This window comes from Rana temporaria, chromosome 2 (assembly GCF_905171775.1).
Source record: "Rana temporaria chromosome 2, aRanTem1.1, whole genome shotgun sequence".
Classification (NCBI taxonomy): Eukaryota; Metazoa; Chordata; class Amphibia; order Anura; family Ranidae; genus Rana; species Rana temporaria.
In genome coordinates this window covers 508,513,756-508,646,238 of record NC_053490.1, presented here as the reverse complement: position 1 = coordinate 508,646,238, position 132,483 = coordinate 508,513,756, and the positions used below count along the sequence as shown (strand labels likewise).

At 43.8% G+C, this 132,483-nt stretch overlaps 1 protein-coding gene across 2 annotated transcripts; it reads right to left on the bottom strand.

Annotated features, from left to right (window-relative positions):
* Window positions 1-12,186: 12,186 nt before the first annotated feature.
* Window positions 12,187-107,874, bottom strand: LOC120927935 (MORC family CW-type zinc finger protein 3-like). 2 transcript variants are annotated; one of them, XM_040338951.1, is made up of 18 exons: window positions 107,727-107,874; window positions 74,641-74,713; window positions 73,181-73,313; window positions 67,920-68,134; window positions 61,333-61,480; window positions 58,564-58,590; window positions 55,735-55,882; window positions 53,603-53,734; window positions 47,382-47,501; window positions 47,181-47,278; window positions 44,814-44,918; window positions 40,243-40,362; window positions 40,080-40,157; window positions 37,749-37,770; window positions 37,490-37,647; window positions 28,054-28,801; window positions 16,615-16,739; window positions 12,187-12,752 (listed from the first exon to the last, which is right to left on the bottom strand). In XM_040338951.1, the coding sequence occupies exons 1-18, from the start codon at window positions 107,763-107,765 to the stop codon at window positions 12,593-12,595; spliced, it is 2,649 nt and encodes an 882-aa protein (XP_040194885.1). In that variant the 5' UTR covers window positions 107,766-107,874; the 3' UTR covers window positions 12,187-12,592. The 2 variants fall into 2 exon arrangements, with proteins under 2 accessions (XP_040194885.1, XP_040194886.1); XM_040338952.1 differs by lacking the exon at window positions 58,564-58,590 and having other exon boundaries at window positions 107,727-107,873.
* Between the last annotated feature and the right edge of the window lie 24,609 nt (window positions 107,875-132,483).

Below are 132,483 nucleotides of genomic sequence, written 5' to 3'. Positions count from 1 at the left end.
TTCCTCGCTGGATATCATCGCTGGAGAGTGGAGATCACCCATCGCTGAATACCGAGAATTGATTCCATCGCTGGAGTGGAGATCGAGAGTGGATTTACATCGCTGGAATCTTTTTTTTATTTTTTTATTTTTTATTTTTAATAAAGGACTTATAAAGCTGTGTCTGTGTGGTTTTTAACAATTTGACTCTTTTTTTTGTGAAATGATAGAGGTACATGGGGGGGCGGGATCTGAGGGTCCCCTTTGTTAAAGGGGGCTTCCAGATACCGATAAGTCCCCCGCCCGCAGACCCCCACAACCACCGGGTAAGGGTTGTGGGGATGAGGCCCTTGTCCCCATCAACATGGGGACATCCTTCCTACGTTGAGGGCATGTGGCCTTGTACGGTTCAGGAGGGGGGGGGGGCACTCTCTCTTCCCCCCCCTTTTTTCCTGCGGCCTGCCAGGTTGAGTGCTCGGATAAAGGGTCTCGTATGGATTTTTGGGGGGACCCCACGCCATTTTTTATTATTTTGGTGCGGAGTTCCCCTTAAAATCAATACCAGATCTGAAGGGCCTGATATGGAATTTGGGGGGACCCCCACACATTACATTTTTTTTTTAATTATGGTTTCCTGCACAAAATGTCATTTTTGAAGGAAAAAAGTCATATTAAAACTACTTGCGCTATTAATGAATTGTCGGGTCCCGGCAATACAGATAAAAGTCATTGAAAAAAACGACAGACCCAAAGGGCCTGGTAATGGACTTGGGGGGGGGGGGGCCTGTAATTTTTTTCAATTACTTTTCTCTGTAATGCCGGGACCGACAATTCATGAATAGCCGCGAGTGGTTTTAAATTACTTTTTTTCCTTCAGAAATGTCATTTTGTGCAGGGACTGTTATAAACACGGGAAACATGCGCCACTTTACATGCATACTTTAGACACCCCCCAGGTACGAAATTTAAAGGAATATTTCACTTTTTTTTTTATCAATAACAGTTTTATTCAGAAGTTTTCAATACACGTATACATGTAGGACCATACACGTAAGCAACATCTAGTGGAGTGGTCATTAACATATTTGACAATCTCCAAAGCTCTTTCTGACCAGTTATGTGTCCTCTCACAAGGTAGCGCATAGTTCGTACTGAGCCTTAGCTACATAAACCGGTTAAGTGCAAGGTACGAGATAAACATTTCAGTGCAACATTATACTAGTGAACAATCTCGAATCACCCGTGGGCTCACGGGAAGAGATAAGAAGAAGAGAAGAAAGGAAACGGTATAAAGAAGAAGAAAGGGGGGGGGAAGAGGGAGGCAGGGAAGGAGGGGGGGGATGGGATGGGAAATCACCTGTGTGGTTTAGCTACCTGATCCGGATACCTCCTCCCGGCGGTGCCACAGCTCCCAAACCTCATCGTGGGCCTCCAGTCTGTCTAGCATTCTGGCCGCCATCCTCTCCATTAATTCCACATCCTTTATCCTGGCATACAGGGCCTCAGGGGGGGGGGGAGGGGCAGAGCGCTTCCAGTGTAAAGCCACCAGACATCGCGCTGCTGTGAGGATATGTCTGGTCAGTTTCTTGTAGGGTGCTGGGATTTTCGAGGGGGGCAATCCTAATAAGTAAACTTTCAGGGTCAGGGGGAGCGTCCTGTCTAGAAGTCGGTCCAATAATTGCTGGACCGAGTTCCAGAAGGGGACGATCAATGGGCAACTCCAGTAAACATGGATAAGCGCTGCCACAATGGTGCCACAATGGTGGATCTTGTAGCACTTCCCCTTTCATTTGAATGAGTCGTGTTCCGCGGGCAGCATGCTACATGTAGTTTTTGCTGCAGTGTCCCCCTTACATCAGGGTCCCCTTCAGAGTCACCCTTACATCAGGGTCCCCATGTAGGGTGACCACGTGTCCCGGATTGCCCGGGACAGTCCCGCATTTTGCAGGTCTGTCCAGGGCACATTCATTCCAGGACAATAGTGTCCCGGAATGAAACTGACACAGCCACCCCCGGGCTAATCTGATGCCCCCAAAAAAAGCCGCCACATCACCGATTTACTCACTGACAGTACTTGTCCTGGCCAGGAATGCCTGGGAGAGCACAATCCCGCCCCCTGCTTGTGATTGGAGAAATCATAAATCCTGCCTCTTGTGTCCAATCACTGTGCTGTGATTCGTTACTGCACAAGCTGATTTTTGGGAAGGGAGGGTGTCCCTGAATGGTAGTTTGGAAATGTGGTCACCCTATCCCCATGAGTGCCTCCCTTACATCAGAATCCCCATCAGAGTCCCCCCTTTACATCAGGGTCCCCCCTTTACATCAGGGTCCCCATCAGAGTCCCCCCTTTACATCAGGGTCCCCATCAGAGTCCCCCTTTACATCAGGGTCCCCATCAGAATGCCCTCTTACAGAAGAGTGTCTTCTGTTTATCACCAATTAAACCCACAGATCTGGGGTGACTGTGACCCAGAAACAGGCAAACTAACAGACATCCCCCACTCTTTTAGGAGTGAGCGCTTGGTTAGCTTTGTGTGAGAGAAAGGATTTGAGCAAAGGTGGGGGGCAAGGATTTAAGGTGGGAGGGGGGGGGGAATTTATGCTTAGCTAGTAAGCATGCAGATTAGTGCTTGATTATTTTATTTTGGGGGGTAGAAGATGGTCATACATCCAGGGGGAGGGGGTGCAACTTGGCATGTCTGCCCTGAGCTCTAGGTGGCCTTGTCCCATTACTGGGTAGAGCTATAGGGGGACACCCAGGTGGGTGTGTCCTCAAAAACTTGCCAGTGTCCAATTACCTGACGGTAGCAGCCTAAAACCAGGGCCTATAAATATTCAGCCTGTGAGCTGTATGATTAAGATATAATGGTTACTCCCTATGGGCAAAGAAGGGTATCATCACTTTGCTCCATATAGTCCTCGAGGGTAGACTTATTCCCTTCCAGGCAATGAGACGAGCGTACGCCCTGCCTGTTTCTTTTCAGTTACGATACTGGCAGCTTAAACATGCTTTTGAGGCCCAATTTCCTGAACCCCTAACTCTGGAGTCTGACTCCATAGAGTGACTCCTGGCCTCTGGAACGCCCTCTCTCGTCCCTGTATCTCACTGTTGCGTACGATACCAAACTTACCAAATCCTGGGATAAGTGGGGCGCTGATATACCGTCCTTAGACGAGGAGGGGTGGGAGGACTGCATCCCCTCGTATATTCCCTCCATGATTGCTGCAAAGAACAGGTTTATACAGTTCAAATTTCTCCACAGGGCCTACTATACCCCGCAGAGGCTGGCCGTATCTACCCGTTACGGGATCCTAACTGCCAAAGGTGTAAACAGGACATAGGCAAGTTCTGGCACATGGTCTGGTCGTGTCCAAAACTCCGGCCATACTGGACAGCGGTCGCCTCCAGGCTGTCTGATGTGAGTGGGACAGACATCCCGGTCGAGCCGACAGTTATGTTACTGAGCCATTTGGAGGATGTGGAGGGGGACAGGTACTGTAAGCTACGCCTGACCTTCTCCCGATTTTATGGTAGATGAGAAATTCTGCTGAAATGGAAATCTGAGGACCCCCCTACCTGTGCCTCCTGGCAGCGCTCGGTGAATTCGGTCCTGCCCTTGTACAGGTTGACTTATGAGAATAGACAATGCCAGGGGAAGTTTGACAAAATCTGGTCTGCCTGGATGGAGACCTGCGCTGCCCTTGACCCCCCTCCAGACTGAATGAGCAGGACATTTGGCCCTCCCCTGACGGTTGTTGCTTTGGAGCCCCCCCCATGACACTGTTGTTGGTTGTTTGAAGTAGCCAGGGCGTACCTGATAAGATATATTTGTTATGTGTGTTTGACATTTATCCAATCCTCATTGACATCGATTGCTTGGGTTCCTGACACTCTGATTTTTACATTGCTGTAATTCCTGTGACATATCTGTACTGTAATGCTGATTTGTCTAATAAAACTTTTCTCTGTTAAAAAAAAAAAAAAAGATATAATGGTTAGAGGAAATTGTTATTGCAGTATTGAGATACCGTATATACTTGAGTATAAGCCGACCCGAATATAAGCCAAGGCACCTAATTTCTCCCCAGCCCGTAGGTCCTCCAGACAGAAAACATTGCACACTTTTATAGGAGAAATGAGGCTACATGTGTGCCAAGATCCAGGGGACCTACTGCCGGCCGGTACCAGGTCCCCAAAGTCCGGGAGATTAGGCGCAAAAAGGTGACTCGAGTATAAGCCGAAGGGGGCATTTTGAGCACAAAAAAAAAAAGTGCTGAAAAACTCGACTTATCCTCGAGTATATATGGTAACTTCTGTTTTAAAGGCTTAACAGTGATAAAACACTTAGGAAAAATTACTGGCAATTGAAAAAGCAAAACTGTATGCAAATCCCACAAACTAGGGACATTTTGCAGGGCTACATGCCAAAGAAAACAAACAAAAAAATAAAAAATAAATGCACACAGAAACACACACAAAAAAAAAAATCAAACAAATTGTATTTATTGAAATGGTAAATGGAAAAAAAAATCTCAGAAATATAAATACAGGTATGAAGACATTAGCACTCGATCCTTATTTGCTGACTGATAACACTAGATATGAAAACATTACAAAGTCATATTGGAAGTATACAGAGAAAATCTTACATCTATGTACAATACTCAGCCAAGGTTCAGAGTGATGCAACAAAGCTGTTTTTTTTTTTATTCATTTTTTACATTTTATAAATTTTTGACCAATAAAATCAATGATAAAATGACTTTTGCCGTGACCTCTCCTGGTCAGTGCCTTCACAGCATTAAATAAATAAAATGCTCTTAATACCAGTGGATTTTGCATAGTCACCTCTGAGATAACTAACACTTATCTATGTACCTTTATTTTAGAAGGGGGGCCTATGCCCCAAAACGGACACTCTTGCTGGCACCACATCACGTTATGGAGCCTTGTATCATCATCATACATTAATACCTGGCTAACAATTATAAAATAAAACAAAAACTTATATATCTTTTATAAATAGAGTAATAAACAATCCCTCATTAATTCAACACTGAAAAGCCCAATACTGTATTGTCTCAAATATGAAGAATATATTTTTTCCCCCAACAGTTTGCCAAGATGTTAAAGAACAAGGGATTGCAGTATTTTATACCAACCAATCACAGTCCCACAATGCCATACTGTTAAATGCACATACACAATATTACCACAAATATTGGGACGCCTGCCTTTACACGCACATGAACCTTAATGGCATCTCAGTCTTAGTCCGTAGGGTTCAATATTGAGTTGGCTCACCCGTTGCAGCTATAACAGCTTCAACTCTTCTGGGAAGGCTCCACAAGGTTTAGGAGTGTCTATGGGAATGTTTGACCATTCTTCCAGAAGTGCATTTGTGAGGTCAGGCACTGATGTTGGACGAGAAGTCCTGGGTCGCAGTCTCCGCTCTAATTCATCCCAAAGGTGTTCTATTGGGTTGAAGTCAGGACTCTGTGCAGAAAAGGCCAGTCAAGTTCCTTCACCCCAAACTCGCTCATACATGTCTTTATGGACCTTGCTTTGTGCACCGGTGTTCAGTCATGTTGGAACAGGAAGGGGCCATCCCCAAACTGTTGGAAACATGAAATTGTCCCAAATGTCTTGGTATGGTGATGTCTGAAGAGTTCCCATCACTGGAACTAAGAGGCCAAACCCCTGGAAAAAAAAACACCACCATAATCCCCCCCTCCACCGGTACACAAAGCAAGGTCAAAAAAGACATGGATGAGCGAGTTTGGGGTGAAGGAACTTGACTGGCCTGTACAGAGTCCTGACCTCAACCCGATAGAACACCTTTGGGATGAATTATAAGCAGAGACTGCAAGCCAGACCTTTGTGTCCAAAATCAGCACCTGACCTCACAAATGCGCTTCTGGAAGAACTGTCAAACATTCCCATAGACACTCCTAAACCTTGTGGACAGACTTCCCAGAAGAGCTGAAGCTGTTATAGCTGCAAAGGTTGGGCCAACTCAATACTGAACTCTAAAGACTAAGACTGGGATGCCACTAAAGTTCATGTGCGTGTGAAGTCACGCGTCCCAATACTTTTAGTAATATAGTGTATGGGATAAGGTGTAATTTACTAGAGCACACCAGTGCTGGTCACACCATAGACCTGCAGAATGACTGTAAATGTGGGCCTCATTATGTGAAGTATTGGGCCTCATTCATACACCATGAGCCGCCAGGTGCATGCAGGCAGGTGATGTCAAAGTCTATGGAAGGGATATGCAATTAGCGGACCTCCAGCTGTTGCAAAACTACAAGTCCCATCATGCCTCTACTTTTGGGTGTCATGCTTGTGGCTGTTCGCGTCCTGCTATGCCTCATAGAACTTGTAGTTCTGCAACAGCTGGAGGTCCGCTAATTGAAACTCCCTGGTCTTTGGAGACAGACACAGCCTGTTCATCCTAATTGAAGGGTATGTGGGGAAGGGGGGGCGGACACAATCTGCTTTCAGTGCCGCTCTCCCCCACATGCCTGATAAATGACGACATGCAGCCTCTGCATCCTCAAACTTGTATTGGCTGCCTGCATGCAGTACCTGCCCACATAAACAAAACAGCCCATTTACTGTGCACAAGGACCCATCTCTCTTTAATAAGATATGTAAACCTAGCAATTTTTCCAATTTTCCCCCATTTTGGTCCATTAAACGGTAACTCCACTTTTGTGGGAAAAAAAAAAACAGCAAATAAAGAAAAAAAATAATATAGCATATACAATTGCGACACAAGTAATATTGAATGTTATTAAAAACGATCTTTCCTATCTGCAGTCGCTGTCATTTTCTGAGAATACAAAGCAAAATGGCTACCTGGAGCTGTTCTGTAACAACGACATATATGGACTGGTAAGAGGCAGTATATTTTTTTTTTCTTGGGTTTAGATACATTTAATTTATCCTGGGGGTCAGGTGTGAACGCCAATCAGATTAGATATTTTCAGTTGTACGTCTCCAGAGATGGGCTCTCTATTCTCTTCAGCCACTAAAATGTATTGACTACAATGGCAAAAGCTTTATTTTATTTTTTTATATTAAAAATAAATAAGAAAGTAGTCAGAGGCAACTCCAACTATCAGTCTTTAGGTGCACTTATAATCTGACAACAAAATCAAATTTTTCTTCATTTTTCTTTTACACTTTTCATACAGGAGGCCCAGGGAAGAAATCTACTTTAAACCACCTATCAGATTCTCTCATGCTGCTCTAGAAACATGCAAGGGAGAATATGAATGCAATGGGCAACATGAAATGTCCTTCAGACAGTTATGGGCGTATTTATAAAAAATTCCTAGACATTTCAATCCCCGTAATGTGTGTATTATGTGTAAAAATTTCAGTTTTAAATGTATTTCAAATAATCTGCAGCACCATCTAGTGGCCATAATGCTGTATCTTCCTCAAAAACTGCAATCAGAAAATTTTTGCATTATGGCCACTAGATGGGGCTCATGATCATAAAAAGTAAATAGAAATTGGCCTTTAACAGATTAGATACAATATTTTTATTGATGGCTGTGTGACTGCTAAGACATATACACACAGATTTTTTTGAAAAAAATACATCCCCTTAACGTCTATTTAAATGCAAAAAAATTAAAATGGAAATATTGGAAATTTTGGTGTTTAAAAAGTGTTATTAAACCCAGGACCTGCATTTACTATGTCTGGTCTCCTTCAGTACACAGAACATGGAAATGCAATTATATTAGTAAATATAAACTGCCAAATACATTTTCTCATCAGCAGTATATAGCAGTCTTGTGACTTCTATCCGTGCCTGGTTAAAATTTGTAGGAGTTTTCATACTGCACTGGCTGTCCTAACAGGATCCAGGACCCCTGACCCTCTGTCTAGACCGGGGATAAGCAATTAGCGGACCTCCAGCTGTTGCCAAACTACAAGTCCCATCATGCCTCTGCCTCTGGGTGTCATGCTTGATGCTGTCAGAGTCTAGCTATGCCTCATGGGATTTGTAGTTTGGCAACATCTGGAGGTCCGCTAATTGCTTATGCCTGGTCTAGACAGTGCCGATTGGCCCTGTGCTGATCACATGCACTCTCCCAAGAAAAAAAAAAAAAAATACCTCTCTAGCAATACACACCAAACTGAGCATGTGCAAAAAGACTCCATAGACTCTGTACTATTCGGACCTGTTTTGAGTCAGTGAAAGAAGGCGGATCAGGGAAGACGGGATCAAACAGCCTTTTTACACAATGCGGAGGATTAACCCCTTAGGTTCCACAGTACGGATAACAAGCATGAATTACTGCATACACACACACTGATTTTACAGTTGTGGGTTTAGTAACACTTTAAGTGATACTCTATTGGCCAGATTACGTTAAAATGCATTCGATTACATGTCAAACACAAGGCCCATGGGGCGAACCAGGCCCGCGCCAGGCCTTGTCATGTACCCCTTGCACCCCGTTTTGCAGCCAGAACGTGATGGAACTACATTCCACCACCTCTGGCTCCCTACTGTCACACAGAAGCCTTTAAAAGGGATAGCTCTGCTCAGCAGCTCCCGGATCTAACAGATTCCTGCACTCACTCACAATGGGAACAGATCTTCAGGAGAGAATCTCCCTGCAAGATGGGCCACCTACACATTGAAGTACTAGAGCCGGGTGGGGGAGGGGGAGAGAGAGAGAGAAAAATGCAATGCAAGGAAACTTTGCACTCTGTATGTAAAACACTCCTAAACCCTGCATTCTGTACATAGGCCACCCATAACTCTGCACTTTGTACACACACACACACCCCTGAACACTTCACAACCTAAACCCTGCATTCTATACAAAGTGCACCCCCTGAACTCTTCACAACCTAAACCCTTCATTTTGTACATTGTGCACCCTTGAGTTCTGCACTATGAACGCAGCGCCCCCCCAAAACCCTGCACCCTGTACATTCCACACTCCTAAACTTTCTACACAGCATAATTATGAACTTTGCACTCTAAGTAACGCACCCAGATACAGCTGGCCTTTTGAGGTCAACCATACTGCTGATGCAGCCCACAATGAAATTGAGTTTCCCCCCTGCGTTAGGTTAACTTCTCAGGCATTTTACAATAGCATTACTCCTGTTTATGGAATCCAATCGGTCTTGATAACGTTTTTCTAAACCCAAAGAAAATATAATATGTTTCAGCTTACCAGTCCTTGTGCTTTTTTAAGATTTTTGTTCCCCATTTACTTTTATCTGCCAGTAACAAACTTTCTGTTCCAAGGTGACACTCACTGTACTTTATTCTGCAGGTTCAGTGTTGTCACGATAAAACAGGTATTATTGTGTACTTGCGGTGCTTATAAAGAACCAAAACATGGGGATACGTGATGTACTGAACATTGTACCCATACATAAACTTTCATCATTGAGGTCCAATATTATTAAACTCTATTACATAAAAAAAATACCCCAAATGTATTCACAGACAATATATCACTTATTCTAACAGATAATGAGATGAGTGTTGCCACAGTATAAAATCAACCAAGAGTAATTTTTTTCAATTTTGTGGACCAGCCCAATATTCATCCTATCAGATCCAAAAGGAAACCGTGACAAAACTAAATTATTGGAAACAAAAAGGTGAATAAATATGAAAAGTGCAAAGGGGAAATGAAGAAGTAGAGTTGGTGCACCCATTGGTCAGAAAGGCGTCTTCTTGTGAGGCAGTACAATGGGCTAAGCATTAGTAGTATTCCTTGGTCAAATGAAACCAGGGTCCAACTATAATCATTTGAGTTTTCTTCCAAAAAATTATATTATATATATATATATATATATATATATATATATATATATATAAATAAATGTAAGCATAGTGACCCTCTTGCATGTATAAGCTCTGTAGGCCTATATGGGCTCTCCAAGGCATGGAGTGATGTGAATGAAAACACATTTCCTTCATTAGAAAAACAATACAGTCATTGCTACACAGAGCAACACACAGATTTACTTCGGTTCCAGTTTATAAAGAAATCTTCAGAGAAATACAAAGGCCGCCAATGCAGATCTCGATTAAAAAAAATGCCCATCGCCTGGCTGTCTGACTTCTAATATTTTAAAGCGCAGTCTCTGAACAAACGCGCAGCCTCTGGGAGTCAATCATGTGGCTGTTAGTCTTGCAACACCTCATGGGACTTATAGTTTCAGAACAGCTGCCGAGATTGGCTACCCCTGCATAACAAGTCCTAAAAGTGCTGAAGCTTTATTGCCTTCTTACTGGCCAGTTAAAACGCCACATTAAAGTGGTAAGCTTGTAGGGACATGAAGCTCCAAAAACTACTTGGAAACTTTGGAGCTTTGCCTTTCAGCAACATCTGCAGGTATTTGGAAGCTGCTGCAGTGATGTGTGCCTCAAGGCGCCATGGCAGTTGTTTGTTCCAGAAACAGAGTCCCTATAAAAGCTGAACTCTGGAAATTCAGCTCCTTTGTAAAAAGTAAAGGCATACTATAAGTGAAGTCTAATGAGGTGCATGACACCTTCTGGACTTGTCTCTATTATTTAGATATAACCGGTTTATAGATCTCACGGAAGACAACTATCTCTGAAATTCCAGGAGCTCGACGTGGGACCTTCTGATCATTTTCAATAGTAGTAAAGATGCAGCTGCTATGCCTGCCCCTCCGCTCCCTCCTGGCCAATCCCAGAGGACCTTGTATTTTGTGAACTCATTAACAAAAATACAAAGGCTTCTGTGAATGGGCAGGCATAGCTGCTGTGTGTGCTTCTCTCATATCAAAGCCGCAAGTGTATTCTCCAGCAGAGCTAAAAACCTGTCAGATGTAAGAGGAGAGGGGTTTGTTCAGCTGCTGCATTACTGTGGTGTAGGCTAGTGGCGATACCTTCTATAGCATCATCTGTGGCAAGTTTGCATGTAATTCATATGTATATGCATGTATGCACTCCAACAATCTTACATTTTACTGTATATATTATATACTAATTGAAGTCTATTCTTCTAGAAATACAGAAGCTCCTGAAGAAGCGACGTTCATAGTCACGAAACATGTAGACCCTTCTTTTAACCCTTCAAGGACCTTTGGAAACACCCAAGAGTTTTTACCTTATCTCAGTGTGGGCCCTTTTTTCCCCTGATATTTACAGTATAGCCCCACAGGAAGTATATATTTGGTACTCCCCCTGGGGGAACCAATGGGTCCTCTTATTATTTTTTGTGTCTTATCTGATGTGTACTGTATACATTTGTATTTATGTGAACTATTAGACCCGGTTCACACTGGGGCGACACGTCAGGCGGCTCAGCCGCCTGACGAGTCGCGTCCCATTAAATGCAATGGAACCCTTCTAATAGGAGCGACGCAAGTCGCTCCGACTTAGAAAAAGGTTCCTGTACAACGTCGGGGGCGGCTTGGGGCGACCTGCATTGACTTCTATACAGAAGTCGTTTTGCAAAACGCCTCTGAAGTCGTCCTCAGGACGACTTGCAGAGTCGCCCCCGAAGTTGTGCCGCTGCAGTGTGAACCGACTCTAAAACTATATTATATATATATATATATATATATATATATATATATATATATATATATATATATATATATATATATATATATATATATATATTTTCAAAGGTATATTAAATAATATTTTTACTTGTGCCTTTAAAGTCCATGTTTCCTGCTACCGATTTTCTCAGACGTAAATAATAGACATAACTCCAGGATATGGTATACACCTCGTTGGCCTTAACTCGTAGTTTGCCTACAAATATTACAAAGTGGCTGAATTCCCGAACACACTATTAGCACCCTACAGACCGGACATCTAGAGCATAAACAGAAAACTTTTGTCCATTTTTAGGCAAATCATTTTTTTTCCCCAGAAATAAAATAATTACTTTAGCATGACCAGCCATGCTATTGGCTTAGTGCATGCTCACTGTGCTTTCAAGAAACCTGTAAAGGAAACAAATACATATATAGATATCTCAGGATGTATAGCTTACGAGCTGTGAAAGGTTCTGCTCAGTGTAGTTACTCTTGCGATGGCATGTCTATACACTGGAATCCATCTTTCACTTTGGCCGTAGTGCTGGCAGAGTTCAGATTTTGCATGACAACACTGTTTTATAATACAGCCCACCAGCAACGGGTAATAACAGAAACGGTGTAATGCTGCGTAAGGTTAAAAACACGGCAGTTTTATCGAATGTTTGAGAGTCAATACAATTTCTAGCTTCCAAAATCCTTGAATATTTGTAAAATTTTATTTTACCGCTCTTTTTTTTTTTTATTTGGCAATTTAAGCTTTAAAAAAAATACAGCAAAACATCTGGAAATCTGTATAAAAACTGAGGTAACAGTAGAGTGCATAAAACTTCTCTTGTATACCTTTTAAAAAAAAAAACAAAAAAAAAAAGAATCTCCTCTCGTATAAAATTTAACCATTAGTCTGCTTGTAAAGGTATAACGTGCCGATGCCGTGGAAGCTGAGAAATCCAAAAAGTTTGCAGTCTTCCCAGCCACAAGAGGGCAGCGTTTAATTCAGTTCAGGCAATCTGTAATTGCTCAATTGTGCAGTGAAAGTTACTCGTTCCCATTGACTTGTTTCTCTGCCTGTTCCAGGACTTGCTGTAGAATGTCATCAATCACGTCAACATCATAGTCCATCTCTCCTAAATTCAGCTCCGGCATCAGCATGGTGAGTAACTGGGCAGTGTTAACTCGGAGTGTTCGGAGCTTTGTGCTAGAAAGACAAAAATATTATATATATATATGAAACAAAAAAAATATATATTGCATAAAACCTAGTCTCACAAAGTAAAGCCGTCAAGACACCTCCAATATATTGCTGAATCAGCCAAGTAGGGAGTGACCTCTTGATAATTATGCACCACAAATACATGAAAAACGTTAGCAATTTTTAATTTCCATTTCTGCTTTAACCACTCAAGGACCAGAAGATTTACCCCCTTAATGACCAGGTCTTTTTTTTTGCGTGCGACGCTGTACCCAAACAAAATTGACGCTCTTTTTTCTAACAAATAGAGCTTTCTTTTGGTGGTATTTGATCACCTTTTATTTTCTGCGCTATAAACAAAAAAAAGCGTAAATTTAGAATATATTATATATATATATATATATATATATATATATATATATATATATATATATATATATATATATATATATATTTTTTTTTTTTTTGAGTGTTTGCTATAATAAATATCCCCAAAAAAAAAATATTATTTCTTTATCAGTTTAGGCCAATATGTATTCTACATATTTTTGGTTAAAAAAAAAAATGCAAGAAGCATATATTGATTGTTTTGCGCAAACGTTACAGTGGGATAGATTTATGGGATTTTTTTTTTTTTTTTACTGGTAATGGCCATCAATACAGCCTCACCTGTGCAAAGGAAGAGGTGAGCCGGCCGGATCATCAGAGAGTGGGGTTTGCCTGCTGTAATAGCTTTCATTTGCATTGCCGGTGTTCTGGGAGCTCACCATTACATAGTCCTGCTTGTCATTCAGGAGCTCTCCTCTGCTCCTTTATGCTCACTGGAGCGTTGAGCTGTGGAGTGGTAAGGAATGGCTGCCTCAGCGGCTCGCTGAGAGGCTGAGACAACCATCAGTCCAGGCACCAGGTGGCTCCAGACTTCCGAAGTAAGGATGACGTGGTGCCTGGACTGATCCTGGTGACGTCAGCAGAGAACTGACTTCAGACCGTTCTCCATTGACAACGGGTCACAGGAATGCAAAACGAAATTGCACGCCTGTGACCCATAGGAGAAGCCCAGCCCAACGAGGCTTTTCTCTAAAGAACTCATGCAAAAAAATAAATCTTCTGGTTTACAAATAGTTAAATCTCAGTAAAAAGGAGTATCGCCTTCTGGATCGCTGCTTCCTAAATACAATTTGCATTTTTACCGAGTATAGCTCCTGCCATTACTTCAGAGGCCACTCCTACTCTCTCTCCCCCCCGGCCACTCCTACTCTCTCTCCCCCCCGGCCACTCCTACTCTCTCTCCCCCCCGGCCACTCCTACTCTCTCTCCCCCCCGGCCACTCCTACTCTCTCTCCCCCCCGGCCACTCCTACTCTCTCTCCCCCCCCGGCCACTCCTACTCTCTCTCCCCCCCGGCCACTCCTACTCTCTCTCCCCCCCGGCCACTCCTACTCAGGGCCGTTTGAAGGAATTTGGGGGCCCCAAGCAAAATGGACATGGAGCCCCCCCCCCCCCCTGCACGCACACAAAGCCTACAGGAACCACAGCATAGTGATACAGTTTAAGTTCACCCACACTCAAAGACTGGTGCCCTCAACACAAACTGGTGCCCCCATCACAAACTGGTGCCCCCATCACAAACTGGTGCCCCCATCACAAACTGGTGCCCCCATCACAAACTGGTGCCCCCATCACAAACTGGTGCCCCCATCACAAACTGGTGCCCCCATCACAAACTGGTGCCCCCATCACAAACTGGTGCCCCCATCACAAACTGGTGCCCCCATCACAAACTGGTGCCCCCATCACAAACTGGTGCCCCCATCACAAACTGACCCCCCCACAGACCCCCCTCGATAGTAGACTCCTGTCCCCATAACAGCACTCCCCCTCCCCACAGAGCATTACCTTATTCACACTCGAATCGATGAGCACAGCAGCCCTGGACAACGGGCGGGACTTTTCATGTTAAAAGTGAGTGATTGATTGCTGGGACCGCCCCGCTGCGTAGCAGCCAATCACCCACTTCTTAACTTAAACAGTCCGGTGCTTTGTCCAGAGCGGCCGAGGCTCTCATATTGTGTGAATAAGACAGGCAGGGGGTGGGGCCCCCACCCCCTGCCTGTCTTATTCACACAAGATGAGACGTGGGGGCAGTGCTGTGATCTTACCAAAGGCAGGGACAGACTCGTGTGCGGCGCCCCTGCAATGCAGCCTGTGAATATAGCAGCAGGCAGACAGCTTGCTAGCTCGGGGCCCCAAGCAATTGCTTGGTTTGCTTGTTCTGTTGCGACGGGCCTGCTCCTACTCTCCCCCCCCCCCCCCCCGGCCACTCACAAAATGCTTTACACTGGGATGGACAAGAGGAGAGGAGGTGTGTGCCAATGACAAGACAGCTGTTGTGTAGGAGAACCACTAATCTCATGTTGGAGCACTTATACTGTAGCGAAAGCTATACTATCGGCGCTCCATGAAATCGTGAATTGTAAAATAGCAGGCAGTGATCCAGGAGGATGCAAACATCTACTGAGAATATATTTGCAACCCAGGTGATGTAAAAAAAAAAAATAGAAAAAAAGTTTTTCTTTAATGCAACTGATATCAATAAATGTAAACGTTTAAAAAATGTATTTTCTGTGTACAGTCCATTATATGTGTGTCTAAAGGCAGCGATCTTTTGTCATAACATATACAGGTTCTGCTTCCTGACTAGTAGTGCTGCACAATGACTGCACTTCACTGCTGACTATCAGTACAAGTCTATGGATCAAGTCTGAAAACAATAGGCTTTCTATATAAGCTAATTGAGCTCATAATACCAGACACACAGATGACCTCTAAAAGGGAGCTAAACTCTGCATACAAAGTATAAATTATCTGAATATGATACCATTTTTTTAGATACTTCTATGGAACATAGTAGTAGAGTATTTGTCACAAATATCAATGCTATTTGGATACATTGTGTCTGGTGAGTTTCAGTTCATTCCACATGCTGCCGATAGGGTTTATTCAGGCTTGAATTTTAGACCTTATAATGAAAAATTAGGCGGCTTCTATGCTCTGATTGGACGAGGTGGAGAAATGTGCCGTTATCATCATGATCTCCACTTCGTTCATTCATTGAACACCTTGCATTCATAGAAAAACACAACATAAGGCGTTCTATAAATGGCAGCAGTGCCAAGCGAGTGAACTTCTTTGGTCAGTGTGCAGTGGGAAAAGCACTCGGCACAGGACCCAGAAGATTACCACGATGACTGAGGCAAATGTCAACTGCCCCACCGGTCCCTCTGGGACCAAAGCTGCAACAAAAGTAAGGTTGCGATTAAAGTGGAGGTCCAACCCAAAACAAAAAAAATATATATATTATCTTTTTACTTAGCAGAAATTGCAGTTGCTAGGCGGATCTTCCTAATTTACCTCTTCCTAGTCCGTGGCAGGTCTTCATCCTTACGTTGCCTTCTGGGAACTGTGTGTATCCCAGAGAGCAGCCGCCCATTCATACAGCGCCACAAATCTCACGCATGCGCAGTAGGAAACGGGCAGTGAAGCCGCAAGGCCCATTTCCCTTAGTGAGGATGGCGGCGCCGGGACCTGCCACGATCGGCCTTGGGGGGGGGGGGGGGGCGATATTGCGGGCACCTAGGACAGGCAAGTGTCCTTATTAAAAGTCAGCAGCTACAGTGTTTGTAGATGCTGTCTTTTAAAAAAAATAAAAAAATCGCGGGTGGAACCTCGCTTTAAGATAATTCCGGGAGCTTAGCTTTAGTTGTCACTACTGTAAAGCCCTAGCCGACGTTCAGAGCAACCTGCGGCACGAAAGTGTGCAATGAGGAAAACTAAAATAATAAAGACAACATGCAATAAGCTGGAGATACCTTTCATCCCTCGATGTACTGGCTAAGGCCGAGTTCTGGATCTCCTTCTTTAGTTGTTCCACTTTAGTTTTAAGTCTGCCATTTGCATTATCCAGCTTACATTTCTGTTGCTTCAGCCGCTCAATCTAAAAAAGAAAAAGAAAAGGAAAACCGACATGAAGACGGTCCTGTTCATAGTCCTATAAAGAGTTCATATATTTAAAATATATCAAAATAATTAGTCCCGATAGAGATCTTCATCCAGTGCATGAAATTCCTTCTGCTAAACAATCGAGGATTAGGAATAAAACCTGGAAGGAAAAAAAATTGTTCCCCTGATTGGACATGGTAAAGAGGCAGGGTAGTGACATCACATTCTCCACAATGTCCAGTCACAGGGAGTAATAAAAGAAATTTCTTGCCACATGAACAAAGGAAAAAATTGGATTTTTTTACTCACCGTAAAATCCATTTTTCTGAGTTCATGGACGGACACAGCAGCATTGACCTTAGGGTTATATACCTTCTAGGAGAGACTAGGCAGAAAGAAACCGCACTTTAAGTGTTAAAAACACTTCTCTCAGTACAGCACCTCCCAGGGGGCATGTCCCCCGGGTACATCCCACTCTCTGGAACATCCAGCCTCAGTTCGTAGACAAGCAGTACAAACAAAGGAGGGGTGGGTGCTGTGTCCGTCCATGAACTCAGAGAAATGGATTTTACGGTGAGTACAAAAATCCTATTTTCTCTTCCGTTCATGGACGGACACAGCAACACTGACCTTAGGGACGTCCCCAAGCAGTGTAAAAAAAAAAATTCAAGGGATGGGAAAAAACACAGCAAACCAAGCTTCACGCCAAACAAACCAGAGTTCCTCAACGGAGGAACTTCAACCTTAACCACTTGACCACCGCCCCATGTCAAAAAGACGTCCTGTTTTTAAAGTTGAATATCTCAGGAACGGCAGCAGCTGCTGCCACAAACGAGATATTCATCTTTTCAGGGGGCGGTGGTGTACACGATAACGGCGGTCTCCGCGGCGGATTCGCCGCGAGATCGCCGTTATCGGTGGCGGGAGAGGGGCCCCCCACCCTCCCGCGCCCTCCGCCGCTTACCGGAGCCGTCGGTAGCGGCGGAGGGGATCGGATGTGTCCGGCAGCTGAGCGGGGACGGGACTGAAGGAGAAATCTCCTTCACCCGTCCTCATAGCTCTGCTGGGCGGAAGTGACGTCAAAACGTCAGTCCCGCCCAGCCTCTTAAAGAAACTTTTTTTTTTGTCATTTGAAAAAATGAAATTTTTTTTTTTTTGCATTTAAGTCTAAATATGAGATCTGAGGTCTTTTTGACCCCAGATCTCATATTTAAGAGGACCTGTCATGCTTTTTTCTATTACAAGGGATGTTTACATTCCTTGTAATAGGAATAAAAGTGATCAATTTTTTTTTTTTTTTATTTCAGTGTAAAAAATTATAAAACGAAATAAAAATAAATAAGAAAACAAAAAAAAATTTTTTTAAAGCGCCCCATCCCGACGAGCTCGCGCGCAGAAGCAAACGCATACGCGAGTAGCGCACGCATATGAAAACGGTATTCAAACCACACAAGTGAGGTATCGCCGCGATCGTTGGAGCGAGAGCAATAATTCTAGCCCTAGACCTACTCTGCAACTCAAAAAATGCAACCTGTAGAATTTTTTAAACGTCGCCTATCGAGATTTTTAAGGGTAAAAGTTTGACGCCATGCCACGAGCGGGCGCAATTTTTAAGCGTGACATGTTGGGTATCATTTTGCTCGGCGTAACATTATCTTTCACAATATATAAAAAAATTGGGCAAAATGTATTGTCTTATTTTTTAATTCAAAAAAGTGATTTTTATCCAAAAAAAGTGCGCTTGTAAGACCGCTGCGCAAATACGGTGTGACAAAAAGTATTGCAATGACTGCCATTTTATTCCCTAGGATGTCTGCTAAAAAAAAATATATAATGTTTGGGGGTTCTGATTAATTTTCTAGCAAAAAAATTGTGATTTTCACATGAAGGAGAGAAGTGCCAGAATAGGCCCGGTGGTCAAGTGGTTAAACTGCCGCCTGTAAAACCTTGCGGCCAAAAGAAGGCACCCGAAGATGCACTCACATCCACCTTGTAAAATTTTGAGAAGGTGTGGATTGACGACCAGGTCGCCGCCTTACATACCTGCAAGACAGACGCTCGATGACGGAAAGCCCAAGAGGCACCAATCGCCCTGGTCGAATGCGCCGTGACCTGAAAGGGAGGCGCCCGCCCCTTTAGGGCATAGGCCTGGAGCACGACCTGTCTGATCCACCTAGAAATGGTGGCCGACGAGACCGCCAGACCTTTTTTAGGACCAGTCACCGACACCAACAGTGAGTCTGACTTCCGAAACGGAGCCGTAGCAGACAAGTACACCCGTAGGGCCCGAACCACGTCCAAGGAATGCAAAGTGGCCTCCTTCGGGTTTTTCGGCCGAGGACATAAGGATGGCAAAACGATGCCCTCATTATTGTGAAAAGCCGAAACAACCTTTGGAAGGAATGATGGCTGCGGCCGCAGCACTACCTTATCCTTATGGAGCCTTGCAAGTAGGGAGCCTTGCAAGACAAGGCCGCCAGTTCAGATACCCATCTGTCCGAAGTAATTGTCACCAGAAAAAAACACCTTCTGAGGCAGAGTCAGCAAAGGAATCTTCCGAATGTCCTCAAACGGAGCTTCTTGAAGCGCCGAAAGAACTAAATTCAAGTCCCATGGAGGCAGTGGAGGACACACAGGAGGGGCCACATGCCGGACCCCCTGCACAAACGTACGCACCAAGGAGTGCGCCGCCAAGGGTCGCTGAAAGTAAACAGCTAGAGCCGAGATCCGACTCTTAACCATACTTAAGGCGAGAGCCTGATCCACTCCACGCTGTAAAAACAGCAGAATCCGGGACATCGCGAATGTACGGGGGTGCCACTTCATCTCTCCACACAGAGATGTAGGCCTTCCACGTACAATGGTAAATCTTTTGTGAAGTGGACTTCCATGCTCGTAGCATGGTAGAGATCACTGAGCCCGACAGGCCTCGGTGCTTCAACACCTGGCTCTCAACAGCCACGCCGTCAAAGCCAGCGACTGTAAAGCAGGGTGAAAGATAGGACCTTGCGACAGAAGGTCTTCTCTCAGGGGTAGACGCCAGGGAACGTCTGCCACCAGACACACCAGGTCTGCGTACCAGGGACGGCGCGGCCAATCAGGATTGTTGGTATTCCCTCGGCTTCCACCCTGTGCAGCAGGCGAGGAAGAAGCTGAAGGGGAGGGAAAGCATATATTAGGCGATAGTGACCAAGGCGCCACCAGCGCGTCCGACGCGTCCGCCCACGTGTCCCTCGACCTGGTCACGAATCCTGACACCTTCCGATTGAGACGGGACGCTAGAAGGTCCACGTCTGGAGTGCCCCGTTTTTGGCACAGACTCTGAAAACACCTCCGGGTGTAGCGACCATTCTCCTTGGTCTAGCTTTTGGCGACTTAGATAGTCGGCTTGCCAATTCAGCACCCCCGGAATGTACACCGCCGACAGAGCTGGAACGTAGCTTTCGGCCCACCGGAGGATGTGCGCTACTTCCGTCGCTGCAGCCAAGCTTCGTGTGCCCCCCTGATGATTGACGTATGCCACAGCCGTGGCGTTGTCGGACTGGATTCTGATCGGTCGGCCTTGCAGACCCCGAGACCACCTGGAGAGACAACTTGATCGTTCGGAGCTCCAGTACACCGATTGGAAGGCGGGACTCCTCCCGAGTCCAGCACCCCTGGGCTGACTGGACACCCCAGACACCCCCCTCAGCCAGAGAGGCTGGCATCCGTCGTGATCACTATCCAATGACACGGCAGAAACGATTTCCCGGTCCGGAGTACCGGAGATGTCAGACACCACACTAGGGAGGACTTGGTCAATCGACTCACCCGAATCTGGTAATCCAGAGACGAAGGAAGTTTGTTCCAACGTGACAGAATCTCTTTCTGTAACACTCAAGTGTGGAATTGGGCATATGGAACTGCCTCGAAAGAGGCCACCATCAGACCCAGCACTCTCATGCAAAAGCGAAGCGACACCCATTTCTGGGCCGCCAACCGCTGCACCGCAGATTGCAGAGTGTGCAGTTTTTCCACTGGGAGAAAAACTCTTGCCTCCGAGGAATCCAGGACCAACCCCAGATATTCCAGCCGCTGAGACGGTACCAGTACTGACTTCTGGATATTCAGCAGCCAACCGAATTCTTGGAGGGTCTGATGGGTGATAGACACATCCTCTTCTAATTCTGAGCTTGAGGAAGCTCTCAGAAGAAGGTTGTCCAGGTATCCCACGATAGCAATCCCGTGCTGCCGCAGCAGGGCCAGAATCGGGGCGAGCACCTTGGTGAAAACCTGTGGTGCCGAAGCCAGGCCGAACGGGAGGGCTACAAATTGAAAGTGGTCCTCCCGACCGCAAATCGCAGAAACCTCTGGTGTTTCGCGCATATTGGGATATGCAGGTACGCGTCCTTGATATCCAAGGATGCTAGGAAATCCCCCTGATGGAGCTCCGCTATTACTGAGCGAATCGACTCCATCCTGAATTTTTGCACTTTGACAAAACAATTGAGGGCCTTGAGGTCCAGGACTGGACGGACCCCATCCTTCTTGGGGACTACAGATTGGAGTAAAACCGCTGAAACCGTTCCATTGAGGGAACCGGCACAATCACTCCCCTGACCAGAAGATCCTGGACAGCTCCTGACAGATCCTCCAGGCCATCCGGAGGAAGCTGGGAGGGAAAAAAATCTCTTGTTTGGTGGACAAGAGAACTCTATCTTGTACCCCGAGGAAACTACTTCGCAAACCCAACGGTCAGAAAGAAGAGACCTCCACCGAGCCGCAAATTCGCGAAGCCGGCCCCCCACCCGAGATGTGGGCGGGGCAGACCTTCATGCGGAGGCAGGCTTGTCCGCAGGCTTGTTGGGCTTGCGGTACCAGGGGCGCTTTTGCCTTTCAGTGGACGCCTTAGCACCCTGGAAACGAGTGCTCTTACCGCCTGTGGCATCTTTTATGATGTCATCCAGGGACGCCCCAAAAAGCCGTTCACCCTTAAAGAGTAGGTCCACCAGGGACTTCTTAGAGGACTGGTCCGCAGACCAACACTTTAGCCACACAAGGCGGCGTAGGCGGAGGCGGAGGCCCTGGAGAGCAAGGGGACCGTATCCAGGGCTGACTCACAGACAAATTTCAGACCTTGCACCAACTGGTCGGCCAGGTCCACACAGAGCTCAGGAGCGACACCAGAGCCCCGGCAAAAACCGGTCTCACCGCCGGCCCCACCACTGTGAATAAGAAGCGGGCCACAGCCTCAGCTCTCTTATCTGCGGGGTCCTTAAAAGTGGGAGCCCCTTCCACAGGCAACGTGGTGGCCTTGTTCAGCCTGGACACCGGAGGGTCCACTGACGGAGGAGATACCCTTTTGGGGGAGGATTTCCTAAAAAAGTGGGTAACGGACCGCAAAGTATTTTGGTAGTGCAAAAACCTTCTGCGCCCGATCCCATTCCTTGTATAACAGTTCATCAAGATACGGAACACAAGGAAACACTTTTGCGGTGCGGGGTGGCTTGCGGAACCCAAAGGGGACCGGCATGTCTGATGCCTCCGCCAAATCCTCGTTTTTGAGTTTCCCGCACCGCAGTGATAAGAGCTCCAACAAATTCCTTATCCTGCTTTGACCCTGAAGCAGAGTCATCCTCACTGTCCGCGTGGGCCAAGTCTGCATCAACCGACATGACAGAACCAGAGCCAACTGCAGAAGCAGCACCTGATTCTGCGTCAGAGACATCCCCAGAAGCAGGCTCAGGGAGGGGGCGCTTTTTACCCCCCATCTGGCCGCTTCAATCCTGGCAACAAACGCTTCAAGGACTGCCGTCATAGCATCCAACAAGGCCACAGGAGCAGGGGCACTAAGGGTTAACTCTGGCATGGTTGGGGTAGAAGCCTCTGGTTCAGACTCCATGCTGTCCCACCTAAATATGCCACCTTAGCACTGCAGAAAAAACGGGACCCACCGGCCACCCTCCCGGCTGTCACAGAGAGCAGGGGATCCCCGGGGACTCACCACCCAGAACCAGGCTGTACCACTGTGCAGAGCTAAGAGTGCTGTCCGTGCTGTGTCGTTCCCTCAGGAAGAAAAAACTGCGGTGTTGGCGCCGTTATTCCAGACACTAGAGGCCAAAACTTTTCCAAGATGGGGCCGACATGCAGAAAAACAGCATGGGGGCTACAAGAAAATGGCCGCCGACATATAGAACCACGGCTCCGGAAAAATGGGGGCCGTACACGTGTTAAACACACAGTGAAAGCAGACACTGTCACAGCACCAGCACAATAAAAAACACAGTACCCCACAGCAGCACAGCCCCCCGGCAGTAGCAGAGCCCCCACTCAGGTGGACCCCCCACCTCACAGCCGCAACCCAGAACGGAGAAGGAGGGAGAGGAAGGGAGAGAGGAAAGCCGGGCAGACCCTCAGTCGACCTCCCCAGGAATGCACCAGCCGAAAACACCCTGCCGAGGCAAGGGGATACTACTTACCCATCCTGCGACCACCGGCTGGAGGCATTTCAGACAGACCCAACTTCTGCAGGTAGATATGGCATGGCTGTCGGCCCGGCACACTGTGACACAGCCATAAAGACCGGTCATATGCGTGCCCTGAAACATGTAGTTCACCGGCCGCCCCTGGAGCAACGGGGCATGTCGTGGACGGCCTAGCTAAAGACCGGCACACGCTTGATGGCCAAACATGGGGGAACTACAAGGATCAAGATCCAACCTGTCACCCAGTCGGCAGTTGTTAGTAGATGCCAGGATCCAAAAACGCAAGAACAAAAACAAATAAAAGCGAAAAAATATAAATTAAAAAAAAAAAAAAATCTCCAGGAGCACATGGGCTCCAGAAAGGCCATGTCTTCTCCTGACACTAGGCAGATTAAAACTGAGGCTGGATGTTCCAGAGAGTGGGAAGTACCAGGGGGACACGCCCCCTGGGAGGTGCTGTACTGAGAGAAGTGTTTTTAACACTTAAAGTGCTGTTTCTTTCTGCCTAGTCTCTCCTAGAAGGAAGGTATATAACCCTAAGGTCAATGCTGCTGTGTCCGTCCATGAACGGAAGAGAAAACAAAACATTAAAGTGATTGTTATTTTTATTTAAACATGTCATACTTACCTGCTCTGTTGCAGTGGTTTTGCACAGCACAGCCCCTTCTCAAGTCTGTCTCTTGTGCTCCCGGCCCCTCCCTCCTGTCGAGTGCCCCCACAGCAAGCAGCTTGTTATGGGGGCACCCAATCAGAGTTGCAACTCTGTGTGTCCATTCAGACACAGAGCTGTGGTTTGGCCCACCCCCCCTCTCTTTCTCCCGATTGGCCCAGACGGCCGAGACAATCGTGGACATCGCTCGACAGAGATGGGGCTCCAGCACACAGAAGGCTTTTTATCTTAATGCATAGAATGCAATGCAATTTCCAATTTAAAAAAACAGACTGGGCAGTTTCTTTACTGCAGAAGAGAACAGCAATGTTTCTCCTGCAATGAAATAAACCTACCTGCTCAGAGAGTCTTCTGTAGAATGTACATAGAGTTGCGCACACTCAGCTCAATTTACATGTTGACAGCGTGTGCGCCAGGATGACTGCACTCCTGAGCAAGTGTGGAAGTGACATCATCCTACGTCAGACAATCACGATGGCCAAAGGTTGGCACTTGAAAGAAGCCATCCTTCGATTTTGCTTTTAAATGTCCTAATTTCTTCTGAGAAATCCTCACTTCCTGTTCTTCTGTCTGTAACTACACACAGTAATGCAAGGCTTTCTCCCTGGTGTGGAGAAAGCCTCTTGAGGGGGAAGGGGGCGAGTAGGAGGGTCAGGATGCTCTCTACTTTGCAGATAGAGAAAGGAGCTGTGTGTTAGTGGGCGTCCTGACACTCCTGCTCACCCCCTCCCAAGAGGCTTTCTCCACACCAGGGAGAAAGCCTGGCATTACTGTGTGGAGTTACAGACAGAAGAACAGGAAGTGAGGACATTTAAAAGCAAAAAAGGAAGGATGAGGTAAATGAAGGAGGACTGCACTAAAGGTAAAGGAAGCCATTTAGGGAAAACAATTTTTTACCTTTACATCCCCTTTAAATCAATAGGTATCTATTAGTTACACTTTCAGGACCGGCTCACACCAGCAGCTTTTAATGGACTATAAAACAGCACACAGCACTGTAAGCTTGCTGACATTTCATCAAGTTCCACTATCTGCAGTGCGGTGGATTGTGCCGTACCACCCTGTGCTGAATTAACCACTTGACCTCCGCAAGGTTTTACTCCCTTCATGACCAGAACATTTTTTGCTATTTAGTGCTGTGCTAATTAACTGCCAATTGCTCTGTTATGCAACACTGCATGCAAATTAAATTAGATCTTGTTTTCCCCTACACAAACAGAGCATATATATATATATATATATATATATATATATATATATATATATATATATATATATATATATATATATATATATATATCTATCTATATATATATCAAAATGTAAAACATATTTTCCATGTTATAAAACATTCAATAAAAAAAAAAAAAAAAAAAAACATTTTTAGGCCAAAATGTATTCTGCTACATGCCTTTGGTAATAAAAAAAAAATTCTCAATAAGTTTATATTAATTGGTTTGTGTGAAAGATACAGCATCCACAAACAATTATGGTACTGGAATTTTAACAGCCATGACCCTATATTGTAATGGCAGTGATCAGCAACTTATAGCGAGACCTGTTATGGCACTAACAGACCTTGGCTGGGAGGTACACTGACAGACATCAATAGTGACACTAATACATCTCTATGGAGCGTCGGATGTCAGCGGAAACATGTCTGCTGACATTCGATCCACTAAAATCAGACGGATCAGATATATTTATTAGGGAAGCACCAAATGTTTTTTTTAGTGCGGAAAATGAAAAATACAAGATGCCAAAAACCGAAAACGATACCGAAACTGCACTGATACCGAAAGAGACAGTTTTTAAAAAATATTTTTATACAGGAGATGGTCAGACTGGGTACATGGTACAGGAGATGGTCAGAGACTGCAGACACATTTTACAGGAGATGGTCAGAGACTGCAGATGTGGTACAGGAGATCAATGCAATCTCACCAGGTTCCTTTAAATGCAGCTTACCAGTTCCCAGCAGTCTACCAGTACCTATCATTTGCAGTCTGCCTTAGTATGTCAGTATGGGGGACAGGGCAGTGTTAGTCTTTGTCTTTGGCCATCTATTTTTTTTTAAATTCAATACTTTTTTTTTATTGTTTCCATACATATATAGCAGAGAAAGAAAAAATACAAATCCATATTCTATACTCAGTGCATTATATGTGCATACAAAAACTTAATTGCATAGGTTAAAAATTTCCTTCAATCCCATTCCCAACCCTCCCTCCCTCCCTCCTATCTTACTTTTAAAGTGCATACACATTTTTTGGTTCTGTTCCTTTCCTTAGATTATTCTTTACCTATCTTTCCCTGATTAAAGTGAGCGGCCTATTTTACATAACCAGTGCTCCCATATTGCATTAAATTTTTTGATGTTGCCACGTCTAATCCATGTTCCCCTTTCCTTCCCAATTGTGCTGTTCATTACGTTAAACCATTCCTCTACTGTGGGTGGATTTTGTGCTTGCCATTTTAGTGCGATCAATTTCCTCGCCTGAAACAGGCATCTTATAACTGCTACTAATATATCCCTCTGCCCCATTCTCTCTTCGATGCATCCTAATAGACAAACCCTGGCTTCAAGTTCCAGAGTGGTTCCAAAGGTTGCATGTATAATGTCCAGAATCTTAGCCCAATATCTATGCAGTTTTGGGCATTTCCACATCATGTGGATGAGGTCCCCTGTATTTTGACATCTGGGACATTTGTCATCTGACTTCCATCCAAATCCATATAATTTCTTGGGGGTATAGTAGACCCTGTGGAGGAGAAACAAATGAGAAACCCGTTGTGAGGGGGCTAATGAAACCACTGTCCCTAGTTCCAGTATCCTGTCCCATTGGTCATTTGTTATGAGTCCAATATCCTCCTCCCACCTCTGTTTATTCTTGCTCAGCTTCTCTTTTCCTATTAACTGATCACTGATCCGTTCGTACAATTCTGATATAAGACCTTTCAAGACCCCCGTCTTGATTAGTCTTTGGAGATGCGTGAGCTTTTGCCATCTTACCGGCTGTAATTTAAATTGGGCTTGTAATGCGTGTCTAACCTGCAAATAGGCAAAAAACATAGAATTTGGGATGCCATATTCCCGACTTAGCTCTGAGAAGGGTTTTAATGTGCAGTCTGTATAGAGTTGTGCCACTCTGGTTATCCCACGTTTATCCCATTCTTTTAATTTTCCCATGGCCAAAATTTCTTTTAAGTTATTATTTTCCCATAGTGAGGAGTATTCTGTTAATCCTTTATAGCCCAAGGCAAGTTTTCCCACTTGCCATATTCTTACCATCATCTTTACTGTTGGACTTTTTTACCGAGAAAGAGTTGGCCTCTAAGGTCTCTATTACCGATCTATGAGGAGACCCTCTTAGTATCATTTTCCCACTTGCATTACCTCCCCCCTCTATGCTACACCCCCCCAAATGCTGCAACTGCGCCGCCAAAAAATAGCTATACGGATGCGGGACTGATAGCCCTCCTCTGTCTGTTGGCAGTTGCAGTGTTCGGAGACTGATCCTTGCCTTTCCCTTTTTCCAGATTAGGGTCCTAAAGAGGGTCTCTATCTTTTTAAACCATCGGTTATGGCCATCTATGGAGGAAAGCTGTCAGCACAAACACCATGTTAAGAAGCAGCCTCTCGGTATGATCAGCGGGAGGAGCATTATCAGTGTGTAGCTCCGTGGGGGTTAAGAGTGCAGGACTTGTTGCTTGACATGCTGTTAGAAACAGTGAGCCCACTCTGTGAAGAGAGCGGCCTCACTGTTTCTAACAGCATGTCAAGAAACTAGTCCTGCACTCTTAACCCCCCGCGTTGCTGCACACCGATAATGCTCCTCCCGTTGATCATACCGACAAGCTGCTCCTTAACACGTTGTGTGCGGACAGCTTTTCTCCATAGAACACTTTCAGCTGCCTTGTCGAGGAGAGGAGTGGACGGGGACGCTCCAGAATGACACCCCCGTACTGGGCGGCACCAGGGGCAGGGCCCCGCCCCATTTTCTGCATTGTTATTAGCGAAATTTCTCTTTCGGCAAAATGCCGAAAGGGGCATTTTCGGCGGCTGAAATTTCGGTGCATCCCATATATATATATATATATCTCTCACTTTGGGCAATTGTCTACTAGCTACATGGGAATGTGGACCACACCCTACTGTTCAAGGAGAAACTTACCTCAGTCTTATACTGATCCCGCTCAGTGCAGCAACTGTCAAGCTGGCGGAACACTCCATCGAGCTGAATGGCCATGTCGTCTACTTCACTCTGGGCGTTTGCGTCGGCCTCATTTACCTGGCTGGCCCCCGGCTCAGATTTCATTGACTGCAGAGTGTTGCACAGAACTTTCAGCCTGTGCACCTCTTTTAGAGCTTGTTCATAATTTGCTACCATTTGTTTGCTGGACATGTCTTGTGTGGGTAAAGGATCAGTTTGGAAACAGGCCTGAGAAGTCTCTTTCTTCACTTGCTGGCCTAATGCCTCAGCTAACTGGTCCTGTAGATGTTTAACCTTCGCAGAGAGCTCATCACATTGCTTATGGTAATAATCTTCAGAGCTTTGGGGGTTTACATGGTGAGATCCATCTTGTGTGGTAGTTCCATTACAATAGCTGTAATCGGTATTCGGCACTTGTTGGCTTGCCTGGAAGTTGGCATAGCCATTGGAATCTACTTCCTTTTTAATAGTAGTTCCTCCCCTGTCAGTCTGGGTGGTGGCTGCAGTCATTAATCCTGGAGCGGTGCTGTTCACAGGTTTGGCATTATCGTTGGGTTTGGGAGTGCTATCTTCTTCAATAATGATAACATCAAAGTCGGTAGCTACATCTTCATCATCACCATCCGGAAGCTCAATTGTCTCCGATATAGTCATATGAGGCTTTTTAGCAGGGATCATCGAAGATTCAAAAGCACCTGGACGTTTTAACCTATGGTGACAAGAGGAGACACGTAGCCTTAGGTAAAAATAAAAAAACACACCACCACCACACAGTATGTAGAACTGGTCAGATGTATAGTAGTATTCTTACCCTGCAGACACAATCAGAAAGAGCATCAACTGTATAAAGCAATGACTCTACCTCCTTCCTATGTAGCATAGTACATTTGTGCATCATACCAAGTGTCTACATCACTGACTGTAGTCAGTAGCATGACATTAAAGGGATTGTAAAGGTTTGTTTTTTATTTTCTAAAAAGGTTCCTTTAAGCTAGTGCATTGTTGGTTCACTTACCTTTTCCTTCGATTTCCCTTCTAATTAATTTTTTAATTTGTCTGAATATCTCACTTCCTGTTTCTCCTCAGTAAGCTTGCCCCCATCATCCGAGCAGTTCTGACTGGGGGTTAGTCAGCGTGCTCGCCCCCTCCCTTGGGACTACATCCCTGCGGGGAGATGCTCCCCGCAGGGATGTAGTCCCAGGGGAGTGGGCGAACAAAAATATTGAGACACCTGCATTTACACACACATGAACTTTAATGGCATCCCAGTCTTAGTCTGTAGGGTTCAATATTGGGTTGGCCCACCCTTTGCAGCTATAAAAGCTTCAACTCTTCTGGGAAGGCTGTCCACAAGGTTTAGGAGTGTGTCTATGGGAATGTTTGACCATTCTTCCGGAAGTGCATTTGTGGAAGGTCTGGCTCGCAGTTTCCACTCCAATTCATCCCAATGGTGTTCTGTCAGGTTGAGGTCAGGCCAGTCAAGTTTCTCCATCCCAAACCCGCTCAAACCTTGTGGATAGCGTTCCCAAAAAAGTTGAAGCCGTTATAGTTGCAAAGGGTGGGCCAACTGAATATTTGATCCTACAGACGAAGACTGGGATGTCATTAAAGTTCATGTGCGTGTAAAGGCAAGTGTCTCAATACTTTTGACAATATAGTGTATATGCCACCGCAAAGTACCCGGAGCACTTTTTAGAAAAGTGTGTACAAAGTGTCAAAACAGACCTTGTTCTAAAAGTAAAAGCTCCACTTATTGCATGGTACTTCCACCAAGGCCATTTCTGTCTGCCCCGGAGCTTATTCATGGGGAACATGATTGGGCTCCAGAGCGGAGTAAAACATGCTGGGGGGCATGGTTGGAGGCGGTCATACACCTCCTTACAGAGTTTTGCTGTGATGTATAACTTTTATGACTTCCTTTCCCAACCTAGCAGGGTGTTAGAAATCTTTGTATAGAAAAATCTGGCAAAGAAGGTGGAAAGGGAACGTCTTCTCTGCCTTGGGGAATGTATAAGGTCCAAGGCTGAAAGCAGCACTGATTGAAGCGGGAGACTGATCTGCTTGCCTCAGGTGTGCATTGTTGCTGAGACCGATGGCCACTACGGCGACAGGTAAAGCCAAAGGCAAATTTATCAGAGGGCACAGAAGCGCACTTGTAGCCTCTGTGAGTCAATGTCTTACATGATAGTAGTAAAAACCTCAGTCGAGAGAACAGAGGACCTAGCAAATCCTAAATGGGAACAAGAACGACTGCAGGATGGGAGAAATTTTACATGATTCCAAGCTGCAGATGTCGGCACCTACAGTGGATGCGTTGCAAGCAGTCCTCAACCAATTAGTAGAGAGAGCTGGGGGTACCCTGCAGATGGCCCCCACCCCACATCTATAATCAGACATTTCGTGGCCACAGTGCAGTTAGGAAACATACTGGCTGAGAGTAAGCAAGAATGCTCTCAAAACCTGGAGGGTCAGATGGCAGGAGTGGAACAAAGTCACTGTAGACCAGCAGCAAGAAAAGATCAGCAGGCCAAAAGCGAGGAGATGCTTCAATGCTATATGACAGTAAGGAATGTGTGCATGATACTCCATGCAGCACGTTCCATAGTATGAACCCCTTCCAAGGTAAAACTGGAAATAATGGCTCTCACCAACCAATAAAAATTAGGAAGTTCCAAATGTTCAGCTAGACTGGCCTACCCATTGAGTCTTCGGAGACATGGCAAAGGCAGAGGCAATGCCAGGAAATCTGAACCTAAATAGCACTACGCAGCTAAACTTTTACCAGAATGCTGTCTGGAAAGCACTCCCATGCAGTACCTGAAGGTCACTTCAGGCCTACCCCGAAATGTCCAGTCCAGTGGGGTCCGAATGCAGTGTGGTCCAAAAGTCAGACTTTGGACAACCATACCGGGATAACTGCAATTCGAAAGGAAACCTCCAGCAGTCTGAAGAAAAAAAAAAAGTGCTGGAAAAATCACAGGGTAGACATTAAAACAGCAGAGCTGAAAAAAAAAAAAAAAAAATGGATGTCTATCCTCCTAGGACACTGGCAAAAAACCGAGACACACTGGTAGTAAGAGGGGTCTTACCATGAGATTTGAGATTCTCCTCATTCCCAGAATCTCTCCAGGATTGTGACCACCCTCGCCCAGGAACCGTTGGTAAGGTATTATGTATATATATTTATTTTTTTTACAAAGAGGTTTTGTTTTTACAGAATTAATGCAGTGATTTAAGATGAGGGGAGGAACTATGTAATAAGCGGCGCTTGCATTTTAGCGATCCTTCAAAATATACTCTTAGGCAAACTTTCCAATGACCTAAAATGCATAATATACTATAGATTACAGTATTTCTAAAGCAAATGTCACTGGAGGTGAAGGGGCACTTGTAGGTACAAAAGTGCCTAGATGTCTTCATATACCTACTACAGCCTCCCCAAAACTTCCTGGCCAGGCAGAATACTGGGTATTCTGGCAGGTAAAGCTTTGCCACTTTTGAGTTAAAGCTTCCCGCGAATACCTTATACCCAATAACTACCGTATTTTCCGGCGTATAAGACGACTTTCTAACCCCTTAAAATCTTCTTAAAAGTCGGGGGTCGTCTTATACGCCGGTAACCTAACTTTATCCCAGAATCGCGGCCGTACAATTTTTCAAAAGCCGCACCTCCTACGTCTTCTGTTCCGTGATAGGCGGAAACACTCAGCTTCCCAGGAGGCACTGTGTTCAGTGTCCGCCTATCACGGAGACCCTCTCGTCCTGTGTTTAGTGTCCGCCTATCACAGAGGCCCTCTCGTCCTCGGATGAGAGGGCCTCCGTGATAGGCGAACACTGAACACATATGTATAAAGGGGGGAACTAATGCGCAAAACCAAACTAACCATGGGCAACTAAACCAAGTAATTAAAAATAACAATATTGAACTATAAAAGCAGCAGCCACTACCAAAACAGTGCTCACGCACCAAATAGCATATAAAAGAGGGCAGTGTAATGGCGCTTGCCAGTGGAAAACTAAAATATGATAAATATCAAATACCGCACAGCAAAGTATGGATATTGACCAATGAATCCAATAAAATATGTTCCACTCCTGGTTTCCTCAGAGACCCTTCATAGCATCCACAACTAGGATGTGAAGGGAGGAAATGGTGAGATTAATGAAATATTTTGAAGACTGAACTGACAATGGGTCATATGCTGTTATGAAAATTTCAATACATAATAAACTCCAGTGCCTTCACCGAATATGAAATAAATGTGATAACAGTGAATGTTAATGATCATAAAATGTCCAAAAAACCCCAAGGATAAACCTGGATGTGTTTAAAAATCACAAAAATGTGCATCAAAAATTGTGCAAAGTGAATGAAAATAATGTTCAAGCATAAATAAATAAAAATTCGAATAAATAATGATGTTCAAGGTAAGTTCCGGCGCTTGATAAAATGTGATAAATAAAATTAATTAATAAAGTTCAGATGGATAATGGTGTTCAAAGTAAATTCCAGCGCTTAAAAATCAAAAAGTGCAAAAAAAAATGTGTGTATAAAAATATAGTTAATAAGGTGCTTGATTTCAAACTTTCCCAAACAGTGCAAAAGTGCTTTAAACCGAAGATGGTACTGCAATTCACCGCACGATCCTCCAGTGTAGCTGTGCAGACCCCAGACAAAGGAATTATTAGCCTCTCACCTCAAAACAGGTTAAACCAGCCTGTTAGATGTGGGTAAAACCCAGCAGCACACAATATGAATCCTGGGACAGCTCAGATCGCTCCAATCCTCCTCCACTCCTTCATCCAGACACTCTCAATGAAAGCAAAGTGCAGACCCCATAGTGTAGTAATATTAGGTACAGGTTTAATAAAAAAATAGTAACACTCACATTAAAAGTAGCTGTGAACAGCATGCAATAGTTCCAGCGAATGTAAATGGGCAGCAGATCTCCGCTCTCGGCCGCGAGCGGAGATGACGTCACCAACGGCACTTCTTCACCTGACGCGTTGCAGAACAACGCTACTTAATCATAGGTCAATGATTAAGTAGCGTTGTTCTGCTACGCAACGCGTCAGTTGAAGAAGTGGCGTTGGTGACGTCATCTCCGCTCGCGGCCGAGAGCGGAGATCTGCTGCCCATTTACATTCGCTGGAACTATTGCATGCTGTTCACAGCTACTTTTAATGTGAGTGTTACTATTTTTTTATTAAACCTGTACCCAATATTACTACACTATGGAGTCTGCACTTTGCTTTCATTGAGAGTGTCTGGATGAAGGAGTGGAGGAGGATTGGAGCGATCTGAGCTGTCCCAGGATTCATATTGTGTGCTGCTGGGTTTTACCCACATCTAACAGGCTGGTTTAACCTGTTTTGAGGTGAGAGGCTAATAATTCCTTTGGGGTCTGCACAGCTACACTGGAGGATCGTGCGGTGGATTGCAGTACCATCTTCGGTTTACAGCACTTTTGCACTGTTTGGGAAAGTTTGAAATCAAGCACCTTATTATAACTATATATTTATACACACATTTTTTTTTGCACTTTTTGATTTTTAAGCGCTGGAATTTACTTTGAACACTATTATCCATCTGAACTTTATTAATTAATCACATTTTATCAAGCGCCGGAATTAACCTTGAACATCATTATTTATTCGAATTTTTATTTATTTATGCTTGAACATTATTTTCATTCACTTTGCACAATTTTTGATGCACATTTTTGTGATTTTTAAACACATCCAGGTTTATCCTTGTTTTTTTTTGGACATTTTATGATCATTAACATTCACTGTTATCACATTTATTTCATATTCGGTGAAGGCACTGGAGTTTATTATTATGTATTGAAATTTTCATAACAGCATATGACCCATTGTCCGTTCAGTCTTCAAAATATTTCATTAATCTCACCATTTCCTCCTTTCACATCCTAGTTGTGGATGCTATGAAGGGTCTCTGAGGAAACCAGGAGTGGAACATATTTTATTGGATTCATTGGTCAATATCCATACGTTGCTGTGCGGTATTTGATATTTATCATATTTTAGTTTTCCACTGGCAAGCGCCATTACACTCCCCTCTTTTATTTGAGCACTGAACACAGTGCCTCCTGGGAAGCTGAGTGTTTCCGCCTATCACGGAACAGAAGACGTAGAAGGCGCGGCTTTTGAAAAATCGTACGGCCGCGATTCTGCATGTCTTGGGATAAGGTAAGGGCACAGTCTGGCACGTAATGGGACACAGTCTGGCACGTAATGGGGCACAGTCTGGCACGTAATGGGGCACAGTCTGGCACGTAATGGGGCACAGTCTGGCACGTAATGGGGCACAGTCTGGCACGTAATGGGGCACAGTCTGGCACGTAATGGGGCACAGTCTGGCACGTAATGGGGCACAGTCTGGCACGTAATGGGGCACAGTCTGGCACGTAATGGGGCACAGTCTGGCACGTAATGGGGCACAGTCTGGCACGTAATGGGGCACAGTCTGGCACGTAATGGGGCACAGTCTGGCACGTAATGGGGCACAGTCTGGCACGTAATGGGGCACAGTCTGGCACGTAATGGGGCACAGTCTGGCACGTAATGGGGCACAGTCTGGCACGTAATGGGGCACAGTCTGGCACGTAATGGGGCACAGTCTGGCACGTAATGGGGCACAGTCTGGCACGTAATGGGGCACAGTCTGGCACGTAATGGGGCACAGTCTGGCACGTAATGGTGGGACTGTGAGGCGAGGCATGACTAGTAGGAAGGGGGTAGTCTTATACGGCGAGTATATCCCAAAACCAACATTTTGGCTGTAAAATTAGGGGGTCGTCTTATACGCCGGCAAATACGGTAATATCTTATTTCCGGCTGGTCCAACACAATGAGCAGTCTCACTGGCGTATAGAAACGTGCAGGAGTCGAGCATGCTTTGGCAATATCAGAAAGTGCTGAACAGTGGCGGCTGGTGATCAAAATATTTGGGGGGGCGCCAACAAACGAAAAAAAACAAAACCATTGCAGCCTCACTGTGCCCATCAAACGCAGCCACTGTGCCATGCCATCAAACAGCGCCCAGCAATCGTCGCCACTGTGCCCAGCAATCGTCGCCACTGTGTCCAGCAATCGTCGTCACTGTGCCCAGCAATCGTCGTCACTGTGCCCAGCAATCGTCGTCACTGTGCCCAGCAATCGTCGCCACTGTGCCCAGCAATTGTTACCACTGTGCCCAGCAATTGTGGCCATTGTGCCCCCCCCCCCCCCCGGCACTTACCTTTCTGGGGTCAGCCGTGCTTCTTCCGTCCCTCGATGTGTTCTCCCGCCCTCGTTGACGCTTCAGCCAATCAGGTTACCGGTAACCAGAACCGGCGAACCCGATTGGCTGAGACGCCTGTCACTCTTATCCAAGGAACGCACCCCTCGTGCGTCCCGAGGATAAGCATCCGGAAGTCGACTACAGCCTAAGGGCTGTAAATCGGAAAGCCTAGGCACTTCCGCAGCCACCGTTATTCAGATGGCCGGCGCTCACAGGGGGCCAGCCATCTGAATATTTGGCGGCAATGCATGAATCTATGTATAGTCAGTGGCTTGCGCGGTAGCCAGAGGGGGCGGCGCTCTGGCCCCCTCTATACACGCACCGCCACTGGTGCTGAAGCGATTAACAACACCCGTAGGGCTGAGTTCACACATGTCCGGTGCAAATTTCCCCTCTGTTTTCGGTGCAAATTTCCTAAGTAGCTGTTTAGCGGTTTAGCTGCGATTTTAGATGTGGTTCAGATGTAAATTTTTGGAGCTGCCAGCCACCGGCATCTTTAAAATTAGCTGGTTGTTAAGGAGCATGTCGGGAAGCCGGCCGCCACATCCTTAACGGAAGAATCATCAGCGCTGTCCCCTGCTGAAAGTTAAATGTAAAGAAAACACATTGCTGTAAACTTTTTTCCCCCGAAAAAAAGGTGTGGGGTTCCACCCCCCAATCTCCAGTCCCGTATCCAAGCAGGCCAGGAAAAGAAGGGGGGAGAAGGGGAACGAGCGAGTGCATTCTATGCATAATAATAAAAAGCCTTCTGTGTACAGCAGCCCCCCTCACCCCCCAAAAACTTGCCTGAGGTCTCTCCCTGTCCAGCGATGTTGTAGGAATGTCTTGAGCTTCCGGGACTTCCCTCCTCATTGGCTGCGACAGCATCATGGTGCCATTGACTCCCACTGCTGTCAAAGTCAGTCAATAATAGAAAGGGGGGGGGGGGGTGGCCGGACCAGGCCACAGCTCTGTTTACGAATGGACACAGGGAGCGGTGACTCGGCTCAGGTGCCCCCATAGCAAGCTGTTGTCTATGGGGGAACCCAACAGGAGGGAGGGGACAGGAGAGCCGAAAAATGACTCGAGAAGAGGAGGATCTGGGCTGCTCTGTGCAAATCCACTAAGTAAATAAGACTTTACAATCACTTTAAATAGAAATGGGTGGGGTCACTTGACGTCACCACTGCAACATCACCGACCCAGGATGCAACAGTCAGTGTTGCCACAGGTGGTGGTGCACCCAGGTGACTTTGCAGGGTGGCCCCCGACCCTTAGCTACTTAAAAACAGCACACAGTGGAGCAGGCAAATGGCAGTAGCCTTTGGTGCTAGTGGAGATTTTTTTTATATCTTTTTTCCGGGCCGTTGGGCGTCGTGATCAATGATGGATTAAAGTTGTTATTTTTAATAAAGAAATTGTCTGATCTTATTTATTTTTGAATGAGTAAGGGTGCAAGGTAAAAGGGGGTTTCCAGATGCCGATAAGCCCCCTGCTAGCAGTCTCCCACAACCATTGGCCAGGGTTGTGGGAAAGAGGCCTTTGTCACCAACATGGGGACAAGGTATTTTGGGGGTGGGGGGGTACAGCATGTTAAAGGAATGTGGCCTGGTATGGTTCAGGAGCGGGTTTGGATTAAATTTGTGTTCAAAACTAATCCGATGTGAGATTTAGATGTGTTCCTATAGAACTCAATGGAATTCAAATCTGAACCGCATCACAGTACTCAAAAAAATGCACAGGGCCATTTAAATTCACAGTGAATTCCCATTGCTACTGCACCGCACATATGTGAACCGCCACCATAGAAAGCCGGCTTGATTCACATATCATGTGAATCGGATGAGGTTCAAAACGCATCCAATTTGCATATATGTAAACTGAGCCTAAATCTGCCTGTCACAGGAAGCCTTGGAAGGCTGCTGCAGCTAACTGAAGCCCTAGGGTGCCTGCAACAGTTTGCCACCTCTTCCTAGCAAGGACTGTGTCTCTTTGAATGAAGCATAACCTTTCAATAATGTGACCAACCTTACTTCTTTCATGGAGTATGAATTGAGTTTGCAGTGTATAGATTCCATAATAGCATGGCACAACAGGCCAAAATAAAATTACCTGTCAGCCAGGAACCCGGTCTGGCCAGCTGTTTCAGATGCTACTGTTGGAGGTGCCGCCATTAGTCCCATTGGTCTGTATTGCGCCTGGACACGACTGAGAGCTGCTTGCATGTCTTTATTGAGTGGCGTAGACAGAATGGTCGGTTTATTACTAAGCTGAAATAGGATAAAATGTTTAGGAGGAATGTGGATACATTTTCCATACAAAATATACTGTGCGTTTCAGACTATCATATAATAAAAAAAACGAACAATACCTGTAGGAGCAGTTCAGATTTCCTGCAAGAAAACAAAGGTTAAATGTGAATGTTTTTCATTTTCAGCTACACAAACTCAACAGCTATAAAAGACTAAAACACAAGATAAAGCAAAGATCACGGTTTATACCAGCGATAAAAACATAAAATGAAATTGTAGCTTAAATAATATCTCCCCATATGATCTTAAAGGGGTTGTAAAGGAAATTTCTTTTTTTTTTCATAATAAGCATCCTTTACCTGCAGACATTCCTCTTTTCACTTCCTCATTGTTTGTTTTTGCTCAGAAGTTGCTCTATTTCTTCTCTGTTCTGTTCACTTCCTGCTTGTCTGATTATTACTCACCACCGCGAAGAGAGGCTTTACTGCGGTGGTCAGTAACGTGCTCACCCCCTCCTGGGAACTATCTGTGTGGCAGGACGCTCTCTACGTGTTCGAGACGTCAAGGAGGTGTGAATTACTGGGCGTGGCCCAATGCATACTGGGAAATGTAGTTCTTACATGAACGAGCGCCGCAAACCAGGAAGTGAATGAGAGAACAAACTAGAATGCCGGAGGTGATATAGATGAAGGAATTTAATAGGTATTTACTCGTTTTTTAAAGGAATCATTACACTATTCTGTCTGTCTACCTTGCAGACATTAATTTTAGGCAAAAAAATGTTTTCCTTTAACAGGTTCCCACCCCACCTATGGCAAAATTACACCGGTGGGAACCTCTCACCCTTCCAGGTGGATCGTGGTCATAGGACATCCTCCCGGTCACGCTGTTTGCACGCACTGTCTATAACAAACATGTTTATACTTGCATGCTTTGTGCAATGATTTTGAACTGAGCACCCCCAATCTGCTTGTTCTGGGGTTCCCCCGCTGGCGCTCCAGGCCCCTCTTCATCAGGTGCCCCCACGGAAAGCGGCTTTGCATGTAGGGCACCCGTGTGGGCTTGCTCCCAAGTTCAGCTGCTGCGCCCATTTACACAGACAATGCATCACAGCTTTTTATTGACCGCAGCAGAGCCAATGGCTACTGATGCTCTCAATCTGTTCAATGAGGAGAGCGACAGCGGCTAGAACCGCTGCGCTCGTGTACATCGCTGGATCAGATCGGGTTCAGGTAAAAAAAAAAAAAAAAAAAAAAAGGGGGGGGGGGGGGGTGGAGCTGCAGTCCACTAACGTCCGCAAAGATCCACGTCCGTAAAGGACCGGTTTTTCGGACGGAAGAAAACCCTATTTTTCTTCCGTCCGGCGGATCAAATGAATACGGACAGACGGTCCGTATTAATCCAATTCCCCATAGGGGAGAGCGGAGGAAAGACAGGGCGGTCTCTGCACAGTGTGCGGGGACCGCCCTGTCCGCCGACAGCTCAGCGGGGATTACGGATGATCCCCGCTGAGCCGACGGACACACACGGAGCGGACACAAAAACGGTCCGCTCCGTGTGAAAGGACCCTTACAGACAACTTAGACCTACAGGCAAGCCTAGATTAAGGCTTACCTGTAGGTGCACAAAATATCCCCCTTAAGCTACACGGTTAAGGAGAAATTTGCAGAAAAGTCTGCACCGATGTCTATGGTGCACATCCGTAGCCAACGGCGCAGGCGCACTGAACGTGCCGTTATTGAATGGAACTGTGCCGTCCCTGATGGCTCCCACGCACTTGCGCAGGAGTGACGTCATCGCTGCTCCGACCAGTCACAGCGCGGAGCAATACCCGGAAGTCACTCTGGGTATCATGGCGGCGGAGAAGAGAAACGAGGGTCACTGCGGGGGCTTCGATCTCAGGTAAGTAATTCATAATGAGCTAGTACGCTATGCATACTAGCTCATTATGCATTTCTCTTGCAGGGTTTTTTTTTTTTTTTTTTTTTTAGGAAAACTTTCAGAGGGTTTACTTCCTCTTTCATTTCTTTACAAAATTACTGTATGTTGAGCACACTTGCTTATATTACATATACGGGGGGCTTTGGGCTATAAAGATTTATTACAGAAGTAGCACAATAAAAGTCGCCTATGTGGCACACACATGAAATTGACCACTGAACATGATACGCTGATGTCAGGGGGTTAAAAAAAAAAAAAATAATCTGTGGCAACCATGAGAGTTTTCTGCTATTTAGGTAGAATCTCAGACTTATGGCTGTGGAGATCATGTGATATATATATATATATAAAATGAAAAACAGTGGCCGTTGTCCACATCATAAACATAACACTATGGGGGGGACATATGGGTAATTGCAAATTTTTTAAACTGTAGTGAAAGTGCAACACAAGTCAGTTTTGTCCTATCCTGGTCTGTTTTGGAAGGGGACACAGGAAACCTCACAAACCTTCTTTTATGTGTCTTTTCATAGGTTGAATGTGTGATCTCATCGTCATCCTCGGGCTCCTCAGGCACGGTGCAGTCTCTGTAGTAACAAATCCATGATAAAGATTAGGGATAAAAAGATGTACAAATCTGCCAACCATATAGCACAGAATGGTTACCCTTACCGGAACTGAGGGTCAGCGTTCATGGAACAAAACCACTTTGATGGCAGTTTGACACCATCAGGAATTTTTCTCCACTTCAGACAGTTGTCACACTGGGCCCAGACCTGGTCAGGCTTTCTCCTAGACACACAAAGAATGCATAATAAACACCTCAATCAATAATACTCCTATTATAAGGATATGACAATTTTTTAACACTAGGCTTGACCATTGCTCTTGCACAGAACTTAAAATCAAATTACCCCCCAACAAAGCAAACGTCTAATGCCCCATACACACAGATTTTTGTCTTCAGATTTACCAAAACCATGTAGTACAAGGGCCTGCCCGATTGTATACAAATTGAAACGCTTAAGGTTTGACCTCATATTATATGGTTTTGGTAAATCTGAAGTCAAAAATCTGCAGAAAATCTAATGGAGTGTATGGGGGGGGGGGGGGGGGGGGGTTTAGAGTTTCAACTTTCTGTGACACCAGCGGTGTTCTGCAACTCTATAGCAATGCAGTATATTTCTTATTACAATGCTGGGGAGTGATCGTGCAATATAGTAAGCAGTTTGGTGAACTTCTGTAATGAACAAGGATGAGCTCCGCTGTGTTCGCACACCCCTCGTGCAGAGCCCCGCCAGGAAGTCAGCACTGCGCTAATCACAGGCAGCGAGACATTTCCCGATATCTGCAGCCGCACATCGGGAAAATGTCTCACTGCCTGTGATTAGTACATCGCAGTGCCGACTTTCTGGCGGGCTCCGCACGTGGGGTGTGCGAACACTCCGGAGCTCATCCTTAGTAATGAAGCTTCCATAGAGAAAACTTATTTTTTTTCCTCAGCAAAACCAAAAAACTATTTAAACCATTAATGCGGTAGTAAACCGCTGCATAAAAAATAAAAAATAACTTCCCCCTGCAAAAATATAGCATAATGTGCTAGTATGCAGCACATATTAGCACATTATGAAATACCTTAAAACAGTGGTCATCAACCCTGTCCTCAGGGCCCACTAACAGGCCAGGTTTGCAAGACAACTGAAATACATCACAGGTGATATTTGCTGCTCAGTGATTGCAGTATTCTAGTCTGCATCTCCCCAAGGTAATACATAAAACCTGGCCTGTTAGTGGGCCCTGAGGACAGGGTTGATGACCACAGCCTTAAAACAAAGCCCTCTTTAGCAGTACACTATCACCGCTGAGAGGGCTTCCATCTCCAATTGGTCTTCCTTCCGTGCCGTGTGAGTAGCCGGAGCCACGATTATGTCACTCTCGCACATGTGCATGGGAGCCCTTGGTTACGGCACGGTGCTCTGAAGGTCCAGCACGGTATGCCGGACCTGAAGAACGCATGCGTTGGTGACGTCACCAGCTGCATCCAGGGTCAGTATCTCCTAAACGGTGCAAGACCATCTGAGAAAATAAAGCGCCTCATCCACAAATACCACAGAAAAAGACTTCAAACTGTCCTTGATGTTAAAAGGGGGCCAACATACAGTATTAAGAACGGTGGTGTGTAAACTTTTGATCAGGGTCATTTGGGTAGTTTCTGTTGCGATTACGATTTAAAAAGAGTAAATACAGTTGATTGATAATGGCTTCAGCCAAACACCAACCATGAGGGAAAGAAAAGCTTTTGTGTTATCTCTGAAAAAGGGCCAAGAAATCTAATTCTGCCAGGGTATGTAAACTTATGAGCACAACTGTATATATTGTACATTCACTTGACAATCCAACATAAGCTTACTTGAAAATCTCCTTTATGTTGTGAGTTCTGCCTATCTGTTGTATTCCCTGCATGCTTTACAGCTCCTCCACTGTTTATTTTAAATTTCTAAGGATTCTACAGATTTCTATATATCCCATGGTACCTTGCCTCCTGCAAGCTATGACTGTTGAACTGACTCGGCACCTCTGGAGTCAGGCTCTGTGACATGTGAGACATGGCAGTGCCCATCAACAAAGCATAGTGACTACAGGTCACAGAATTCAAGAACGTAAACGTGTGGGGAATGTCACACAGCAAGCTTACAGACTTCAATATTGTTCAGATTAACCACTTCCGGACCGCCTCATGTACATATACGTCGGCAGAATGGCACATACAGGCACATCAACGTACATGTACGTCCCTGCCTAGACGTGGGTCGGGGGTCCGATCGGGACCCCCCCACCCCGCTGCATGCGGCGGTCGGGTTCCCTCGGGGAGCGATCCAGGACGATGGCGCGGCTATTTGTTTATAGCCGCTCCGTCGCGATCGCTCCCCGGAGCTGAAGAACGGGGAGAGCCGTATGTAAACACGGCTTCCCCGTGCTTCACTATGGCGCTGCATCGATCGAGTGATCCCTTATATAGGGAGACTCGATCGATGACGTCATTCCTACAGCCACACCCCCCTACACACACACACTAGGTGAACACTAAATCCTACAGCACCCCCTGTGGTTAACTCCCAAACTGCAACTGTCATTTTCACAATAAAGAATGCAAGTTAAATGCTGTGAAAATGACAATGGTCCCAAAAATGTGTAAAAATTGTCCGAAGTGTCCGCCATAATGTCGCAGTCACGAAAAAAATCGCTGATCGCCGCCATTAGTAGCAAAAAAAAAAATAATTAATAAAAATGCAATAAAACTATCCCCTATTTTGTAAACGCTATAAATTTTGCGCAAACCAACCGATAAACTTATTGCGATTTTTTTTTTACCAAAAATAGGTAGAAGAATACGTATCGGCCTAAACTGAGGAAAAAAAAATGTTTTAGATATTTTTTGGGGGATATTTATTACAGCAAAAAGTAAAAAATATTGCATTTTTTTCAAAATTGTTGCTCTATTTTTGTTTATAGCGCAAAAAATAAAAACCGCAGAGGTGATCAAATACCACCAAAAGAAAGCTCTATTTGTGGGGAAAAAAGGACTCCAATTTTGTTTGGGAGCCACGTCGCACGACCGCGCAATTGTCTGTTAAAACGACGCAGTGCCGAATTGTAAAAACCCCTTGGGTCATGTAGCAGCATATTGGTCCGGGGCTTAAGTGGTTAAGAGGAGTAGGCTAGAAATGATACAGTGTGGAAAGGAATATATGATTTTACATTTTGACCATAAATACTCATTTAAGTATCAAATCTTTTTGGCGACAACCAATTAAGGGCAAATTCTAGGGTCGAAACAACTAATCGATTAATTGACAACTAATCGATTATGAAATTAATCGATTACAATTTTCATAATCGATTAATCGGCCAGTAACATAATGGGGTTAAACTAAAATTAGCCCTTTAAAATAAAAAAAAGTAAATCGCTACTGTAAATATTACTTTCACTGTCCCACAGTAAAAAAGTGAACCCCTTACAGTAGCGATTATTTGCTCTTTTTGTACATTTTTGTTTTTTTTAACCCCATTATGTTACTAAACATCTCAGGCCGGGGTCACACCTCTGTTTTTTGGTGCTTTTTGCAGAAACACACTACAGTACATTTACATGTTTTCCTATGGGACACGTTCACATCCATGATTTTTTTTCAGCTGCTGCGTATTTAGAAAGGGCAAGGACAAGGACTTTTTAACGCAAAACTGTGCTAATTTTTTTTTGGTTCAATATACTTCAATGGAGAAGCTGCAGAAAAGCATGTAATGTGTTTTTGCGCCAATTTGTGTTTTGTAATCTGCCCAACAACAAATTGGCCCAAAAAAAAATGTAAAAATGCAATTTCTTGTTTTTTTAAGGCGATTAATCGAAACAATAATCGGCCAACTAATCGATTATGAAAATAATCGTTAGTTGCAGTCCTAGCCAATTCACACCTGAGCGACACGTCACGTGCCTACACCTGAAAAAAAAAAAAAAACGCACCAAAGTTTCTACTGTACACTTTTTTGGAGCCAACTTTGGCGCATTTTGTCACGCGTCAATACGTGCATTTAAATGGTAATAAACCCTGCTTGCTCAATTGTACCTACAGGTAAGCTTACAATAAAGCTTACCTGTAGGTACAAGGACTATCGCCTAAACATGCACTATTTTGGCGTGTCTCAGAAACGCACATTTCCACTATGCTTGGGTGTGAACACGGTTCACACAGGGGGGACTTAGCCACCTGACAAGTCACGCTCCATTCTGTACAATAGAACCGTTCTAATAGTAGCGACTCAAGTCACTCCGACTTAGAAAAAGGTTTCTGTACTACTTTGGGGTGACTTCAGAGCAGCTTGCATTGACTTCTATACAGAAGTCGTTTTGCAAGCTGCGCTGAAGTCGCTCTGTACAGGGGGGGCGGCTTCGGAGTCGGGCGACATTGAAGCCGCCCCTTTGTGAACTGGGTTTTAAAACTTCTGTGAATAGTCATAATGTATTGGGGAACAGAAGGGAGAATTACTAAGGTTCCAATTGGTAACAAGAACTTGTCTTCCTTCATGCCATTCTGAAAGGCCATGGGGACCACTGTCTGTCAAGTATAGCAATTATATCTTTGTGTGATTATGACGAACTACGTAATACAGGTACAATTTAAATATAAATAAATAAATAGGCTGCACTTCAGGCAAATACAGAAGATTGATAGCCAGGCACTTACGCAACATCTTCCATGGGAAGATCCACCCCGTCAAGGGTATTCTTTTTCAGTTTCATCTCCTGCCAGTAGTCATTAAGTTTCTCTCCTAATGCAGTTAGCGTGAGCCTAAAAAATAAAAATAAAATAATTCTGTAGCAGATTTAACCTTTTTCGCTTTTAGGGTCGTTTTTGCATTCCTTTTTTTTTTTTTTTGCACACGTTTTTTGGCCTTAAGATTACACAAAACCCCCAAACAGTAAATATTTTCTGAAAGCAAAAATCCTAGAGAATAAAATTGTGGTAGCTCCAATTTTTTTATGTCACACGTTATTACCGCAAAGGTCTAGGAATACAAAATGTCAGTAAAAACACACTAGTGAATTTTAGGGCAAACCAATGCAATCAACTACCCAATTTTGTGGTAAAATATAAAAGAAGAGGTTGCACTGAGGGAAAATAAATGCCCAATATGTCCAACCTTACATTTGTGTAGGCTCGTGAAATGTCAAAACTTCAGTACCCTATATTTTCTGTAGGCGACGCATCAAAAGCCTTCTATAGATATCAGTTTATTGTTATGGAGGACGTCTGGTGCTGGAATTATTGCTCTCCCTCTGGCATGCATGGTGAATTACAACATGTGTATCGCAATCAATGTTTTCACGTGTAGGCACCCCCGACGCATGCATTTACGTTCGTATGTGTGTGGGGGTCATTTTATGTGCTTGGCGTCCCAGAACGAGAGCCGCACCGCCCCACCGTCAAATGATGCTCATAATGCTCATTGGACGGTGGGCAGCAACTAGTTAATCACTTCTGGGTCACCGTCCCCCACAAAATAAAAACACAAAAAGGGCCAATTCACACCAGATACAGTTATGTGCGCTTTTTTTCTGCACTAAAAAATGCATGCACAGTGTTTTCCATGTATTCCGATGGCTCTAGTTCACACCATGCAGTCAGTTTCCGGTGCAGAAACTGACCATAAACTGACTGAATGGTGTGAACTAGACCCATTGGAATACATGGAAAATACTGTGTGCGCATGTTGTGCAGAGAAAAAAAGCACGGAACTGAACTGCGTCTGGCGTGAACTAGCACAAAAGCGAAAATTTTGAAAAATAATGATGTTTTTCTTTGTCAGTAAATTTTGTAAATAAGAACATTTTTCGCCTTCACTGACGGGCGCTGATGAGGCAGCACTGATGGGCACTGATGAGGCGGCAAGAATATGCCGCACTTATGAGCAGCATCCAGCAGGTGTGTTCCAGTATCACCAGACTGCAGGCAGAAGGGAGTGGAATGGGCTAGCACAGTACAACTACAATAACCACTTGGTGACCAGCGTCATACTGCGGCAAGGTGGCACGATCCCGCGAATCACCGTAGCTGTACGTCGGCTCCCCCGCTTTTGTGAGCGCGGGGGAGCCAATCAGCGGGTCTGAAGGACTATATGTCCGCCAGCAACGCGCGATCCTTCCCCGCAGGGACTGAACCGGGATGCCTGTGTAAACAAGGCAGATCTCCATTCCAACGGGGGAGAGCACACAGATCTGGTCTTTCTGCTGAGCAGGAAGACGGATCTGTGTATTTCCCCAGTCACACAGTCTCCCATACAGTTAGAAAACTCAAAGAAACACATTTAACCCTTTGAAACTTCACCACAAGCCATCCTTAGTGTTCTTGATGAAATCACACCCAGGCTCACTCAATCTAGAAGCATGAGAAAAGTAAATGCAGGGAGTCACAGCCCTAGCCCAGAGTATGGTGCCCTGCAAACAGTGCATTAATGGAGAGAGCAGTGCTGATGCCACCACATGAGTACTGATATCTTTGTCATTCAAGACCTTCTACCGATGGTATAAGACAAAGAGTCGGCACATCACAGAACGGTCCAGAAGACATTAAATAAATTGTATAAAGGCCAGTTGTATACAACACCATACCTGTAAAAGAGGCAACATGCTTAAATACCCATGATATGCTGCTTCCAAGGTGCTGTGTGGAATTCCTGTTTTCCTCTGCACACAGTGGTGCCTCTCATCGTCTGGTACATGTTTACAGGACTTAAAAAAGACAGTAGGAGGAACCACAGCGTGCAAAAGGTGAAAACAAGTACTGCTCTCCTGCCTTTAGCGGCCAGTGGCCAGTGACGCAGCAGCAGTTCAACAAACAGACTGCTGGAAAGGTAAGTACATTGCCTCTACTTTAACAGATAGGGTGTTGTAGACAGGGTCACTAAGAATTTTTCATTTTGATTGAATTGTGCCAATAACTTTTTGTGGTTAACCTGACAAAAGATAAAATTCTGATCACTGCTTGGTTGGTGTGGATGATTACATTATTGGATAGGGTTAAAGAATAGTGGAATATATTTCTCACCCTTACCTATAGTCATTGGTGTAGTCAAAGTCTTGTTTGTTATGTGTGGGTTTTAAAAAGTTACATTCAATAATGCCAACAACACCAACTCCCATATTGTTAGCCTAGAAAAAAAAAAAAAAAAAAAAACAACAACACATTAAAAAAATTAATTCTGATACAAAAAAAAGTCATACAGCATTTATATTTATGAAACAGAATACGCACCTTTAATTGGCAGCCAACTCTAACATAGGCCTTAATGAGCCTGTTCTTGTGATACATCATTATCCCATAATGCTCTTTGTTCCGGCAGTTGTATCCAAAAGTAATTTTCACCGTTTTAGGCTTACCATGTTAAGGAAATTATGAGCTCTTATCGCACTGATAAAACACTGAAATACAACATTTCGCCTGAGAAGGTTATTAATAAAACAAATGGGGTTATTTACTAAAAGCAAATCCACTCTGCACTACAAGTGCAGTCACTGTAGATCTGAAAAGAGGGGAAGCCCTGCTGATTTTATCATCACAATCACATACAAGCAAAAATGATGGTTCTTTTCCTTGCATGTCCCCCTCAGATCTACAGCGAGTGCACCTGTAGTGCAAAGTGGATTTGCCTTTAGTAAATAAACCCCAAAGTAAATAAATCACAACGTTTAAAATCAAAAAGCTAAACACATATACTGTAATCTCAAACCTGTATAACCCCCTAGAGACCAGAAACATTTTTGCTACAGCCGACCTATTGATTTAGACAAGGGGTCTACAAACTTTTCAGTACAAGGGTAACATATGTAGCACTACCCCCGGGAGGAGCTGCTGGATTGTTTTGGGTGGCATGTTACCCATTTCCTCGCCGTCTAGGGTATCAGAAGAGAGTTGAGAAAAAGTTCAATGTCCACACTTAGACTTCTTTTTCTTTGATTTATTAGCTGAACTTGGTAAAAGAATAAAAGAAGTAGTTGAAGAGGTGGAAGGGTAATCAGTAATAGGTTCAGGTGCACAACTTCTGTTCCGGAAACACTCCTGCTTCCAGCAACACAACTTACGTCGCCACTCTAGCCAGAGCGGGTATTGCGCACCCAGATAGGCCTCTCTTACTAACCTAGCAGCCGAGATGGCACATGGAAATTGGTAAAGTCTCTGCCACAGACCTTCCCACAGATGGAGGTATATTCGGTCCAAAATCCTCTCAGCACAGGATTCAGCACCCGGATCTCTCCCGATTAACTTCTTGTGAACTTAGAACTGACAGGCGACCATAATTCAGCTTTTCAGTAATGGTGCGTGGATGAAGTTCAAGGCCTCTCCCGAGATACCAGCCTCGTGCTCTCCAAGATAGGTTCTTCATCGAGTGGCTTCCTCCCTCAGGACGGACAGCACAGGACCACTCTGCAAACGTAGACCCAGTCTGACTACCAGACCTACTTAGTAGATCACAACTCCGGACCAACCGGTCCCGGAGCCATGAACACTTGAACACACACCCCCGGCCAGGAGGGCCACACACGGGGGGGGGGGGGGGGTGGGATGACAGACCCAGGATCGACAACCCTGGTCCAATGGCGTCTGTCCCTTAAGTACTCCTTCCTAGCATGCACAGCGGGACGATCAACTCCCACCGATTGGCTGCCAAAGGGGAACACCCAAATCACCTTGACTTCTTCTGCTGCCACCCTTGGCCTGGGGTGGTAAAGGCACCCCAGACAACGATAGTGGTCACTCACTGTACAGCCATGGCTGGAACAGAGGCCCAAATTTGGAAAAAAATCATACAGTCTGAGTCAACTAACTCTCAGACTACCCTCTAAATTTAAAGCAGCACCGGCTAAAAAGTAGCAAGGCCGCTACACATATATTTTTGAGTAATATATATGTCCTATCACTGACTGTGGGCTATGAGTAAACAATCAGCTATGAGTAAACACTGAAGTTAGTGTGAAACACGTCAGCTGTCCTAGGTTCCGTTGCTGTGACTTGTAGTGCCCGTTTCCAGGTTTTTACATTAAAGTTACGTTGGAATTCGGATTGCCAGAATAAAACTACATACCTTACAGTACCCCAAAGACCAGGGGGGAATGGCTGTTCCCCATGCACAGACCTACTTCTATGCAGCCCAACTACAACATTTTGTAGGTTGGGACCAGACAGAAATAACGGACCCCTCTAGGGCCCTGCTCATAGATCCAGCCACTTCATACACTGCAATGTCTCACATGGAAATGGGTTTCCCTGGGGTCCCGGCCACGTGCCCTACGGCTTGCCTTCTTAAGAAACTGTGGAACGCTGTCAGGAGGAGGATGGGGATCACGGGTTTCCTGCCTAGTACGCCTATTTGGCGGAATAGATTCTACACCGAGTTAGTTAAACTACGGGACTGCTCTAGATGGGAGGATGCGGGCATTCTATACTTAAACCAAATCTTTGATGGGGGGACCCTAAAATCATTCGAAAGGTTGAAGGAGGAATTCCCCTTATGGGGAGGAACACATTTTCAATACATTAGACTAGCCCACGCGATTAGAGCACAGGGTTATTGTTCCGCGCTGCGCCGGGAAGAGTCTCGTTTCTTGGGTTCAGTTTTTGCAGATACAGAGAAAAAGGGCTTTATTTCCAGGTCATATCAACAGCTACTCGCACCCATACAAGCACCTGATGTTCTTCCCTGTAGAGAGAAATGGGAGAATGACATAGGACCCATAGATGGGGAACAATGGGAGCAAATACTGAGTACTGGCCCCTTGGTTTCAGTCTCGGCGGCCCAAAGACTGTCACATCTATTTATTCTCCACAGAGTCTATAGAACTCCAGTACAATTACACCGGTGGGGTAGACGAGATACACCCATATGTCCCAAATGCCAGGCACATCCGGGAGACCTCATCCACATGCTTTGGAGGTGCCCCAAGTTAGTAAGGTACTGGAGTGCGGTGCTCAAAATTATTAACTCTACCTACCAGGTCCAGTTGCCGGTAAGCCCACTGGTGTGCTTGCTGGGGGGTATAGATGAGGACCTGTACCTGCCTCCTGTCTACACGGCCTTGCTTAGACTGCTATATTTGGCACGGAAACTTATAGCAAGATACTGGTTGTCTGCTCGGGTTCCGTCGAGCCGACAGTGGGTACAGGAGGTCAATAGGATCCTTATAAGGGAGAAGAACACATACCTGCATAGAAAGGCACCACAGAAGTTTGCCAACATATGGCAGGGATGGCTGGGGTCTCCGGAGGTTGCCCCTCCACAACTGGTACTTGATAGGCTGTTAATTGGTTAAAACCTTGGTTAAGTGGAAGGGTGCGATGGGGTCATCTCTATAAATTACTAGGTGAGAGGTAATTGGGCTAAGTGATCTAGTGAAGGCTGTACCTATGGCATCAGGCCGGCTGGTTTTTCCCCCTACTGTGTTTTTTTTTTTTTTTTTTTTTCTTTCTTCCCCCCTTTTTTTGTTTGTATAATATGTTTAAAGTGCCTACAGTTGGAGCACCAGATGTACGGAAAGATCGCATAAGAACTACTGCAGTGTTAATGTATTGCTCCTAGGCTTTATGCTTAAATAGCTTTGCCCCAGATGTGGCTCAGCTTTCTTTAGGTCATTTAAATGCGATGTACATGTATGTTACTTTGTACTGCTACTGTTTTTCTTTTTTTCAAAATAAAAACTTTACTGATTTAAAAAAAAAAAGTTACGTTGGAATGGAGTGCGGCTGTCCTGATAATTTTTTGTTTTTATTTGCCATGTGCACTGCTAGCACCCTCAGTTCCCGAGAAGAAAATTTGCACCCAACAAGACCTGCCTGGAGCGGCAATTTCTGTCTCTTTACAGTCAAGATAGGAGGCATTTTTATATATGGCCTTTGGAATGAGATTGATGTTCATTTTATTATTATGGCAAGTTTTCGAAGTTAACAGTACATAACAAAGCCTATAGGGCATACCCAGGCTCAATTGCATAGCGCAAAAACAAAACAAACAGAAACAAAAGCACAATAAAACAACCTAGCTAAAAGTCAAGGCACTCTAAACTAATCGAAAAGTTGGTACGCGGGCTGAAACATTAGGATTCTTATTGGCCACTCTCCTTCTCAAACATCCTACAGAGTTAAACTCTGGAATTTATAAAAATATGCACTCTCCCATATCTTATGTGTCAGGAAAGACTCCCTCTAATGAAGCATAAATGTAGAGTTGTACAACAATATATACCGTTAATTACCTATCCAAACGTTAACTAGTCATCCTGAAGAATCAGCATTAGTATAAGTGGATTCCACTCAAATGTTCCACACTTTGACATTTCTTGGCACAACCTCTAGACCAGTGGTTCTCAACCTGGGGGTTGGGACCCCCTCGGGGGTCAAATGAGGATTTACCAGGGGTCACCTTATCTTGGGCTGTTCCTCAAGCCCGCATCACTCTCCCACTGCATTTTTGCAGCCACCCAGCAGGGCTATTCATGTGGCCACCCATCTGGGCTGTTCCTGGAGCCCGCAGCTGCCCACTCAGCCTCTTCGCAGGCGCCCATTCAGTTTACGGCATGACTGGGGGGGCAAAGACTAGAGGTCAGCTGACTGGTAGGGAATGTGAAGTGGGAGAGGCTGGAGGAGACCCTATCTCCTGATTTCAGCATAGGTGTCACTGCTACGAGACACCACAGAGCTGGAGACACAGTGAAGCCGGAGACAGTGAGTGACACTACCTGTGATTGTAGTTGCCATTAAGGGGACTCAGGTAGCGCTAAATGTCCGCGGGTTAGGGGCGTAAATTACTTGTCTTGCCTTGGGTGCTGACAACCCACGCTACGAAAATAATTTTACTGTTAGGGGTCCCCACAACGTGGGAAATTTTATCAAGGGGTCACGGCCCTAGAAGGTTGAGAACCACTGCTCTAGACAGATAGGTGGTTCTGTATTGAATTGACCAGACTTTCCATAAGTTAAGTTATGGTGCGGAGGAGGATTTCCATCGCATTACCATGGCCTTGCGTGCATAATAAAGTAGTATCCCCAAAAGAGTTCCAACTCCTCGGCTAGAAGCCAGTGGATCTACAAGCCCCAGCAAACATTTCTTCCCTCAATGGAATCTGAACCATGGCGATTGTCCGAATTAATGTGGTAACCTCGTTCCAAAAGGTCTCGACCAGCGAACAGCTCCAATAAATATGTATAAAGTCCGCCACAGGCGTAACACACCTCCAGCAGGAAATAGATGGGTATATTTTGTGTAGGCGCATAGATGTAGAATACACTCTATGAAACATTTTTAACTGGATCAGTCTGTCCCTGGCCAAGACCATTTGCGAAAAGGAGCACTCCCATAGGTCTTTCCACTCTTCCGTGTCCATTCCAGGGAATACCCCCACCCATTTCGCTTTTAAAGCTTATAGTCCCATGTGAACATTGGGCAGTAAAGTTTTATAAATGCAGGACAAGAGCTTGGATATAGATTCGTCCCTTAGCCAATCTTCCAGAGTCTACATATATAGGGCTACTTGGGAATGCTCAAATTGAGTATTGAAGGCATGCCTAAGTTGAAGTAACCGAAAAAGATGCGAGTTAGGGAGGTTGTATTTTTGTTTCAGTTCAAAAGGTTTGTAGTTGGCCCCCGGAGCACATTTGGTCCTAATCTTCCCGTTATCGTGTCAGAATTATTGGGGTTAAAAGAATATATGTGTGTGTGTGTGTGTGTGTGTGTGTGTGTGTGTGTGTGTGTGTGTGTGTGTGTGTGTGTGTGTGTGTGTGTGTGTGTGTGTATGTATATATATATATATATATATATATATTTTTTTTTTTTCATATGAACATGAGAGAAGCCATTTTCTCTCTAAAGTTGAATAAGAGTTCACGATTGCTCAGTAATGTCTCACAATGCCCTGAGGCCTTCTTGCTTGCAGAATTGCATTAGAAGAAGTTTGGTTTGTGGAGAAGAGCTGGAGTCTGGTTTGTGGCAAACGCAGCAACTTTGAAGGTATTTTTATTTTAAGTTTCCAAAATTAGTAGCGGATCTTGCAAAGTGTTGCGTGCAAAAATGGTAGCAGTCATTAAAAAGATGGGGTATACATGGGCAGGACAAAAAGGGGTGGAGCCGCAAAATTAGGTTTTGCCTGGGGTCTCAAAAATCCTTGCACCAGCAGCTTGCTATGGAGGCACTGTGAGGAGGGGAGGAGTCTGGTGGATTGGTGGGGGCCCCCAAAAGAGGAGGATCATGGCAGGCAATTATAACAGGTTTATTTTTATTCCTTAAGCAGAACTAGTTTGAGCAGCTGTAGGGCTACTCCATCACTCTTGTAGCAGGAAAACCTCCGATAATATCAAAGCCTAGTGCAACAAAAGACCACTAGCAGTGTAGGTAAAGTGACGTGAATGAGTTTCCGTTTCATTAATTAGTTTACCAAAAGATAACCTAAATGAAAAAATGTTCAATAAATCGTACAATAAAAGGATACAGCCAGAAACTTGGGTCTATAGACATCCTTTTCTATGAGGGCAAGGCTTTTGGAAACAAGTTGTGTTTGAACTTTTTCACCTCTGATAATGATCTGCATCCTTGGTTTCAAATACAGAATGCTGCAATAAGCCTGTAAATGAAACAAAAGCTCAAAATGTCAATTATTTTCTGCAAGGAGCTTCCAATACAGAAGAAACAGAAATACGCCACATAATGATTTCTGGAGGTTTCTCATACTCCACCTAATTGGTAACAAATGCTAGACACAACAAGCTTATCTAAAAGGATCGGCAAGGCTCTGGGCTCTAGTTCCCCCACCTAGTGGAGTAGTAAACAAATTTTCTTAAAAAAAAAAGAAATAGCAAGACCATGGGGGTTGTTGTTTTTTGTCTTCTATGTGCAAAACACAGAAGCAACAAATAATTTGTTTAAAAAAAAACAAAAAAACAGAAATTTATAACCAGGGCTGTGGAGTCGGAGAGTCGGAGTCGGGGGAAATTTTGGGTACCTGGAGTCGGAGTCGGCAAACAATGCACCGACTCCTGAAATTTAGATTGTAATTAAAAAAAAAAAAAGCAAGTTTAAATGTCCCAATTCACATAAAGTTATAATTAATGACTTCTCTACTGTAAGAATAAAGACCAATGCATGCAGTGCCTCACGTAACTGCAAAACGAACACGTTAAGTGACCGTGAAGAAGCATGCTTTTCATGTGCTTCACTATATGGCACGCAATGCACAATTAGGAGCTGCAATACTTATACTTTCCATAGTGTTGTGTTCTGCTTTTACAGGGAACGCATGTTAGAGAACCAGTAAGTGTCCAAATAAAAAAATTCCAACAGGAGTTTTATAAAGCACTAAAAGAAGTTGAAAAGTATGATCGCTCATCAAAACTTACTGTTGAAGAAGCCATCCTTGTTTATCCAGAGATCGTTAGTGATGTGGCCAGAATAGTTACTGCAATGCCACCCACCCAAGTCAGTGTCGAAAGATTATTTTCAGCCCTAAAAATAATAAAGTCGGACTTAAGAGCCTCTATGAAAGAGGATCTGGCAGAGGCAATTCTCTTCCTTAGAACTCTACATTGAATTGATTTGCATTTGCTAAGCCTATAACTACATTTCAAGATTAATATAAACCATTTCTAGGTTTTACAGATTTTGTTTTTGGTTCATTATAGATAAGCTTTGTTTTTGTTCTAAAACAACCAAATAATGTGGTTTGTATTTTTGAACTGGTAAAGATCCTGTTCCTGATGTTTATGCCTGCTGCTACTATCCAGACACTTGATTGATTAATATATATTTTTTTATAAAACGTTGTTTTCATTGTGTTTGTCTTTTGCTTAAACTGTGCAATACAGTAGACTGTTGGCTTCCCAGCCAGTAGTCCTGTGGTAGGTTGCGTTTCTTTCCCTCAAGGAATGTATAAAATACATTTGCATATTAATACAGAGGAGTCGGAGTCGGAAGTACATAAAACTGAGGAGTCGGAACATTTATCTACCGACTCCACAGCCCTGTTTATAACAAGGTTAAACAATTACAGTCAATTACAGACAAATACTGCACACCTTATTGTCTTGAATCCTGCTCGTTTTGCGAGACAACTCTCGCAAACCGAGTCAGGATTTAAAAAAAAAAAAAAAAAAAAAAAAGTTGCTCGTCTTTCAAAAAGCTTGTTAACCGAGATTCCACTGTATAAGTATTCCTTATTGTTCATTGAAAATGTATTATAATGTTTTGCGTTGAGAAATTTCAAACTGAGAAAATCTAACTTGGAATACCTCTTTTGCTCTGATTTATAGTACTCTATTTTGAATTCTCATACGATAAAATAACAATAATAAAAAAATTTAAAGTTAAAAAATAATAAAAAAAAGTAACCCTGCATGATGGAGGGCTTGGGGGGTCGGCATTCACTAAGCAATGTTCATTAATCTGTACTAAACTTACTACAAGGACATTAAGGTAGAAAACACCTCTCACAAGAGGACTCCATGTAGTGCCTTACAAGTATTGAGGATTATGTCTCCTCTACAGAGGAATGTGTCACGTAGCATGACTATCAAATGATATCATCACACACATACAAAGCCCAACAACATACGTGAACACTTGACATACACGTAATGAGTAGTCGCTGTCTGGAGCAACTTGGTCCATCCTGTCTTGCTTCTTATAGCCCTTCTTATTAGAACCATCCGTCTCCTCAGGAATTCTTATGTCATATTTATCATTAACAAAATCAAATTCTGTACATCCACGCTTGTCCCTATGGGTGAAAAAAAAAAAAAAAAAAAAACTTTAAAAAACAGAAACTTGTAGGTTAAAGTATATTTAAAGCCAAGGTAGAGAGAGAAAAGAACTGCTCAGTAGTCTTCAAAGAACCTTTTCACTGGAACCAAACCATGGGTGCCGGCAATGCAATCGTGATGCAAAAATACGAAGGAAACTTGGACAGCCGCACTCCAAAAATGTTCTTTTAATTAAAATTGATCTCCAAAATAAACATGCCACAGCAAAAAAATTGGATCAAAAGCCAACATTTCGCACTGTAGCTTTAGTGCTTAGTCATAGCACTGAAGCTACAGTGCGAAACGTTGGCTTTTGTTCCAAATTTTTTGCTGTGGCATGTTTATTTTGGAGATCAATTTTAATTAAAAGAAAATTTTTGGAGTGCGGCTGTCCAAGTTTCCTTCGTATTTTTATATTTCAAGCCATTGAGTTTAATATGGTGTTGCGAATAGTTAAATCCATTCACCGTCTCTCAGACAGATGTTACCGGAACAAATGCCCTCACTGGAAGTTTTCCTCACTGACTGAATAATGATGAAGCAGCGGCACAATTTGTCACCTCTCCTCCTGTCAGCGTGTTCCCTTTTGGCAACATACTCTGCAGCTGAGGAACTTAGTGTTGGACTTTTCTCCGTCGGCGCATTACCAAATAAGAAATGGAGGCACCAATGATGCATTTTTTATTTTTAATAAAAGTAGTTTAGTATTTAACCCTTATACTTGCCTAGAGCTCCCCTTTAATATTAGTGAAACAGATGGCTGCCAATTACAAGATAGTCTGCCATTAAATGTCCCCCTAGTAAGGAAGCATTACTTGCCCACAGAGCACTCTTCAAATAAAAGAAAATCTTGCCCGGATAGATTACATTCTAATGATACAAAGTCTGTGTAAAAAAACATCCATCATGTTTCCGTGTAAAGTGCCTGGCCCTGCCTATGGCATGCAACTTTGTTCTCACAAGAAACTTTAAAGTGTTACTAAACCCAGGAAGCCTTCATTCACTATATCTGCTCTCTCACAGTACACAGAACATGGAAATGCAATTATTTTCATAAATATAAACTTCCTAAATACCTTCCTCATTAGCAGTATATAACAGTCTTGTGACTTCTATCAGTTTATGGTTAAAGCTTGTAGGAGTTTATTCTCATCTGAATGTCCTATGAGGCTGCATGACCCCCTGACCCTCTGTCTGGACAGTGCGGATTGGCCCTGTGCTGACGACATGTGTACCCTCCACCAAAAAAAAAACGCCTCTTGCAATATACACCAAACTGAGCATGTGCAGAGTGCCCCCAAGGCTCTGCACTATAAGGAGATATATTGGAGACAGTGAAAGAAGAGGGGGATTGGAAGAGACAGGATTAAACAGCCTTTATACACAATGTGGAGGATTGACCCCTTAGGTTCCGCAGTGAGTACAAGCCGCATGCTTTACTGCATATACAGACTGATTGTAATGTTGTGGGTTTAGTAACATTTTAAAGTAGTTGTAAAGCTTTGTGTTTTTTCACCTTAATGCAATCCTATGCATTAAGGTGAAAAACATCTTGCAGTCACCGGACCCCCAAGCCCCCCCCCCCGAGCCCCCGTTTTACTTACCCAAGCCCAGAATTTCCATGGGCGCAATCCTGTGTGCTTTCTCCAGGTCTTGTCGGCTCTTCATTGGATAAATTGATAGCAGCGCAGCCATTGGCTCCCACTGCAGTCAATCAAATCCAATGACGCGGTCGCTGGGGGGTGGGGCCGAGTCATACAATCGGCGGCTATGGACGCCAATTGTATGGCACGGCACCTAACCGAAAGCGCCTGATCATTTTTAGATCATGTGACTGTCGTGACAGCCAATCTCGCCAGTCACGTGATCTTAAGCTCCACACCCTAGAAACCTAAACCACTGAAAGGCGTGTTTAACATATTTATGTACACAAACTACAGTTATTATCAAAGTAAAGCATATGTCCAAAAAAATAAAAAAAATTCATTTAGATTTAGTAGGGAAAGGTTACAACCCGTCATGTTTTAAATGCAAAAAAACATGCAAAAATCTGTGTTCGTGAAATACAAAGGGGCGCGCTTGCATAGGGAAGATGGTGATGCATGGAAGCACCGGGGTTTACTTTCTATGGCTGGCCATATGCAGCTTCCTGACCACAGGACATTGCTAGGAACTTACGCTAGGCATATAAAATACTTCTAAAATCTCAGAAGATTCGCATTCTCCAAGTTCAGGAATAAAGGAGCAGTTCCTCTGCAAACCGGACAACAATTAATGGTTGCTGAGTGGTTTATGCATGTCTTTCCAACATCAAGGAAGGAAATTATGTAAATGCTTAGCATTACTGTTACAGATTGTTGGTTTTGCGGTTCATAAATTTGCAAAATAAACTACACTGTTAACTGACCGAAGAGGAAAAGCACAGCCCAGATATGTAAGGAAGGGACATAAGGGATGCAGAAATTCCCATATTTTTGTATGACTCCGATCTACCATCAGTCACAAGATCATAAGCCACAAAGTCCTTGCTGTACCTCGGCCACAGTTTTCTGTAGCCAATGGTACATTGATGATGTCCCGATTTTGGGGGAAGCACGCATCAGTAACCTTTGTGTAAGATCTTAACAACAATAGGAATATCAAATTGACTTATACCTACCATGAACAATCAATGTCTTTTTGGGACCTATTGATTAATGTGAAAGACAACAAATTAATGACTAAGACTTTACGGAAAGAAACAGCAGCAAACACGTTATTATAGGCCAGAAGTCATCATCCTGACTCCGAATTGTGGAATACCAGTGGGACAGTTTCTCCAAATTAGCAGGAACTGTTCATAAACAGAAGACTTCCGAGAGGAGGCCACTGATATGTACGAATGTCCTGACCTCAAATTTGAGCGGAGGCTGCTAGCCAGGCCTTCTTGTCTAACATCAGTGCCTGACCTCATAAATGTGCTTCTGGAAAAATGATCAAACATTCCCATAGACACTCCTAAACCTTGTGGACAGCCTTCCCAGAAGAGTTGAAGCCGTTATAGCTGCAAAGGGTGGGCCAACTCAATATTGAACGGGATGACAAAGTTATTGTGTGTGTAAATGCAGGTGTCCCAATACTTTTGGTAATATAGTGCAAAGTTTATAAAAACAAATTCTTAGGTTACCCTAAGACAGGGCTCGACAAATCCCAGTCGCCAGGGCGACTAGAAATAGCCTCCTGGCGACTTGGCTTGGAAGGTGGGCAAAAAAAAAAAATGTATATTTTTTTTTGTGAAGTCCACAGCTCTTCCTTGTATGAGCTGGCGCCATCTGGTGGTGGCCGTTGGTATTACAAGTTAAGCATTACAAGTTAAACCGCAATTCTAATGCCATTTTTCACTATTTTCACTGCCATCTTCTTCCCTCCAATTAGAACCCCCAAACATTATATATATTTTTTATCCCAACTCCCTAGAGAATAAAATGGCGATCGTTGCAATACTTTCTATCAAGCCGTATTTGCGCAGCAGTCTTACAAGAGCACTTTTTTGGGAAAAAAATTACACTTTTTTTTATTAAAAAATAATACAATAAATATTTTGAAAGATAATGTTACGCCGAGTAACTTCATACCCAACATGTCACGCTTCAAAATTGCGTCCGCTCGTGGAATGCCGACAAACTTTTACCCTTTAAAATCTTCATAGGCGACGTTTAAAAAAATCTACAGGTTGCATGTTATGAGTTACAGAGGAGGTCTAGGGCTAAAATTATTGCTCTCACTCTACCAATCGCGGAGATACCTCACATGTGTGGTTTGAACACCGTTTACATATGCGGGCGCTGCTCACATATGTGTTCGCTTCTGCGCTAAAGCTCGTCGGGACGGGATGCGTTTTCTAGCTCCTAACTTTTTTAGCTGGCTCCTAGATTCCAAGCAAATTTGTCAAACCCTGCCCTAAGAGAATTTGCCCTATTAAGGGAATTTGTACCCAAGTGGCTGTCAACTATTCCCCCTTGTGCAAGCTCTGTTTAGCTAAATACATAACAAAAAAAAAAAAACACCCTTGCACATAAATGTAAACAAATTGCAAGTACACCTACTTATGAAAACTATGATCGTGCACACATCAGGCATCGCCACAATAATTCTAGAAGCACTATTCACTGTTCATTCTAAATGGATGACCTGTGGAGGCTTAAAAATCACCACCTACAGACACGTGTTTTTTTTTTTACATACTGTAGTTTGTTGCCATTTTTTTTGCATGCATGCATGCAAATGTTAAGGGTTAATATGTTTGGAATCTACTCACCCAACACAGCTTTATCTTTTACATTTTAAACAAAGGTCATATATTGTGTTTTTGCCCACCAAATTAACTTAAGTGTATTTTTTTTAAAGAAAATATGGCTTTGATAAACAGTTGCACCAATATGTGACAAGTAGCAACTACTACCACTTTATTCTCCAGGGTCTTTCTCAGAAAATATATGTTTTAAACCAATCTTCAGTCTTGAAACTGGCAGTTTAATATTTTTTTTTAAAAATTGCAGAAAAAGGATTTAACAGACAGTACCTTTCCCCATTCAAAGTAAAGGGCCAATCAAAACTTGTTTTATGCTTGCAACATTCTTAAAAAGCGGAGGTTCACCCTAAAATTGAATTTTATAGCTCACCTACCTCCAGCCTTAATCTATCACTGCTGCGTTGTCATTTTGTGTCAAATGTGTATCCTTACCTGTGTTCTAGATGACTTCCGGGTCTTCTTCCATGCGGGGAGTGGGTGTGTCGCTCCCCCCCCCCCCCCCCGACGACTCTCAGCGTAATGTGATCTGGGCGCAAGGTCTCCTGGGAGTACAACGGGGCGTGTCACCCGTTGTCATGGTACTGACTGTATTCAGGAAGTGTTGACGGCGAGGCTCACGCTGCTCACAGTCAACACAGCGCATGCGCGAGATCCTGCGGTGCATGATGAGGGCATTCCGTGAAGAAATCCAGGAAGTGCTTGCTTGTGGGATTCAAAATGCCCACAAGCAAGATGGAAAAGCCCTGGAGGATTTTTTATAACTTGTTCTTTCAAACTAAAACGGAGCGGACGGACGTAGTAGCGCCTAGCAGGTGAGTAGTACCTAGCTAGCGCTGTTGCAAGGCTTTTCGGATAAAAAAATAATTAAAAAAAAAAGAAGCTAAACCCGCGGAACCCCCGCTTTAAAGAGACAAGACATGGAGAAATGTGTGTGTGTTGTCAATATCTACGAAGTACGATTTCCCCAGGCAAAAGCGTAAACCTGCTCGCCCCTTAAATAGCACAATTTCTTAAGTGTCTGTTTTACCAGCAACAGGACAATCATTTTTTTTATCCCAGCTGTGTTAGTTTACTCAGGTTTCTAGTCAATGTTTATAAAGTTACTACATTACTAAATTATTTACACCAAGGCTCTACCTTCTTAGGTTCCAGATAATGATCCTTGTTCCTTTTTTGCCTTTAATGGCTTCAAGTTCAGCCAAAAGTTCAGTTTGAGTTTTCAGGAGAGAGTGGGTCAGGATGGCTCTCAGATTTGCATCGGAGTCTTGCGTCTTCACCAACTGCTGTAAGGAGAGTTAAGGGAACTCACAGAGAACATGCACTTTTAATTTAAATGGTGTATGCCACAACACAACTTTGGATGTCAGAAAACCCATCCAATGTGCTCCAAACCAATGCCTTTTATTTACACAATCCCCAACTTCCAGTCCAGGTTAGAGGAAACGGCACTGGCCCTGTCCCAGCATAAAAAAAATACAATAAATAGCCCAAAGTTTGCCGGCACCTAATAAACTCCTATGACCTTGTTGGCTATTCTATTCCCAAACCACGGGCCTTAATATGGATTTGATATCCCTTCGCATTTAACCCATTCCCGCCTTAGGCAACAAATGTTAATGCCCAAGCCCAATTTTGCACCTTTGACATGTGTGTTCGTAAAATTGTACATATCATCACAACTGGATTATACCCTATTTTTTCAAGGCAAATTTGACTTTCTCTTGGTGGTAAATGGTAAAGGATCTCTCATAAATGTTTTCTATCAAAAGGAAAATTGGCCAAATATTGTAAAATTTAATTTAGCTGTATATTTCTTGCTATTACCATAATTTACAACCAAAGAACAACCCAAAATAAAAATTTCCTGCTGCTGACGATCACAGCTATATCACATGTGTATGTTAGTAGTTGTTTGTACCTGTAGTATGGCCCATAAACATTGATTATATATATATATATATATATATATATATATATATATATATATATATTTATTAATCAGGTTGAAAAAAAGACAAGTCCATCAAGTTCCACCATAAAAAATAATCATACAATCCTATATACACAATCCTATACCCACAGTTGATCCAGAGGAAGGCGAAAGACCCCAGTAAAAGCATGATCTAATTTGCTACAGCAGGGGAAAAAAATCCTTCCTGATCCCAGAGAGGCAATTGGATTTTCCCTGAATCAACTTTAACTATAAATGTTAGCACCCAGAAATATAGATAGACATATCTAGAGAATATTATATATATATATATATATATATATATATATATATATATATATATATATATATAAATAAATAAATAAATAAATATATATCCCCCACAGAGAAAGACCCACTTATGTGAGGATACATATAGGCGGAAAGGGGTTAAAACAGCCTCCACACTCATGGGAAGGCTTTCAACAAGATTGTGATGTGGTGTGTGGGAATTTGTGCCCATTCAGCGAAAAGAGATGGTGATCAGATACTGATGTTAAATGAAAGAAACTCTCGAATGGCATTCCAATCTATTCCAAAAGGGTTTGGTAAAGTTGAGGTTAAGGTTCTGTGTAGGCCACTCAATTCCTCCACGTCAACAAACCATTTATTTCCACATTTAGTGTTGTGCACAGTCCTGCTGGGAAACAAAAAGGCCTTTCAACAATCTTTTGCCACAGTTGGTCAGTGACCGATAGATGTCATCACTGCGTTATGGGATACCTCAACCCCCCTTTAAAGTGTTAGTTCAACTTTACAGAAAAAAAATGTAGAAGTAAACTAACCCTAGGTCAGCATTACCATCCCCCTCCCCTTCAATCTTCACTGTATATACCCCTGGGGTTGCCGTGCTGTCAGCACCCTACAGCTGGTTTAGCGATCAGGGGATTTGAAATCCCTGATTTCCCTCTTTTCGGTGCACGTTCCTGGGACAAACCAGATTGATTTACTGCAACAGTGCTGATCAGTAAGGGGGTAATTCTTCCCAATGACCACAAGGGTAAGAAGAATTCTTCTCACTGACCATCACACTAATGTATCGTGAGTTGTAGATTGTCGTTTTTTTTTTTTTGTAGGGGTTCCCTGTGATTTGAATGCTATTTCAAGGGTTTCTCTGTGTTAAAAAGTTTGAGAAAGGCTGTTCTAAATGGCTTAAAATGTGATTCTAAAAAAGCAAAAGCTAAGCAAAGCCTCATATACACGGTCAGACTTCAAACAAACTTTTCTGTGGATTTCTGTTTGAAGGGCGTTGGCCGTGAACTTGGTATACATACATACGGCAGGACTTTTTCAGCCAACTTTCCCAAAATCACGTGTTTTTTCAGCTCCTTTTTGCCATCATTTGGTCAACTTCTGCTATTGTTGGTCAATTTTAACATTGGTTCTGAGCATACGTGTTTGTACTTTGGACAAAAGTCCGATGGACTTCTGTACACAAGATAAGACTTTGCACTGTAGGACTTTTGTTGACGAAAAGTTTGTCTGTTTGCAGAGCGAACTTTTGTCCGATCAAAACCGAAAAAGTTTGTCCGATGGAGCGTACACACAGTCGGATATTTTATGAAAACTTGCTCATTTTGAAATTTGTTGTCAAAAAGTCAAGACAAGTGTATGGGGCTTTAGACTTACCGGTAACTCCTTTTCCAAATACTTCCAGGACAGCCAAGGAGCTCTAGGTCTCATTGGCAGTCCTGGAAGACGCCTAGAGAAAGATTTTTTTTTTTATTATATCAAACATGTTATACTTACCTGCTGTGTGTAATGGTTTTGCACAGAGAAGCCCCAATCCTCTTCTTTTAGGGTTCCCCGCCGGCGCTCTTGGCTCCCCGATAGTAAGCCTCTTACTATGGGGGCACTTGGGCCGAAGCTGTGTGTCCATTCATACAAAGAGCACAGCTCTGCCCCAAGCTCTCTTCTCATGGGCTCACTGATTGATAGCAGCAGAAGCCAATGGCTCCTAAAGGGGTCCCAGAACTTCCTACACCTCCTCCTACCACAAGGCAGTGGTTTTGGATTTGACATGCAAGATATATTTTTGAACAAACTGTTTGCCCATTGCTGCACTTCTTAGATGACGCTTCCCCTGTCGTTCTATACTGGGATAACATAGGAGTGGTGGGGGAAACCACATGCGCTTTGAACAGGAATTGCACTGTATTCCTGTTCAAAAATTGCATGCGATTCTTTGCAGTGCGATTTGAGCCCATTCATCTTTGCAAAGATATCGGTACTCGGTATTGGTAAGTACTTGACCAAAAGTATCGGTACTTGTACTTACCAGTTAAAAAAAAAAAAAAAAAAAAACAGTATCCGTGCAACCCTCGTATTTTATTATTTTTAAAATTGTACAAGGCACAAAAACCATAACAAGAGCAACAAAAATTAAATGTTGTATATGCCTTTACAGATTCATTTCACCTCTAATGTACAGCAATGTCTGAGAGTGCAAAGGCATGTGTTGCACACAAAATTGATTTAAATCCACCAACACTTATTTTTTTTTATAGTTCTAAAAATCTTTCTTTAAAAAAAAAAAAAAAAAAAAAAAAGCCAAGACCACATTACGTTTCCCTTGCAATGATCCTATGTAAGCGGTCCCCCTCCCCCAACTCTGCTGGTCACAGCCTAGTAAGTATGCGCTGCAGTCTTGCGGAACATTCAGCTCTGTCCTGCATCACAGGAGTGTGATAGCCAGATCAAAACAAACATACCATCTATCAATCAGCCAGGGGGTGAGCAGTTTGATTAGGAACCAGAGCTGCTCTAAATTACATATCTGTTCTTTTAGCAGCTACCAGGTAATAAATGATAAAAAAAAAACTTCATCACAAAAAACGATCAATTTAAAATGATAGGTGAATTTTAGAGCATCACTAGCTACCTCCACTAGAGGGCATCCATCACTTAACATTTCTACACCATATTCAAAATACAAAAAAAAGTAAGCGTCTGCTCCATGTTTTATGCCACAGAACAAGGTTCTGGAAAGCCTCCCTTTGTGTCCCTATAGCCAACGGTGCATGAGGTACTTCTCTCAGAATATCTGCTACAAAATCAGCTGTTCTGGGGGGGAAAATGCTTTGCGTCTCAGATCATTTCTCTCCTAAAATTAATAAAACACCCCCTTTTTGGGATTGACGGCCTCTGAAAATTGCTTATAAGCCAAATTCCAGGAATTCAGCTACTTTGTAAAAACGGCAGGCATATCTTAAGTTAACCACTTCAGCCCCACCAAATAAAAGCTCTATTTGGGGGGGGGGGAATACAGCGTCACACGGCCGCGCAATTGGCAGTCAAATCGACGCAGTGCCGTATTGCAAAAAATGGCCTGTCATTAAAGGGTCACTAAAGGAAATTTTTTTTTTTGCTGAAATGACTGTTTACAGGGCATAGAGGCATAATAGTTAACTGATTCCTTTTAAAAATGATTAAAAATTGATAAAAAAACAATCATATAATGTGCCTGCAGTGTAGTTTCGTTTTTGCTGTTGTTTGCTGGTTCTCTGATGTACAGAGAGCCACTAGAGGGCAGTCAGCCAATAGAGATCAGTGATACTTTGTCTAAAACTCCTCAGCACCAATCCAGTTTCGTTTTACACACAGCTCCTTGATTAGTGACCACCGTGAGAAATCTCCCAGTACTGTGGTCATCAGGAAACAGGCAACCAGGAAGTGTCCAGAACAGAGAGGATTTACAGCAACATGAAAGCAAAAACGAACAATGAGGACATGAAACCAGGACTGCAGCAAGGTAAAGGAAGCTATTTAGCTAAAAAAAAAAATTCCTTTAGTGACCCTTTAAGGGGGAAAATCATCCCAGGGCTTAAGTGGTTTTTCACCTTAATGTATTCTGCGTCAAAAATGTTCTGTAGTGCACCAGCCTCCCTTTTACCAGATCCCTGACGTTCCAGCAACCGGGATGAGCACAGCAGCTCCAGACGCTGTCTCAGGTCCTCATTGGATAGATTGATTCAATCAAATCCAGTGACACGGGAGCCGGGGTCACGTGCACTAGAGAAACAATTCTACATGGTGAAAGATGTATGAAATAAAGTTTAAGTAAACCCCAACAATAAAATAAATAAAACTAAAGCGCTAGCCAACAGTGAAATATAAATGAATAACTGGTGTAAAACCAAAATGCTGCTCAAATCTAATATGTGCTAACAACAAAACAAGGGTATAAAAATGAAGTGATGAGCGTAATTTGCGCTCATCACTTCATTTTTAAACCCCAACATTAAACTCATTATTGCCCCCTTGTGTCTATATAATTGAACCCTTCTGTTACCTCTATCCAATAAAAATTGTTAATCCGGACACAAAATCAATACTATCCTATGTATGCAGCATGATCATCTTAAGCAGTGTTCTCAGCCTTGCCTAGTTGTCTTCTATGGACTAAGGAAAACTTCTTCCGACACTGATCATCCTACCCTTGCTGCCCGACATGACCACACAGCACAAGCAAAGTACAAATCAGAGTTTGCAATGTTGCAGACTTCATGTAATACCCCAACTTCAGCCTGCTGTGTGGACTACTGGAGTGGAGATGTACAAGTCCGAGCTCTCTCCCCCCTGTACATCTACCCCAGTGTAGTGATCGAATAAGTCCAATAAATGTATAGTGTCCAGTCCTCTTAGATAATTGATATCCTAGATATTATATGATGACTATAAATTAGGTTGTTCCGCAGCAACCCTGGTTCGAATCCGAGTCACGGCACCATTGTAGTGAACTAATAAATCCAATAAATGTATAGTGTCCAGTCCTCTTAGATAATTGATATCTTAGAGGTTATTATGATGACTATAAATTAGGTTGTTCCGCAGCAACACACAGGCCCTCCAGAGAACGCATTTTTAATTAACTTCCAATAACGAACAAAGTCCAAATTCCACAGATGATACAAATCCAACAGAGTATATAATTCACCTTCTCCAATCATATATAAAAGTAAATACATACAAGCCCAATTTCAACTTCTAGCCGATGTGTGACAAATCAATATTAAAATCAGTCTTAAAGCCGAATGAAACACTCCAACCTTTTACAGCCAAAGACAGCGCCATCTTGGCCTCTATTTAGATCTGTAGTTACAATGGTGCTGCACATGTGATCAGTCAAGATGCCAGCCTTTTAAAAGTTCAGTTGAGAGTTGCAGTAAGAAAAAAAAAAAAATCATCACCTTTGTGACATGGGCACATTTCAGATGGGGCGGACTCCATCAAGCGGATAAGCCTGTTCAATGGTGGATCCTTCTGCTGATCCCCACTGTGCAGGCGGATGACAGGTCTTTGTCCGCTCAGACAAGCAGAGTGAACACGGACACATCATGCTATTCTCTATGGGGTGGTCCAATTTACATTAGATCTGCCGGACTGAGAGGGACCAGATCCCCATCCGTCTGTTTTTAGCGGATTGGATGCCAGTCGGTGTTCCCACCGCTGACACCATGAATGGTCTGATCGCGTCCACCTGAAAAACCGTCAGGCGGACCCGATATATCCATCAGTGTGAAATGGGCCCAAGGCATAGCATTTCTCCTGCAAAAAAACACCTCCTGGTTATAATTATATTACTTTTGATGGAAGGTAGGGGTTTCTTTAAAAAAAAAAAAAATCCTCCTCAAAGCCTGTAAAATCATGTGTTTTGAACACACCTGCTTTGTGTGTTAATGTATGTGGTTACAAAAAATCACATAAGATCAGGAAAAAAACAAAAAAAGGATATTTTGCTTGTCAAAGGAGATAATTGGCACAATGACGTGCTCTGCATTAATCTTCTCCAAATAGGTCTGAGATAACATTCCCACGTGCAATCCATTTTCATTTTTTGTGAACACAATTGCATCCTTTCCTAGACGCATAGATCCCGACTTAAATCCATTTCCGTACAGCCCGACAGGGACATGGCCATGAACGGCAACCTTGTCACTGAAACCGAAACTGAAATGTAACAAGAAGAAAAGATGTTGTTAATACACCAAAAGGCAAGTCATAAAAGAAAAAAAATACAAACTGAGACAGTCATCTCTACCCATAGCATTATTATAAAAATGCAAGAACGGGTCTGGGTGTTTACAAATGGCCATTTAAAGGGTCACTAAATGAAATGTTTTTTTTTTTTTTTGCTGAAATGACTGTTTACAGCGTATAGAGACATAATAGTTAACTGATTCCTTTTAAAAACGATTAAAAATAGATAAAAATCAATCATATATGGTACCTGTAGTTTTTTAGTTTCGTTTTTGCATTTAGTTTCGTTTTAGCATGTTATGCTGTATCTGTGCTGAACAGTGCCATAGAGCAGTATTGGTTTGAAAACGAAACTAGAATCCCCAGTACTGTGGTGATCAGGAAACAGACAACCAGGAAGTGTCCAAAACAGAGGAGAATTACAGCAACATCAAAGCAAAAATGAACAATGAGAACATGAAACAAGGACTGCAGTAAGGTAAAGGAAGCCATTTAGCTTAAAAAAAAAAAAAAAAATTCTTTAGTGACCCTTTAACTTTTTTCTCTCAGTATCATGTGGCTGCCGACAGGCCAAATCTTATTGTTGCTTACAAACCTTTCAGTGATTCCTAAAGGGAGACATCACAGAATGGGGTGGGGAGGGGATCCAGCGTAAGGTCACCTTACAGATTTTCTGTAAGGTGAACTTACACTTTAAGGCTGCATTCACACCTGAACGCGGCGCATTTTACCGCGATTTGCCGCAACAAATTGCAGCGTTTTGTCCCGCGACTTGCCGCGACAAAACGTGGTAAAATATGCCGCGGTAACATACGCCGGAGGGGTGATCAACATTGTCGGCTATGCCGAACGCCGAAAGCCACCTGAAAAAAAGGTCTGGGACTTGTTTTGAGCTTCAGGCGTTTCGGCGTTGGGCGTGGAGATGTGAACCATCTCCATAGCCGACAATGTAAAATCACCCCTCCAGCGTATTGCAGGCTGCAATAGCGTCGCGCTACAGGCGACAATACGCCTAGGTGTGAATGGAGCCTAAAGAAACCATGCCTCTGTGAAGAATATTACCATATTTTAAAACGGTTTCCTCCCTGTCTGGTGTGGTAGTGAATGTCTGACATTTAATTCCTAAATAGGCAGAACTGCTTATAAACTACTGGGAATATTGCGTGATTTTGTTAAATCAAATGGTGGCAGTTGTTTGTTTGTATAAAGGTTCTGCAGAGGTAACTGACCAAAGTGACAAAGGCTTCTGGCACATAGAATGTGTCACCTTACAAGCTCTGTGCAGGGTGAGGCTGCGAGTGCCACTGACATATTTGTGGCAGCGGTTGGACTGCTGTTGTCACAAATACTGCACATAGAAGATATAAATACGGAATTTCATGCATAACTGAATAGAGAAAAGTTTGGCATTTCAAAAAACAATACAAAAAAAAAACATGCATACTCATCTAGGTGGATGGAGCATCAATTGGATGCTACAGCTGTCCCCCACTGGCTCGAAGGCCTAGAACCGAGCGATTAAAGACCGCTGAAAAATATATATGGCAGATGATGGACTCTTTGAAGACGTATTAAAAATTGAATATTTATATAAAAAAAAAAAAAAAAAAAAAAGACATAAAAAAATTGTTGAAAGACATAAAATTTACAAATAAGGCCGTTCTTAAGAATGCATATGAACACGAGAAAATTAGCATGACATGGCACCTATCACCTAGGGTTACAATACACAAAGCATTTTGTTTCAACGCGCAACATGTCGGGCTGAGCGTCGTATGACATTTCTACCTCCTGCAAACCACAAGGGTTCTGTTATAATTACCAATAGGAAGTGGTTGCTAGTCCTCCACCTTTGTGTATTGTAACCCTAGCTGATAGGTGCCATGTCATGCCCATTTTCTCGTGTTCATAGGCATTCTTAAAGGGGAGGTTCACCCTAAAAACCACTTTCTCCAATTACACTGGCCCCCCACATTACAATACGATTATGCCTGTTATGTTTTTTTTTATGCTGTACATACCTTCGTACAGCTATTCACCCGTGGCTTCCGGGTTGCGAGTCCCGCGGGAGTGGGCGTTCCTCACATGCTGGTGATTAACGTTTTGACAAAAAAAACAGCTCCCCCCGTCGCGTAAGCTGCGTCACGACTGGCGAAAGGATCCGAACGGCGAGTCGGCGCTATACTGCGCCTGCGCATCGCCGTTCGGCTCCTTTCGCCAATCGTGACGCGGCTTACGCGACGGGGGAGCTGTTTTTTTGTCAAAACGTCAATCACCAGCATGTGAGGAACGCCCACTCCCGCGGGACTCGCAACCTCCACGGGTGAATAGCTGTACGAAGGTATGTACAGCATCAAAAAAAACATAACAGGCATAATCGTATTGTAATGTGGGGGGCCAGTGTAATTGGAGAAAGTGGTTTTAAGGGTGAACCTCCCCTTTAAGAACGGCCTTATTTGTAAATTGTATGTCTTTCAACAATTTTTATGTCTTTTTTCAATAGATATTCAATTTTCAATACGCCTTCAAAGTCCATCATCTGCCATATATATTTTTCCAAATCTAATCTATCGGGACGTGGCACTGTGTACTCCTCAAATTCATATGCACAGTTCCACTCTGTGATGATCTGATATTTCATTAAAGACCGCTGATCACTCAAGTTCTCAGGCCGCAGTGAGCAGAGACTGTCGGTCACCACTCTGTGCCCTGCCCCTCCAGTATTTACTGGAGTGTGAGGCATGAGAGGGGTGGTAACGGATGACTTAGTCTCCCAGCAGCACGCCGAGAGGCTATGCCAGCTGCCAGTCAGAAATCTGGGCGGAACCCAACATTGCCGAGATTCCTGCAGAATCTGGACCAGCTCTGTGATGACAGCGGACTTTAGCTTGGTAGACACTACCAGCTCAGCAGAAGCCGCTGTACTAACTATACAAATGTTAGTACAGCAAGCTTCCACTGCTGTGCTATTGGTTCTGATGGGGGGGGGGGGCACTGGCCAGAAAACTCCCGTAAGCACTGATCGGGAGACCATCAGAAGACCTTTCTCGGTCTTGCCCCTTCGACAGAAGCCAGCCGAATGAACAGCTTATGTAGGACCAGCTGCAGTACACACAACATTCCGCCCATGTGTACTAGGCTTTAAGCCCACTGTCAGCTGAATCTGGGTTACAGGAGTGCATGCAGAAGTAAGTGCACAATTGTCACCCACAGGAGAAGTATGGCCAAAAGAGTTTGGGCATCCTTCTCCTTTGATTTTCTTTTAAGTGTTGAATAGATTAGCGGTAAGGGCCTCCCTGCTGGCAAGAAGTGTGAATGGGACAAAAAATGAGGTGCAGCAATAAAAACCCAAACAAAAATACCCTCGTATTAGTACATGCATTCATATATGGCCCAACTATCGCTACAACCTTGGAGTGTGGTCTGTGAATTCTGCCAGATATATTGGACTGTACTCAGAAACTTGGTATACAAAATAATTCCGCGCTGCCTTAAAGTGGATGTAAACCCCCCAAAAATTTTTGATGTCACAATGTAGAGAATAAGATTTCCTATCATCTGTGCCCAGTCTTGCCACACAGAGTTAATCCAGCTCTGAGCAATCCTCTTTTATTGTTCAGTGAAAATTAACAGACTTCCAGATAAAAACCTGTCTAAATAAAAAGTCCTTTCCGTCCCCTTGCTTCGAGTGACATACATTACCTCTCACAATGAACTTTGGATCACCCCCCATATTATGATAAACATCCAGGAATGTGCATGTGCCCAAGCTAGTGCACGAGATATGTAAAAACCCTGTCACTCGAAGCAAGGGGACGGAAAAGACTTTATTTAGATAAGGTTTTTATCTGGAAGTCTGTTAAATCTTCACTGAACAATAAAAGTGGATTGCTCAGAGCTGGATTAACTATGTGTGGCAAGACTGGGCACAGATGATAGGAAATCTTATACTCTACATCAGGGCTCGACAAATCCCGGTCGCCAGGTCGCCATGGCGACTAGAAATAGTGTCCTGGCGACTTGGCTTGCAAGGTGAGCTGGCGCCATCTGGTGGTGAGCCGTTGGTATTACAAGTTAAGCATTACAAGTTAAACAGCAATTCTAATGTCATTTTTCACTATTTTCACTGCCATCTTCTTCCCTCTAATTAGAACCCCCAATCATTATATATATTTTGTATCCTAACACCCTAGAGAATAAAATGGCGATCGTTGCAATACTTTGTCACGCCGTATTTGCGCAGCGGTCTTACAAGTGCACTTTTTTGGGAAAAAAAATTCACTTTTTTTAATTAAAAAATAAAACAGTAAAGTTATCCCCATTTTTTTTAATATTATGAAAGATAATGTTACGCCGAGTAAATTCATACCCAACATGTCACGCTTCAAAATTGCGTCCGCTCGTGGAATGCCGACAAACTTTTACCCCTTTAAAATCTTTATAGGCGACGTTTAAAAAAATCTACAGGTTGCATGTTTTGAGTTACAGAGGAGGTCCAGGGCTAGAATTATTGCTCTCGCTCTACCAATCGCAGCGATACCTCATGTGTGGTTTGAACACCGTTTACATATGCTGGCGCTGCTCATGTATGTGTTCGCTTCTGCGCGCAAGTTAGTCAGGACAGGGCGCGTTTTCTGGCTCCTAACTTTTTTAGCTGGCTCCTAGATTCCAAGCAAATTTGTCAAACCCTGCTCTACATTGTGACATCAAAAAAAATATTTTTTTTTAAAAATGTTCGGTTTACATCCACTTTAAGGACAAGCTGCTAACACACCAAGTAGACAAATTGCAACAATGTGAAAAAACAAAGTGTAGCGCTAATCTGAATATATAAATTAATAAATATGTAAAAACTTGATAAATAAAAGTGCTCAAATGATAATAGTGAACAATGTGAATAAGAATTTCCTCATAAGCACACAATGAATGTCTATATGCAGGAAAATCAAAACAGGTGCAAAAATGCAAAGACTATCTGTCCTGTACTCAGAAAGATGAATGGAATACAACACTTACCTAAGCATCTTGTGCAATTTGTCCAAATCCATCCCATTCCCATTGTCTGTAAATGTGAGACAGATCTCCTGTTTAAAAACAGTTTTATCAATCCAGAATTGCTTAGCGCTGACATCGGGATCGTAGGCATTATCTGTAATCAATGAAAGAATGATGTAGTCATTAAAAAAAAAAAAAAAAAAAAAAAAAAAAAAAAAATCCAGCTTTTCTTTTCCAGCAGAGAGAAAGCTGCAGTTGGAATTGAAAAAATCCTGCAATTCTATCAGGAGATTGAAAACCCATTTGCGTTAGGGCTGCACGATTCTGGTCAAAATGAGAATCACGATTCTTTTGCTTAGACAAAAGATCACGAATCTCAAAAATGTTATGCCAGTAGCCCCCCCCCCCCCAAAAAAAATTAATAAATAAACCTGTGATTTATCTGAAAATATGAATATATAAAAAAGAGACCAGTGATATGTCTATAATGTTAAAGATCATATAACGCCTATGAAAAAAGAAGAATAAAACTGATTCAGATTTTTTCATAGGAGTTATATGGTCGTTAACATTATAGACATATCACTGGTCTCTTTTTTTTATAGATCAGAAGCAGTACTGCCAGCAACCATTGGGTGGCGCATGGATACACACAGTTGTACAGAACTGTGAGAAGGTTTAATACATCAGAAGCAGTACCGCCGGCAACCACTGGGTGGCGCATGGATACATACTACTGTTGTGAGAGAAGCTCAGGCATCTATCCAGCGGCGCAGGCTGCTGACGTCGGTTTTGATTTCGGCGGCATTTGCGTTCCACGCTGGTTATGTGGAACCAGCGGTGAACACAGAAGGATCGCGTGTCATCCCACGGGGAGATCGCGGGCGGGGAGAATCGAAATCGCGATTTTCTCCGCGATTAATCGTGCAGCTCTAATTTGCGTTTCTGATTTTCTGGGGGGAAAAAATTGCTAGTTACACTTACTGGTAACATCTTTTCCAGGGGTCTTTGAGGACAGCACCACCGAGACACCTAGGCTCCTCAGATCACCATGAAGCATGGGGAAGCCGTCTTTACATACGGCTCTCCCCGTTCATCAGCTCCGGGGAGCGATCGCGACGGAGTGGCTATAAACAAATAGCCGCGCCGTCGTCCCGGATCGTTCCCCGCGGGTATCCGACCACCGCATGTAGCGGGGGGGTCCCGATCGGACCCCCGACCCGCGGAAAGGCGGGGACGTACCTGTAAGCCCATCTGCCTGTACGTGCCATTCTGTGGACGTACATATACATGCGGCGGTCGGGAAGTGGTTAAAGCGGTTGTATACCCTCTGCTAGTACTTGCACCTACAGGCAAGCATACATTAAAAGGAAGCTATTAAGATAAAAAAAAAAAAAATCCTTTACAAACCCTTTAATGATCCCTAAAATAATTATTTTTTTCTTCTTATAACCAGACAAAATTTAAAGAAAACGACATACCTATAAGTTCTGCCACAGCACTGAAAGGCCAAGTATGACTCGTGGAGTTAGTATGCAGAAATCTGGGGCACAACTGAAAAGAAAAAAAAAAAGTTAATTGTAAATTTTCACTATATAAACAAGTTAAAAAGGGAACCATCCAAATTTAACATTTTCAAGTCATAACAAATGATTTAATATACCAAAAATACAATCCAGTTCTTCTTTTGAACAATTAGGGCCTGTTCACACTTCCCACACACTACATGCTTGAGTTTAGTGTGCAGGCAGCGGTCAGTCGTGGTTGGTGTAAGATCCAGGGAGTGGGCAGTATGATGCACATCTCAGTAAATCCCTTTTTGTCAAATTTGAAATGCAGAAAGCGACACTTCATTCATGTCTCTGCATAGCGGCACTGTGTGTTGCACCGATGCAATGCAGCATATCTGCACTTTATCACAGCTCACTGCACCACACTTCTGGGCCACGTTGCAGTGCGCACGTGACACACAGGAAACAATTGTTTGTGTCCTAGCAATTACGTGTTCATCCAGTGCAAAAAAATAAATAAAACTGCACTGGGTGTCAATAGGCCCTAACAAATTGAGCTCCTTCCAGTGCCAACAACCTAAGGCAGGGGTGCCCAAACAGTATGGCCCACGGAGCCCTCTGATGTGCCCCTTGACCTTCTGCTCTGGGATGGTGGGCTGGCAAGCGCAGATTGCAGGTTGCCGACCCGCCATGCCACGCCAGTAGAGAAAGCAGGCAGGTGCAGAGCCACATAAGCTCTTGTATGGCACCGGCTCCTGTCATAGGCAGAGCGATACCAAATGCACTCTGCCTGGGACAGCAACAGCCGGCCATACCTGAATGAAAGATGGTTATTAACCACTTCCCGCCCGGCCTATGGCCGATTTACGTCCGGGAAGTGGTTATGAAATCCTGACAGGACGTTCTAGAACGTCCTGCAGGATTTCATGCCGCGCGCGCCCGTGGGGGCGCGCATCGCGGCGATCGGTGATGCGGGGTGTCAGTCTGACACCCTGCATCTCCGATCTCGGTAAAGAGCCTCCGGCGGAGACTCTTTACCACGTGATCAGCCGTGTCCAACCACGGCTGATCACGATGTTAACAGGAAGAGCCGCCGATGGCTCTTCCTCACTCGCGTCTGACAGACGCGAGTAGAGGATAGCCGATCGGCGGCTCTCCTGACAGGGGGGGTTAGCGCTGATTGTTTATCAGCGCAGCCCCCCCTCGGATCGCCACACTGGACCACCAGGGATGCCCACCCTGGAGCACCAGGGTGGGCAAAAAAAATAAAAAAGCTAAAAAAAAAAAAAAAAAAAAAGTCTAAAAAATAAATAAAAAAAAAAACAAAGAAAAAAGATGCCAGTCAGTGCCCACAAATGGGCACTGACTGGCAACAATCAGTGCTGCCACCCCAGTGTCCATCAGCGCCACCCCAGTGTCCATCAGCGCCACCCCACAGTGCCCATCCATGCCCAGTGCCCACCTAGCAGTGCCCATCTGTGCCACCCATAAGTATCCATCAGTGCCGCCCATGAGTGCCCAGTGCCGCCCATGAGTGCCCAGTGCCGCCCATGAGTGCCCAGTGCCGCCCATGAGTGCCCATCAGTGCCGCCTATGTGTGCCCATCAGTGCCGCCTATGTGTGCCCATCAGTGCCGCCTATGTGCCCATCAGTGCCGCCTATGTGCCCATCAGTGCCGCCTATGTGCCCATCAGTGCCGCCTATGTGCCCATCAGTGCCGCCTATGTGCCCATCAGTGCCGCCTATGTGCCCATCAGTGCCGCCTATGTGCCCATCAGTGCCGCCTATGTGCCCATCAGTGCCGCCTATGTGCCCATCAGTGCCGCCTATGTGCCCATCAGTGCCGCCTATGTGCCCATCAGTGCCGCCTATGTGCCCATCAGTGTCGCATACCAGCGCCGCCAATCAGTGCCACCTCATCTGTGCCCGTCAGTACTACCTCATCGATGTCCATCAGTGCCATCTCATCGGTGCCCATTAGTGCCGCCATATCAGTGCCCGTAATTGAAAGAGAAAACTTATTTACAAAAAAATTAACAGAAAAAAATAAAAACGTAATTTTTTTTCCAAATTTTCAGCCTTTTTTTAGTTGTTGCGCAAAAAAAAAAAAAATCGCAGAGGTGATCAAATACCACCAAAAGAAAGCTCTATTTGTGGGGAAAAAAGGACGCCAATTTTGTTTGGGTACAGTGTAGCATGACCGCGCAATTGCCATTCAAAGTGCGACAGTGCTGAAAGCTGAAAATTGGCTTGGGCGGGAAGCTGCGTAAGTACCTGGTATGGAAGTGGTTAAAGGTCAGTTTATTACTAAAATCACAGTGTATATATGGGATTCTCTGTTCTGCAGTGGTTACTGGGCTGCTTTCAAAGTGATTTGCAGGTGTAGCGCAGTGTACCTTACCAGCACTGTGCCATAGACTTCTGTTATTACCTGCGGGTTTGGTGTGCTTTCAGAAAGTGCACCACACTTGCAGTATAATAGACTTCTATGGCAAAGTGCAGCTAACCCGCAGGAAAGCCACAGGTGTATTGCACTGTGCCCGCGATGTGGGTAGACCATCAGTGTAAAAGTAGCCTAAAGCCTCGTACACACGTTCAGATTTTCCGCAGACAAAGTGAAAAAGGATAGATTACTGGACAGCCGATCACTCTCTTATCCCCGTAAATCCACAGCAACCGCAATCAGAATTCTGGCAGGGCTCGACAAATCCTGGTCGCCAGGGCGACTAGAAATAGCGTCCTGGCGACTTGGCTTGGAAGGTGGGCAAAAAAAAAAAAAAAAAAAAGTTTGTTCCATAGGACCGGCGCTCCACAGACTAGGCCGAAACCGCGGCTTCGCCTGAAACATCCTGCCCGGCATTTGCCGCTCGTGGCCTTTTCCCAGGATCGCTGCGGGCAGGATGTTTTAGGTGAGGCCGCGGCTTCGGCCTAGTCCGCGGAGCGCCTTTTCCCCAGGGGGCCCGTGATGTCCGGTAATGGAGGCCGCGGCTTTGTGAGGTCCCCAGCTCTTCCTTGTGTGAGCTGGCGCCATCTGGTGATGGCCGTTGGTATTACAAGTTAAGCATTACAAGTTAAACCGCAATTCTAATGTCATTTTTCACTATTTTCACTGCCATCTTCTTCCCTCTAATTAGGACCCCCCAAACATTATATATTTTTTTTATCCCAACACCCTAGAGAATAAAATAGCGATTGTTGCAATACTTTCTGTCACGCCGTATTTGCGCAGCGGTCTTACAAGCACACTTTTTAGGGAAAAAAATTACTCTTTTTTTTTTAATTAAAAAATAAAACAGTAAAGTTATCCCCATTTTTTTTTATATGATGAAAGATAATGTTAAGCCGAGTAAATTCATACCCAACATGTCACGCTTCAAAATTGCGTCCGCTCGTGGAATGCCGACAAACTTTTACCCTTTAAAATCTTCATAGGCGACGTTTAAAAAAATTCTACAGGTTGCATGTTTTGAGTTACAGAGGAGGTCTAGGGCTAGAATTATTGCTCTCGCTCTACCAATCGCAGCGATGCCTCACATGTGTGGTTTGAACACCGTTTACATATGCGGGCGCTGCTCACGTATGTGTTCACTTCTGCGTGCAAGCTCGTCGGGACGGGGTGCGTTTTCTGGCTCCTAACCTTTTTAGCTGGCTCCTAGATTCCAAGCAAATTTGTCAAACCCTGATTCTGATGACCTCAATGACAGACAGACAGAGACAGACAGACAGAGACAGACAGAGACAGACAGAGACAGACAGACAGACAGACAGAGACAGACAGAGACAGACAGACAGACAGACAGAGACAGACAGACAGACAGACAGACAGACAGAGACAGACAGAGACAGACAGACAGAGACAGACAGACAGACAGAGACAGACACACCAGGCAATGTATTGCAAGGCAAGTCTAAAAACTTTATTAACTGCTTGCCGACCAGCCGTCACAGATATACGGCGGCAGGTCGGCTCTGCTGGGTGAGATCACGTAGCTATACGTCACCTCGCCGAGCAGCCAATAGGGGCGTGCACCCCCCGCTCGCCCCTGCCGCCGACGCGTGTGCCTGGCGGTGAGGATCACCGCCGGGCACCCGCAATCGCTCGTTACAGAGCGAGAACCGGGAGCTGTGTGTGTAAACACACAGCTTCCGGTCCTGTCAGGGGGGTAAATGACCCATCGCCTGTTCATACAACGTATGAACAGCAATTTGTCATTTCCCCATGTCCGTCCCACCCCCCCCTTCAGTTAGAACACACCCAGAGAACATAATTAACCCCTTCCTCACCCCCTAGTGTTAACCCCCTTCCCTGCCAGCGGCATTTTTATAGTAATCAATGCATTTTTATAGCACGGATCGCTCTAAAAATGCCAATGGTCCCAAAAATGTGTCAAAAGTGTCTGAAGTGTCCGCTATAATGTTGCAGTACTGATAAAAATCGCTGATCACCGCCATTACTAGTAAAAAAAAAATATTAAGAAAAATGCCATAAAACTATCCCTCATTTTGTAAACACTATAACTTTTGCGCAAACCAAACGCTTATTGCGATTTTATTTAAAGAAAGATATGTAGACGAATACTTATTGGCCTAAACTATTTTTGGGGACATTTATTATAACAAACAGTAAAAATATTTTTTTTTCAAAATTTGTCGCTCTATTTTTGTTTATAGCGCAAAAACTAAAAACCGCAGAGGTGATCAAATACCACCAAAAGAAAGCTATTTGTGGGGAAAAAAGGACGCCAAATTTTGTTTGGGAGCCACGTCGCACAATTGTCAGTTTAAGCGACGCAGTGCCGAATCGAAAAATGTGGCCTGATCTTTGACCAGCAATATGGTCGGGGGGGGGTAAGTGGTTAAGGGCTACAGCTTATAAAAAAAGAAAACGAGAGCGGAGAGGTAGACTTACTCCTAGATTTCTAAGGGTCAAGCAGATTTCTATTGAGATTCATTATCTCACTAGTTTCGGCAAGTGTCTCATCCAATTGGTTTCGGCAGCTGCGAGATAGCTTGGAAAAACATTATCTTACAAGGACATAAAGATAACATTATTTTCAAAGGACACCCACCGTTGGCCCAAACACAAGGAGTTCTAATTATTAATATATACATTAAGAACTGTATTTTAACAGTTTTAATGAGGGTGTGTTGTCACATCCGGCTCCCCATCACAGATTGCTCCGGAAGCGACGTTCCATCGCCGCCATCTTGCTACACCCCACACCATTGCACAGGAATGATAGAGTGTGAAAGGGGCAAGCGGACATCTTCTTACACCCACCGGAGTTTTAGATTTCACAGTTATTTGCAACACAAAACTGAGCTTATGTGCTTAATTACAGTATTTGGAAATCCGACGGACAGTTTACATGTTACATTTTTAAAGCAGCAGCAAACCTGCTGACCTTACATGCTTGCTAATGTGACAGAACACCTCTGATTTTCACATTTAACATGTAAACAGTCAGTCGGATTTACAAACACTGTATTTAAACATATAAGCTCCGTTTTGTCTTAAAAATAACAGTGAAATCTAAAACTCTGGTGGGTGTAATAAGATGCCCACTTGCCCCTTCACACCCTATCATTACTGTGCAATAATGTGGGGTGTAGCAAGATAGCGGCGATGGAACGTCACTTCCGGAGCAATCTGTGATAGGGAGCGGAATGTGACACTACAAGGGCACAAGCAGACCTTTGACCCTGTCAAAATTAATGTACCGTACATAACTTTCCCAAACCACCTGTTATAAGGAGTTTTATTGATTGTCCTCAAAGACTTTTATCTCACCAAGCTATAGTTCAACTATTGTCACAATGTTCCTTGTCTAATTAGTGATCTTACAATGAACTATCTTAAAGGGGAGTTCCAGTCTTTTTTCATGTTTATTAAAAGTCAGCAGCTACAAAAAGTGTAGCTGCTGGCTTTTAATAAACATACACTTACCTGCTCCACGTTCCAGCGACGCGCCGGTCGGGGCTCCGCTCCTCTCCCCCCCCCCCCCTCTCCAGCCTGCTTCTTCATTCCAAGTGTGGGCACCCAGCCGTGACAGCTTTGGGCTTCACGGCCGGGCACCCACTGCGCATGCGTCACTGCGCATACGCGAGCGGCGCCATTCAATTGGACAGATGATCGCCTGGGACCTGTCACGTAAACGGACTTGTAATAAACGGACGAGCAGAGCGGACGTCTGAAAGGGGCCTAAAGGCTAAATCTTTTTTGACACTTGTAGCTTACAAGTAAAAATCCTGTATTTTCTGCTAGAAAATTACTTGGAACCCCCAAACATTATATATAGTTTTTTTTTTAGCAGAGACCCTAGGAAATAAAATAGCGATTGCTGCAATATTTAATGTCACACGATATTTGCGCAGCGGTCTTTTAAACACATTTTTTGGGGAAAAAAAATATACTTTAACAAATAAAATAAAAAATAACTAAACAGTAAAGTTAGCCCATATATTTTTTTTCGTCCAAAATTTTTCTTCATTACCTGTTTTTATGTATTACATTTTTTATATATATATATGTAATACACAAAAACAGGTAATGAAAAATTTTGGACGAAAAACAAAATATGGGCTAACTTTACTGTTTAGCCCAAAAGCGCCTGGAAAATCGGCCTAACATATCGGCCCAAAAAAAATCGGCATTAAAAATCGGCTGCCGCGATTTCTAAATATCGGCATTGGCCAGAGAAAAACCCATATCGGTCGAATATATATATATATATATATATATATATATATATATATATATATATATATATATATATATATATATATATATATATATATATATATATATATATATATATATATATATATATATATATATATATATTATACATATACATACATATTATACACACACACACACACACACACACACACAGTACAGACCAAAAGTTTGGACACACCTTCTCATTCAAAGAGTTTTCTTTATTTTCATGACTATGAAAATTGTAGATTCACACTGAAGGCATCAAAACTATGAAGTAACACATGTGGAATTATACATAACAAAAAAGTGTGAAACATCTGAAAATATATTTCATATTCTAGGTTCTTCCACCTTTTGCAGCAGACACATCTCTAGAACTGGTAAGAGGAGACTGTGTGAATCAGGCCTTCATGGTAGAATATCTGCTAGGAAACCACTGCTAAAGAAAGGCAACAAGCAGAAGAGACTTGTTTGGGCTAAAGAACACAAGGAATGGACATTAGACCAGTGGAAATCTGTGCTTTGGTCTGATGAGTCCAAACTTGAGATCTTTGGTTCCAACCCCCGTGTCTTTGTGCGACGCAGAAAAGGTGAACGGAGGGACTCTACATGCCTGGTTCCCACCGTGAAGCATGGAGGAGGAGGTGTGATGGTGTGGGGGTGCTTTGCTGGTGACACTGAGGACTGAACCAGCATGGCTACCACAGCATCTTGCAGCGGCATGCTATTCCATCCGGTTTGCATTTAGTTGGACCATCATTTATTTTTCAACAGGACAATGACCCCAAACACACCTCCAGGCTGTGTAAGGGCTATTTGACGAAGGAGAGTGATGGGGTGCTGCGCCAGGTGACTACCTCTTGAAGCTCATCAAGAGAATGCCAAGAGTGTGCCAAGCAGTAATCAAAGCAAAAGGTGGCTACTTTGAAGAACCTAGAATATGAAATATATTTTCAGTTGTTTCACACTTTTTTGTTATGTATAATTCCACATGTGTTAATTCATAGTTTTGATGCCTTCCGTGTGAATCTACAATTTTCATAGTCATGAAAATAAAGAATAATCTTTGAATGAGAAGGTGTGTCCGAACTTTTGGTCTGTAATTATATATATATATATATATATATATATATATATATATATATATATATATATATATATATATATATATATATATATATATATATATATATATATATAGTAAGGGGTTAGCTCGGTAGCGGGGTGTGTGACCCCCTGGATTGGTTCACTACACACTGAATTGCAGACTGGCAGTCGAAGACGGTTGAAAACAAAGATTTTGGTTTATTCTTCCATCTTGCTGGAAGCATCCAAACAGCATAAACAAAATCAAACATAAAATAAACCCTGGCCACTTGGGGCGTCTATCTTCACCACACAGGAACCTATCTATGGAGTCTGGCACAGCCTAGTGCTGGGCAGACACTGCTGGTCATACAGCAGAAAAACAATAGTCTTGATTTTTATCACACAGAAAAATCAATCCTCTCCTCACCTTCTCAGAAGACTTTCAGTACGCTGCTCTCCTTACTCACAAAGCCTCAGGATACAGCAAATCAGTGGTAATCCTCTGGATTACTTATAGAGGCCTTAATTGCCTCATTCTGAACAGCTGAAGTCTTCCAACGCCCTTAGACCTTTCCTGGCTACTTTTTACAGCCGACGCCTAATAACAATTGGTGTATTGTCTAAACAAAGCAGAAATGTCCCGTCTGTGACAACACCCACAGATTTACCTGACTTCCTGTTATATATATATATATATATATATATAATCCATCAGACACACACCGTATATTTTTCGCTCCATAAGATGCACACCCCCCCAAAAAAAAACAAGGTGGGGGGGGGGGGCAAATACACATGTGCGTCTTATGGAGCAAATACTGACCAGGACCGCTGTGGTCATGTCAGAATACCGGGCGGCAGTCTCCCGCGAGCGCCGGGCGATCACCCAGCTTTCCCTGTCACAGAAGACAGAGCAGGCCGAATAGAGTGGCACAGGTCAGGCTGCATTTCTTTGTAAATATTTCAGTACACCATTTGGTTCAGAATATTTTTTTCGGTGCATTTCTAGATTGTAAAACGGATTCAATTTAGCGGATCAAAAAATTCAGCTTTACTAAGCTGCCCACATGACAGTTTGTCTAGGCCTCATTACAACTGGCCCAAGCTGCACATCCTGGTAGAAGAATGGGGAAAAGGCCTGCCACAACATCATTCTAGTATAACTCCCAAAAAGCATTTTGTAACTCCAAAATATTAAAAAACAGTAGGAGCCCATATAAACCAACATTCAACAGCAGAATGTAATAAAGGATGTATGAAGTAATAAAAACAAGGCCCCATGCACACTAGCATTTTTTTTAAGCTCCTAGAAGATAAATAGTGTTATGCTAAGCGTCTGTGTACACCAGGGTTTGACAAATTTGCTTGGAATCTAGGAGCCAGCTAAAAAAGTTAGGAGCCAGAAAACGCACCCCGTCCCGACGAGCTTGCACGCAGAAGCGAACACATACGTGAGCAGCGCCCGCATATGTAAACGGTGTTCAAACCACACATGTGAGGTATCGCTGCGATTGGTAGAGTGAGAGCAATAATTCTAGCCCTAGACCTCCTCTGTAACTCAAAACATGCAACCTGTAGAATTTTTTAAACAACGCCTATGGAGATTTTAAAGGGTAAAAGCTTGACGCCAAGAAAAGATAGGGCTCCTCTTCTCTGACAGCACAGGGATTTGCGTGTTTACACAGACAAATCCCCGTGCTGGCGCTCACGCGTGGTTGGCGGCGATCATGGCCGAAACCGGGTAGAACATACCTGTACGGGATTTCACCCAGCAGTGCCATTGTGCTGCAGTATGACACGGTTGGAAACTGGTTAAAGCGGTAGTTCACCCTCACTGACTTGATTTTACCATCGAGACAGGCATTGTAGCGCGAGCTACAGTATGCCTGTCCCGATTTTTTTAACCCCGGACTCACCTTGTAATCGTACATTGTAGATTTCGGCTCCCGCGGGGAATGGGCGTGCCTATGGAGAGGGAGGATGATTGACGGCCGGCCCTGGCACGTCACTCTCCCCGAAGACAGCCGGAGTAGGTCTCGGCTCTTCACGGCGCCTGAGCACAGGCTATGCGCAGGCGCCGTGAAGAGCCAAGCCTATTTCGGCTATTTCCGGAGAAGCGTGACGCCGGCCGTCAATCATCCTCCGTCTCCATAGGCACGCCCATTCCCCGGTATCTTCGATCTACGAGTACAAGGTGAGTACGGGGGTAAAAAAAATCGGGACAGGCATACTGTAGCTCGCGCTACAATGCCTGATTTTATGGTAAAAGAAAAAAAATTTTTTTTTTGCGTTGATAGGGTGAACCCCCGCTTTAAGCTACCAGAGCCAAAAAACATTCATATTCTATCATTTCTGCTGCAATAAAGTTATTCATAAAAACATGCCTATACAAATATAGAAGTAAATGAGATGGGCATCAAACATGCCTATAGTATCAGGGGCAGAATGCTGATGCGACACATTACATCAGGGATCCTCAAACTACGGCCCTCCAGCTGTTGCAGAACTACACCTCCCATGGGGCATTGTAAAACTCTGACATTCACAGACATGACTAGGCATGATGGGAATTGTAGTTCCTGAACACCTGTAGGGCCGTAGTTTGAAGACCCATGGATTACATCTTCTAAACACACACAGAATTTAGATCATACTTGGGGTCTTTCAAATCATAATTTCTGTTTAATAGGCCAATTGCAAAATGTTGTCTTCTGGAAATATAGATTGTGACGAGACCCTTTGCTCGCCCGGTTCTGCTCTCCCGACACTCCTCTGCTACCAGTGAGTCAGCTTGCAGATTGCAACGTCTGATGGTCCAGTCATCCAAGGTTCCGGGATCCGAACTACAGCTATGTGCCGTTCAGACCCATTAAGAACACACACCAGGCAGGCTGTATGTATGTTCAAGCAGGACTCTTTATTTTCAAGTACACAGCACACTTTTATACAGAATTTGGAACATCCCATTCCCAACAACCGCTTTCCTATTGGTCAATTGTAAAGTATATGTAGTTCTCACTCAGGTCCTCCTTGACCATGCAAATGAGGACTTGAAATAGTCAACAGGGATTGGCCCAATAGCTTGGATAGAAAGGATGTGTATTGAGACAGAAGCCCCAGGGGGTAATCAATGTACACAATAGCCCGGTCTATTTAGCAGAACTTAATTACTACCTCTGAGAGGTTACATTTCTTTAGATAATAGAATGCTAATTCAATACTCCTGACAGGAGGCTTCTGACCTTTAGAACAATACAAAGTCCCTTAGCGTAAACACATACATCTTCAAACACACATAATAGATTCAATTAACCTTCAATCCACAATTCTAGCCAGACGGACTGTCTCCGACAGATAACCACACCTGCTAATCAAAAGGCTTTAAAACAGGGTTATCACATAATGGAAATGTCTTTCACAATTCAGCTTACTTAGCATCTTAAAAGCAGGTGTCCTTGCATTGAATAAGCCAACAGCTTGTAATGTCCCTCTCCTGTGTAACATATGTCAAGTAGAAACACTTTAATATCTCAAGATCCATGACATAGATCTAGTTATAATAATTGGCATTCATGGAGTATTTGCTCCAGCACACTACACATCCTTGCACACAAGGCATACTGAGATTGGACTGAAGTGTTTTTTGGTGTACAATTAAAGACATTGCTGGCAGGCAGAAAGGCAGTTTTATTGAAGAGAAACACAGTCTGTTCTGCAATAAAAGCTTAAAGTTTTAAAGTCTTTTTTAAACAAGAGATGCAATGTATATGTAGGTACAATTAGTATTTAATGCACACTTTGTCAGATATATTGAGCTAAGTGTGGTTTAATGACAGTGTCTCTTAAGAGCGTGCCATCCAATTAACATTAGGTCATAAATCTCCAACCAAACCACTGATTTCACTTCCTCGCACTCACCGAATAGTGCGCAAGTGAAAATCGGAAACGTTTATATATGGTCTATGCAAATTACATCAAGCCAACCTAAAGTTGTTCTAAACGCTGTGTTCACAGAGTCTTTCCACAGGGATGTAGTCACAAGTGAGGGGGCGAGCACGCCGACTAACCCTCAGCCAGAACGGCTCGGATGATGGTGGAAAACTTACTGAGGAGAAATTCAGACAAAGAAAAAAAACATTTAGAAGGGAAAAATCGAAGGAAAAGGTACTAAACCAAAAATGCACCAACTTAAAGGGTTTATAAAGATACGTTTTTTCACCTTAATGCAGGGGTTGACAAATTTGCTTGGAATCTAGGAGCCAGGTAAAAAAGTTAGGAGCCAGAAAACGCGCCCCGTCCCGACGAGCTTGCGCGCAGAAAGCGAACACATACGTGACCAGCGCCCCCATATGTAAACGGTGTTCAAACCACACACGTGAGGTATCGCCGCGATTGGTAGAGCGAGAGCAATAATTCTAGCCCTAGACCTCCTCTGTAACTCAAAACATGCAACCTGTAGATTTTTTTTAAATGTCGCCTATGAAGATTTTAAAGGGCAAAAGTTTGTCTGCATTCCACGAGCGGACGCAATTTTGAAGCATGACATGTTGGGTATGAATTTATTCGGCGTAACATTATCTTTCATAACATAAAAAAAAAAAATGGAGATAACTTTACTATTGTCTTATTTTTTAATTAAAAAAAGTGTAATTTTTTCACCAAAAAAGTGCGCTTGTAAGACCGCTGCGCAAATACGGCATGACAGAAAGTATTGCAACGTTTGCCATTTTATTCTCTAGGGTGTTAGGATAAAAAATATATATAATGTTTGGGGGTTCTAATTAGAGGGAAGAAGATGGCAGTGAAAATAGTGAAAAATGACATTAGAATTGCTGTTTAACTTGTAATGCTTAACTTGTAATACCAACGGCCACCACCAGATGGCGCCAGCTCACATCTGGTGGTAATAACGTGTAATACCAACGGCTCACCACCAGATGGCCCCAGCTCAAAAAAAAAAATTTTTTTTTTTTTTGCCCCCCCCTTCCAAGCCAAGTCGCCAGGGCCCCATTTCTAGTCGCCATGGCGACCTGGCGCCCGGGATTTGTCGAGCCCTGCCTTAATGCATTCCATGCATTAACCACTTGCCTACAGGGCACTTTCACCCCCCCTTCCTGCCCAGACCAATTTTCAGCGCTGTTACACTTTGAATGACAATTGCGCAGTCATACAACACTGTACCGATATGACATTTTTATCATTTTTTCCCCACAAATGGAGGTGGTATTTGATCACCTTTGCAGGTTTTATTTCTTGCGCTATAAACAAAAGAACAGGGACAAGTTTGAAAAAAAAACAATATATTTAACCTCTTCCATACAGGGCTTTTATACACACCTCCATACCAGGCCTATTCTGGCACTTCTCTCCTACATGTACTGTACAAATCATAATTTTTTTGCTAGAAAATTACGCAGAACCCCCAAACATTATATATGTTTTTTTAGCAGACACCCTAGGGAATAAAACGACGGTCATTGAAACCTTTTATTCTGCACGGTATTTGCGCAATAATTTTTCAAACGCCTTTTTTTTGGAAAAAAATTGTTTCATGAATTAAAAAAACAAAACAGTAAAGTTAGCCCAATTTTTTTGTAAAATATGAAAGATTATGTTACACCGAGTAAATAGATACCTAACATGTCACGCTTTAAAATTGCGCACACTCATGGAATGGCGCCAAACTTCGGTACTTAAAAATCTCCATAGGCAACGCTTTGAACATTTTTACAGGTTACCAGTTTAGATTTACAGAGGAGATCTAGTGCTAGAATTGTTGCTGGCACTCTAACGCACGCGGTGATACCTCACATATGTGGTTTAAACGGCGTTTACATATGTCGGCGGGACTTGCGTGTGCGTTCGCTTCTGCGCGCAAGCTACTGGGGACAGGGGCGTTAAAAAAAATTTTTTTTTTTTTTTTTTACATATTTTATTTCTTTGTTTTACACTTTTTTTTTTTTTTATTATTATCACTTTTTGTAAACATCCCTTGTAATAGGAATGTGTGTGACAGGTCCTCTTTATGGAGAGATGCAGGGTCAATAAGACCCCACATCTCTCCTCCAGGCTGGAAACCATGAGATCGGTGAAAAAAAATTCACAGATCTCATGTTTACCGTTGCTTAGCAGCCGCAATCGCGGCTTTGTTTACTTACGGGGACCCGGGCGTGACGTCATCACATCGCGCCCGGGTCCTCCGACAGTCATAGAGATGACTGGTGACCATCTGTCACCAGTCATCTCTATGCTTCCTGCGAGCGCCGGACGATTCGTTCTCCAGGCCCCCGATGGCACGGGAGAGCCCGGAGAAGCACCGGATGGCAGCGGGAGGGGGGGGGATGTCCCCTACCCGCCGCCTGTAAGAACGATCTAGCGGCGGAACCGCCGCTATGATCGTTCTTACGTTGTGCAGAATCGCCGGCACAAGAGAAGGATATCTGAATGATGCCTCTAGCTGCAGGCATCATTCAGATATCCCCCCCACAAAGCCCAGGACGTCATAGGACGTCCACTCTGAACGGCAGAGGTTCTTTGTGGACGTCATTTTACTATGGGCCGGTAGGGAAGTGGTTAATAAATATCAATTTAAACAAAAAAAAAATTTACTCAGTTTAGGCCGATACGTATTCTACATATTTTTTGAAAATAAATAAATCGCAAAGCGATTGATTGGTTTGCGTAAAAGTTATAGCTTCTACAAAATAGGGGATAGATCAATAGCATCGGACACATTTTTGGGACCATTCACATTTATACAGCGGTCCCTGCTATAAAAATGCATCGAATACTGTATAAATGTGACTGGCAGGGAAGGGGTTAATGTATTCCCCAATTAGTGATTCTTACTGTGGGGGAAGGGAGTGACCGATGGTTGTCCCTATGTACAAGGGACACACCATTGGTCTCCTCTCCCTGACAGGACGTGGATCTGTGTGTTTACACACACACACACACACACACACACACACACACATCCACTTTCCTGCTCAGTTACTGAGCAATCGCGGGTGGCCGGCGGCCGCTCGTGTAACGGGTCCTCGGGGGCGCGCGCCCCCTAGTGGTTTTTAAAGGCGCAACGTCATATGACATCCACCCAGGATAACAGAGTCTTCCTCCCGCCGTCTTTTGATGGCGGCCGGTTGACAAGTGGTCAAGGTGAAAAAACATGTGCGGATTAGCGCCCCCCCCCGCTTGCTTCTCGGCCAAGCTTCTCAGCTCATTCATTGGTTGATTGAAAGCAGCGCAGCCATTGGCTGGAGCTGCTGTCAATCACATCCAATGAAGTGGCGCGCCGGGCCGAGTGGTACAGTGAGCAGCTATGGCTGCCGGCTGTATCACAGGAGCGCGCCCGCAAGAACTCATCACCATGCTCACTCGCATGAAGGTGATGATTTCTTGCGAGGAGGAGCCAAGACAACCGCAGAGGGACCCCCAGAAGACCAGGATCGGGCCACTCTGTGCAAAACGAGCTGCACAGTGGAGGCAAGCGTAACAGGTTTGTTATTTAAAAAAAAACATACCCTTCAAAAGGAACCTTTTTAGAAAATTAAAAAAAAAAAAACGTACCTCTACCACCCCTTTAAGATTTATTTTTTACCTTAAAGTGGATGTAGACCCTCACATGTACACAGTGAAGCAAACAGCTTTAGATTACACAGCTTTTACATGTATATCTCCTCTATTCAGCTTTATATACAGTTTAGAAAGTTCAGATCGTGTTAGATTTTCTCTTCCTGGTTAGGCTCCATGCATACTGAAGCGGATAAACTGCAGTTTATTGGCTTTTTGTTTTTTAAAGCCCATAAACTGAACTCTATGTTAGCCTATGTGCCCATGCACACCTGGGCCTTTTTTAATGTTAATGAGCTTTGGAGTATATTGGCTTTTTTCTGAACGCCCGGAATTCAAAGTTCGAAGTTCAAAGTGGAGTTAAATCAGGCTGATAACAGAGCAGGAGAGAGCTTTGGGACTTAGTGCTTTGAAAAGAGATAAAACGCTGCAGATATATGTGCCCAGCTCAAATTTCATGAATCAGGTTTAGATCCACTTTAATGCATTAATGCCACGCCCTCCTATTGGACAATAGTAGATTGGGAAAACGTTGGCCGAGTCTCAATTTTAGCTGCGACATTCAGATAGATGGTAGGGTCAGAATTTGGTGTAAACAACATGAAAGCATGGATCCATCCTGTCTTGTAGCAATGGTTCAGGCTGGTGGTGGTGGTGTAAGGGATATTTTCTTGGCACACTTTGGGCACCTTAGTACCAACTGAGCATCGTTTAAACTCCACAGCCTACCTGAGTATTGTTGCTGACCATGTCCATCCCTTTATGGATCCAGTGTACCCAACAGGAGATTTGCATCATGGATGTGCAGCCGACAGATCTTCAGCAACTGTGTGATGCCATCATGTCACTATGGACCAAAACCTCTGAGGAATGTTTCCAACACCTTGTTGAGTCTATGCCACAAAGAATGAAGGCAGTTCTGAAGGTAAAAGGGGGTACAACCCAGTACTTTCTTCAGGCTCCCGTACTTCCTGGCCAAAATGGAACTTAGGCGAGCAAAGATGATTTTCATATAGGAATTGCTTGGCTTCTTATTCAGATTTTCCCATTGAAATGTATGGATGACAGGGTGCCATATTTCATAATTTATATCACTTGGCTCAGGCCAAATTAGTATAAAAGAAGTGGCATTTGGGTGAGCCAAGATGGTTTTTACCATAGGCATAGCTTTGGCTTCTTAGTCGGAATTTCCCAATGAATTGTATGGCTGTCAGGGTGCCAAATGTTATGATTTAGATCACTTGGCTCAGGCCAAACTGACATTTTCTATATACAAGGATGCCCAATGAGTATAAAACAGGTGGAATTTGGGTGAGCCAAGATGGTTTTTATATGGGAATTGCTTGGTTACTTATTCAGAATTTCCCATTGAAATGACGACGGGGTGCCAAGTTTGGAGCCATATTTTATGATTTATGTCACCTGGCTCAGGCAAAACTAAAAAAAGGGGTTGTAAAAGTAAAAAATCCGACAATACCGGCCCCCCGTTATACTTACCTGACCCCTCAAAAGTCCCACACTTTCCCCCCCGACATCCTCTTTGCCGTTGAGCCTGGCCGTTGATTGGCTACAGTGGATGGATTAAAAGCAGCGCAGCCACTGGCTGGCGCTGCTGTCAATCACATGCAATGACACAGCGCACCGGGGGTGGGGTCGAGTGATGCAGTCCGCGGCTATGGCCGCTGCTGTATCACGGGAGTGCGCCCGCAATAACTCAACACCATGCGAGCACACTCGCATGAAGGTGTTGAGTCCTTGCGGGGGGGGGGGGGAGCCAAGACCGCCGCTGAGGGACCCCAGAAGACCAAGTTCGGTTTGTTATTTTATTAAAATTATCTTTAGTGATCCTTTAAAAGGGGTTGTAAAGGGAAAAAATGTTTCACTAAATAGCTTCCTTTACCTTAGTGCAGTCCTCCTTCACTTACCTCATCCTTCCATTTTGCTTTTAAATGTCCTTATTTCTTCTGAGAAATCCTCACTTCCTGTTCTTCTGTCTGCAACTCCACACAGTAATGCAAGGCTTTCTCCCTGATGTGGAGAAAGCCTCTTGAGGGGGGAGGGGGCGAGCAGGAGAGTCAGGACACTCTCTACATTGCAGATAAAGGAGCTGTGTGTTAGTGGGCGTCCTGACACTCCTGCTCGACCCCTCCCCCTTAAGAGGACTGCACTAAGGTAAAGGAAGCTATTTAGGGGGAAAAAAAAATCCTTTACAACCCCTTTAACCACTTAACAAAATTAGCGTCCCTTTTCCCCCACAAATAGAGCTTTCTTTTGGTGGTATTTGATCACCTCTGCGGTTTTTTAGTTTTTGCGCTATGAACAAAAATAGAGCGACAATTTTGAAAAAAAAAAAAATGAATATTTTAAACTTTTTGCTATAATAAATATCCCCCAAAAATATATAAAAAAAAAATTTCCTCAGTTTAGGCCGATACGTATTCTTCTATTTTTCGTATAAAAAAAAACCCGCAATAGGCGTTTGGTTAGCGCAAAAGTTATAGCGTTTACAAAATAGGGGGTATTTTTATGGCATTTTTATTAATATTTTTTTTTTTACTAGTAATGGCGGCGATCAGCGTTTTTTTTTTTTTTTGGTACTGTGACATTATGGCGGACACTTTTGGAACATTTTTGGGACCATTGGCATTTTTATAGCGATCAGTGCTATAAAAATGCATTGGATGAATATAAAAATGCCACTGGCAGTGAAGGGGTTAACACTAGGGGGCGGGGAAGGGGTTAAGTATGTCCCTGGATGTGTTCTAACTGTAGGGGGGGCCTCACTAGGGGGAAATCACTGATCTTCTGTTCATACATTGTATTAACAGAGGATCAGCATTCCCCCCCCTCCCCCCCAACAGGACCGGGAGCTGTGCGTTTACACACACAGCTCCGGGTCCCCGCTTTGTAACGAGCGATCGCGTGTGCCCGGCGGCGATCGCGCCAGCCAGGCACGGGAGTCGGGGGGCGAGCAGGTCGCCCGCGGGGTCCGTAGTGGCCTGCGCGAGAGCAGACGTTATACTATGGGCTCTTGTGCAGGGGAGCCGACTTGCCGCCGTAAAAGGACGGTGGGCGGCCGGCAAGCAGTTAACTTTCATCTATACAGGTGCATCTCAAAATTAGAATATCAAAAAGTTAATTTCAGTAATTCAAAACGTGAAACTCAAATTTTATATAGATAAATTACACACAGAGTGCTATATTTCATGCATTTTATTCTTTTAATTTTGATTATAAAACTTACAGCTAATGAAAACCCCAAAATTCTTAAAAAAAAATTAAAAAAATTACAGAAATGTTGGCTTACTGAAATGTACAGTATAGTATGCGCTTAATACTTGTTCGGGGCTCTTTTTGCATGAATACTGCATCAATGCGGTGTGGCGTTAAGCCGATCAGCCTGCGGCACTGCTGAGGTCTTATGGAAGCCCAGGTTGCTTTTAGACCCCATTCACACCTAAGCGACAAAACGCCCGACGCGGGACGCTTCTGTCGCTAGAGGGGAGAATTCCCATTGCCGTCTATGGAGATGGTTCACATCTCATAGACGCGCAACGCCTGTCGCCTGAAAAAAAGTCCCGGACCCTTTTTTTCACGCGACAGGCGCGTTTTCCCATAGACAGCAATGGGAATACTTTAGAAAAAAAAAAATGAAACATTTGTAATCGCGGCAAATCTGCCGCTACACGCGAACGCGGCTGTCGCTTAGGTGTGAATGCAGCCTTATAGCGGCCTTCAGTTCGTCTGCATTGTTGGGTCTTGTATGTCTCATCTTCCTCTTGGTAATACCCACAGATTCTCTATGGGGTTTAGGTCAGGTGAGTTTGCTGGCCAGTCAAGCACAGTGATACCAGATCATTAAACCAGGTATTGATACTTTTTTGCAGTGTGGGCAGGTGCCAAGTTCTGCTGGAAAATAAATTCAGCATCTCCATAAAGCTGGTTAGCAGAGGAAAGCATGAAGTGCTCTACAAATTTCCTGATAGAGGGCTGCGCTGACTGGACTTGATAAAACACAGAGGACCAACACCAGCAGATGACATGGCTCCCCAAAATCATCACAGACTGGAAAAAGTTGCATTTTATTTGAAAATCAAAGGCCCAGAGTCTGGGGGAACACAACAGCTTTCATTTGAATAGCTGTGTGTTCCCCGCCGCGCCTCATGTATAGACACTCCCCCTTGCCCAGAAACTTTGATAGACAGATTACCCGTCCCAGGATTAGTCGGGTGATCTGTCTATCAAAGTGCCCGGGCAAGGGGAAGTGTCTATACATGACGCGGCGGGGAACACACAGCTATTCAAATGAAAGCCGTTATGTTCCTCTAGCGCTGATCAACTAGATGTCGGCAGCAGCGGGGGGGGGGGGGGGCGACTTGGCTTCCTCTTAGGGGACACAAGGCTGCATCTGGGGACACATGGCTGCATTTAAAAAAAAGTATCGGTATCGGCGAGTACATGAAAAATAAGGTATCGATACTTGTACTCGGTCCTAAAAAAGTGGTATCGGGATAACCCTACTTTTGGTATAATATATATATTTAATTATTTTTTTTTTACACAATACAATTACCATTTTTAATTTTTTTTGGTAAAAAAAAAAAAAAAAAAAGAAAATGGTACTCTGAACATAAAAGGCTGGGATAGGCAGAGCATGCATATTTATTGCTATGAATGAGGGCAAGGTAGTACAGCAGGCAATCTCAAGCCCTATCCCAATTCTACCCTGAGGCCTACACATCAATGGTCGCTTCCGAGCTGGGAAAAACAGATGTTTGTGTAATGGATTATGCCTTCATGTCCAACAACTTCAGTTATTCATGCCAAGAATGAGGGCACAATAATACAACTCAGTTGGCTTTAATGCCCCGACTCTAAAACGCCATATTTTCTATTGCCTGGCTAGGTGTCTCCCCTCCTATCATCCAAAGCTGGTCTTTGGCGATCTGCACCGGCCTTGTCAGATGGTGGCAGCGCTTAGTGTCACTTTAACGAAGCTTCCTGTGGCATTATAATTAAAAATCTACGTAAGCGCCATGCGCCACATTAAAGCCGATAGACCTGATGCTCTACTCTGCACTATTGGCTCCAGCTTCTATTTCAAAGTGCCTAATTAAAGATCTGCAGACAGCTCACATCCCTCTCTCCTCTGCCTTTGCAGTAACAACACTACACATGCGGAGCCTGAAGAGTTAACAGACGCCCTCCCCCAACCCCCCCCCCCATCTCAGCTGAGTGGAGAGGCAGCCAGAGGGATTCAGGATTCAGCATTCAGCGCCAGTTCTCCTACTCTCCGTGCCATGTCTGTCGCAGGTGCAGCACAGAACACGGAGAAAATGCTCATAATAATTAAACCACTCGTGCCACTTTTGGTAATTCTGCTCAAACTTTCTTGGGTTTAAAAAAGAGTGGCGAAGGCATAAAGCAGTATTAAATGCTATTTTTTTTATTATTACATCAACCAGAGAAACAAACATTCTCCAGTACATTTTGTGTGTATATGTGCTCAAGCACTTACAATTAAAAATAAATAAAAAAAGGGAGGGAAGGAGAATTCCACATTTGGCAAAAAATGAAAAATTCAATGCAAAAAAGCAAAAAGTAAAATAAATCATTTATTTCTATTTTTTGCTTGTGAGGCTGCACAGTATTGCAGGTGCAATGCTCTGGCTCCTGCAGATCACTCCGGCTTCTCAGTACAGACCTTTGCATGCTGACCATGGTTCAGGTTACATCCTAGATATGGCTTTAGCATGAAAAAACGGTCAGAAAGACAGCGCAGTTTTTAAATCTCCAATGCCTTTGGCTAGCCATTCGTTATACAATATTCCTTTAGATTTACCAAAACCATATGATAGGAGGTCAAACAGGAACACCTTCAATGTGAATGCCATCAGGCAGGTCCTTTCACTACATAGTTGAAGATAAATCTAAAAGGAAATTGAATAAGAAAATTGTATAATGTATGGCCAGCCTAAGAGCAGCTTCCCCAAACCTCCTGCCGAGGATTGTCTACACCGACTCCATCACATGAATCAGGCAGTGCAGGCTCCAGCTTCTGTTAGTCCACTCCCTTGTAGAAGGAGGGAGTAAAGGAGCAGCTCGTCATCCTAGGCTTCGGGGCCAACTGAATGCACAGCATAGATACACATGCTCATAGACCCATCCAGAAGCACACACAAGGGTGGCTACGGCGGGGATCTATGGGGCACTGAAAGGCATTAAACCCACCCCAAAAAAAAAAAAAATATATATATATATATATATATATATATATATATTTTTTTTTTTAAATAATAATAGTGATCTGCACTTTGCATGTGTGCTTTTTCTTCCCAAGCTTGAGGTCGCTTTGCATTACATTGGTGGTATTTACCCACCACCGAGTTTATTTTTTGCTAAACAAATGAAAAAAAAAAAAAAAAAAAAAAAGTTTTTCATTTCGGTTATAAAATTTCACCGATAAGGCTGCACTGACGGGCACTTTGAGGCAGCACTAATATTCAGCACTGATAATCATTGTACCGTTTATCAGTGCAGATCTTAGCGGCTCTCCTCTACTGGGGGCGCACACAAGCGGCTCGTTCCGACTCCCAGTCAGAATAATTAACCACCGCCCGGCCATCATTTTGCTATAGACCCGGTGGGAAGTGGGTAATGACACCCCAAAATGAAAGTCGCAAATGCAGTGCATTTGCCAGCACCAGATAGCATGGCACAAAACAATCATGTAATCCGGTTATAGTGCGATTGCTGCATGCACGTGTTTAGTGCAATCTGGTGGCAAGTTTAGCCCATTCATTTAGATTTTTTTTTTTTTAAATAGCACTGCCCTAAGTCACATGTAAATTGAACAGGAATGCGGTTCAGTGTAGACCAAGCTTAAGGCCCCTTTCACACGGACGGATAGAATGGCGCTTTTAGCTGCGGATTTTCTAGTTATCTACCGCAGCTAAAAGCGCACAATACTTTTGGAGGAGGAGTCGAAGAAGGAAAGAGAGGAAACTTGAAAGAAGGGAAAAGAAAAAGAGGAAACTTGAAAGAAGGGAAGAGAAAAAGAGAAAACTTGAAAGAAGGGAAGAGAAAAAGAGAAAACTTGAAAGAAGGGAAGAGAAAAAGAGAAAACTTGAAAGAAGGGAAGAGAAAAATAGAAAACTTGAAAGAAGGGAAGAGAAAAAGAGAAAACTTGAAAGAAGGGAAGAGAAAAAGAGAAAACTTGAAAGAAGGGAAGAGAAAAAGAGAAAACTTGAAAGAAGGGAAGAGAAAAAGAGAAAACTTGAAAGAAGGGAAGAGAAAAAGAGAAAACTTGAAAGAAGGGAAGAGAAAAAGAGAAAACTTGAAAGAAGGGAAGAGAAAAAGAGAAAACTTGAAAGAAGGGAAGAGAAAAAGAGAAAACTTGAAAGAAGGGAAGAGAAAAAGAGAAAACTTGAAAGAAGGGAAGAGAAAAAGAGAAAACTTGAAAGAAGGGAAGAGAAAAAGAGAAAACTTGAAAGAAGGGAAGAGAAAAAGAGAAAACTTGAAAGAAGGGAAGAGAAAAAGAGAAAACTTGAAAGAAGGGAAGAGAAAAAGAAAGGAAGGAAAAAGAAAAAGAAAGGAAGGAAAAAGAAAAAGAAAGGAAGGAAAAAGAAAGGAAGGAAAAAGAAAAAGAAAGGAAGGAAAAAGAAAGGAAAGAAAAAGAAAGGAAGGAAAAAGAAAGGAAGGAAAAAGAAAGGAAGGAAAAAGAAAAAGAAAGGAAGGAAAAAGAAAAAGAAAGGAAGGAAAAAGAAAAAGAAAGGAAGGAAAAAGAAAGGAAGGAAAAAGAAAGGAAGGAAAAAGAAAAAGAAAGGAAGGAAAAAGAAAAAGAAAGGAAGGAAAAAGAAAAAGAAAGGAAGGAAAAAGAAAAAGAAAGGAAGGAAAAAGAAAAAGAAAGGAAGGAAAAAGAAAAAGAAAGGAAGGAAAAAGAAAAAGAAAGGAAGGAAAAAGAAAAAGAAAGGAAGGAAAAAGAAAAAGAAAGGAAGGAAAAAGAAAAAGAAAGGAAGGAAAAAGAAAAAGAAAGGAAGGAAAAAGAAAAAGAAAGAAAAAGAAAGAAAGAAAGAAAAAGAAAGAAAGAAAGAAAGAAAAAGAAAGGAAGGAAAAAGAAAAAGAAAGAAAGAAAGAAAGAAAGAAAGAAAGAAAGAAAGAAAGAAAGAAAGAAAGAAAGAAAGCACATCATAATAAAAAAAAAAAAAAAAAAGAGGGGTTGCTATGGGAATGACTACCGCAGCCGCACGTAAATCGCAATGTACAAATGCAGCTAATCGCAGTGCCTGGAGCCTTGAATTTCACCGAAACATTTACATGCTTTTAACTGCGACAAAACAGCGGTCCGTGTGAAAGGCGCCTAAAACATTTCATGAACATTTACAGTACTTTAGTATGTGCATTTATCGGCCTGCCTTGAGTTCATCTTTGAGCTGCTGCCTTGTAAACATTTGTTGTACATGATGTGTTTACACAGCAAGATAAAAAGAATGCTGACGTTTACTGGGTGCAACACCAACAGAGCAGCATATTCACTAGTACACCCTTAAGAGTGACAGCCAGTTCTTTTTTTTTTTTTAAAAAAGCCAACAAAAGCACCACCTTTCCACATGCAAAAAAGAAAATAAAAAATATGAAATCCAAGTAAATAATATACAGAGCTGAGAAGTCTGGAACAAAATGTTAATGTGATCACCGATCCAATCACAGCACAGTAGCAACAAGCAAGCATTTACCTTCCTTGATCCATCAATAGTAGTAATATTATTATTATTATTATTATTATTATTATTATTATTAATAATAATAATATGAAACCTGGTTACTACTCTTCTGCAGCTCCCTGGGGGGACAAAAAATAAATAAATCTCTGCACATTATTGGTTCAGACAAATGTCCAAGCACTGTACTGGAAGCAGGCTCATCCTGCCAGCCGGTGTAATATTAGCACGCCGCCGAGCTCTGCTGGCTGAAAATGAACAGTGAGATCACAGATGTAAACAGAACAAAGACAAATCCCAACCCAATGAGAATCTCCAGCACAGGCCCGCCTTGATGACTCAAATAAATAATAGATGGTTTTGCATTCCTCGCATCACAAAGCTGCAGGACTAAAACGAAAATGAAAGCAAATCTGCCAGTCTGTCTGTATGTATGTGAGATGTAATTTACACTTCACCGACGAGGAATTCTCCTTCCGCATCTGCCGCATTCCTCCACACAGATACACACAGAGGCCATTATCTGGGTCACAATGACAATTGCAACACAAAATAAAAAATGAATCATACATTTTTTCTTTGTTGTTTAAATTGTACATATTACTGTCCATTGAATAGGCACCATAAGCGCTTCTTCACACCGTGTTTATCTGCAGCGATTCAAGATTTCTACATGGGAAGGACCAACCTCTCAAATCAACTCAACCACACACACACACACACAAGAATATAAAAGATACAACAACAAATCTCTGCAAATACATTCAACTACCTGCCTATTCAGATGAGCAAAGCTTTATAATAAACAAAGAATCGGACAAACAAAACATTGTGTTATCTAAAGTGTTTCCTACATGCCTTGAAAGAGAAAACAGAATTTTGAGGCTGGGTTCACACTTGTGCGATTCCAGTAGGGCTGCAACGAACAATTATTTTCATAATCGATTAGTTGGCCGATTATTGTTTCGATTAATCGGATAATAGCCTTAAAAAAAAAAAATTATTGGCATTTTTTTTTTTGGGGCCAATTTGTTGTTGGGCAGATTACAAAACACAAATTGCCGCAAAAAAACACATTACATGCTTTTCTGCAGCTTCTCCATTGAAGTATATTGAACCAAAAAAAAACAAAACAGCACCGTTTTGCGTTAAAAAGTCCTTGCCCTTTCCAAATACGCACTAGCTGAAAACAAATCATGGATGTGAACGTGTCCCATAGGAAAACATGTAAATGAACTGTAGTGCGTTTCTGCAAAAAGCACCAAAAAACAGAGGTGTGACCCCAGGCCTGAGATGTTTAGTGACATAATGGGGTTAAAAAAACAAAAATAAGTACAAAAAGAGCAAATAATCGCTACTGTAAGGGGTTAATTTTTTTTACTGTGGGACAGTGAAAGTAATATTTACAGTAGCGATTTGCTTTTTTGTACTATAAAGGGCTAATTTTTAGTTTTTTTAACCCCATTATGTTACTGGCCGATTAATCCATTATGAAAATTTAATCGATTCATTTCATAATCGATTTGTTGTTTCGGCCCTAGATTCCAGAAATCGCATGCAATTCACACCGCATTGCTGTGCAGATCACAAGTCTGTGTGAGGCAAATTCAGCCAAATTGTATGGCTGAAATCGCATTTGCACCAAAATGGTGTAGAACCTTTTTTTTTAGTCCGCACTGAAATCCAATCGCATGAGTGTTCACAACTATGCGATCTGATTCCTGTGCCATTTCACAGTTAGCACTGCGATCCGATCGGGGGGGGGGTCATAAACTTTACACCGACACCCGCAGTGGTTTGCAGATGTCAGTCAGTGTGAACCGTCAGCAACTCTGGATGCCAAGCGCCTTGAGGCGATTAAGTTCGCATTTGCTGCGCTATACAAGTTACTCACTCAGGAATCACGCTTGTTGCCACATCGCACAAATGTGAACTCAAGGGGTTGTAAAGTCAGTAAAGTTTTTTTTTTTTTATCTTCATGTATTCTATGCATGAAGATTAAAAAAACATCTGTGTGGCAACCCCCTAATACTTACCCGAGCCCCATCTCTATCCAGCAATGTGCATGAGTGCCTCAGCGGTCCGGGACTCTCCTTTCTGATTAGCTGAGACACAGCAGCACCATTAGCTGCTGTCGAAGTCAGTTAGCCAATTAGGAGAGAGAGGGGGTGGGGCCAAACCGCATTTCATGTCTGAATAGACTTAGGGAGCTGTGGCTCAGCTTGGGTGTCCCCATAGGAAGCTGCTTGCTGTGGGAACACTCGAAAGGAGGGCGGGGCCAGGAGCACCAAAGATGGACCCAAGAAAAGGGAGGATCCCGGCTGCTCTGTGCAATTCCATTTCGCGAAGCAGGCAAGCATGACTTTTTTTTTTGGATGAAAATAATAAAACAGACTTTACAATCAGTTAAAAATTAAAAAAAGCCACCATTTAAAAAACGAAAAAAAAAAAGAAAAAAAAAAAAACACCAACAAATGTGTAATTATAAGACAGCTTTTCTTTTTAGATTATTTTTACTCCTGTATATATAAATATAGGCAACAGTTGTATTGGGTCAAAGTACTAATCAAAACACATGTATAAAATGTTCTCCAAAAAGCATGATCAATATGAAACATGCGAACAATTCATAAGAACATAAAACATGCAAAATATTCATAAAATATCTATCACATACACAGCTTGAAGGGTTGATGCTGCCTCAAAACTGCCACCAAATCTGTTGTGACAATGGGGCCAATTCACCAAAGATTGCGATATCAAGGTCACATGACCATTTTTTGGAAATATTACATGTGGTAATAGAATCAATTAATCTAAGTAAAATATGGAACGCGAGGTAAACACTGCAAAAATAAAAAATAAATCATTAAAGTGAAGTTACTAAAGAACACACATTAGTTATTTATCACCTGTCAGGAGTCAGTCGGTCTTAGGGCCCTTTCACACAGGGCGGATCAGTAATGATCCGCCTCCGTGTGTCCGTAAGCTCAGCGGGGATCGCTCCGTAAAATCCCCGCTGAGCTGTCGGCTGACAGGGCGGTCCCCGCACAGTGTGCAGGGACCACCTGTCTTTTCTCCGCTCTCCCCTATGGGGGGGATCGGATGAACACAGACCGTATGTCCGTGTTCATCCGATCCGCAGACGGAAGAAAAAAATAGGATTTTCTTCCGTCCGCAAAATTGGATCTTTGCGGAGGCGGGTGATTACGGGTGTCCAACGGATGTTCATCTGCTGATACCCGCAATCACATAGGGACCCATGTATGTCCTTTTTTCATACGCAAACGGATGGATGAAAATGCGGACATACGGTCCGCACATGTGAAAGGGCCCTTATAGAAAAGTACAAAACAATGAGGAGGAACTCTGCACTGTCCAGGAAATTAAATGTATACAATGTATCAGTGTGGAAACGTTTTGCCCTGAACTTGGGAATGAAAACAAAATAGTAACATTTAACCAGAGAGAGTCATCGTGAATGACATGCCAGAATGTTTTCAGTTTCATCGTATTTGTGTGCATTTCTTCCTTTGGTGCATTTGTTAGCAAGATAAAAAAAATTGTGAAAACACCAAAAATAAACGTAATCTAAGTGATAAATAATGCAAAAAAAATATTTAACACATTGGGTAAATAACACATTAGTGCAGCCATTCTCAACCAGGGTTCCTCCAGAGGTGGCTAGGGGTTCCTTGAGCCGTGGCTGATTTACCTCCTTGGTGCCTACATAGTTCTGAGCCAATTCCACTGGGAGGAACCAGTGGTATTACACCAATAATCTTCATAGTTCTCTGTAAGGAGGGCATTCTTACCACTACTGTAAAAAAAGGGCATTCTTCTTACTGGCCACCAAAGGGCATTGTTCCCACTGACCCCCCAATGAATGGGTTTTATCAGGAGTTCCCCGAGACCTAAAAATTATTTTTAGGGTTCCCCAGCGGTAAAAAGGTTGAGAAAGGCTGCATTAGTGAATTGAATAATTTTGAGATAAAATATTTTATTTTAACTCAAAAATTCATGCGGAATTTATCGCTTAGTGAATTGACCCCAATGTAATATATATATATATATATATATATATATATATATATATATATATATATATATATATATATATATATATATATATATATATTACACACACACACACACATCTATCTATATCTCAAGCAAGATATATGGAGTCCAAAGGCTCATTTCACGGGCATATCCAAGTGCACAGATTTACATATGGGCAATGCATCCGAGTTTCAAGCTCAATCCCCCTTTTTCAAGCCAAGCCATATGTGGCTTGAAAAAGAGCAAGAGTACATTGGTTGCATTGCTTTAGGCCGGGTTCACACTACTGCAATTGGATGCGGAGATTTCTCTGCATCCAGTTCGCATGACAGGAGAGTGCGACTGTCTCTCTATAGAGCCGGTTCACACAGGAGTACTGCGAGTCTTTGGCTTTGTTTCCGATCTGAATTTAGCCAAAAATCCTGAAACGGGCGCACAGGACCCCCTGCTGCAAACCGCATCCGGCATAAGTGGGAATCCAGACTCAATGTGATATGTAGAATGTGTACACATGCTGATAGGTTAAGTGGATCCCATCTATATTGGCCCTAGTATGTATGAATGTGCGTTAGGAACCTTGTAAGCTCCTTGGGGGCAGGGACGGATATGAATGTACAATAAATATGTAAAGTGCTGTGTAAAATTGACAGCTCTATACAAGTACCTGTAATAAATATACCAGTAAAGTGAGCATCTACTATATCTGGAACTTAATATTTTGATTGATTATATGGACGCTGCAAGTATGGAGCCTGCATCATTTGGAAGTTCAATTTATTTGTTGGATCTACAAGCGTGACATACAAAAATACATATACACACAATATATATATATATATAATATATATATATATATATATATATAATCACACACATAAATCAAAACTATGAACACATGTGTAATTATACATAACAAAAAAGTGTGAAACAACTGAAAATATATTTCATATTCTAGGTTCTTCCACCTTTTGCAGCAGACACATCTCTAGAACTGGTAAGAGGAGACTGTGTGAATCCGGCCTTCATGGTAGAATATCTGCTAGGAAACCTCTGCTAAAGAAAGGCAACAAGCAGAAGAGACTTGTTTGGGCTAAAGAACACAAGGAATGGACATTAGACCAGTGGAAATCTGTGCTTTGGTCTGATGAGTCCAAACTTGAGATCTTTGGTTCCAACCCCCGTGTCTTTGTGCGACGCAGAAAAGGTGAACGGATGGACTCTACATGCCTGGTTCCCACTGTGAAGCATGGAGGAGGAGGTGTGATGGTGTGGGGGTGCTTTGCTGGTGACACTGTTGGGGATTTATTCAAAATTGAAGGCATACTGAACCAGCATGGCTACCACAGCATCTTGCAGCGGCATGCTATTCCATCGGTTTGCGTTTAGTTGGACCATCATTTATTTTTCAACAGGACAATGACCCCAAACACACCTCCAGGCTGTGTAAGGGCTATTTGACCAAGAAGGAGAGTGATGGGGTGCTGCGCCAGGTGACTGCCTCTTGAATCAAGAGAATGCCAAGAGTGTGCCAAGCAGTAATCAAAGCAAAAGGTGGCTACTTTGAAGAACCTAGAATATGAAATATATTTTCAGTTGTTTCACACTTTTTTGTTATGTATAATTCCACATGTGTTCATTCATAGTTTTGATGCCTTCAGTGTGAATCTACAATTTTCATAGTCATGAAAATAAAGAAAACTCTTTGAATGAGAAGGTATGTCCAAACGTTTGGTCTGTACTAATTATATATATATATATATATATATATATATATATATATATATATATATATATATATATATACACACACACACACACACACATACTATATAAATAAGCTCCATGCAGACAGGGACTGATGTGGATGTACAGAAGGTAAAGCACTGTATAAATTGCTGGCTCTATATAAATATCTGCAAAAAAAAACACAATACATAACTAAATCAACTCAAAGTTCATAAATAAAGAGTAAAAGCCATCATTTATATTTTAGGCCAGCAAAGTGGTTTAATGGCAGTTAGCACTCCTGCCGTGCAGCACTAAGGTCCTTGGATTGAATCCTGATCAGAGCACTATGTGCATGGAGTTTGCATGCGCTGCCTTGTATTTGGGTGGGCATCTTCCGGGTACTCCGCTTTCCTCCCACACTCCAAAAACATGCTGGAGGGTTAATTAGCCCTAGTATATGCATGTCACATGGGGACCTTAGATGGTCAGCTCCTTGAGGACAGGTACTGATGTGATTGTACTTCATCTAAAGCTCTGTATAAAATTATCAGCACTAACAACGAAAAAATAACCTAAAAATCAATAACAATGTACAGTATATGGGCTCTTTGCTCAGCGGGGGATCGCTCCGTTGATCTCTGCCGAGCAGGCGGGTGACAGGACTGTCTTCTCTCACTGTGCAGAGACGGACCAGTCAGAGCCTCTATAGGAGATCGGGTGAAAACGGACCGCCTTGTCTGTGTTCATAATAACCGATCTGCCAGACGGATGGAAAAAACGGGTCGCCATCCATCCGGATTTCACAGACAAAAATAAATAATCGGATAGCAGCGGATGTCAGCAGACATGTCACCACTGACAACCAACACTCCATAGGGGTGTATGGAGCGTCCAATCATGTCTGCCTGAAAAACTGACAGGGGGACGTGATCGGAAAGCCTGTGTGAAAGGGGCCAATCCGATTCAATATTCAGGCCTCTGGGAATAATTGTATCCATAACACAAATCTTCTGTGAGATTTCCCTTAATAGATGAGAACTCCCCCTAAATATCTGTACAATTTACGCCTAGCAGAGGCCCCATGTCGTCATTTCTACATTGTAATAAAAAGTTTTGGACCTCTTATTGATATTTTGCCCCCACAGACCTCCAAATCCCTGGTGATCCATGACATGTTTTCATATTACGAGATTGCGGTTTGTATTAAGCTTCCTCTTGAGTCACACACACACACCAAACAACCCGTGTAGTTAGGCTCTGACGGAAGAGGCTCCTCCAAAGTCTGAGGTCACGGGTCTGTCTGTCCTCTGACTCCAGTAAAAACTTCCTCTATTATTAGAGAGGAATTACTTTGTGACAGATTCCCTTCACATCAGATACAATGTATACTCTGGCAGAAACAACCCCATGCTGGAATGTAAACACCGGCCACATGGCAGACGATCAGATCATACAACCAGGCAGACTATCAGATCATACAACCAGGCAGACCCTGTACTACATAGCAGACGATCAGATCATACAACCAGGCAGACCCTGTACTACATAGCAGACGATCAGATCATACAACCAGGCAGACCCTGTACTACATGGAAGACTATCAGATCATACAACCAGGCAGACCCTGTACTACATGGAAGACCATCAGATCATACAACCAGGAAGACCCTGTACTACATGGAAGACTATCAGATCATACAACCAGGCAGACCCTGTACTACATGGTGGAAGGAGAATACATGGAGGGTCATGGAAATGTTTTCTGAACTAACCAATCAGAATGTGACTCTGTACAATCTGCCAATCCGGGACAGCCAAACCATAACCAGTCTGCCATTCCAGACCAGAGCCAGAAGCAGCGCTAAAATACATTACACCAATCACAGTCCTCGCACAGCAGTCCCAGTACAGTCATGCCAGCCTTCAGACAGCAGTCCCAGTGCAGTCATGCCAGTCCCAGTACAGTCATGCCAGCCTTCAGACAGCAGTCCCAGTGCAGTCATGCCAGTCCCAGTACAGTCATGCCAGCTTTAGACAGCAGCCCCAGTGCAGTCATGCCCAGTCCAAGTACAGTCATGCCCAGTCCCCAGACAGCAGTCCCAGTACAGTCATGCCCAGTCCTCAGACAGCAGTCCCAGTACAGTCATGCCCAGTCCTCAGACAGCAGCCCCAGTGCAGTCATGCCCAGTCCAAGTACAGTCATGCCCAGTCCCCAGACAGCAGTCCCAGTACAGTCATGCCAGTCAGACAGCAGTCCCAGTACAGTCATGCCAGCTTTAGACAGCAGTCCCAGTACAGTCATGCCAGTCCTCAGACAGCAGTCCCAGTGCAGTCATGCCAGTCCTCAGACAGCAGTCCCAGTGCAGTCATGCCAGTCCTCAGACAGCAGTCCCAGTACAGTCATGCCAGTCCTCAGACAGCAGTCCCAGTGCAGTCATGCCAGTCCTCAGACAGCAGTCCCAGTACAGTCATGCCCAGTTCAAGTACAGTCATGCCCAGTAGAGCCATGACAGTCCCAGAAAAGACATGCCCAGTAGTCATGCCAGTCTTCAAAGAAGGTCCCAGTACATTCATGCCCAGTCCCACTACAGTCATGCCAGTCCTCACACAGCAGTCCCACTACAGTCATGCCAGTCCTCACACAGCAGTCCCACTACAGTCATGCCCAGTCCTCACACAGCAGTCCCACTACAGTCATGCCAGTCCCAGTACAGTCATGCCAGTCATCAGACAGCAGTCCCACTACAGTCATGCCAGTCCTCACACAGCAGTCCCACTACAGTCATGCCAGTCCTCACACATCAGTCCCAGTACAGTCATGCCAGTCCTCACACAGCAGTCCCAGAACAGACATGTCCAGTAGTCATGCCCAGTCCTCACACATCACTCCCAGTCCAGTCACATCAGTCCTCATGCATCGCTCTCCATACACACAGCGCCCCCTATGGGTGAGAATACATAGCGGAGTCGCGTGCCGCCTCGCTCGGTGTTATCAGTCAGTCGTTTTCCTCCGCTCCGCTCTTTTACCACACAGCCCCGCACCGGGCACTGCCCACACCCTACAAGCTTCCACTTCTGTTAGTAAACCACCCGGAACACACGGCGGAAAGACACACACACACAGACGGAGCCCGGGCAGCTCCCCCCTCCTTCCCGCTCACCGCACTCAGGCGAATCCCGTCCGTCCCATGAGCCGCCATCTTGTGTAAGGGCGCAACCAGCACCTCAACAGAACCGCCGAGCCCACCCTCCTTCCGGGGCGTGGCTTCAGCGGTGAGGGCGGGGCCACTCCTTTGCTCGCTGTCCGTGTACTGGCGCGTGACTGTCAAGGCTGAGCTGGGGATGCGCTGGCTGCTTGAGCTGCGAGAGGGGCGGAGCTCCGCTGTGCGTGTGTGTGCTGTACATGGGCGGAGCTCTGGCGTGTGCTGTACATGGGCGGAGCTCCGCCTCCTGGAGATGTCATGGTGATGATCTCAGCCTGCCTGTATGGAGAACACATCACCATTCTCTGTATAGAGATCTCAGTGCAATCACCTCCATTCTCTGTGTATATCACTTCTCTGTATAGAGATCTCAGTGCAATCACCTCCATTCTCTGTTTTATATCACTTCTCTGTATAGAGATCTCAGTGCAATCACCTCCATTCTCTGTGTATATCACTTCTCTGTATAGAGATCTCAGTGCAATCACCTCCATTCTCTGTGTATATCACTTCTCTGTATAGAGATCTCAGTGCAATCACCTCCATTCTCTGTGTATATCACTTCTCTGTATAGAGATCTCAGTGCAATCAGCTCCATTCTCTGTGTATATCACTTCTCTGTATAGAGATCTTGGGCCAGATTCACAAAGAGATACGACGGTGTATCTACAGATACACCATCGTATCTCTGACGTAAACTGGTCCTATCTTTGCGCCTGATTCATAGAATCAGTTACGCATAGATAGGACTAAGATCTGACAGTGTTACATTGTGTTACACTGTCGGATCTTATTTTCGATTTAAAAATGGCGCCGGGGGCGTTCCCGCTGATTTACCTTGAATAATATGTAAATCAGCGAGATACGCAAATTCACGAACGTACGCGGACCCGACGCAGTCTTCTTACGACGTTTCCGTAGCGGCTTTCCCGTCGTATACTTACCCCTGCTTTTATCAGGCGCAGCCAATGTTAAGTATAGCCGGCGTTCCCGCGTCGAATTTGAATTTTCTAACGTCGTTTGCGTACGCCGATTCACAAACACGCGCGTCGCAAGTCACGCTCACGTCGAAACCACTGACGTCCTAGTGACGTCAGTGGGAGCAATGCACGCCGGGAAATTCCCCGGACGGCGCATGCGCATTTAAATCGGCGCGGGAACGCGCCTGATTTAAATAGTACACTCCCCCTAGCCGCGGAATTTGAATTCCGCCGGGGGATTTAGGATCCGCCGCCGCAAGTTTGGAGGTAAGTGGTTTGTGAATTAGCCACTTGCCTCTCAAACTTGCGGGAGCGGATCTTAAATCACGTAGATCGAGCGGATCTATAGATCCGCTGATCTACGTGAATCTGGCACCTTCTCTGTATAGAGATCTCAGTGCAATCAGCTCTATTCTCTGTGTATATCACTTCTCTGTATAGGGATCACCTTCTGTATGAAGATTACTGTGCAATCATCACTCCTCTGTGTAGGGCTTCATGCACACTGGGGATTTTTTGTAAACACTTTGGCCCAGATTCTCAAAGGAGATACGCCGTCGTATCTCTGAGTCTGAGCGGTCGTACCTATGCGCCTGATTCATAGAATCAGTTACGCATAGATTTCTATTAGATCCGACCGGCGTAAGTCTCGTACGCCGTCGGATCTTAACTGCATATTTACGCTGGCCGCTAGGGGCGTGTACGCTGATTTACGCCTAGAAATATGTAAATCAGCTAGATACGCGAATTCACGAACGTACGCCCGGCCGACGCAGTACAGATACGCCGTTTACGTTAGGCTTTTCCCGGCGTAAAGTTACCCCTGCTATATGGTGGCGTACATGCGGTGTAACAATGTTAAGTATGGACGTCGTTCCCGCGTCAAATTTTGAATATTTTACGTCGTTTGCGTAAGTCGTCCGTGAATGGGGCTGGACGTAATTTACTTTCACGTCGAAACCAATACGTCCTTGCGGCATACTTTGGAGCAATGCCCACTGGGATATTCCACGGACGGCGCATGCGCCGCTCATGAAAAACGTCAATCACGTCGGGTCACATAACATTTACATAAAACACGCCCCCCTGTTCCACATTTGAATGAGGCGGGCTTACGCCGGCCGATTTACGATACGCCGCCGCAACTTACGGAGCAAGTGCTTTGAGAATACAGCACTTGCCCATCTAAGTTGCGGAGGCATAACGTAAATCGGATACGTTACGCCCGCTCAAAGATAGGCCGATCTACGTGAATCTGGGCCTTTCTTCCTAGAAGGAGAAAAGCAGCTTCTAAATCGCGTTTTTTGCGAACACATTTAGGTGCGTGCGTTTATTTCATTGGCCAAAATATTCATTTTGTTCTGGCCACTGAAATATAGAGAGAGAAAAAAGCGCTAGTGCTTAGGCGGGTTTAGAGGCTTTTTTTTGCTGCTGAAAAAATCTCCTCTCCTGAATGCAATTTTGATGCATTCAGATTTCTGCCCCTGAATCTAAATTCCATTAACCACTTAAGACCCAGACCACTATGCAGGTAAAGGACCTGGCCCCTTTTTGCGATTCGGCACTGCGTCGCTTTAACTGACAATTGCGCGGTCGTGCGACGTGGCTCCCAAACAAAATTGGCGTAATTTTTTTCCCACAAATAGAGCTTTCTTTTGGTGGTATTTGATCACCTCTGCGGTTTTTATTCTTTAACAAAACAAATATAAACAAAAATAGAGCGACAATTTTGAAAAAAAATTGCTATAATAAATATCCCCCAAAAATATATATAACAATTTTTTTTCCTCAGTTTAGGCCGATACGTATTCTTCTACATATTTTTGGTAAAAAAAAATCGCAATAAGCGTTTATTGATTGGTTTGCGCAAAATTTATAGCGTTTACAAAATAGGAGATAGTTTTATGGCATTTTTATTAATATTTTTTTTTTTTTTTTTACTAGTAATGGCGGCGTGATTTTTTTCGTGACTGCGACATTATGGCGGACACATCACAGATGATCAGTGACACTCACACTAGGAAGAATGGGGAAAGGTTTGTTTACACTTACCTCTCCCCGTTCTTCAGCTCTGTGACCCGATCGCGGGACACCGGCGGCGATCGGGTCCACGGGCGCGGTCACGGAGAACAGGTCCAGGTCGCGTCGATGTCAGTATGATCACATCCTCTAGGTATGGTGATGTCAGTATGATCACCTCCTCTAGGTATGGTGATGTCAGTATGATCACCTCCTCTAGGTATGGTGATGTCAGTATGATCACCTCCTCTAGGTATGGTAATGTCAGTATGATCACCTCGTCTTGGTATGTTGATGTCAGTATGATCACCTCCTCTTGGTATGTTGATGTCAGTATGATCACCTCCTCTAGGCAGGGCCGTCTTTACCACAGGGCAAATTTTTTAGGGGTCTGGAGGCCCCCAGGGCCCCAGATGGCAACCCCCCCCTTTTTTTTTTAATAAAAAAAAATAAATGTTTTAATATATTTTTATTTTTTATTAAAGGGACAATTTTTTGTAGGGGTCCCCAGGGGCCTGGAGGCCCCCAGGGCCCCAGATGGCAACCCCCCTTTTTTTATTTATTTTTAAATAAAAAAAAATATTTTTTTAATATATTTATTTTATTTATTTTTTTAGGGAAAAAAATATTTTTAGAGGTCTGGGGGTCCCCAGGGGCCTGTAGTTCCCCAGGGCCCCGGATTACAACCCCCCTTTTTTTATAAAAAAAACTTTTTTTATATATTTCTTTATTTCTTTTATATATATATATATATATATATATATATAATATTATATTATATAAATGTTATTATTATTATTATTATTATTATTATTATTATTATTAAGGGACCCAGAGGTCCCCAGGGCCCCGGATGGCAACCCCCCTTTTTATAAAAAAAACATTTTTTTTATATATTATTTTATATCTTTTTTTTCTTTTTATTTATTTTTATATATATATATATATATTTTTTTATTAAAGGGCTCAGAGGTCCCCAGGGCCCCATGTGGCAAACACCCTTTTTTATTTTTTTTATAAATGTTTATTTTTTTACTTTTGTTTATATATTTTTTTTTTATTAAAGGGCCCAGAGGTCCCCAGGGCCCTGGATGGCAACCCCCCCCCCCTTTTTTTTTTATAAATGTTTATTTTTTATATATATTTTTTCTTATTTTTTATTAAAGGGCCAAGAGGTCCCGGATGGCAACCCCCTTTTTTTTGTAATTTATTTTTATAAAAAACAAAATTATTAAAGGGCCCAGAGGTCCCCAGGCCCCCCCCCCGGATGGCTACGCCCCTTTGTTTATATATATTTTTCTTTATTTCTTTATTTCTTTTTTTGTAAAGGGCCCCCTAGGGCTTCTAAATTCGCGGCAGCCCCCCCCCCCTGCCCGTTAAGCCCCTGTGCTGCCCACAAATAAGGCTGAAAATCATCAGTGGCATGCAGCCAGTGACAGTACTGCTTCCCTTCCCAGTGTTTTAAAATGTACAGCACCCCTGGCTTCCCTTTAGACGTGCACTTCTCCCTTCCTGCCACTGGGTGCTGCTTGTATATAAAAGTGAATTAGAATGTGATTTTATAACATCCCCAGTTTGCTCTTCCCGAGGCTGACTTCTTCATGTCCTGCTTCTCAAGGTATGTCACTGTTTGCTAATCTATATTGTAAATAGAAGTTTTCTGTAGAGTGTGCCCAAAGTCTTTATAATATTTGATGATTCACTGCAGGTCTGGTCAGTGTTTTAAAAAGTTCCTCTATTTTACACATGGCATGGCATGGGGTCACAGCACTGTGTGTCCATTCTGCTTTAGCACCATGGGACCCCATGCCATGCCATGTGTAAAATAGAGGAACTCTTTAAATCACAGACCAGACCTGCAGTCCAGGCTGAGTAAGGCCTCAGAGCACATGGCATTACTGTCTGTATTTAACTGCTTTATGGGCTTATTTTGGGCCTGGCTGGTTCACATGTATGTGTTTTGGCGGCCCACATTTGCGCAGGCACAGCAGCCCATTCATTTGAATGGGCCGCCATGCCTGCGTTTCCTGCAAAGAAAAGCGCATGCCTCATGTAATAGGCTGTGCACACGGCACGCCTATGCCCATCAAACACTGAAATACAGCACTGTCTGTCCATTCTGCTGTCTGCTGTGACTATCTGCAGTTCCCGCACTGTCAAACTTGCTGCATTTTTATTAAAGGGCTCAGAGGTCCCCAGGGCCCCATGTGGCAAACACCCTTTTTTATTTTTTTTATAAATGTTTATTTTTTTACTTTTGTTTATATATTTTTTTTTTATTAAAGGGCCCAGAGGTCCCCAGGGCCCTGGATGGCAACCCCCCCCCCCCTTTTTTTTTTATAAATGTTTATTTTTTATATATATTTTTTCTTATTTTTTATTAAAGGGCCAAGAGGTCCCGGATGGCAACCCCCTTTTTTTTGTAATTTATTTTTATAAAAAACAAAATTATTAAAGGGCCCAGAGGTCCCCAGGCCCCCCCCCCGGATGGCTACGCCCCTTTGTTTATATATATTTTTCTTTATTTCTTTATTTCTTTTTTTGTAAAGGGCCCCCTAGGGCTTCTAAATTCGCGGCAGCCCCCCCCCCCCCCATGCAGCCAGTGACAGTACTGCTTCCCTTCCCAGTGTTTTAAAATGTACAGCACCCCTGGCTTCCCTTTAGACGTGCACTTCTCCCTTCCTGCCACTGGGTGCTGCTTGTATATAAAAGTGAATTAGAATGTGATTTTATAACATCCCCAGTTTGCTCTTCCCGAGGCTGACTTCTTCATGTCCTGCTTCTCAAGGTATGTCACTGTTTGCTAATCTATATTGTAAATAGAAGTTTTCTGTAGAGTGTGCCCAAAGTCTTTATAATATTTGATGATTCACTGCAGGTCTGGTCAGTGTTTTAAAAAGTTCCTCTATTTTACACATGGCATGGCATGGGGTCACAGCACTGTGTGTCCATTCTGCTTTAGCACCATGGGACCCCATGCCATGCCATGTGTAAAATAGAGGAACTCTTTAAATCACAGACCAGACCTGCAGTCCAGGCTGAGTAAGGCCTCAGAGCACATGGCATTACTGTCTGTATTTAACTGCTTTATGGGCTTATTTTGGGCCTGGCTGGTTCACATGTATGTGTTTTGGCGGCCCACATTTGCGCAGGCACAGCAGCCCATTCATTTGAATGGGCCGCCATGCCTGCGTTTCCTGCAAAGAAAAGCGCATGCCTCATGTAATAGGCTGTGCACACGGCACGCCTATGCCCATCAAACACTGAAATACAGCACTGTCTGTCCATTCTGCTGTCTGCTGTGACTATCTGCAGTTCCCGCACTGTCAAACTTGCTGCATTTTTAGACGTTTGGTCACGCTTTTAAAAACACAGTGCGTTTGTGTGTGCAAGAACTGCAGGTAAGTAGCATGGTGCAAAAGCAGAATGGATTTCAAGGCAACTGTATTTTTAAAATGCTGAATGCACCTTTTTTCTGCAGGAAACAAAGGCATGGCAGCCCAATCATATCAATGGGCTGCTCTACCTGCACAAATGAGGACCGCCAAAACATACATGTGAACCAGCCAGCAAAATAAGCTGGAGGGGGGCCCAAAAAAATGTTTGCCCAGGGCCCAAACCATATTAAAGACGGCCCTGCCTCTAGGTATGGTGATGTCAGTATGATCACCTCCTCTAGGTATGGTGATGTCAGTATGATCACCTCCTCTAGGTATGGTGATGTCAGTTTGATCACCTCCTCTTGGTATGTTGATGTCAGTATAATCACCTCCTCTTGGTATGGTGATGTCAGTATGATCACCTCCTCTAGGTATGGTGATGTCAGTATGATCACCTCCTCTAGGTATGGTGATGTCAGTATGATCACCTCGCCTTGGTATGGAGATGTCAGTATGATCACCTCCTCTAGGTATGGTGATGTCAGTATGATCACCTCCTCTTGGTATGGTGATGTCAGTATGATCACCTCGTCTTGGTATGGAGATGTCAGTATGATCACCTCCTCTAGGTATGTTGATGTCAGTATGATCACCTCCTCTTGGTATGGTGATGTCAGTATGATCACCTCGTCTTGGTATGGTGATGTCAGTATGATCACCTCGTCTTGGTATGGAGATGTCAGTATGATCACCTCCTCTAGGTATGTTGATGTCAGTATGATCACCTCCTCTTGGTATGTTGATGTCAGTATAATCACCTCCTCTTGGTATGTTGATGTCAGTATAATCACCTCGTCTTGGTATGTTGATGTCAGTATAATCACCTCCTCTAGGTATGGTGATGTCATTATGATCACCTCCTCTAGGTATGGTGATGTCAGTATGATCACCTCCTCTAGGTATGGTGATGTCAGTATGATCACCTCCTCTAGGTATGGTGATGTCAGTTTGATCACCTCTTCTTGGTATGTTGATGTCAGTATAATCACCTCGTCTTGGTATGGAGATGTCAGTATGATCACCTCTCCTCCACTGAGGGATCTTGGTGTGATCACCATTTCTCCATATGGGGAAGTTGGTGTAAACATCTCCTCTCCCTATAAGGACACTGGAGTGATCAACTCTTCTCAGTATGGCGGTGTCAGTATGATCACCTGCTCTCCATTTAGAGCTCTTGGTGTGATCATTTCCACTCTGTATGAAGATCAGGCCCGGTGCCGTCAGGCCACATGTCCTGAACAACTCACACAGCCCACCTCTCGCCATGCGGCCATGCCTATGTCTCCTCTCCCAGCTCTCCCTGGAACAAGAGATCTGCACAGAGAGCGGGAGTCTTCGTGTTAACAAGCGGGTAAGCTTAGTCTACAATAAAATATCCAAGCCCAGGGGCGTTGCTAGGTCTACAAAAGATCGGGGCTAAAGCCCATAGCAGAAAGTCATACGCTTGAGCGGGCATATACACGTATCTTAATGTGGTGACGACCCCTGCCCTAGAGACTCGGGGGTATGGGCCCCAGATCCGGGGCTATAGCTTCAATAGCCACCCCCTAGCGACACCTCTGCCCAAGACTGTTTTTTGTCCCAGTCCAGGCCTGATGGGGATCTTGGTGTGATCTCCTCCTTTCTGTATGCCGATCTTAGTGTGATCATACCCTCCTAGTAAGGAGATCTTAGTGTGATCACCTTCTCTTTGTACGGAGAACTTAGTGTGATCACCTTCTCTCTGTACAGAGAACTCGTTGCAATCACATCCTCTCTGTATGTACAGTAGACCTCAATGTGATCACTGCTTCTCTTTATGGAGATCTCAGTGTGATCACCTACTGTCTATATGGAGATCTCAGTTTGATCCCCTACTGTCTATATGGGGATCTAGATGTGATCACCATTTCTCTGTAGAGAAGCAGGGTTGTCCAGCCTTTTGATCTTCCTGGGCCACATTGGAAGAAGAGGAATAGTCTTGGGCCACACGTAAAATACACTGGGGCCCCGTACACACGATAGAATCCATCCGCTGAAAAATCTCAGCGGATCGGTTTCAGCGGATAGATTCTATGGTGTGTACATTCCTGCGGATATTTATCCGCGGAAATTTCCCAATTCCAGCAGATAAAAATTTGTAGACATGTCTACAAATCTATCCGCTTGAATTGGCTCCCGCGGATCGATCCGGTGGTCTGTACAGACTCACCGGATCGATCCGTCCGAAGGGATCCCCGGCATTCGTCGTAATGATTTGACGCATGCGTGGAATTCCTTTTATGACAGCGTCGCGCATGTCGCCGCGTCATCATCGCGGCGACGGCGCGACACGTCATCGCGAGGGGATTTCGGCGCGGATTTCGATCCGATGGTGAGTACACTCCATCGGATCCAAATCCGTGGAAATCCTCGAGAGGATTTATCCGCGGATACGTTCCGGTGGACCGTATCCGCGGATAAATCCTCTCGTGTGTACTAGGCCTAACAATAAGGATAGCTGGTGATGAGCAGAAGAATTTGGGCAGATCACAAGTAAATGATCACTGATCTAGATAATATACCTATCTGAGTAATCTTCTTTTTTTTTTATTTATTTTTAATTATAAAAGTAAAAGAGGGGGCAACATAAAACTAGTGCGATATTTGACACTGTTTTTGAAAAGCTAACGCATCAATATCTGGTTGGATGGATGTAGTAGCAATTTCTCAATGAATTCTCAAGGTGCTCATCAGATATTTTCGTCCTAATTTTGCGCTTCGTGTTCTTCATCCTTGAAAATAGATGCTTGCATAAATAGATGCAGCCGAAAACTGATCAACATTAATAAGGTGTATTTGTAAAGAGTGGGATATTTTTCTTTGGGAAGATAAAACGTTTAAAAATTAAGTAAAAAGACTGTAAGCAGGTTAAAATAGCAAGATGGTGCTGTCCCCTTCCCTCTGGTGATCACCACCTCTCTGTGTAGAGCTCTCGGTGGGATTACCTTCCCTCTGGTGATAACCACGTCTCTGTGTAGAGCTCTCGGTGGGATTACCTTCCCTCTGGTGATAACCACCTCTCTGTATAGAGATCTTGTGTGATTAGCCTCCCTCTGGTGATCACCACCTCTGTGTACAGTATAGAGCTCTTCGTGTGATTACCTTTCCTCTGGTGATCACTACCCAGTGGCGTATCTAGGGTATGGCAGCCATGGCAAGTGCCATGGGTGCCATGGGGAGGGGGGCGGCAAAAAGCTACCCCCTGCACGGAAATAAAACCCACCCGTCGTCCTGTGGCCGCCTCCCGCACTCCCAGCATCGCGGCCGGCCTGCTGAAGTGTGGCGCCGGCACAGCAATTGGTAATATTGCTACTTGGCCTAGGGAGGGGGGTGACAGGTGCCCCTATGATGGCCGATGACTGGCCATTGATGGCAGAGTGGCTGCTTTTGATGGGCACAGAGGCTGCAATTGATTTTTTTTTTTCAGTTTGTTTACGCCCCCCCCAAAAAAAAATTCAGCACCAGCCGCCAGTGGTCCACAGTGTCCCTCTCTGTCCTTGTCGCACTGCGTCCCTCCCTGTCCCTAGTTATCTGAAAAGTTTCAAATGTTTTGACAGGAGCGCAGTTTCAGTGCTTGCCATAGGCGCCATTTTCACTAGATACGCCACTGTCACTACCTCTCTGTATAAAGATCTAGGTGTGCCTTTCTGCACTGATGCCGCGTACACATGATCATTTTTCATCATGAAAAAGAAACTTATTTTTTCAGCATGTCGAAAAAACGACGTTTTCCCAACTTCATCATTAAAACGACGTTGCCCACACACCATCGTTTTTAAAAAATGATCTAGCAAAGCGTGGTGACGTACAACACGTACGACGGCACTATAAAGGGGAAGTTCCATTCGCCTTTGGGCTGCTTTAGCTGATTCCGTGTTAGTAAAAGACGATTCGCGCTTTTTTGTCTGTTACAGCGTGATGAATGTGCTTACTCAATTATGAACGGTAGTTTTACTGGAACCAGCGCTCCCGTCTCATAACTTGCTTCTGAGCATGCGCAGTTTTTTTACGTAATTTTAGCCCACACACGATCATTTTTTACAACCCGAAAAACGACATTGTTTAAAACGTTGTTAAAAAATTCAGCATGGTGGATATGGAAGTGGGGTGTTGGCGCTGCCTGAGTGGGCTCCTGTCCACTAAGCACCCTGTGGGTGAGCTGCCCGCTATTGGGGGCAGGGACAAATCTGGAATGTGGCCCAATGAGAGAAATACAGTCCCAGAATGGGGGAGTGAATTGTGCAAGCTGAACAGTATTGCAGGTGTAGATACCAAAATCAGATAGACACTGATAAACACAAACACTGGGCCAGATTCTCATACATTCGCGCTGCTCCTGGGCAGCGTAATATATGAGATCTACGTTACACCGCCGCAGGTCTACAGGTTTACATCCTGATTCTCAGAACACTTACCTGTAAACTTGCGGCGGTGTAGCGTTAGATTGCTCGTCGCAAGCCCGCCCAATTCAAATGGGGAGGGCACCATTTAAATTAGGCGCGCTCCCGCGCCGAGCGTACTGCGCATGCTCCGTCGGGTAAATTACCCGACGTGCATTGCGCTAAATGACGTCGCCCCGACGTCATTTGCCTAGATGTATACGTAAATGGCGTCCAGCGCCATTCACGGACGTCTTACGCAAACGACGTATTTTTTTTTTAATTCGACGCGGGAACGACGGCCATCGTTAACATTGGTTGCGCCTGCTAATTAGCAGGGGCAACCTTACGCGTCGGGTACGCTACGCAAACGACGTTAATTCGCTGCGTCGACCTCGCGTATGTTCGGGAATCGCCGTACTTACCTAATTTGCATAGACGACGGGGAAAAGCGACGATGCGACACCTAGCGGCGGGAAAAAAAATTACTTTTAAGATCTGACAGCGTAACAGCCTTACGCTTGTCAGATCTAATGGGTACCTATGCGCAACTGATTCTGAGAATCAGTCGCATAGATACCCGGGGCCAGATGAGGTGTTACGACGGCGCTAATGGTGTTGCGCCGTCGTAACGCCTTTGAGAATCTGGCCCACTATATACTGATAGCTATAGCCCTCTACTGGAAAAAAAGATGTAATATCATATAAGCGTTAATGTCCACTCTTAAAGCGGTGGTTCACCCTGCTGAACAACATTTCAGCATACAATTCGGCATCGTAGTGCGAGCTACAGTATGCCGGTCTTACATTTTTTATCCCCGTACTCACTGTTTAATCGTATCTAGACGATTCCGTCTGCCGCGGGGAATGGGCGTTCCTAGCAAGAGGGAGGGTGATTGACGGCCGACTCTGGCACGTCACGCTCCCCGAAGACAGCCGGAGTAGGTCTCGGCTCTTCACGGCGCCTGCGCACAGGCTATGCGCAGGCGCCGTGAAGAGCCAAGCCTATTTCCGGAGAAGCGTGACGCGCCAGAGCCGGCCGTCAATCACTTTCCGTCTGGATTGGAACGCCCATTCCCCGTGGGCAGTCGGAATCGTCTAGGTAGGATTAAACAGTGAGTACGGGGATAAAAAATGTAAGACCGGCATACTGTAGCTCACGCTACGATGCCGAATTTTATGCTAGAATAAAACAAACAAAATTTTTTTAATAGGGTAAACCCCCGCTTTAATACCAGTTGGGCACCAATGAGATGTCCTGATATAATGCCCAAAAGATGGATTGGGCCTGTGAGGTACACCTGAAATACAGATATAAATTCCTATAATGGAAAAATAAACTCTGCATCCATGCAAAAACAGGTAAAATCACAAATTGGTGCTGGTACCTGGGCTACCGCCCCCTGTGGAAAAAAACATATATGCAAAAATTGTATGTATCCAACACCTGCTGAGCCAAACGCTGTTAAATACAAATTCCTAAAGAGGAAATCATGCGTCCATACAATAGTGAGTAAGTTCCAAAACACAGTTAAATGTATGGGTTACTGCCCCCTGTGGGAGAAAAAGAAAAACACCACAAATACTGCAATGTCCGCTCTTGCAAGCAACAGGGCACAAGGATGTTAAACTCTAATGCCTAAACTATACTGTGGTTGCGTGAGCAAGTGCTAAATGAAATAGATAATGTCTGTGGTTGCTAGGTTTAAGGAAAAAATAGTTCATCCGTGTCCACTAGACCATATTCCATACGGGCAGAAAACACATAAATATTGCTGATGAGGTGATTGAGATTCGACACAATGTTTTGATGTGAGGGGAGTGCTCCTATAACACAATACGGCGTGGTCCCGGTGTTCCCCTCAGGGTTCCCCACTCACCAGATGGAGGCCCCCGCTTGGGGTGACATGCATGTATCAGGAACTCCTTGGGTCACTGCTCCACTCTACTGCTCACTCGTTCCCCCAGGATAAGGAATCGTCACCATAAGCGATCTGTGCAGCCCAGCTTCCTTCGTGCCTCAGTGGAAAAAAGAAGGGGACTCCGATAGTGCAATAAAGTATGACACCAGTGTGACATATAAAAATTATTTATTCGAAAAAAATGTGTGTCATAGCCTGCAATGGAGGACACCGTTCCTATGCAGGATAACTAAGGTGGCAATATGAACACACTATACTCCACACGGAGCGTACAGAAAATAAAAACTAAAACCATAAACAAAAATCTAAAAGGTAGTTTAACCACTTCCTTACTGGGCACATATACCCCTTCCTGACCAGGTGAAATTTCAGCTTGTGGCACTGCGTCACTTTAACTGACAATTGCGCGGTCGTGCGACGTGGCTCCCAAACAAAATTGACGTCCTTTTTTCCCCACAAATAGAGCTTTCTTTTGGTGGTATTTGATCGCCTCTGCGGTTTTTATTTTTTGCGCTATAAACAAAAATAGAGCGACAATTTTGAAAAAAAACAATATTTTTTACTTGTTGCTATAATAAATAGCCCATTTTTTTAAAAAAAAAACTTTTTTTTTTCAGTCTAGCCAATACGTATTCTTCTACATATTTTTGGGGAAAAAAATCGCAAGAAGCGTCTGGTTTGCGCAAAAGTGATTGCGCTTACAAAATAGGGGACAGAATTATTATTATTTTTTATTATTTTTTATTTTACTACTAATGGCGGCGATCAGCATTTTTTTCGTGACTGCGACGTTATGGCGGACACATCGGACACTTTTGACACATTTTTGGCGCCATTCACATTTATACAGCGATCAGTGCTATAAATATGCACTAATTACTTTATAAATGTGACTGGCATTGAAGGGGTTAACACTAGGGGGTGAGGAAGGGGTTAAATGTGTTTCCCTAAATTGTGTTCTAACTGTAGGTGGAGGGGGGGTGACTGGGGGAGGTGACCGATCTGTGTCCCTATGTACAAGGGACACAGATCGGTCTCCTCTCTCCCCTGACAGGACGTGGAGCTCTGTGTTTACACACAGAGCTCCACATCTTGTCCCTGTAGCTGCCGATCGCGAGTCCCTGGCGGACATCACGGCCGCCAGGCACTCGCATCGGCATCTCAGCGATGCGGCGAGCACGCGCGCGCCGCCGTCGGGCGCGCGCCCGCGCCGCTGGATGCGCGCGCAGGCCGTGTTTTTACGGCCTGTTAGAGATTGAGAACCACCCCGCGGCCGTATAAAGTCGTACGGCCGTTGGGTAGTGGTTAAAAAGCGCTAATCGCCAGCGTGTGACAACACTAACTGGCTAAGCTAATACACGCTTGTTTCCTAGCTTCCGTGTGGAGTATAAATTGCATGCCAAATCTGCGGCAATTACTGACAATGGCACCATCCGAATCTGTGCAATGCCGCATTTGCGGCGCCGCAGCGATCACCAAAAGTAGTTTCTATACTACTTTTGGCGACTTCGGGCTGCGATTTGTATAGACATCTGCAGCAACCAGCACAGATGTCTCTAAAATCGCTCCTTGAAGTGAAACTTGCACGATTTCCCTCCCGCTGTCAGTGTGAACCTAGGCTTAGAACCACTTTAAACCAAAACAGCAACAATACATTCAACCCATAAAGAAGGCCACGCAGAGAGCTGGAATGTAGGGAACCTCCCAACCCAAGATGGATGTCAAGACTACCACAGCAATGATATGGAGAAGATGAGGACCCTCTGTAGCATATTATGCAACAAAATAATGTGACTGAGTTAAAAAAAAACAACATGAAAATAGTGCTCACCATTCGTGTTGCGGTTTCTCCAATGTAATTTGCTAATTACAAGGTATATAAGTGTAGCACCCTCCTAGATAGGCTGCTAGGTTTGGTTAGGCAAATTTAGTTATGTGGCTCTCCTGTAAACATTAGAGCCGCATGTGATTGCTTTAGGCGGTTCTGGGCTCTGATTGCCAGAACAAAGAGGGTGGGGGAATCAAATAAGCAGCCTGAATATTTATTCAGCTCCAGCCAATCCTTGGGAAGGTGTGCCCAGAAGGTGACTGGAGATTGCATAAAGAGCAGGGTTCTTTTCCCAGGAAGAGAGATTCCCAGCCAGAAGGGCTGCTGCCCTTTCTAGCCATCCTGCTAAGGATTCTGCCTATCTCATCGAGGTCCCAGCTGTGCTTAGCTGGGGGGCCTTTCCTGCTGCAAATCCTTTGGGAGCCAAAAGAGGGGTGCCACCGAGGACCTGATCTGGGAAATTTCAGAGGAGTCTGCCTGCTTGGGTTTGAGGGAGACATCCAAGCCCAGGGGATACTGTGAGTATAGACCTAAGGGAGAAGGATCTCAGTGACTGTTACTGTTGTTAACCCCTGGTGCACTAGTATTAAGGCTTACCTGGCCTGGAACATTGCTTATCGTGTCCCAGTGCTGTTCACTTCCTGCACTACTGATCAAGGGATGGTCCCGAGAAGTAGCTACAAAGGGCCAGATTCTGAAAGGACTTACGACGGCGCAGCGCCATGTACGCCGTTGTAAGTCCTAATCCAACCCGTCGTATCTATGCGCCTGATTCTTAGAATCAGTTACACATAGATATCCATTAGTCTCTTACGCCGTCGGATCTTAACTGCATTTTTTTGACCGCTAGGTGGCGCTTCCGTCGAATTCCGCATCGAGTATGCAAATTAGCTAGATATGCGAATTCCCGAACGTAGGCGCGGCCGACGCAGTAAAGTTACGACGTTTACGTTAGGCTTTTCCCGGCGTATAGTTGCCCCTGCTATATGAGGCATAAGTACGGCGTACCAATGTTAAGTATGGCCGTCGTTCCCGCATCGAAATTTGAAAAAGTTACGTTGTTTGCGTAAGTCGTCCGTGAATGGGGCTGGATGTCATTTACGTTCACGTCGAAACCAATGACGTCCTTGCGGCGTACTTTGGAGCAATGCACACTGGGAAATTCCACGGACGGCGCATGCGCCGTTCCGCAAAAACGTCAATCACATCGGGTCACAGTAGTTTTACATAAAACACGCCCCCCTGATCCAAATTTGAATTAGGCTGGCTTGTGCCGGCCGATTTACGCTAAGCCGCCGCAATTTACGGAGCAAGTGCTTTGAGAATACAGCACTTGCCCGTGTAAGTTGCGGAGGCGTAGCGTAAATCAGATACGTTACGCCTGCACAATTTTACGCAGATGTACAAGAATCTGGCTCAAAGTGTTCTGGAGTATTACATAGCTTCAAGTTACTCTGCATTAGACATGTGTGGTTCGTTTAGTTCCGAATTGAAATTTGGACACATTTTTAGTTATTTGGATATTCAGATATACCTGAATTTCCGAATTACAATAGTAATGAATTTAAATGAATAACGACATTTCAGACAAAATTCAAAAACTTTTTTGAATTTGAATAGTTTTTTTAATTCAGTTCGAGTTTCCGAATAGGATAAAATGAAATAGAAAAAAGGAATAGAATAGAAAATAATAGAATAGAATTAAAAAGAAAAGACTAGCGTAAAACAGAACAAAATAGAATAGAAAATAAAAGAACAGAATACAATAAAATAGAAAAGAAAAGAAAAGCATAGAATAGAAAGAATATAATCATCTTCTGAAATTCAAATTTTAAACAGAATACATTCAAATTGGAATAGAATAGAAAATAACAGAATAGAAAATAACAGAATAAACAATATAATACAATAGAATATAATGAAATAAAAATAATATAACCATCTTTCGAAATTCAAATTTCAAATAGAATAAATTCAGATTTGAATGGAATAAATTCGAAATGGAATAAAATAAAAAAGAATAAAATAGAAAATAAAAGAATAGAAAATAATTAAAAAAAACAGAAAGAATATGACCGTTTCCCAAAATTCAAATAGCATAAATTCACTTTTGAATAGAATAGAAAATAATAGATTAGAATAGAAAATAAAAGAATAGAATAGAAAAATAGAATAGAATAAAAAAGAAATACTCTATTCATTTGTAGTATTTTATTTTCTATACTAGTCTATTCTTTTCTATTCTATTCAAATTCAAATTTATTCTATACAAATTTCTTTTGAAATTTGAATAGAATACATTTGAATTTGAATAGAATAGAAAGGAATAGACTAGTATAGAAAATAAAATACTACAAATGAATAGAATAGAATAGAATGAATATAGTCAACTTCCAAAATTTGAATAGAATAGACTTGAATTCTAATAGTAAAGAAAATAATACTGTATATTAGAAAATAAAAGATTAGAATAGAAAATAAAGGTGATTGGTGATTAAAACATTAATCCATTAGTATATATTGATGGGAAGGAATCCAGGAGTGTAGGAATAAAGGAGTCACCGCTGTGTGTGGATGGGACAATGGGACTATACTACCAATGTTGATTTACAATTTGCACAGTGCACTTTATTTAGAGACTCTGGGCCAGATTCACGTAGAAGTGCGGCGGCGTAACGTATCGTAGATCCGTTACACCGCCGCAAGTTTTCAGCGCAAGTGCCTGATTTACCAAGCACTTGCGTGAAAACTTACGCCGGCGTCCTCCGGCGTAAGCCCGCGTAATTCAAAGGGGAGTGTGCCATTTAAATTAGGCGCGCTCCCGCGCCGGAGCTACTGCGAATGCTCCCATTTGAATTTCCCGCCGTGCTTTGTGCGAAGTGACATCATTTTTTCGAACGGCGACATGCGTAGCGTACTTCCGTATTCCCGGACGTCTTACGCAAGAAGGAAAAAAATTTAAATTTCGACGCGGGAACGACAGCCATACTTTATACAGCACATACGATTGCTGTGTAAAGTTAGGGCACCTAAAACGATGACTAACTTTGCGACGGGAAACTAGACTAGCAGCGACGTAGCGAACGCGAAAAACCGATGTGGATCGGCCGTAACTACTAATTTGCATACCCGACGCTGGTCTACGACGCAAACTCCCCTCAGCGGCGGCGGCCGCGGTACTGCATCCTAAGATCCGACAGTGTAAAACAATTACACCTGTCGGATCTTAGGGATATCTATGTGTAACTGATTCTATGAATCAGGCGCATAGATACTCTGAGAGATACGACGGCGTATCTCCTTTGTGAATCTGGCCCTCTATCAATCAGATGATGGTGTTAGAGTTTTTTGTATATGCTAATCACAATTTATTTTGTATACCACAGTAAACTCAACATTTGATTCTTGCGCTGCACTGTTTTCACATTATTTTCTATTCTAGTATTTTCCTTTCTATCATATTCTATTCTTTTATATTAGAATTCAAATTTATTCAATTCGAATTTTGGAAGATGGTTATGTTCCTTCTTTTCTAATCAGATGATGGTGTTATGCCTAGTGCACACGATTGTTTTTCCCGTCAGGAAAACTGCTGTGTTTTCCTTTGGCCGGGAAAACCGACCGTGTGTATGCCCCTTAGCAGTTTTCCCGACAGGAAAACTGCGGCTTAAAAAATTAGAACACGTTCTCTTTATTCTCGCCACGAATCGCAGCGTTTTTTCCCCCGCAGTTTTCCTATGGGAAACACTGCGAGGGAGCATATACACGCCCGGTTTTCCCAACCAAAGTTCTCCTGGCAGTTTTCCTGTCGGGAAAACCGGCCGTGTGTACAGGGGACAAGGGACCGAGCCGGTTCTCGGTAAACCGATCATGTGTACTAGGCATTAGAGTCTTTTTGTATATGCTAATGTGTATGTGTATAGTGCAGTATTTTTATATGAATTCCTAGAATAAAAAATAAAAGAATAGAATTGAAAAGAATAGAATGGAATAGAACTCCTAGAATACAATTGCTAAAATTCGAATAGAATAAATCCAAATGGAATTTGTTTTGTTTATTTGAATTTGATTAGAATCTTCCGAATTCGGTTGAATTGAGTTGAATTCAACCGAATTGTGAAAATTTAAATCGAATTTGAATAAACGTAACAAATTCAGAAAACAAATTAAATTAATTTAACGAAATTAATTAAACTAATTTATGTAAATATCGCAACAAAATGAAACAAATTTTCTTGCTCTGCACATGTCTACTCTGAATTAAACGTTAAAAAGGCAACCCCTAGACCAGGGGTGCCCAACCTTTTGAAGAGCGAGGGCCACCTAAGCCACTTGGTAACCGGTCGCGAGCCACAATGAGCCGAGTGGATCGGATTGGAGGAAGGCGTTTGAAAAACGGACACAAGTCCATTTACATCTACTACTCCTTAAAGGTGAATGGAGGGTCCAATTGGTTTAGACTGATCTTGTGAAAGGGGTCTATGGCTCAGTGCAGGTAACCCTCAGGTGCATTGCAGCCCAGTAACCACTGCAGAACAGACATGCCCACATATACACTGTGATGTTAGTAATAAACTTACCTTTAACCACTTAAGGACCGCCTCCTGCACCTATACGTCGGCAGAATGGCACGGCTGGGCACAAGCACATACCTGTACATCTTCTTTAAGTGCCCAGCCGTGGGTCGCGAGCCCGCAACCCAGTCCGAAGCTCTGTGGCCGAGGGACACGCGGACCCGATCGCCGCTGGAGTCTCGCGATCGGTCCCCGGAGCTGAAGAACGAGGAGAGCTGTGTGTAAACACAGCTTCCCCGTTCTTCACTGTGGCGCTGTCATTGATCGTGTGTTCCCTGATATAGGGAAGCACGATCAATGACGTCACACGTCCAGCCCCGCCCCCTACAGTTAGAAACACATATGAGGTCGCACTTAACCCCTTCAGCACCCCCTAGTGGTTAACTCCCAAACTGCAATTGTCATTTTCACAGTAAACAATGCATTTTTATAGCATTTTTTGCTGTGAAAATTACAATTGTCCCAAAAATGTGTCAAAATTGTCCGATATGTCCTCCATAATGTTGCGGTCACGAAAAAAATTGCTGATCGCCGCCATTAGTAGTAAAAAAAAATTATTCATAAAAATGCCTTAAAACTATCCCCTATTTTTCACTCTGTACTGGGAACACACATCGGTCTCCTCACCGCTGACATGACATGGATCTGTGTGTTTACACACACACAGAACCATGGTCCTGCCGTGATTGCGGGCAATCGCGGATGCCCGACGGACATCGTGGCCGCCAGGCACCAGGCAATGCCGCGAGCGCGCCCTCTAGCCGCCCGAGAATTTAAAAAAATTTAAATTCGACGCGGGAACGACGGCCATACTTTAACATGGATGGTGTAATTTTACACCATCTAAATAGCACTCTTAACTGTACGACGCGAAAAACCGACGTAAGAGAATGCGACGAACAGCTAATTTGCATACCCGACGCTGGAAAACGACGCAAACTCCACTCTGCGGCCGGAAAATTTCACCTATGATCCGAAGGCGTACGAAGCCGTACGCCTGTCGGATCTTTGCCAAAAGCCGTCGTATCTTGGTTTGAGGATTCCAAATCAAGATACGGCAAATTTGAAAATACGCCGGCGTATCAGTAGATACGCCGGCGTATTACTGCTGTGAATCTGGCCCTGTATTCTTAACAAATAAATCCTCACCTTCCTGAACAGCCCTTTTCCTCCATTTCTCACAATTTCCAGGGTTCCTGGACACAGCCAGAGAAGTTTCTCTACTTTCTCCCCACAGCTGCTTAAATAAAACAATAAATCTGCAACCAGATGTGAGGTCCTCTACTGCCAAAACTGGCACGTGGACAGCCAGGCCAAAGCCCAATAGGATGCAACTTCTCCAGAAGACCCAATTACTGTGAGAAGCACCTCCACCATTGTTGTAGTCCCAGTGGGGTGGCACTTCGTTGCAGGTCCCTGGATTCCTCCAGCAGTTCTCCTGTGTTACCAGAGCTTTAAACTTAACTTAACAGAGCTGGACTTTACTGTGAGGTTTAGGAAAACAATCACAACTAGCTATGTTCTGTCTCTTATAGACAATGCTGTGCAGACATATGTTGCCCTGACTGAGCCACAGAGACATTGGGCTAGATTCACAAAGAGATACGACGGTGTATCTACAGATACACCATCGTATCTCTGACGTAAACTGGTCCTATCTATGCGCCTGATTCATAGAATCAGTTACGCATTGATAGGGCTAGATCCGACAGTGTTACAATGTGTTACACTGTCGGATCTTTTTTTCAATTTAAAAATGGCGCCGGGGGCGTTCCCGCTGATTTACGATAAATAATATGTAAATCAGCGAGATACGCAAATTCACGAACGTACGCGGACCCGTCGCAGTGTTCTTACGTCGTTTCCGTAGCGGTTTTCCGTCGTATACTTACCCCTTCTTTTATCAGGCGCAGCCAATGTTAAGTATAGCCGACGTTCCCACGTCGAATTTAAATTTGTTAACGTCGTTTGCGTAAGTCGTTCTCGAATACGGACGGACGTCGTTTACGTAAGCGTCGCAACCACTGACGTCCTAGCGACGTCAGTGGGAGCAATGCACGCCGGGAAATTTCGCGGACGGCGTCTGCGCATTTAAATCGGCGCGGGAACGCGCCTGATTTAAATAGTACACTCCCCTAGCCGCGGAATTTGAATTCCGCCGGGGGATTTAGGATCCGCCGTCGCAAGTTTGGAGGTAAGTTGTTTGTGAATTAGCCACTTGCCTCCTAAACTTGCGGGAGCGGATCTTAATTCACGTAGAACGAGCGGATCTATAGATCCGCTGCGCTACGTGAATCTGGCCCATTGCTTTCATAATCTGTTTTGCATTATTCTGCATTGTATGCATACCCTTTGCCTTTGCCATTCCAAACACGTTTTGCATTATTTTGCATTATTATTTCTAATTTTGCACCTGTTTAGTAGGATGCAAGTTACACTTACTCTCTGTCTGATAAATCAGCCAGTTGCACATCCTGTTACATTCCTACCACACCATAACATCCCCAGCAGAAGCCAAGCTGAGTTCATGCCAAACCATCAAACCACAGATCCTATCTACACCCTGCAGTCTCATCAAAATTCATGTCCACAATACAGAATGTAGCCAAGTGCTGGCAAGTTGTTCTCATTAATTGCTTTGGAACTATAAGCAACTGCTCACCATCTGTCTCTACTCCCCCTTCCCCTTTTGTGTCTCCCATTGGGCGGTCCCTGACTTAGGGAAGAAAGGAAAAAAAAGCACAGCTGCAAATGGCATGTTGGCAGATGTACTTTGCGGAGGGGGTGCTGGTATTCTTTTGCAACTCTTTTGCAACAGTGAGAGACTACAGTTCCCAGGAAGCAGCAGGAGGAGCCAAGGGATTCTGAGTGGACTGTCCAAGAAAGGGCAGTTGGTGCCAGGAGGAAGAAGAGAGCAGACCTCCTTCTAGTCTGTCTAGCTGCCCGAGGTTTTGGTCAGAGGTATAGTCAGTGAGTCAACTGTAACAATTGGGAAGCAGTGTCATCATAACTGCTGCTTTGTTGTTGCCAAACAGCATGGGTGAAGGACGGTGAGATCGTACACCATCATCGCCCACAGCAATGTTCGCCAGAGCTGGACCCAGAGGCCGATAAGGGGGCCCCTCCTACATCTTCAACTAACACTGTGGTGGTAAAAAAAAAAAAATTAGGAGGCACCCACAGCCACCCCCCTCCCAGTCGGTTGGGTCACCCGCAACCACCCCCCTTGGCCCAGTCAGTTATGAGCCCGACACTTACCCCATCTATGGTGCGGGCAGAAGTTCCCTCCGGGCGATGGCTTTCGCCATGCATCTCCTCCCTCCTAGGCCAATTGGAACCCTTCTCCTTTCAGGCAATCGGGAAACAGGTCTCAGACCCACTTCCTGATTGGCCCGGGAGGAGCATCAGTATCACAATACCGAATATTCATTCATGCGCCCTGAGCCCACCCTTTTTTAAAGCCTATTAGAGCCTCTGGCTCTATTCAAGCGCTTCAAAAACTAAACACAGATTGGAATCCGTGAGTCTGGTGTCCTGTATGTTGATTAGGGGGGGGGCAGATGCATTACAGGCTAAACTGTGTTTAGCAATAAATGTAAATAATATTAAAGGTACTGTAGAATGTCACCATATTTAAGAAGTAGTTGTGGTATAATTCCTGCAAGTATATTGTAGCTAGTAGCAGTTGCTAGAGTGGGAACATACAGTCCTGAGAGAAAGCAGCAAACACTAGTACATGGAATCTTGGTTTGAATATACTTGCGGTTTAAGAGGTAGTCTGGAACTGGAGTGTCCGCACAGGTGATGGTGGTATCTCTTATGCAATAAGTATATAGTAGCTAACATGCAGTTGGCAGAGTGAAAACATACAGTCCTGAGAGAAAGCAGCAATCACTAGTACATGGAATCTTGGTTTGAATATACTTGCGGTTTAAGAGGTAGTCTGGAGCTGGATTGTCCGCACAGGTGCTGGTGGTATCTCTTATGCAGTAAAGGATAGAGGCTCGAGTGGATGGAGGAGCAGGGGTGCTCAGTATGAGGGTCTCCAGGGTCTATGCGGCAGTGCCCTAAGAAGGGGAAGTGCTACAGGCTCTGTAGCTCGGCTCAGGGGTTCCAGGTGGCGGCAGGGTCCAACAGGAATATCCGAACACCCTGCCGCCAGTCCTGGGAGTTTAAATAGCCCGGCTGTGGGCTGAGCTGGGCGCCGCACGCTGGAACGCACTTCCGCGTTCCAGCGTGGAGTGCAGACGTCTGCGCACCGGAAGTGACGCGGACGTCTATCTGAATGGAGCGCAGCTGTCGGAAGCGACAAGGCTGCGCTCCCTGTATACTGAATAACGCTGACGGCGTTACACACAACAGCAGCGTGTAGAGAGCTTCATGGAATGGGATTCCATGGCCGAGCAGCTGCATCCAAGACTTACATCATCAAGTGCAATACAAAGCGTTGGATGCAGTGGTGTAAAGCATGACCGCACTTGACTCTAGAGCAGTCAAGACGTGTTTTCTGCATTACACTTCTCTGTCTGGCAATCTGATGATCGTGCCTGGGTTTGGCGGTTGCCAGGAGAACGGTACTTGCCTGACTGCATTGTGCCAAGTGTAAAGTTTGGTACAGGGGGGATAATGGTTGTAACAGAATGGCCCGTGATACCCAGAGACTTTTGAAGGATGCGGGGTACTCCTGTGCCAGCTTCAATAATGACTCTTGGGTCTAAGGTCATCCTATGTCCCTTAGGGGCATAGGATCACTGAGAACTGATATCTCGGATTACATGAGATGGGACATTAATGATAATTCATGTATTGCAGGAGATCTTGAAGAATTACAAGTGGTTTATTCTGACCTCAACAGGTCAATAGAGTGTGATTCATTCAATGTGTAACATAGACTGTTGAGATGCTAATTAAGTCCACCTGGCTGTAGTGATGAAAGCTGTGATTGGATTCTATTGTCCATTGTGCTAATTTAGTCTGCTCCTAAGATCTTTCATTGTGTTATGTTTAGTAAAGGAATGTGTTTTGTGTAACAGGTGAGGGGAACTTGTCGCAGAGACAGACCGTCTGGGTAATGAGTAGTAATTAACTCACCTGAATGTCATTATCTAAAAGAATGTGTAAAGTGGTGGGTGGAGTCGAGTCATTGTCCACTCTTAGTTTCAACTGTATATAACAAGCTGAGTGTACCATTAAAGTATTCATTCGTTTAGAACCAGAAACAGAGCTGTGTGTCTCGTCCTTCTGGGGAATGGAATTGGTCCTGTCTGCTGGATTGTGGAGTGTCGGATAAGCTGTCGTGGGTTGGTGAAATGGAATATCGTAAACGGTGTTAACCCCTGACCGTTACAATGGTGTAGGGTTGTTTTTCAGGGATTGACTTTGCCCCTTAGTTTGAGTGAAGGGAACTCTTAAACCGTCAGCATACCAAGATAGTTTGGACAATTTCATGCTCCCAACTTTGTGGGAACAGTTTGGGGATGGTCCCTTCCTGTTCCAACATGACTGCACACCAGTGCACAAAGCAAGGTCCATAAAGACATGGATTAGCAAGT

Bases quoted from the DNA above. Each gene is read 5' to 3' on its own strand.
- LOC120927935 (XM_040338951.1), bottom strand. From the start codon at position 107,765: ATGGCGGCTCATGGGACGGACGGGATTCGCCTGAGTGCG. The intron at 73,314-74,640 runs GTATGTCGTTTT...CATTGATTACAG, and splicing joins TGCTGTGGCAGAACTTATAG to ATAATGCCTACGATCCCGAT. The intron at 58,591-61,332 runs GTAGAGCCTTGG...ATTAATCAATAG, and splicing joins ATTATCTGGAACCTAAGAAG to GTCCCAAAAAGACATTGATT.